General features: G+C 40.9%; 2 long non-coding RNA genes across 2 annotated transcripts; both read left to right on the top strand.

Annotated features, from left to right (window-relative positions):
• The first annotated feature begins 66,300 nt into the window (after nt 1–66,300).
• LOC142181122 (uncharacterized) lies at nt 66,301–92,611 on the top strand. Its single transcript, XR_012709444.1, has 3 exons — nt 66,301–66,511; nt 67,607–67,809; nt 92,308–92,611. It is a non-coding gene; the product is annotated as an uncharacterized LOC142181122 (long non-coding RNA).
• A 6,706-nt stretch (nt 92,612–99,317) lies between these two features.
• Nucleotides 99,318–113,996, top strand: LOC107791179 (uncharacterized). The gene is made up of 2 exons (XR_012709445.1): nt 99,318–113,213; nt 113,328–113,996. It is a non-coding gene; the product is annotated as an uncharacterized LOC107791179 (long non-coding RNA).
• The last annotated feature ends 30,183 nt before the right edge of the window (nt 113,997–144,179 follow it).

The following is a 144,179-nucleotide window of genomic DNA, read 5'->3' as shown; positions in this document are numbered from 1 at the left end:
AGACTAATTTACGGGCTCAATTATTTATATTATGCTTAATTATTACTAAGACAAGGCTCACTATATACTAAAGGGAATATATATATATATATATATATATATATATATATATATATATATATATATATATACAAACATATACATATATATACACATATATATATATATACATATATATATATATATACCTATATATATATATATATATACATAAAAGGTGTGGGGATTATATTATAAAAACAGTATTCGAGGCTAAGAGATTTTCAAAAGTGGTTTATATTTTAAAGCTTGGAAGTGTTAAGTAAGCACTTTCAAGAATAGATGCTAATGTAATCTTTGAAAGATGTTTCTAGGAAAATGATTTTTAAAATATACCTTGATTTTAAAAAATCTGAAGAGGCGAGTCTTTGGTAATTCATTTGAGATTGTTCGTTACTATTTTTTTATGAAAATCTCGTTTTGTTATTGAAAATCGGTGATTCTTTGCTAATTTTTCTTTAAAATTGGTCTGTCGCTCTGATTAAGGACCTGAGCTTCAAAATCATTAAGAAAAAATCAGTGTAAAAGATGAAGAAATTATAATTAATCAGGGGGTGGAGATTAATTATTAGTTATTTCCTTTTAAGTCCTATATTAGGTAAGGTTTGCCTATGTTTTATGCAATACTAGAGCATGAAAGAAAAATACACAATCTAATATATGAGTGTTAAACACAAGAGAATAACATATGCTAAACAACAAAGGTAGTAAGCAAAAGATAATGAAGGGAGTAAACTAAGCTATTGAAATAACGAACAATAATGAAAGAAGTAGGGAGAGAGGACTAGACTCTGATGATTGAGCCTTAATAAGGTAGGCTCAGCGACTTGGGAGGCACGACTATAGCAAGACTAGACTCTTCAAAGGCGCAGCAAAGTTGGTGCTGGCGTGAGTTCCTTAGGAACTTAGCAGGCCCAAGTGTATACATGACCAAAAGAACAAACAAGGTCATGAGAAATATACTCCACATTCTCAACATATTCAAATACACATGACAGGTATATAAAAAAAATAATAGAAACAATAAATAATCAATACAATGGGAAATTATATTAATGTGATTGTTTTACTTAGTAAATAATTCACATTGAAAAATTTTTGTTGCCATTAAACATTAAAACCCCAAGGAACTAAATTCATCGATAAATTAAGGGATAAGGAGAAAGCTCCACTCAAGGTGGATACTCCCTTTTGATCCCACCACACTTCAAGTTCCCAAGGGACTCTAGGCCTAGGGCAATGCTTGTATTAGGAAGGGGAGCCTAACCTAGGGTCATACTCCACTCCCAGATACCCTTAAATACTAACAACATATTTTCCTTACGATTTTAAGTGCCAATGAGGCCCATCCAATGTAAATCAAATGTTATAGCATTACCTACCACAAAATATACTTTCCTTCATAATATAAGAACATGTAATCTATACTAGATTACCAAACAAGCATATGTATAACGTGAATTTTAAAGATCTAATTCTGAAACTCATACAGGTGAACATTAGAAACATCATGAACATGTTACAAATTTCTAAGTCTGTAGTAAGGCAATACATTAAGAAAAAGGTAAAGTTACACAACAACAACTCATCATATATGGAGGCTTCAAAGGTATTTATGACATGATCAACTTTCTTAATAGGTCCACAAATTTACAGAATACACCATGGAATTCATAAGCATCATACTCCTTGTGGTATTAACTTTAAACAAATCATCAAGTTCAGATAGTATCAGAAAAGATCCTTATGAAACTTCTATGGATTAGACTTGGTTTTTAAAATTATCAAGAGAGCAAAGACTAAGTTAGTTCTAGACAAAATGTGTAACAAGGAATTAAGTAAAAACATGCAGTCGTTAATTAGCTACTTAAACATTTTAGGTCACCAATGGCCTTATGCAGACAGAGGGATCCTTGCATGTTTTGAGAGTTAGATCAAGCAAAGTTACAAACAGGGGATAGGTATTGCATCAGGATAGGTTTAACTCAAACTTAGTTCTAAGTTAGTACATGGATACAAATATGATCATGATTCTTTTTTACAAATTATCACTTAATTAAGGCACATTAATTGGATTCATTAAAAGATAAAGATGCATGTTAGCTTCCCAAATATGCATTATGACCCTAAAGATAAGAGATAGGAGATATAATACTAAATAAGCATGCTGCTGAGGGTGTTGATAAATCAAGAAAACAGTTAATTTTGGTTTATCCAATTACCAATCTTTATAACAAAGAAAATAGAATAGAATCTTAATCACTCTATGATAAAAGATGGCATAGCCTTCATAGGTGCATATAATAGGATTACAAAAAGGAAAGTAGAGTTTTAGTGAAAACAAGATCATGCTAACAGGAGCAACAAAAAACTAAACAAAATTAAAGACCATAGTAGCAATAGTCTAACAAACTTAAACAAAAGAGATGGCATATGAACACTTAGAATTTCTGCCCAAGGTTTAAAGGGATAGAGAATATAAACTTAACACCTTCAGATTCATTCAGTCTTATTTTTCAAAATATATGTTCAATCCTCAAAAGCTCACAGGCTACAAAGATGTAACATGCATGGGGTAAAGGTTACTGCATGCCAATGAGAGCTATGGAGGTTCATGTGAACATGAACATATAATAACTTAAACATATAGAATGTTGGAAACTTAGGAAATAAGATCAACACGAATCAAGTATTTAGTTTAGTCAACCATAATTTAAAGACTCATAGCAAGACAATTGGTCACAAGTAGCCATTAAGCTAACAAAACATAAACATTAACATATATACACTGTAAAACAACTATAATATTCAGAACCGGACTAGCATGCTTGTAGAACTCAAAGGAAACAAAACAATAGAGAGTAAAGAGAGATGTGCTGACCTTTTTTAGGGCAGCAGACCAACGTGATCTTTTTCAGTTTCTTAAGATCCTAGAACACTCAAGTTTTGACTAGTGACAATACTGAGCAAAAAGGAAAAGGAAAATAGTGGAATATTTGCATAGAATTCCCCCACCCGTTTCTCATTTGCTTTGCAAGGTTGAGGGGAAAAATAGATCCATTCCATGGCCACAAGCCTCCCATAGAATTCGGGAAGACGTTCTGGGACCTATTCCAGCGATATACCACTTTCCGGGAGAAACTTCTCCATAATCAACTCGGCATAGTGCCATGCCTGATATTCCAATGACAAGCACCGGTGTTGATCATAATTCTCCTCTACTTCCAAAGGATTGTCATGCGCGGATTCGCCAGAGTTAAAGCTCGTTTTTAGCTCATGGTACCTATAAACAAAGTATTGGAGTGAAAACATGGTATTGCTATGAAATATATTGCAAAATGAATTAAACATGCCAAAGAAATGATTGGACAATCAAAACCCAGCCTTTAAAAAATTTAGATTTTCAATTCTGCAGCACACAGCTCTCTGATGTCGCAATTGCGATATATTCTTCGCAATTGCGAAGGCGATAGATATTTCCAGAGTTCGCAATTGTGAAGGTTGCCAGAGATGATTGTTTTCGCAATTGGGATCACCTCTTCGCAAATGCGAATAGGCCATCGCAATTGCGATCTCATCGTCCCCGGCAATACCTTACACAGAACAATCTCAATCTCAAAAAATTTTGAACAAAGGCACACTTTTGAGAATCAATCAATTTTTAATTACAAAATCATGCAATAAATTTCAAACACAACCACGAATTTTATTCGGGCCCATTATCGAACACATTGAAGGCACAAAATTCATTTCACATTCCAACAAGCTATGGGTACTCAGACTTCCCCATTTTTTAGCAGAAAAAGAAGCTCACACTCTCAACCAACCTCACCCAGCAATTACAATACGATTTAAAATATCATTTAAACAATTTTGCACAAAAGAGAAGAGATCAATCTGAACCCTAGTTTTTGAGAGCACAAGGAGAGAAGAACAAGAAGAAAATGATGTTATAGAACATAAATGGCACAAAATTAAGCTTTCATACCTAGATGCTTGCAATTAGGAGTGAAAATGGTGGAACTTGAGAGTTGGGAGAGTGAGGAAGATGAAGGTCCTTTAATTATTGAGAGCCCCAAATTTTCTGACTTTTGTTCAAAATGAAACAAAGTTACCCATTTAAGACCTCTATTTTTTATTCGCGACCCTTCTTCGCAATTGTGAAACTCAAAATTTCAGCAGAGGTCACAATTGCGACCCCACCCTTGCTTTTTGATGGGCTCCAAGTTCGCAAATGCGAAAATATGATTGCAAATGCGATAAGTGAGGCCTGGACATTAGTTTTTTTTAGCTACTGGTTTGGGCTGTCCGAACCATTTTGACCTTCTCAAATTAACCCCAAAGATCCTAAAACATGGTAGATTAGTTAAAAATAATATACTAATATATTATAAAAAAATTCAAAAAAGACTAATAATTTTTAAAATGATGGGTTGCCTCCCAACAAGTGCCTCATTTACCGTCATGGCATGACGTGAATCAACTTTACTACTTTTCTCATCACTTAGACAATATGAATTGGGAACCTAACTTGGAATCAAGTTTGTTACCACGAGCGACCGGGGGTGGTAAGTAGACTATCAAGCCAAACTTTGATTTCTTCATTTTCCATTTCTATACTTTCATGTGAGGAATGTCATTTTGCTTTATTGTGCCTCCAAATTGTCAAATGTATGGCCTTTGCCTTTCCTCTTCGAAATCCCGCATTGATTCGTGTAATTCAATTCCCATATTACAACACAAATCCAATGCTGAGAAATCCTTGGAATGTTACATCAAGCGTTCAAATTTCAATTCTTTCCGGATTTTGACATCCTCTTGGTCCCCCGAACTAGAGTCAACTTCAACCATATTTTCATTTACAACAGTTGACTCTAAATCCATATTTTTCTTGGCACCACTAACAAGTATGGAGTCGGTTGGCGGATGTTCAGTTCTTGATTCCTCAAAATAAAGCTCATTTTCTTCCTTGAAGTCAAGGTCTTCATGTCTCTTTCCACACTCTCAAGTTGAGGGGCATATTGAGCCTCCTCATTTTCAAGAATGGCCTCCAACGTGAGCATCATCCTCTCATATTGAGCATTTCAGAGTTCTTCTTGATTTTGATCAAGTTCCAAAGAAAGAATATCGGACTGAACCTATAAGGAAGGTTCTTGGCTGTCATTCACTTTCAAGGCTTTTTGGACCTCTAAAGCTTCAAGAATATCTCCCATTTGTATGTTCAACCTTTCAAGCGCCAAATCATTTTGGAGACTATTTTCCAAAAACTTCTCCAAGGCATTTCTTTTTGTTTCCTCCTTCATGTAGGCATTCTATCATGAGCTTAAACTCTCCATTTTGACCATGCTCAATTTCTTCCACTTCCATATCACTATAATTATCATCAGAAAAAGGAGAATCATCATAGCGGGGGTTCGGGGAAGGGAAGGACAAATAAGTAAAATTATCCCAATGACAATTTTGACTACCACACTTATCACAAATACGCCACTTAAGGGTTTGAGATTGTGCGCACAATCCGCCTCTAGGAGAATTTAAACAATTTTGCCAAGAGTGTGGTCCTCCACAATAAGGACAAGAATCATCAAAGTATGAACAACTACCATCAAACCAATTTTTATTACTTGATGCCATTTTTCAAAGCTAAGAAAATAAACAAGAAACAAACAAGAAAAATAAACCAATATAAAAAAAATAATTACACAAATATTTACAAGTGTGAACCAAAGCACGTACGCTTACTTTTCAAACAACCTAAATACGCCAAATTATTATCCGGAAACGGCGCCAATTTTGATGACGTCCAAATCCACTACTAAAAAGTAAATAAACACGGTCGCATGCAGAATATTTACCCAACAATGTGTCAGGGTCGAATCCCACATAGAGCAATATGTAGGCGATTAGGTGTATAAGAGAATTATCACTTATTATGCTAAGCCAAACACTTAAAAAGGTTTTGAGAAAATATTTATAACTAATTGCGAAAATGTAAACTAACCTAGAAGGCAAGTAGAATGATCAATTGCTACAAGCATGTATGCAATGGAAATTATGCCTAAGCAACGATCAAATGTATTTTACGATTTTACAAATATGAGCGAGTTTATGTTAATTAGCCTCGAGTAATATTCTATATTAGCTTCTTCCGAAGACTAACAAGACTTCCTAATTGAATTATCCCTAAAACAATTAAGAGATTAAGCACACCCGAATATGGATACAAGTAATTCAATCCTATCCTTAGGTAGAATCTATAAAGTGAGGCTTAAAGCCTCGAGTTCTTGTTAATTTATCTTTCCGAACCCTAAATTATCTTTTTCAAAATTAATTCAAAGTAAATGGGTGAGTTCTAGTGTTATCTAATCACTTTGAAAATATTAAAGAACAATAATAATTAAAGAAACATAACTCACTTCAATATAATTAAAAATCGTTCAATAATAAGCACAACAAGATATCTAATCCACACATTAAATATGAATATTCTCATAAACAAGATTCAAGTGTTGTAAAAAATACAACACACTTAGATATGCAATAAAAAGCAAGAAAATATAGAAATGAACATAAATAGGTAAGAAATTCTAAACCAAACGCTATAAATCTTCAAGAGCCAAGTGTGTGTGCAAGAACACTAGCTCCAAAACTTGTCTTCTCTAGTCAAGAGACTGAAAATTAAGCCAAAGATATTTTACAAATAAACTAGGTCGTGTACTAAAGGGTTTGGGGCCAAAAAATATGAAATTCATTTGCGAAGCTATGTTCGCATTTGCAAACTATGACTTTCCTGTTGACTATCACAATTGCGATGAAGACTTCACATTTGCGAAGGTTGACTGTCTGGTTTGACTTCACATTTGCGACCCTATTTTCGTATTTGTTAACATTGCTTGACTTGGTTGACTTCGCATTTACAATTCCTCCTTCGCAATTATGAGTTCTGCTATCTTCGCATTTGCACATTGAAGTCGTAATTGTGACATCTGAGGCCATTTTCTAGATTTCTTCTTTTTAATATCTTTTTGACTAGTTTTTATTTGGTTTCTTCATGATCACCTCTAAATTACATAGAACCTGTAAAATAGAAGTAAAAGACATTAAACATGCGATTTTTTTATTCAAACATAACACGAATCTAAGCTTAAAGACGAGATAAGTTAGTAAAATACCAACTTATCAAGCCGCCTTTGAATCTTCTACATCTCTCTTAAACCTAGTCGCGTCACCCTAGCCTTAATCTAATTCAACACGGATATCTTCCATGTTTTCCTTTCCTTTTTCAATCCTAAGATGTTACTCCTCCGCTTCTTGACTTGGTTCATTTGGTACCAGTTTGTTTATGGAGGGTTATTATTGGCTTTGATTCTATATATTTACTGTATTTCATGAGTTGATACACTTAAGACAGGGCTGCACGAGTTCAATTTAGTGAGATCCTTTGCTATTTTGAGTCCTCTGTTAAATTTGAGCTTGCTCGATTTTACACTAATCCATTTGGAAATTGGTTTGCATGAGATTGTTGCATTATTTCTTTGGTTCCCTGATTCTTTTCCTTTTTTGACTATGTGAATCAAGTACTATATAAACCCCCTTCCCTAATTATCCTGCACAAACTTTAGTCACGACTCACTATCACTCTTACTCGTTCTATATTGTTCAAGATCTCTGAAACTATTGTGTTGGATTTTGTTCTTGGCTGGCTGAAAGCCCAGGCCACCGTGGTATTTCTGTCACGACCCTAAACCCGGACCCGGTCGTGATGGCACCTCTAGTAAAGACAAGGTCAGCCAACTAGTCCCCATTCAAATTTTACAACAGTTAAACATCTATAAACAGTCTAAGCATGAGTAAATAAGCCAAAGACTAAACAAAAGATTGTATAATGTGCGGAATACAGCCCAAACACAGCCCAATATCGGGGTGTCACAAGTCACGAGCATCTACTAGGGTCTTAATACAACTGAAAAGTCTGAAATGTACAAAATACGGACTAATGAAATAAAGAGGGAGAAAAGCAGTGTTGCGAACGCCGGCAGCTACCTTGCTAAACTCCGATAATTCTGCCTCCGATCATCCAATACTCGCTATCGGGTTCAGAAACACCTGAATCTGCACACAAGGTGCAGTGAGTAAAGTTAGTACTCCAACTCAGTGAGTAATAATCATAACTAAAGTCTGAATGGTAAGAAATCACGAAAAGTGCATCAACATGCTGTATAGAAGCAGTACAACACCGTTAAGAAAGCAATGAAGCTGTAAAATCTCTTTAAAACAACATAGATCAATTTAACTTCTTTAAAAATGAATTTTCAACAGTTACGCAAATGAATGCCAAACAATTAGTGCAAACAAGCACAGAAAATCTGCCCCTCGGGCTGAAATACCCAATTAAATAGGTAAATGACGGGCAAATAAGAAAGATAAGCACATAAGGTTCGCCTCTCGGGCACAATTTGAACAATCTGCCCCTCAAGCAATATCTCAGAATAATACCAGCCCCTCAGGCAACCAAATAGAACAATACCAGCCCCTCGGGCTATATCTCACATCACAAAGGGTACCCGCGCTCACTGGGGGTGTGCAAACTCCTGGAGGGGCCCCTTACGTCCCAAGAGCAATATCAAGCCATCTCGTGGCATCATCTCTAGGCTCTTGACCTCATATCAACAAGCCAGCTCATGGCATACATATCTCAGGCCCTCGGCCTCATAATCAAGATCTGTGTATCACCGCTGCGGCGTGCAGCCCGACCCAAAAGATATCCTCACAACATAGGCCCTCGGCCTTACTCAGTCAAAAATCACATAATCCACTCGAGCAACAGTAAAACATGATGCTCAGCCCAAAATATTATTTGAAATATCATTTCAAGTGTTAAAGGTAACATGGTTGAGTTTTGAAAACAGTGGAAAATAACATGATTGAATTCAAGCATAAAATCAAAGCAGTGAGGAAACATCAACAAAAATCCCCGAATGGTTCAAAAAGTTGGTACGAAGCCTAAATATGTCATTAAGCCCAAATAAGGATGATAGCAAATAGATTTCAGTCAAATACGTGGTAAAATCCTCAATCGGGACGGACCAAGTCACAATCCTCAATAGTGCACGACCCCACGCTCGTCATCAAGCGTGTGTTTCACTTCAATATAGCACTACGATGTGCAATACGGGTTTCAAACCCTCAGAACATCATTTACAATCATTACACACCTCGATCTGGTCCGATCTCTAGCCCGCGATACCTTGCCCGCACGAATCGACCTTTGGATGCTCCAAATCTAGCCACAATCAGCACATAACTATTAAAATATGCCAAAGGAACAAAGCCCACTCGAAAATATCCAATTTACATCAAAATCTCGAAATTTCTCAAACCCGGCCCTCGGGACCACGTCTCGGAATCTGATAAAAGTCACATCAGTAAAATCATCATCCTCTCACGAGTCTATACATACCAAGAAAATAAAAATTGGACCTTAAATGGACCCTCAAATCCCAATTTCTAGGTCTCCAATTACAAGCCCTAATTCTCCAATTTTAGGCTTTATTTCCACATATTTCATGATTAAACAAGTAGGAATCAACATAGGATCGAGTATAGAGTTCAAAAATCTTACCTCCCAGTGTTACCCTTCGATTCCCTCTTCAATCATTCTCAAAAGCTCCAAAAATCGTTCAATAATGGAGAAAATAGACCAAAGCTCGCGAAACTCATTTTTAAACATTCTGCCCCAGGTAAAATTTCCTTCTTCGCGAACGCAGTCAAAGCATCGCGTTCGCAAAGCACAAAATAACCTTGACCAGAATTTCCTCTTCGCGATCACGACCTACCCATCGCGAATGCGATGCTTCCTCAAACTAAACCTTCGTGATCGCGTTACACCACTCGCGAATGCGATGAATAAAATGCCTCAAGCCCAGCTGATCAAATTACTCTACACGAACGCGGCATGGACCACGCGAACGCGATGCACAAGACTCTAGCCCTTCACGAATATGAAACCTTCATCGCAAACACGAAGGCTAAATCCTTAGCCTCACCAGCTAACCCTTCGCGAATGCGAGGACCTACATGCGAACGCGAAGGTCAAATTTCTTGAAATGCTTCAGCAGTTTTCTACAACTTTTAAAAACACGAAATGGCCCGATTGACCACCCGATGCCCTCGGGACCTCAACCAAACATGCCAACACATCCCCTAACATCATTGAAACTTGTTCCAACCTTTGGAACGCTCAAAACAACATTAAAACACCAAATTTGCATCGAATTCAAGCCTAAGAATTCCAAAATCTTCCGAATTACGCTTTTGATCAAAGCCCGACCAAACCATGTCTGAATGACCTAAAATTTTGCACACACATCACAAATGACACAAAGAAGCTACTGCAACTTCCAAAATTCCATACCGACCCTTATATCAAAATCTCACCTAACAATCGGAAAATGCCAAAATCTCAATTTCGTCAATTCAAGCCTAAACCTTCCACGGACGTCCAAAATGCATTCTGATCCTGCTCCTAAGTCCCAAATAACCTATGGAGCTAACCAAATAATAAAAATTCTGATCCGAAATCATATACAAACAAGTCAAATCTTGGTCAAACCTTTCAAATTTCAAGCTTCAACTGAGAACTGTTTTCTTCCAAATTCATTTTGATTACCCTGAAAACCAAAACCAACGATTTACATAAGTCATAATACATCACACGGGGCAAGTCATGCCCAAGAACTGGCGAGCCAAGTGCAAAAGCTCAAAACGACCGCTCGGGTCGTTACATCCTCCCCCACTTAAACATACTTCGTCTGCGAACGTGCCCAGAGTTGTTCTAAAAGCCAAGCAATCGCGGAATAACCTTACCATGCATATACCCGGGGGTGATCCCACATCACCCTATTTCATATAGGTCCGATAACACATTGTAACTGAAATTTCACAACCCAATATTGCTCCTAAACCACAGAACCACATTTCCACTTCTAACATCATCAATACGATCAGAATCTCACATTTATACTGTGAATAAGTCCGAACAAGCTGTAACAAACCATATCTACTATCCCAGGTGCAATCACATGATATAACACATAGCTCAAACACTTGTAGTGATAACTTCTAATCACAGTAGCTGCACACAACACCCGAATACCGATAGAAAAACTCTTATCAACTAAAGTCTCATACCAACACTTTCATATTCTGCCCATGATAAATGAAACACGCAATAAACCACAACCATTTCTCAGATCAACCATTCACGAAGCCACTTCTCCTTGGTAAAGACCGTAGCAAATTTCTGAGCTGAACCCCGATATTATCCTTCCAACATGCTGAAATCGAATCCGTTCATATTCATTAATGATCCCAACGACCTCATCTACTCCAACAGACTACTCTGGTGACATGACACATCAATACAGGTCTACTCCACAACTTGCACAATACGCGCACCCATAAGCAACAGTCCGAACATACTCAAATCATAAAAATGACTCAAATGAAAGAGATGTACCTCAGGCTCACCAGTACCACCACAACACAAGGCTGAGAACCTGTCTTTCATCATAGGAACAGAACACACGAATAACCTGCAAGGTCATACCCCCACATAACTTCACTACGATGTGCGATCCTATCCAAACACTACTCCACAGGAAACACCTCAGGTCACTATGCTCGAAATTGACAACCACGCGCAATTTCATGTCTGGATCCAAAGAAAATTATCATAATCACGGTGAAGCAAATAACATACACCACACAAAACCGAAAGGGCATAACTGATACGCCATTCACCGAGCAACACCCAAATACTCTTCCCGCTCGACTTCCACTATGAAACCCCAATAGAACCGCACCATAATACAATTCAGAGCCAACCAATCTGACACAAGTTAGAACACGCATCCACATTGGCCTGCCAACTAACTCCTTATCAAGGAAATCTTGAAGCTGCTCCTCGAACTCCTTTAACTCTGTCGGTGCCATAAGATACGGTGCCCGGCATCAAATCAATACCGAAAGCAACAACCTTGCCTGGCGACATGCTCGGCCACAAGAAACACATCCGAAAAGTCCCTCACCGCCAAAACTAAATCAATATGAGCCTCCGCACTGACATCCCTCATGAGAGCCCAAATAAGGAAGGCAATCCTTCCCACCTCCGCTGGGTCTTCGTAATATGAAACCACTCTACCAAGAACATAATCCGTCGAACCTCGCCACTCAATCTGTGGCATTCCCGGCATAGCCAACAGTGTCGCCTTAGCGTAATAGTCCAGAATGACACAACACGGAGACAACCAGTCTAAACCCAATATCACATCCAAAATCTAACATACCAAGGAACAAAAGATCCGCTCGGGTCTCCAAACCCCGATAGTCACTAAACAGTGCTGATTCATGCGACCCACAACCACAACATAGTCTGAATATGAGAACTCCTCATCTCCAAATCCATATGGCACATGAATCACCATATCTGATCCCATTTTTGCCATTCGAATACATACAACAGCTCTAATACCCAATCATTCCACGAGAGATACTCTAAAATTCTTCTATGCCGCCAAGCAAACTCGAATATCATGAGTCAATCTAATAAGAAAGTGCCGTAATACTACCGAAGTACCATCAACTTAATCACAATGCCATTTTTGAAACATATACCCTCGTCAAATTACCCTGAATTAGCAATACCATTTCCTTAATCATCCGAAGACTCTTTCTCTAATTACCTGAAGCTCATTTCTCTAATTGTCTAAAATTGCCCGCTACCCAAGAGTTTCATGACCTTCCTTTTAGAGCTGAACTGTAGCCTTACACACGCCAATATCAATCCTCCACAACATACCGCATATACCATACCATCCTAGGATAACACGAGAACTTCATATCCCTTCCGAGCCACCAGCAACTATGTACTCAACCAACCAAGGCTTTCCATTGAACCCATCTGGAAGAAAAATCATTATACATCCCACACTCCTTATGCCAGTAGAAATATATACATCTCCAAACTGCGGTAGAAATCATCAAGAACTCTCCGACCCCCTTTTGCACAAAACCAAACCTGTCATGACTGAATCCTTCTAACTCAACCAAGCTACACAGGCCAATAACACCTAAGAGCATTTCCACGAAACACCTATAAGAACTCATTACCTCGAACACCCCTAAGGAACTAATCATATCCTTACCATACCGGTCCGGCCTACTCACAAACTATCCCATCTATCCAAGCTCCCTTCTGATTTACCTTCGACTTGATACTTCTTTTTGCTATAACATCACAATTCCTCAAACCAGACTTACCACACGAGACCCAAGCATAAAACCATACTGTTCATGGCTCATAAGCCACTGGGTACTCTCTTAAATGTTTCCAAAAGCACCACGTTCAAAATGCTTACCCTGAAGAGACTTCCTACGAAGCCAAAGCCATTACCTTTGCCTTCCTGACACAGATATATAGAATCCCATAATTAATATAGAAATACCACAAGTCTTGACATCTTCCAATGAAAACTCAATTTCTAGCCACATATACAACTTGAAGATACCCAATTGTTACATGTAAAATCTTGAACCCATTAGAACCATTCTTGAGAGTCATCCACTCTACTCAAATTGCAATTGGCCTGATCAAACGAACCGAACAACCCGTGCCTCATTGGCACTCTGACACCGCAGAATGTGACATCATTCCATTACAACCAAGAAACTTTCCTACTCTATGCACCGAACAGTCTTTACCAACAACGACTCAAGACATCTTGTGATTCTCACACACCTTTGAAGCATCCTATAACCTTTGTTAGGAATTTTCCATTACTCGAGCCATCCTCGGTCTCAATCTCTGTAGGCCACAACTGATTCACCTGAATGCCTCAAACTGGAACTGATATAGCATATAACCGTGCAATCAACTAATTAATAGCAGACTCCCCCACTTGGTTGGAAGCCATAGATCAACACACACTCAATAACTCATAACGCTTATACTCTATTGATGCCATAATACTATAGTGAGATTAAACTCAAATCCTCTGTAGGCTTATGAAAACACATATCATCTAGATTTTAACTCTTCTGCAATTTCGCATTCATCCTCGTAACAGTCAAGCCCACTCTCTTAAGCGGCCAAAATTTAAATTTTAACACATATAATTCGCTTGTAAATGAGATCTTCTAACAGACAACATGAGGATCACATAACCTCAAAACATTCCGCAGGGGATAACCCACATGTTTTACCTCCAACTAACATTCCTGTATGCCTTCCACTGTCATAAATATTACGCAGTCACTTAGTCTTCCTAAGTCTGAACTCATACCACAACATGAAATTTACTTCACTCCCAACTAGAACACATGAAAATATTCTTCACACACCCATAACTCAGGGCTATACATCAAATCGACATGAAAATCAAGTACATAATAGTTCTTCTATCCTCCAGTAGACCCTTCTCGTCATTTACAAATCATATGAATACACCTTGCAGTCATAACATACTCATCACGTAGCTATCCAGTTATTACTCCCATTAATAGGGACACAACAGAACATATAGATCCACAAGCACGCACTCACGAAATCAACAGCTCAAGGCTCGAGCTATAGGCAAAAATCCGGCCTCAAGTCTTTCAAACTGGCCCAACATCAACACACAAAGATCACATCTCGCCCCTTGATCGGAAAATCACAAGCCATCGATGCACATATGATACCGAGCGCTCATGCGCGCATACGAACTCCTGGAAGGAATTCAAAGAGTTACATTTCAAGCTGAATCAAGGACGCACGATAAAAATTCAAGAATGTGAAGTTTTTCTTAAAGGTTCTGCAGCCTCTCGATGATAAATACAGACATCTTTGTATCAATCCGCGAGACTCTACTAAACATGCTCATGACTCATAAGACCTATGTAACCTAGGCTATGATACCAACTTGTCACGGCCCTAAACCCGGACACGGTCGTGATGGCGCCTCTCGTGAAGACAAGGCCAGCCAACTGGTCCCCATTTAATTTTTAAAATAGTTAAACATTTATAAACAGTCTAAGCATGAGTAAATAAGTCAAAGACTAAACAAAAGATTATATAATATGCGGAACACAGCCCAAACATAGCCCGATACCGGGGTGTCACAAGTCACGAGCATCTACTAGGGTCTCAATACAACTGAAAAGTCTGAAATGTAAAAATATGGACTAATAAAATAATGAGGGAGAAAAGTAGTGCTGCGGATGACGACAACTACCTTGCTAAACTCCGATGATACTGCCTCCGATCAACCAATACCCGCTATCAGGTTCAGAAATACCTGAATCTGCACACAAGGTGCAGGGAGTAAAGTGAGTAATCCAACTCAGTGAGTAATAATCATAATTAAAGTCTGAATGGTAAGAAATCACGAAATGTGCATCAACATGCTGTATAGAAGTAGTACAAAACTAGTAAGAAAGCAATGAAGCTGTAAAATCTCTTAACAACATCTTACATCAGTTTAACTTCTTTGAAAATGACTTTTCAACAGTTATGCAAATGCATGCCAAACAATTAGTGCAGATAAGCATAGAAAATCTGCCCCTCGGGCACAAATACCCAATTAAACAGGTAAATGACATGCAAATAAGAAAGATAGTGTCAACAATCTGCCCCTCGGGCACAGTGTCAACAATCCGCCCCTCGGGCAATATCTCAGAACAATACCAGCCCCTCGGTCAATCACATAGAACAATATCAGCCCCTCGTGCAATCACATAGAACAATACCAGCCCTTCACTAGGGGTGTGCAGACTCCTGGAGGGGCCCTTTACGGCCCAAGCGCAATATCAAGCCATCTCGTGGCATCATCTCTAGGCTCTCTGCCTCATATCAACAAGCCACCTTGTGGCGTACATATCTCAGGCCCTTGGCCTCATAATCAAAATCTGTGTATCACAGCTGCGGCGTGCAGCCCGACCCAAAAGATATCCTCACAACACAAGCCCTTACTCAGTCAAAAATCACATAAGCCACTCGGACAACAGTAAAACATGATGCTCAACCCAAAATATTATTTGAAATATCATTTCAAGTGTTAAAGCAAAGTTAACATGGCTGAGTTATAAAAAACAGTGGAAAATAACATGACTGAGTTCAAGCATAAAATCAAAATAGTGAGGAAACATCAACAAAAATTCCCGAAGGGTTCAAATAGTTGGCACGGAGCCCAAATATGGCATTCAGCCCAAATAATAATGATAGCAAATAGATTTCAGTGAAATACGCGGTAAAATCATCAATCAGGACGGACCAAGACACAATCCCCAATAGTGCACGACTCCACGTTCATCATAAAGCGTTTTTCTCACTTCAATATAGCACTACGATGTGCAATCCGAGTTTCAAACCCTCAGAACATCATTTACAATCATTACTTACCTCGATCTGGTCTGAACTCTAGCCCGCGATGCCTTGCCCGCATGAATCGACCTCCAGATGCTCCAAATCTAGCCACAATCAGTACATAACTATTAAAATATGCTAAGGGAACAAAGCCCACTCAAAATATCCAATTTATATCAAAAATATCGAAATTGCTCAAACCCGCTCTCGGGCCCACGTCTCGAAATCCGATAAAAGTCACATTAGCAAAATCCTCATCCATTCACGAGTCTATACATACTAGGAACATCAAAACTGGACTTCAAATGACCCCTCAAATCCCAATTTCTAAGTCTCCAATTACAAGTCCTAATTCCCCAATTTTAGGCTTTAATTTCCACATATTTCATGATTAAACAAGTAGGAATCAACATAGGATAGAGTATAGAGTTCAAAAATCTTACCTCCCAGTGTTACCCTTTGATTCCCTCTTCAAACTTTCTCAAAAGCTCCAAAAATCGTACAACAATGGAGAAAATAGACCAAAGCAGCCGAAATGCATTTATAAACATTCTGCCCAGGTAAAATTTCCTTCTTCGCGAATGCGGTCAAAGCCTCGCGTTCGCGAAGCACAAAATAACCTTGACCAGAGTTTCCTCTTCGCGATCGCGAACGCGATGCACAAGACTCTAGACCTTCATGAATGTGAAGCCTTCATTGCGAACGCGAAGGCTAATTCCTCAGCCTCCCCAGCTAACCCTTTGCGAACGCGAGGACCTACTCGCGAATGCGGAGGTCAAATTTCCTGAAATCCTTCAGCAGTTTTTTGCAACTTTTAAGAACATGATATGGCCCGATTGACCACCCGAAACTCACCCAAGGCCCTCGGGACCTCCACCAAACATGCCAGCACATCTCCTACCAACATTGAAACTTATTCCAACCTTCGGAACGCTCAAACCAACATTAAAACACCAAATTTGCATCGAATTCAAGCCTAAGAATTCCAAAATCTTCCGAATTACGCTTTTGATCAAAAACCCGAACAAACCACATCTGAATGACCTGAAATTTTGCACACACATCACAAATGACACAACGAAGCTACCTTCCATAGACTTTCAAAATCTCACCTAACAATCGGAAAATGCCAAAATCTCAATTTCGCCAATTCAAGCCTAAACCTTCCACAGACTTGCAAAATGCATTCGGATCACACTCCTAAGTCCCAAATCACCTAACGGGGATAACCGAATCATAAAAATTTTGATCCGAGATCATATAAAAACAAGTCAAATCTTGGTCAAACCTTTCAAATTTCAAACTTCAACTGAGAAATGTTTTCTTCAAAATTCATTCTGATTAGCCTGAAAACCAAAATCAACGATTTCCATAAGTTATAATACATCAGACGGGACAAGTCGTGTCCGAGAACTAGTGAGCCAAATACAAAAGCTCAAAACGACCGCTCGAGTCGTTACAATTTCTCTATAAAATCCTCCGGTTCAAGAACTGTTGGGATCCCATTAAGGCGTCTGTGAACTCTGCAGAACCAAATACCTAGGGTTATCACTGTTCTCCTTCAATTGTTGCTACTGAACTACTGCTGAAACTCTTTCTCATTCTTTTGCTTGTTTATCTTTGCAACTGGTTAGTGCTCTTAACCACCTCATTTTAATTTTTACTTCTCTACTTGTTCATGTTTACGTGTGTTATGTGTGTCATTACTGTCTGAATTCTTATTAAAATAGAAGAGCATGACTTAGGCTTCCTACAATTTGTGAACCAAAATAAGGTGTTATGTTGTATGATTTGCTACAATTTCACTATTAAATGTTGTTCTAAAGATCTATGTCTGCTAATGTCGAATTTGCTAGGGTTTAATGCCTGCAAGGTGATCTTTGTTACGCATGTCTGTACTCACTATGTATAATTGACCTATAGAATAACTAACCTCTTTGAAATTATTGAATACCTGCTAATTAATTTGTTATACTAGGTTCACCAAAAACTGGTTTGCCTTAAACTTTCATATTATGTGTTTCCTGTAGGGACTTCTGTTTGATATGATTAAATCATGACCATATTTGCCTTGAATTCTTATACTACTATGACCAGTAGCAACTTCTGTTTTGTTATAGGATAAGGTTTGACCATGTATAAGGGGTGTCTTGCCTGAAAATTTTCATGCTAATGTCTTCCCTATCAGAACTGCTATTTGTTATTTCTCATAATTAGCTCTTGACCATATTTTACTTTAGGTTTTCATGTTAATGCCTTTCCTACAAGAGCTTCTATTTCAATTAGTTCCTAACCGTGTGTTACCTTAGATTTTAATGTTATGTCTTTCATGTATGAACTGCTATTTGCTATCTTCTCAAACCTAGGTACTGGTGCAAGGAAAAGTGATCCCCTTTTCCTCTCAGGTGATCAACCATATTATGGGATTCATAGAGCACTCTCACAAGATATTTCAGAGGTTTCTTTATTGCCCAAACTATCCTGATATCCGGCACCAGCTATGTGGTCCTTACTCTACTGCTACATGGAGGTGGGATACCAATGAGTGTCACAAGGATATGAAGAAGGGGACATTCCAGCGTCCAACCAATATTCTTTTGCGGCTGATCATTGCAAAGATTATGCCAACTCAGAGTGACACTGATGTCTCGAGGGTGAAGGTTTGTCTAATTTATGTCTTTTTGACCAAGATGATGTTCGACCTCGAAAATATCATGCTTGAAAACATGGGTTGAGTGCGCCAATTGGGGTCCACCACTTATATTACTGAGTATGATCAATCGGTTGCTGAGGATGCACCATGTCGAGGAGAAGCCTTGTGTACGGCAAATCCGGTGGCAGGATTCCCCGACATAGGGTTATCTCGTGGTCATGACCTTCTAAGCTCGAAAGCAAGGTCAAGACTCATCCTCGGGGTTCGCCTCAAGCTGATCCAGAGAGTGTTGCATTTTGACTAATGCTACAGGCATTGGCAATTAAGGGGGAAGCTCCGGAATCACACGGCTCGACCTGACAAAGGCCGGCCTATCCAGGGCTTGTGCTGAGGCATCACATCAAGCCATCCCATCTCCTTACTTTATGCTTTGTCTCCACACGTTTATGATCGAGTCCCTACCCATATATATTGGGGGCTCGCTCCACCTTGTAAACAACTGTTGTTGCTCCATTTCTTCGCAAGTGCAATAATATCTCTCTCTCTCTCTTCTTTCTTCTAAGCCATTTGTTCTCATTGGCCTGAGGCCACCTCGCGTTCATTATTCTCTTACTTGTTTTATGCCCATCTAGCTGTGTAATGGCCATAAAGAGCCTCACTTAATCATATTTTTGCTTGTGATCCCTTCCCTGACTGTCCCCGATAGCTCGATCCTGGCTCGAGCCTCGGCCCCGAGGCCTCCATCGATCTGCTCCATGCCCGGGCAATAGGCCCCTTCGTTAGCTTACTGCTTCGTCTTAGCTCACATCTTATCTTTGCACTTAGCATTTCAAGCATCAACTACCCTAAAAACTAGCTCGGGAATAGATCACGTATTTTTAGAACCCCATTTACAAATTTAATTATTGTTACCATTTTCACGGTAAACAGTTTGGCGCCCACCGTGGGGCTAAAAATAATAGTGATTATTTTCTTGCTGGTTTTGTCATCTAAAGACACGTTATCTCTCACATATCTTTTTGCCCGATATCTTCACTTTTTGGGTAGAACGCCCGGCCCGGCTGGTGAGATGGACAATCGAGACCTCAAAAGCAACAGGGAAATGGATGCGACCGATCCAAAGTTTGAGGCGTCCCCAGGTTCAATACGAGCGAAATGGAGGGGTCCCCAACATAGCGTCCACATGATTATTGGAGGAACTAGTGACCTCCGAGGATCTGTGTCCAAACGAACAAAAATATCCGCTACAAAAGAGGGATCACCCCAAAAATGCTTATCCAAAGAAACGCTCGTATTCGCTGAGGAAGACCACGAGGCCATAAGGACTGCACAATGACATGCTGGTGATCTCATTTCTCTTAAACAATACAAGGATAAACCGCGTGCTTGTGGACCCAGGTAGTTCGGCTAACATAATCAGGTCAGAAGTAGTAGAACAGTTGGGGCTACTTAAGCAAGTTATCCCCGTCCCCCGAGTCCTCCATGACTTCAACATGGTCGGATAAGAAATGAAAGGAGAGATCATCTGCCCAATCAACACGTCTAGCACGACCCAAAGCATCGAGTTTTAGGTCATCGACGGCAACATGAGGTACAATGCCTTACTTGGCAGACCTTGGATACACAATATAATGGCGGTACCCTCGACCTTGCACCAAGTAATAAGATTCCCCTCAAGAGATGGCATTACGACGATACACGGAGAACAGCGGGCAACAAGGGAGATGTTTGCGGTCCAACATGAGACGTCGACCCCTACGCACTTTTCCTCAATCGAGGAAAGCAGCGTGCAGACTCCAGGAGACGACGAGGAAGATTTCTTCGCCCCCCAAACTTTCGTCTCCCTCGAAGAATTAGATGCAACCAAGTAAACAATTGAGGAGCTAGAGTAGACTATTCTGACCGACAGCCTCCCAGATCGCAAAGTATATGTCACAACCCAAACTGGAGGGCCATGACTAGCACCCGACCATACTTGCCGAGCATCAACATACATTTCATCTAACCTTTTTTTTATTATCTTTTAGGGTTGACGAGATCAATATAAATGGAGGACATGGATCATGGATAACCAATAATAAAATATGATGGCATGAACATACATAGCAGGGGATGACCAGACAATCAAGAAACTACATATAAGGTACGACCTACCACGCTACCATGAAAGTCTATACAACAAAAACCAGCCGACAAGGTATACCAAACTATACATGAGTCGACACCTGTCTATGAGCCTCTAAATGAACATAAGTGCTGCAACATAGCCGGACAGGGCCCCGACATACCCATAATGTCTATAACAAAAATGCATACCAAGACCACGGCAAGTCCGGAGAAGGGATCTCGCCAATCACTGCTGAACTAGACAACCTGCTGTGCTGGGGGAGCTGCACCTTCCTGTCTATCAGGGCCTGCAACATGACATGTAGCGTCCACAAACAAAAGGACGTCAGTACGAATAAAGTACTGAGTATGTAAGGTAGGGAACCATAAATACGAACAGTAATGTAAGGAGGGATAGAGAATATACAACCTGGAACACCTGAGTAACTGTGAGGGCTACTGACATGAAATGCATGATACATATGTATGTACACATAAACTTTTCAAACATACGCCTCTGTGGGCATCGTCATCATCATATCGTACCCAACCATAATAGGCTTGGTAAAACATACCCGACCGTTATAAGCTCGGTAGAATCGTACCTGGCCACATGGAGCTCGGTAAAACCCAACTGATCAGTGGTTGCACAATAGGTGTCGTACCCGTCCGACTATAGCGCGGCTCAGTAGAGTAAAATGGATACATATATATAATGCATGCTCGACTCATGAAATCACATTCTAAACTTTTCAGAGTGACGTAAGGTCGGTATCCTCTGTACATGTTATTAGGACCAACTCTTCATTATGAACCTTATAAGAATCAGGAAGTACCAACAACATTGATAACATAGGAATAAGAGAAGCAATATTAACATCAATTTCTCCATAAGAGGGAAAGCAATGTAAGTACTGCTAGCTTCTAAGAGTAAAGTATCTTTGGAAGTTCGTTCTTTACATTATGTACAATCGGAGTCGTGCAAAAGAAGAAAAGGGATAGCCTCACATACCTTGTATATACTGCACCAATCACAAGCTATGCAATTGTCACAACTCCTTAGTCTACAATAAAAGAAACGATACTATCCTTATCATTTAAGTGTCATAACTATTATGTATCGACCACAACCTATTTTACGTTGAAATGGACAACACCTCCCCTATATATATGACTTCACACCATTTAAAACAATCACCAAACAGCCCAAACAACATCAATAATAAACATATTGAGCCTCCCAAAATAGTCCACGCACAACCTAATTACATCATACATACGACGACCACTGTAGTCGTGTCAAATGACCCGAAAATGTTACGAATAACTATCATCCCACAACCCTAAATATATATGGATTTTATCCACACCCTTCCACCTCCAAAACTCCACAAAACAGTAGTAAAACATGCAGCCCAATAGCAACACAAAACAGTCCACAAAACAGTCGGCTACAAGTGAATAACTCGAACTCACGGCTTCTGATCACCGTCCCGTGAGTTCTTACATGTACAGAACGAATTACCATGAATTCACATCAGAGAAAAATGTATGAAAGATGGCAATAACTTACCTTACTTGTTGGATAACTCAGCCCTTCCCTTGGTTCTTTAAACTCTAGGTTTTACCTTCAAATAGAACTTGAAAGAGAGGGAAAATCAATTAGGGTTTGTGTGGGATTTTTGGGGAGGAGTTGCAGAGGTTAACTTTGGTTTTGAGGGTATGAAATATGGATGAAATAACCGAGATCATAACACCTTAAAAGTCCTATCTTGGCCGACTTAGGTCTTTTAATTTTGTCCTATCATTTTGGCAAGTAGGTGATGCACCTACTTGTCATCTACCAATCTGCACAGGCCTGTGAAAATATGAATATCTCTATACTCCAAGATCGTATTGACAAAAGGTTTGATGCGTTGGAAACTACACTCATAGATATTTAATTTGGTAGGTATATCACCCCATAATTCCTTGTAAATTAGGAGAAAAGCGTAGAAACATTCGACCTAATGTTTAAGTAAAATTATAAACCTAAGTTGCGACAACGTTTGTCGACTTTTGTTTCATAACTCGTTTGACTTAAAGACTTATGATATGGATATTATATGATTCAAATACCTTAATACATGACCTCTTGAGTGTATTAAGAACCTCTAGGTTTACCTGGAAATACGAGTTACAACATCCTTGATTCGTTTAACTTCTAATATTTTTTAATCACCCTTATACACCCTTGTATCACTGAAGACCAATAGGATTAACTTCTTATCATCTCAAAGGTAATTCCTTCTTTTATTTATGTTAACTAATATATGGCATGAACTAACGCGTGTGGATATGGGTTGTAACACCCTTCCCCCCTTAGGAACATTCGTCCTCGAATGTAAGGGTTCAAGGGGAGTTTAAATCATCGTGGATTCCGGCCAAGTTTCTCCCATAGGACAAACTTGCAAGCGGTTAACTCAACGTATGGCCTTACAAGAGTATGCAAAGCATTATGGTCATGTACATTATCTACATATCGCTATTTTGTATTAAGGAAGAGTATTCTCAAATTATTGCTTACATCATAGAGCCATTTCACCTTTCAATGTATCATGTGTTCCACCAGCATCCTTGTTATCTTCATTCTAGAATAGGTACAGGTATTTAGACTTCATCTCCTTTTCTGCTTCCCATGTTATTTCTTCCATATTCTCGTTCCTCCACAATACTTTGATGGAAGCTACATCTTTTGTTCTCAGCTTGCAGACTTGTCGATCTAATATAGCCACTGGCACTTCTTCATATGATAGGTCCTCTGTAACCTGTACATCTTTGATAGGGACGACTCGAGAAGGGTCTCCAATATATTTCCTCAACATAGATACATGGAATACTGGGTGGACAAATTCCAGTTCGGATGGCAATTCTAACTCATAAACAACTTGTCCAATCCATCGAAGAATTTTATACGGCCCAATATACCTTGGACTCAGCTTACCTTTCTTTCCAATACGCATAATACCCTTCATTGGTGAGATCCTCAGGAAAACCCAATCACCAACCTCAAACTCCAGATCACGACATCGGACATCGGAATAAGATTTTTGCCTGCTTTGGGTCATCCTCAATCGCTCTTGTATCACTTTCACCTTCTCAATAGCTTGGTGAATCAAATCTGGCCCATATAATTCTGTTTCACCGACTTCGAACCATCCAACTGGTGATCTACATCTTCTCCCATATAGTGCCTCGTATGGGGCCATTTTAATACTGGAATGGTAGCTATTATTGTAGGCGAATTCTATGAGTGGAAGATGGTCATCCCAATTTCCCTTAAAATCTAGAACACATGCTCGTAGCATATCCTCCAGTGTTTGAATGGTACGTTTAGCTTGTCCTTCAGTCTGCGAATGAAATGCAGTGTTGAGATTCACTTGTGCGCCTAAACCCTTCTAAAAAGACCTCCAAAAGTTAGCTGTAAATTGAGCTTCTCGGTCTGATATAATAGATACCAGCACACCATGAAGCCTAAAAATCTCCTTGATATACAACTTCGCATAATCTTCAGCCATGTAAGTTGTCTTAACTTGCAGAAAATGGGCACATTTTGTAAGTCGATCAATTATCACCCAGATGGAGTCAAACTTATAATAAGAGTGAGGTAATCCAATAATGAAGTCCATATTAATCACCTCCCATTTCCAGGTCGGAATCTCTATATTCTGAAGCAATCTACCAGGTTTTTGATGTTCTATCTTTACTTGTTGACAATTGGGACACTGGGCTACAAATTTTGCAATAGACTTTTTCATGTTATCCCACCAATACTGCTCCTTGACATCATGATACATCTTTGTCGAGCCGGGATGGATGGAATATCGGGATTGATGAATCTCATTCATAATCTTCTCTCACAACCCTTCCACATTAGGCACACATAATCGGCCCTGATATCTCAGTGTCCCATCTCTTCCGATCTCAAAAGCCATACTTTTACACTACTGAATGCTCTCTCTTAATCGTACTAAGATAGGATCTTCATATTGTCGTGCTTTTACCTCGGCTACCAAAGATGATTCTGATGTATTCTGTACAGTAACACCTCCGTCATCAAAGTCTAACAATCTGATGCTCATATTGGCTAGATGATGAAGCTCTTTAGTCAAACCCCATCTACCTGCCTCAATATGTACTAAGCTTCCCATTGATTTTCGGCTGAGAGCGTCTGCCATAACATTGGCTTTACCGGGATGATACAATATCTCGACGTCATAGTCTTTCAGTAATTCAAGCCACCTACGCTGCCTCAAACTCAACTCTTTCTGCTTGAAGATGTATTGTAAACTCTTCTGATCCGTGTAGATGTCAACATGGACGTCGTATAAATAGTGCCGCCATATCTTCAAAACATATATTACTGCAGCCAATTCCAAATCATGGGTTGGATATTCTTTTCATGCTTCTTCAATTGTCATAATGCATAAGCAATCACCTTCCCACGCTGTATCAATACGCACCCCAAACCAATACCTGAGGCATCACAATATACCACATAACCTTCTGTTCCTTCAGGGAGAGTGAGCACTGGTGCGGATGTCAATCGATTCTTCAGCTCCTGAAAACTACGTTCACAAGTGTCTGACCACTAGAACTTGGTAGCTTTCTGTGTTAATTTAGTCAATGGCGATGATATAGAGGAAAACCATTCTACAAACCACCTATAATATCCTGCTAGCCCTAGGAAGCTGCAGACTTTTGATGGTGTTGTAGGTCTCAGCCAATTCTTTACTACATCGATCTTTTGAGTGTCGACACTAATACCCTCATCAGATATCACATGGCCAAGGAACTCTACTGAGTTCAGCCAAAATTCACATTTGGAGAGATTAGCATATAACTTACGATCCTAAAGCGTCTGTAATACTATCCGCAAGTGGCCCGCATGTTCCGCCTCCGAACGAGAATATACTAGAATGTAATCAATGAATACAATCACGAAAACATCAAGATAGGGCCTAAATATAGTATTCATGAGATCCATAAAAGCTGCTGGGGCATTTGTTAGCCCGAACGACATCACCAAGAACTCAAAGTGCCCGTATCTTTTCCGGAAGGCCGTCTTTGGAATATCCTTCTCCTTAACCCTCACCTGATGATACCCTGAACGTAAATCAATCTTGGAGAAATACTTGGCACCCTAGAGTTGGTCAAACAGGTCATCAATTCTTGGAAGTGGATACTTGTTCTTTTTAATAAACTTATTCAATTGTCGATAGTCGATACACATCTGTAACGACCCATCTTTCTTCCGCTCGAATAGGACTGGTACACCCCAAGGTGAAGTGCTAGGCCTAATGAAGCCCTTATCCAGCAAGTCCTTCAACTACACCTTCAACTATCGCAACTCTGTCGGGGCCATTCTATATGGAGGGATAGAGATCGGTTGAGTGTCAGGCAACACATCAATGCTAAACTCAATCTCCCTTTCAGGAGGAAGGCCTGGGAGTTCATTTGGGAAAACATCTAGGAGCTCGTTGACCATGGGGATTGATTGTAAAGTAGGCGGTTTTTCCTCTGTATCCCTAACGCGAACGAAATGATAAATGTAACCTTTTGAGATCATTTTCCTTGCCTTAAGATAGGAAATAAACCTACCTTTTGGTGTAGCAATGTTCCTTTCCATTCAATGATGGGTTCACTAGGAAATTGAAACCTAACCATCTTCGTACGACAGTCAACATTTGCATAGCATGAGGCCAACCAGTCCATTCCTATTATCACATCAAAGTCAACCATTTCTAACTCAAATAAATATGCTGAGGTTTGACGACTACAAATCATCACACTGCAACCTTTATATACCTTTCTAGCAATCACAGAATCTCCTATCGGAGTAGATACCACAAGGGGTTTACTTATCAATTCAGGATCAATGCCAAACTTATTAGCCACAAAGGGTGTAACATATGATAATGTAGATCCCGGATCAATCAGCGCATATACATCATAAGAAAACACAGATAATATACCTTTAACAACATCTGGAGACTACTCGAGATCCCGTCGACCTACTAGAGCATAGGTTTAATTTTTACCACCACTCGAACTCGGCACTGCACCTCTACCTCTACCACGACTTGTCGACTACTGGAAGAACTGAAACGGTACCTGTCTAGCTCGCCTTTGCTGTACATGCCCAAGGAGGATGAAACACTGTATCTGTACTTGGCCGTGTCTGAAATAGCGATGAGTGGTGTATTAGTCCGAGAAGAGCGAGGTACGCAATTTCCTGTATATTATGTAAGTCGAACATTGTGGGATGCCGAAACTCGGTACCCCCATCTAGAAAAATTGGCACTCGCACTAATAAGCGCTTCGTGCAAGCTAAAGCCTTACTTTCAGTGCCACCGTATTTGCGTCCTATCAACCTATCCCCTCCGGAGCATACTACACAAACCTAAGTTGTCGGGTTGACTGGCCAAATGGGCCATTGAGCTTAGAGGGTATGATATCGAGTATCAACCTCGGACGGCTATTAAATCCCAGATCCTAGCGGATTTCGTGGTTGATTTTTCGTTATCCCTCGTCCCCGAGTTAGAGAAGGAACTTTTACTAAAGTTAGGCACAACCTCCAGGGTGTGGACCCTATTCACATACGGTGGCACAAACGACAGAGGATTCGAACTCGGTATAGTCCTAAAGCCGCCTGTCGGCGGCGTGATTCGGCAATCCATAAAAACTGCAAAGCTAACTAACTACGAAGCTGAGTATGAGGCTATGATTACAGGTTTGGAGTTGGCCAAGAGCCTGGGAGCCGAGGTTATGGAGGCAAAATGCAATTCGCTCCTTGTGGTAAGTCAAGTAAACGGGAGCTACGAAGCTCAGGAAAACAGAATGCAGAGGTATCTGGATAAAATCCAAGTCACCTTGCACCGCTTCAAGGAATGGACCTTAGTCCATGTACCCCGAGAGTAGAACGGTGAGGCTAATGCCCTGGCAAACCTAAGATTGTCCACCGAGGAGGAAGACTTACTCCCCGGGGCTGTGGTCCAGTTAATTAAGTCTGTGGTTGAGGAAGGCCACGCGGAAATCAACTCCACCAGCCTGAAATGGGATTGGAGAAACAAATACAGTGCTTATATCTGAAGGACGGGAAGCTGCCCGCTGACCCAAAAGAATCAAGAGCCTTACGAACCAGAGCGGCCCGGTTCTCACATTACATTTCATTGAAGGGGACACAACCTTGGTTTCCTTAATCAAATTATTTACATTCTCAAAGTTACAATTAGTTATCTCTTCAAATCACAATTATATCATACTCTTGTTACAATTAACCGAATAGAATTACGACTTGACTACGGATCATATTGTTGACACCCACGAAGTAGTCGATGGTGGCCTATCACTGGAAGAAGTGTTCAGTATCCCAAATCTTAAGCGGCAAGTTACAGCCCTTAAAAAAATCATACCCTCGTGCATATGCGGATATAGCTCTCAGCATATCAGCTAACACTATTGGCACCAAAGTAGCTTGAAGATTGTCGCGGAAGGTTGCCAGTACTACTGGTAGCGGGTTGATGCTGATACGACCCCTTCATTTTGAGAAGACCAATAATCCCAGCATTGCCATTGTAAAAGTGATAGGCCTAAGACTCTCCTACATCGCCTGGTCACATTGAAACTCCCCTGAATACCATTTGTAGCTTTAACAATGCCCAACCCTATCAAACATCTGGTCGAGGCTCACACATCCGTTGTCGATACTTCTAAGGCTTCTATTGTTGGTAAGACCCAGAAACTCCAAGTATCGATAACAGAGCATAGTAACTGGAAATACTAGCTTTCTTTCATTGAATGGCAACTCTGTGAAACTTGTCACTTATTCCAATGCTGGTACCAGCTCGTAGTCGAAAAACACAAAAACCACCTTAGTCGGATCCCAAAATTCTATCTACATTCGAGTGAGCACCATGTCTGCTCGGATGTTCATCAATGCAGTTAATGCCCCCAGGTGCGTCTGAACCTCGTCTTCCTGTTCCCGACGATTATTCTTCCACCATTGTTTCAACTTATGTGGTGCTCCCGTTACCATACTTATTTCAGTGATGTTTTAGTTGATTTCCATTTTGGGAGATGGGTAACAGAAAGATTTCTGGGTAAGTGTTTGCTTCGGATCCTTAAGTTTCTTGTCATGTTTGTTTGTCTTTCCACAGAAATTATGTTGTTGGGTGCATGACCTGAAACTAGAGAGTTTTGAAAAGAAGGTTTAGAGGGGTGTAAAGACAATACTCACGTGCCATTGTGTGTGATAGTGTACGACCAAGACTCTATTGGAAGGAATGTTATGACAGTGTATATAAAGCGATAACAAACAAGGGTGTAGCAACAATATGCAGGGTGATCATAAAGATCAAATAGTTATAAAGAGCACATAAAGCAAGTAAGAATGAAATTGCAATTTCGCCTATAATAAAAGCAAGGTATAAATCTAGAGGCCGAATTAGTCTAAGTCTGCTAATGTCAAAACCTAAGTGGGGTATCCCCAGCAGAGTCTCCATGTTGTTGCACCCTATTTTGCATTAGTCAAGACAGGATTCAACTTATGATTTCTCTGTTGTTGATAAAAGACAGTCGCATTTAAAGGTATACTAGAGTACCTATTTAATTGCTAAGTCATGCTCATTACAGATCTGCAAACCGGTGAGATTATAAGTAAGATTTTTGTTCTTCTAAGAGAAAGGTGTTAGACACCTATTAAAATCTACCCGAGGTAGCTCCATAGGACTTAGACTAATTTTAAGGAATCAGTTATTTATACTATGCTTAATTACTACTAAGGCATGGCTTTCTATATATTAAAGGGAGAATATGTAAGACTTAGAAGGGATGTGGGATTATAAAAGAGTTATTGAAGGTTAAGAGATTATATTATAAAAACAGTATTCGAGGGCTAAGAGATTTTCAAAAGTGGTTTATATTTTAAAGCTTCGAAGTGTTAAGTAAGCACTTTGAAAAATAGATGTTAATGTAATCTTTGAAAGATGTTTGTAGGAAAATGATTTTTAAAATGTACCTTGATTTTAATAAATCTGAAGAAGCAAGTCTTTGGGAATTCATTTCAGATTGTTCGTTACTGTTTTCTTATGAAAATCCTGTTTCATTCCTTGTTATTGAAAATTAGTGATTCTTTGCTAATTAATCTTTAAAATTGGTCTGTCTCTCTGATTAAGGACCTGATCTTCAAAATCTTTAAGAAAAAATAAGTGTAAAAGATGAACAAATTATAATTAATCAGGGGGTGGAGATTAATTATTAGTTATTTCCTTTTAAGTCCTATATTAGTTAAGGTTTACCTATGTTTTATGTAATACTAGAGCATGAAAGAAAAATACACAATCTAATATATCAGTGTTAAACGAACAATAATGAAAGAAGAAGGGAGAGAGGACTAGACCTTAATGATTGGGCCTTAATAAGGTAGGCCCCGTGACTTGGGAGGCACGGCTATAGCAAGACTGGACTCTTCAAAGGTGCCACAAAGTTGGCGTGGGCCTGAGTTTCTTAGTAACTTAGCAGGCCCAAGTGTATACATGCCCAAAAGAACAAACAAGGTCATTAGAAATATACTCCACATTCTCGATATATTCAAATACCATGACAGGTATATAAACAAATAATTGAAACAATAAAATAATCAATACTATGGGAAATTATATTAATGTGATGGTTTTACTTAGAAAATAATTCACATTGAAAATCTTTTGTTGCCATTAAACATTAAAACACCAAGGAACTAAATGCATCAATAAATTAAGGGCTAAGGAGAAAGCTCCACTCAAGGTCGATACTCCCTTTTGATCCCACCACACTTCAAGTTCCAAAAGGACTCCAGGCCTAGGGCAATGCTTGTGTCAGGAAGGGGAGCCTAACCTAGGGTCATACTCCACTCCTAGATACCCTTAAATACTAACATCATGTTTTCTTTACGAGTTTAAGTGCCAATGAGGCCCTTCCGATGTAAATCAAATGTTATAGCATTACCTACCACAAAATATACTTTCCTTCCTAACATAAGAATATGTAATCTATACTAGATTACCAAAAAAATATATGTATAACGTGAATTTTAAAGATCTAAATCTGAAACTCATACAGGTGAACATTAGAAACATCATGAACATGTTACAAAGGTCTAAGTCTATAGTAAGGCAATACTCCAAAAAAAAGGTAAAGTTACACAACAACAACTCATCATATATAAAGGCTTCAAAGGTATTTATGACATGATCAACTTTCGTAATAGGTCCACAAACTTACAGAATACACCATGGCATTCCTAAGCATCATACTCCTTATGGTATTAACTTCAAATAAATCATCAAGTTCGGATAGTATCAGAAAAGATCCTTATGACACTTTCGGGATTAGACTTGGTTTTAAAATTATCAAGAGAGCAAAGACTAGGACAGTTCTAGACAAAATGTGTAACCAGGAATTAAGTAAAAATATGTCGTTGTTAATTAACTACTTAAACATTTTAGGTCACCAATGGCCTAATGCAGACAGGGGGATCCTTGCATATTTTGAGAGTTAGATCAAGCAAAGTTACAAACAAGGGATATGCATTGCATCAGAATAGGTTTAACTCAAACTTAATTCTAAGTTAGTACATGGATACAAAGATGATCATGATTCTTTTTTACAAGTTATCACTTAATTAAGGCACATTAATTGGATTCATTAAAAGATAAAGATGCATGCGAGCTTCCCAAATATGCATGATGACCCTAAAGATATGAGATTGGAGATATAATACTAAATAAGCATGTTGATAAGGATGTTGACTAATCAAGAAAACAGTTAAATTCAGTTTATCCAATTACCAATCTTTATAACAAAGAGAAAAGAACAGAATCTTAATCACTCTATGAGAAAAGATGGCATAGCCTTCACAGGTGTGTATAATAGGATTACAAAAAGGAAAGTAGAGTTTTAGTTCAAACAAGATGATGCTAACAAAAGCAACAAAAAACTAAACAAAATTTAAGATCATAGCAGCAATAGTCTAATAGACTTAAACAAAAGAGATGGCATATGAACACTTAGAATTTCTGCCCAAGGTTTAAAGGAATAGAGAATATAAACTTAATACCTTCAGATTCATTCAGTCATAGTTTTCAAAATATATGTTCGATCCTCAAAAACTCATAGTCTACAGAGATGTAACAAGCATAGGGTAAAGGTTACTACATGCTAATGAGAGCTATGGGGGTTCATGTGAACATGAACATATAATAACTTAAACATGTAGACTGTTGGAAACTCAGGGAATAAGATCAACAAGAATCAAGTATATAGTTTAGTCAACCATAATTTAAAGGCTCATAGCAAGACAACTAATCACAAGTAGCCATTAAGCTAACAAAACATAAACACTAACATATTAAATACTATAAAACAACTATAATATTCAAAACCATACAAGCATGCTTGTAGAAATCAAAGGAAAGAAAACAATAGAGAGTAAAGAGAGATGTGCTGACCTTTTTCAGGGCACCAGACCAACGAGATCTTTTTCAGTTTCTTAAGATCCCAGAACACTCAAGTTTTGACCAGCGACAATACTCAGCAAAAAGGAAAAGGAAAATAGTGGAAGATTTGCACAGAATTCCCTCACCCGTTTCTCATTCGCTTTGCAAGGCGGAGGGGCAAAATAGATACATTCCATGACCACAAGCCTCCCATAGAATTCGGGAAGACGTTCTGGGACCTATTCCAGTGATATACCACTTTCTGGGAGCAACTTTTCCCTAATCAACTCGGCAAAGTACCGTTCCTGGCATTCCAATGACAAGTACCGGTGTTAGTCATAATTCTCCTCTACTTCTAAAGGATTGTCATGCGCGGATTCATCGGTGTTAGAGCTCATTTTCAGCTTATGGTACCTGTAAATAAAGTATTGGAGTGAAAACATAGTATGGCTATGAAATATATTGCAAAATGAGTTAGACATGCCAAAGAAATGATTGGACAATCAAAACCCAGCCTTAAAAAATTTAAATTTTCAGTTCTGCAGCACACTGCTCTGTGATGTCGCAATTACGATATATTCTTCACAATTGCGAAGGCGACAGATATTTACAGAGTTCGCAATTGTGAAGGTTGCCAGAGATGATTGTTTTCGCAATTGGGATCACCTCTTCGCAATTACGATCTCATCGTCCCCAGTAATACCTAACACAGAACAGTCTCAATCTCCAAAAATTTCGAACGAAGGCACCCTTTTGAGAATCAATCAATTTTTAAATACAAAATCATGCAATAAATTTCACACACAACCACGAATTTCATTCGGTCCCATTATCGAACACATTTAAGGCACAAAATTCATTTCACATTCCAACATGCTATGGGTACTCAGACTTTCGCATTTTTTTAGCAGAAAAAGAAGCTCACACTCTCAACCAACCTCACCCAGCAATTACAATACGATTTAAACTATCATTTCAACAATTTTGCACAGAAGAGAAGAACCAATTTGAACCTTAACTGTTAGGAGATAAAGGAGAGAAAAAGAAGAAGATGTTATAAAGCATAAAGGGAACAAAATTAAGCTTTCATACCTGGATGCTTGCAATTAAGAGTGAAAATGGTAGAACTTGAGAGTTGGGAGAGTGAGGCAGATGAAGGTCATTTATTTTTTTGAGAGCCCCAAATTTTCTGACTTTCGTTCAAAAGCTCCTCCAAGGCGTTTTACTTTTTCTTTCCTCCTTCATGTAGGCATTCTATCATGATCTTGAACTCTCTATTTTGACCATGCTCAATTTCGTCCACTTCCATATCACTATAATTATCATCACAAAAATTAGAATCATCATAGCGGGGGTTCGGGGAAGGCAAGGACAAATAAGTACAATTATCCCAATGATAATTTTGACTACCACACTTATCACAAATACTCCACTTATGGGTTTGAGATTATGCGCACAGTCCGCCTACGAGAGAATTTAAACAATTTTGCCAAGAGTGTGGTCCTCCACAATAAGGACAAGCGTCATCAAAGTATGAACAACAACCATCAAACCAATTTTTATTACTTGATACCATTTTCAAAGCTAAAAAAATAAACAAGAAACAAACAAGAAAAATAAATCAATATAAGAAAAATAATTACACAAATATTCACAAGTGTGGACCAAAGCACCTATGCTTACTTTTCAAACAACCTAAATACGCCAAATTTATCTCTGACAATGGCGTCAATTTTGATGACGTCCAAATCCTCTACTAAAAAGTAAATAAACACGGTCGCATGCAATATAATTTACCCAACAATGAGTCAGGGTCGAATCCCACATAGAACAATATGCAGGTGATTAGGTGTGTAAGAGAATTATCACTTATTATGCTAAGCCAAATACTTAGAAAGGTTTTGAGAAAATATTTATAACTAATTGCAAAAATGTAAACTAACCTAAGTCAATTAGAATGATCAATTGCTATAAGCATGTATGCAATGGGAATTATGCTCAAGTAACGATCCAATGTATTTCACGATTTTACAAATATGAGCGAGTTTATGTTAATTAGCCTCGAGTAATATTCTATATTAGCTTCTTCCGAAGACTAACAAGACTTCCTAATTGAATTATCCCTAAAACAATTAAGAGATTAAGCACACCCGAATATGGATACAAGTAATTCAATCCTATCCCTAAGTATAATCTATAAAGTGAGGCTTAAAGCCTTGAGTTCTTGTTAAGTAATCTTTCTGAACCCTAAATTATCTTTTTCAAAATTAATTCAAAGTAAATGGGTGAGTCCTAGGGTTATCTAATCCCTTTGAAAACATTAAAGAACAATAATAATTAAAGAAACATAACTCGCTTCAATATAATTAAAAATCGTTTAATAATAAGCACAACAAGATATTTAATCCATACATTAAATGAATACTCAAAAACAAGATTCAAGTGTAGGAAAAAATACTATGCACTTAGATTTATAATAGAAAGCAAGAAAATATAAAAATGAACATAAATAGGTAAGAAATTCTAAACCAAACACTATAAATCTTCGAGAGCCAAGTGTGTGTGCAAGAACACTAGCTCCAAAACTTGTCTTCTGTAGTCAAGAGACTGAAAATTAAGCCAAAGATAATTGACAAATAAAACTAGGTCGTTTATTAAAGGATTTGGGGCCAAAAAATATGAAATTACAGAAGTACCCGGAACTGAAGAGTGATCTTCGCATTTGCGAAGCTATGACTTTCCTGTTGACTATCGCACTTGCGATGAATACTTCGTAATTGTGAAGGTTGACTGTCTGGTTTGACTTTGCATTTGTGACCCTATTTTTGCATTTGCGAACATTGCTTGACTTGGTTGACTTTGCATTTGCAATTCCTCCATCGCAATTGTGACTTCTGTTATCTTCGCATTTGCACATTGATATCGTAATTGTGACATCTAATGCCATTTTCTAGATTTCTTCTTTTCAATGTCTTTTTGACTCGTTTTCACTTGGTTTCTTCATCATCACCTCTAAATCACATAGAACCTGTAAAATAGAAGTAAAAGACATTAAACACGCGATTTTATTATTCAAACATAGCACAAATCTAAGATTAAAGATGATATAAGTTGGTAAAATACCAACTTATCAAGCCGCCTTTGAATCTTCTACATCTCTATTAAACCTAGTTGCCTCACCCGAGCCTTAATCTAATTCAACATGGATATCTTCCATGTTTTCCTTTCCTTTTTCAACCCTAAGATGTGTAACGACCCGACCGGTCGTTTTGAGATCTAGCGTGTCGTTCAGCAGTTGAAAGTCATGAACAGCTTCATTTCAGGTATATTGACTTGTACGTATGGTCAGAGTTAAATTTCGGGAAATTCGGAGTCAAATTGGAAAGAAACTTTTCATTGCGGCAACCTTAAGTTGAAGAAAATGGTTAAGATTGAAATTTTGAGTAAACGACCTCAGAATTGGGATATGAAAGTTCCAACATGTTCGTATGATGATTTCAAACTTGGGCGTATGTCCGGATTTAGTTTTGGATAACCCGTGAGCATTTCGGCGTATATTGTGGAAGTTAGTATTTTAGAAGAATTTCATAAATTTGGGTTGGAAGGCATTTCAGAGTTATAGATGTCCATTTGGGATTCTGAGTCTGGGAATAGCTCTGTATGGTGATTCTGGAGTTGAGAGCGCGATCGGAAGTGAAATTGGATGTCCGGAGGTCATTTTGAAGTCATTTGGCTAAATATAGAAATTTGAAGGTTTTTGAGAAAATTCGATCGGAAGTGGAAATTTTGATATCGAGGTCGGAATGCGATTCCGAAAGATGGTGCAAGTCCATAATGTCGAATGTGACTTGTGTGCAAAATTTGAAGTCATTCGGACTAGTTTTGGTAAGGTTTGAGACACTTAGTCTCTTTTAAGGAAGCTTAAGTTGGAAAAGTCAACCGGATATTGACTTATGTGTTAGAGGGATCGAAATGCAAATTTCATGGTTCGGATAGCTTCGTTAGGTGATTTGGGACTTAGGAGGGTCGGAATAGAATTCCGATTGTTGTTGTAGCTTCGTTATGTCATTTTGGACTTGTCTACAAAATTTGAGGTCATTCGGACGTGGTTTGGTTGGGTTTTTGATCAAAAATGGAATTTGGAAGTTCTTGAGATTCATAGGCTTGAATCCGATGATGATTTGATGTTTTGATGTTATTTTGGGTGTTCCGAAGGTTGGGACAAGTTTGAATGATATTGTGGGACATGTTGATATAATTGGTTAAGGTCCCAAGGGCCTCGGGTGTGTTTCGGATGCCCAACGGGTCATTTTGGAAGATTTTTGCCGTTTTGAGCATAAATGTAATGATCTAAAGGTTCATTTTTAGTTCTAGAGATCCAAATTTGATTTCGAGACTTTCAGAATTTAAATCATGAATTATAGGACTGATCTTTAAATTTTGGTTTAATTTCATCAAGTCACAATTGGGTTTTTGACGTGAAATGTGAGTTAATTGTTTAACGAGCGAAATGGGTATTGAACTGGGCAAACGAGCTCCAAATTGAGTTTTAATTGAAGGGTTGTGTTCGTATTATTATTTGTGACTCATAGGAATAAGAATCGTCTAATTCCGAGTTCGTATGAAGGAGTTAGAGCCATTTTAGTGAAAAAATGGCTGTGCGGCAAATTTCTTAAAAGCTGCTATATTTTCTGCAGCAGTGAACAGTACCCGCGCGTGAACAGTAATAGCGCGAGTGAACAATGCACAGTGACCTCACATGCATGAAAAGTGCCCCCGCTTGAACAGTACCGAAAATTTCTGGACAGATTTAATGTCCAGCAGTCCGAGTTTGGTCATTTGTTTTGACTTCCAAGCTCGGATTTTGGGCGATTTTTAGCAAGAAATTTTGGGAAATCTTGAGGTAAGTCACTTGTGATTATTTTTACTCCATAATATTGAATTATCATCGAATAATCCGACTAGATTACATGTTTTTGAGGAGTAAATTGAAGATTTAGTCCTAGGGATTAGAAAATAAGATTTGAAGATTTGAGGGGTCATTTGAACTCCGATTTTGGTAAATTTTATATGTACGGACTCGTGGCGAGACGAGGAATCCTGTGATGTGACTTTCGTAATTTTTCGAGAAGTGGGCCCGGGGCTCGGGTTTTGCGAATTTCGTGAATTTCGATATTTTTCGAGTCTTTTCGATTGGGTTATATTCCCTTAGCCTATTGTAATGTATTCGTTGTGGTTTTGACCAAATTCGACGCGCGAAGAGGTAAATTCGAGAGGCAAGGGCATAGCGGAGTAGACATTGGACCGTCTTGAGGTGAGTAATGATTTTAAATGATGGACTGAGGGTTTGAAACCCCGGATTGCACAACATACTGCTATGTTGAGATTAGACATGCATTGTATGACGAGCGCGGGGTCATTTACTATTGGGGATTGTGACTTGGTCCATCCCAGTTGATATTTTTACCACGTAATTGATAAAAATTTATTGTTTTTCACTATGATTGGGCTTATTGCCATATTTGGGCTTCGTACCAATTATCTGAAATCTTTTATGAATTTACATCACTATTTTCCTCACGAATTGAAATATTATTTGAACTCAGTCCAATTGAATTATATTATTTTGTGAACTCAGCTACATTTATACTCAACTCGAGATTTAATGATATTTATAATGCTGTTGAGCTGAGCACTATTGTTTAACTGATGCCCAAGAGGCTTATGATTATTTTCTGGACTGATTGAGGCTGAGGGCCATACGTGAGGATATGTTGAGTGATGTGAGGAGGCTTTCAGGCCTCGAGTGTTATATGAGGAGGCTTTCAGGCCTCGTGTGGGATGTGTGAAGGCTTTCAGGCCTATTGATATTTGCGCTTGGGCTGTAGGAGCCCCTCCGGAGTCTGTACACACCCCCAGTGAGTGCAGGGTACCCAGGTGAGTTGGGAGTGGGCCTGAGAGGCCGTTGCTTGTGTGTGGTGAGTTGGGAGTGAGCCCGAGGGGCTGATGTTGTGTGCTGGTGAGTTGGGAGTGAGCCCGAGGGCTGATACTATACTGAGATTTACATATTGAGCCCGAGGGGCAAGCTTTTGATTTATCCTTACTGTGGAAATTATTTGTCTTTACTGTTTTAAAAGAAGAATTATTTGATACTCACTATTTTACTGTATAACTGATTTTATTGCTTGGGATAGCGCTATATTGTGTCGTTATGAGATTTCATGTTTTCAGTCGTTATTTATTTTTATTACTCACTGGGTCGGATCACACACATTACTCCCTGTACCATGTGTGCAGATACAGGCAGAGCTGAGTTCGCTCCTGAGCGCTGATTCTTTCTAGACCAGGCGGTGACTAGGAGTAACGAGGTGGCTGTTGACGTCCGCAACCCCATTTTCTCCCTTATCTTTGTTATTTATGATAATTCCAGACTTTGTAAAATATTAGTAAACTCTGTAGTAGCTCATGACTTGTGACACCCCGATTTCGGGCTGAGTTGGGAGGGTTTTCCTTGTTCTATCACGTTTATTTTGCATTTAAGATTATATTACCCATGATTTAGACTTATTCCTACTAAGTAATTATAAAGAGATGTACTGTTTTGTTGATTGTCTAGCCTTGTCCTCACGAGAGGCGCCATCACGACCGGGTTGGGATTTTGGGTCTTGACAAGTTGGTATCAGAGCATAGGTTACATAAGTCTCACGAGTCATGAGCAGGTTTAGTAGAGTCTCGCGGATCGGTATGGAGATGTCTATATTTATCCACGAGAGGCTGCAGAACCTTTAGGAAAACTTCACATTCTTGAATTCTTATCGTGCGTTCTTGATTCAGCTTGAAAAGTAACTCTTGAAATTCCTTCCACGCGTTCGCATGCGCGCATGAGCGCTCAGTATCAGATGTGCCTTGATGGCTTGTGATTCCCTGATTGAGGGGCGAGACGTGATCTCTATGAGTTGATGTTGGGCCAGTCTGAAGGACTTGAGGCCGGATCTTTTCCTACGGCTTAAGCACCAAGGTGCTGATTGTGTGAGCAAGTGTTTTGAACTTATATGTCCGGTATTGCCCCTATTAGCGGGAATGACGGTTGGGTAGCAATGTGATGGGTATGTTAGTACTGTGGGATGTTTCTATATGACTTGGAAGTGTCGAGGAAGATCTGCTGGATGATAGGTGAACTATTAAGTGTGTGATTTCCATTGTGATTCGAGGTGTAGCTCTGAGTTATGGGCATGAAGAATCTTTTCAAGTCTCCTGTTTGGAGTGAAGTGAATTTCATGTTACAGTATAAGTTTAGACCCAGGAAGACTAAGTGATTGTGTAATATGTATGACGGTGGGAGGTATACAAAAATGTTAATTGGAGGCAAAGTAGGTGGGTTATCTCATGCGGAATAATCTACGTAGGTGTGTTCCTTATAATGTTGAGTAGAGAGTTTCTTTTCTACTAACAGGGTGTATGTGTTGAGATTTGAATTTGATTCTAATTGAGAAATTTGAGTTGATTGTCACGAGAATGAAGGTTATCTTAGTAGTGGAATTGAGGTATTTTACGGTCTGTGTTACCTAAGCTTGTGAAGAATTTTTGTTGAACTAGCTGTAGTAATATGGCAATATTTCTGAGTTTGATGACCTGCGTGGCCTGGTTGAATTAGAGGAATTTAGTTCTGATAGCTTGATTAGGAGAAAATGGATTTCCAAGTGTTCTTGATGGTTTCTACCATGGTTTAAAATAGATACTTTCTACAGGTATGGGGAACGTGTTGTGTATTGTGAGTTCCTGTATATTTCTTCATTATTGATGGGGTACGAAGGTTTTGGAGCGAGGTTCTATTTAATGTGGGGTTTCCTACTGGTACTTGGTTGGTTTGAGTGGTTATGGTGATCGAGAATGGTGTTGCGAGTATACGAGTTGTGTATTATGTTATGCGATTATATCTAGGATTATTGTTATGGCTTGACACAGTTTGTTCGGACTTATACAGTGTGTGTATGTGAGATTCGGGTCTTGAAAAGAATTCTGGATGTTAGAAATTGGGCTCCAAGGATTTGGGGTAAGGTTAAAGTAATGTTTATTATTCACTACAATGGGTTTAATGTGTTTCGGAATAATTGGTTCCAACTTTTTTTTATGAATTATATGCCCTACCGGTATGAGGGTTCGTTATGTGCTATGAAAAAAAAATGTTTACGAAATTTATTGAGAAGAAGAAAGAAAGGAAATTGAAAACTGCAGTTGGCACAATATGAAATATTTAAACCGGGCTGCAAGCCGCGGTGGAGGTCATGTAAGGACAAGGTCCTTGTGGTAAATAATTATGAGTTTAAAGTTTTCCTTTGTAAAGTTTAATTCGTACGATAATATTAAAGGGAGTCATGCCAGTTAGGTTGATTTGATAATTCTTGTATATTTTATGTTCATATTCAGCCATTTTCGTACTGTAAACATTGAGTTTTAGCTTATGAGATGAGTTCCCAGGTGGCATTAAATGTGACTCATTAATCCGAGTAAGTAATAATGAGGTCTTCATGCCTCACATTCTGTTGTCAGTATTGTAAAAATTTGAAATGAGGTGGTGGTTAATATGAGATTTATTGATAATGATGGAGTTATTTATGAACAACTGTTAAGACTAGAAATGTGGTTATGATCATACAAATGATGCGTTTCATGTCAAAATATCATTGTGATAATGTCGGGCTTGTAATGCGGAGATTAGTGTTATTGATATATTTGTGGTACTTTTTGGGTTGTGGACATGCTGTTAGGAGTTGTTTTGGTGTTACTCTGACAGGTGGATAGGCCCAATTACAAGGGAGACTCTGCCGAAATATTTGAAAAATTTGGGAGTTAGTCAAATTTTGGGGACTTAAGAAAGTTGAAATGTTGGAAGAATATCTACGATCTATATGAAGTCGTTCGGTTCATTTGGTTGTGGATTGTGGGGTGTTGTCCCGGCTATGGTGGTAGTTCTTTCATGTTATGAGAAGAAATGACTTATTACGGTCTAGGAAAGGCTATCAGCCTAGTTCAGTGCGAGCAGAATCGACTTGAAGTGGGAGAATGGATTTAAATAGGATTATGGGCTTCATGTGAGTCAGATGTGTTCATTTTAGTATAGCGCTTCTCAAGGAGGGGTGTTGGAATATCATATGCTGTTCCGTGTTCGTCAACTCATGTAATATTGTGATTGTGCCATGTGTGCTGTGAAACGGCTTGATAAATTCCTATTCTCTGGGGAAAAGTCCATATTAGTTGTTTGAGTTGAGCAGTCCATTCCTGAATCATTTCCTTATGTATCTTGTTCGTATTATGGCCTATTGGCGCATTTTTGCATCATGTGAGACCGTTGGTCATTGTCTGTGGTGATTGGTTGTCTAAGCAGCTCGCACTAGGTGAGGCGAGACTATTGGTATCGGGGACCATTGCAGTGGGATTATGTGAGGTATATTACAGGGCAGTTACCAGTATTTGGGTAGTAATGAGGTGATGATTTTAGTCAAAAAGGAGAGAATTAATGTTTGGTTAACTCTGCAATTGGTTAGAAATTTCTGCACATCTCCTCCATTGTGGTTGTATCGTCAGCATTATAATAGAATGTATAGGTATATCATCATATGCATTGGGAGCATCAGAGTCGTAGAATTTTGGTTATTAAAGTTCATGGAGTGTCATTGTGGTTAGATGGTGAATTATGCGATGCATGGTGCTAATTCAACATAGGTACGCAGTCGTATTCTGGTACCTCGTGTGGTAGTTGATACAGTGTTTATATACAGGGAACAGGTCTGACAGAGAATTTCAGGTGTTGGAATTGGGTTCTGAGCTTATTGTATGGATAAAAGAGGATATCTGCAGATTTGATCTAACTAATGTGTCCATATGAGTTGTGTTAGCACGGGCAGGTGCACGAGGTGTTAAACAGTGAATTCAGATAATTTAAGAGCAGTTCTTGGAACGTTCGAGGACGAACATCTATTTAAGTGGGGGAGAATGTAACGACCTGACCGGTCGTTTTGAGATCTAGTGTGTCGTTCAGCAGTTGAAAGTCATGAACAGCTTCATTTCAGGTATATTGACTTGTACGTATGGTCAGAGTTAAATTTTGGGAAATTCTGAGTCAAATTGGAAAGAAACTTTTCATTGCGGCAACCTTAAGTTGAAGAAAATGGATAAGATTGGAATTTTGAGTAAACAATCTCGGAATTGGGATATGAAAGTTCCAGCATGTTCGTATGATGATTTCAAACTTGGGCGTATGTCCGGATTTGGTTTTGGATAACCCGTGAGCATTTCGCGTATATTGTGGAAGTTAGTATTTTAGAAGAATTTCATAAATTTGGGTTGGAAGGCATTTCAGAGTTATAGATGTCCGTTTGGGATTCTGAGTCTGGGAATAGCTCCGTATGGTGATTCTGGAGTTTAGAGCGCGATGGGAAGTGAATTTGGATGTCCGGAGGTCATTTTGAAGTCATTTGGCTAAATATAGAAATTTGAAGGTTTTTGAGAAAATTCGACCGGAAGTGGAAATTTTGATATCGGGGTCGGAATGCGATTCCGAAAGTTGGTGCAAGTCCGTAATGTCGAATGTGACTTGTGTGCAAAATTTGAAGTCATTCGGACTAGTTTTGGAAAGGTTTGAGACACTTAGTCTCTTTTTAGGAAGCTTAAGTGGGAAAAGTCAACCGGATATTGACTTATGTGTTAGAGGGATCTAAATGCAAATTTTATGGTTCGGATAGCTTCGTTAGGTGATTTGGGACTTAGGAGTGTGTCCGGAATATTTTTGTGATAGCCGGTGTAGAATTAAGCTTGAATTGGCAAAGTTAGTATTTTGGCGAATTCCAGTTGATAGGTGAGATTTTGATCAGAGGGTCGGAATGGAATTCCGAGAGTTGTTGTAGCTTCGTTATGTCATTTTGGACTTGTCTACAAAATTTGAGGTCATTCGGACGTGATTTGGCTAGGTTTTTGATCAAAAATGGAATTTGGAAGTTCTTGAGATTCATAGGCTTGAATCCGATGACGATTTGATGTTTTGAAGTTATTTTGGGTGTTACGAAGGTTGGGACAAGTTTAAATGATATTGTGGGACATGTTGATATAATTGGTTAAGGTCCCGAGGGCCTCGGGTGTGTTTCGGATGCCCAACGGGTCATTTTTGGAAGATTTTTGCCGTTTTGAGCATAAATGTAATGATCTAAAGGTTCATTTTTAGTTCTAGAGATCCAAATTTGATTTCGAGACTTCCAGAATTTAAATCATGAATTATAGGACTGATCTGGAAATTTTGGTTTAATTTCATCAAGTTGCGATTGGGTTTTTGACGTGAAATGTGAGTTAATTGTTTAACAATCGAAATGGGTATTGAACTGAGCAAACGAGCTCCGAATTGAGTTTTGATTGAAGGGTTGTGTTCGTATTATTATTTGTGACTCATAGGAACAAGAATCGTCTAATTCGGAGTTCGTATGATGGAGTTAGAGCCATTTTAGTGAAAAATGGTTGTGCTGCAAATTTCTTAAAAGCTGCTGTATTTTCTGCATCGGTGAACAGTACCCACGCGTGAACAGTACCGAAAATTTCTGGACAGATTTAATGTCCAGCAGTCCGAGTTTGGTCATTTGTTTTGACTTCCAAGCTCGGATTTTGGGCGATTTTTAGCAAGAAATTTTGGGAAATCTTGAGGTAAGTCACTTGTGATTATTTCTACTCCATAATATTGAATTATCATCGAATAATCCGACTAGATTACATGTTTTTGAGGAGTAAATTGAAGATTTAGTCCTAGGGATTAGAAAATAAGATATGAAGATTTGAGGGGTCATTTGAACTCCGATTTTGGTAAATTTTATATGTAAGGACTCGTGGCGAGACGAGGAATCCTGTGATGTGACTTTCGTAATTTTTCGAGAAGTGGTCCCGGGGCTCGGGTTTTGCGAATTTCGTGAATTTTGATATTTTTCGAGTCTTTTCGAATGGGTTATATTCCCTTAGCCTATTGTAATGTATTCATTGTGGTTTTGACCAGATTCGACGTGCAAAGAGGTAATTCGATAGGCAAGGGCATAGCGGAGTAGACATTGGACCGTCTTGAGGTGAGTAATGATTTTAAATGATGCACTGAGGGTTTGAAACCCCGGATTGCACAACATACTGCTATGTTGAGATGAGACACGTGTTGTATGACGAGCGGGGGGGCATTTACTATTGGGGATTGTGACTTGGTCCATCCCAGTTGATATTTTTACCGCGTAATTGATAAAGATTTATTGTTTTTCACTATGATTGGGCTTATTGCCATATTTGGGCTTCGTGCCAATTATCGGAAATCTTTTGTGAATTTACATCACTTTTTTCCTCACGAATTGAAATATTATTTGAACTCAGTCCAATTGAATTATATTATTTTGTGAACTCAGCTACATTTATACTCAACTCGAGATTTAATGATATTTATAACGCTGTTGAGCTGAGCACTATTGTTTTACTAATGCCCAAGAGGCTTATGATTATTTTCTGGACTGATTGAAGCCGAGGGCCATACGTGAGGATATGTTGAGTGATGTGAGGAGGCTTTCAGGCCTCGAGTGTTATATGAGGAGGCTTTCAGGCCTCGTGTGTGATGTGTGAAGGCTTTCAGGCCTATTGATATTGCGCTTGGGCTGTAGGAGCCCCTCCGGAGTCTGTACACACCCCCAGTGAGCGCAGTGTACCCAGGTGAGTTGGGAGTGGGCCCGAGAGGCCGTTGCTTGTGTGTGGTGAGTTGGGAGTGAGCCCGAGGGGCTAATGTTGTGTGCTGGTGAGTTGGGAGTGAGCCCGAGGGGCTGATACTATAATGAGATTTACATATTGAGCCCGAGGGGCAAGCTTTTGATTTATCCTTACTGTGGAAATTATTTGTCTTTACTGTTTTAAAAGAAGAATTATTTGATACTCACTATTTTACTGTATAACTGATTTTACTGCTTGGGATAGCTCTATATTGTGTCGTTATGAGATTTCATGTTTTCAGTCGTTATTTATTTTTATTACTCACTGGGTCGGATCACTCACATTACTCCCTGTACCATGTGTGCAGATACAGGCAGAGCTGAGTTCGCTCTTGAGCGCTGATTCTTTCTAGACCAGGCGGTGACTAGGAGTAACGAGGTGGGTGTTGACGTCCGCAACCCCATTTTCTCCCTTATCTTTGTTATTTATGATAATTCCAGACTTTGTAAAATATTAGTAAACTCTGTAGTAGCTCATGACTTGTGACACCTCGATTTCGGGCTGAGTTGGGAGGGTTTTCCTTGTTCTATCACGTTTATTTTGCATTTAAGATTATATTGCCCATGATTTAGACTTATTCCTACTAAGTAATTATAAAGAGATGTACTGTTTTGTTGATTGTCTAGCCTTGTCCTCACGAGAGGCGCCATCACGACCGGGTTGGGATTTTGGGTCTTGACAAGTTGGTATCAGAGCATAGGTTACATAAGTCTCACGAGTCATGAGCAGGTTTAGTAGAGTCTCGCGGATCGGTATGGAGATGTCTATATTTATCCACGAGAGGCTGCAGAACCTTTAGGAAAACTTCACATTCTTGAATTCTTATCGTGCGTTCTTGATTCAGCTTGAAAAGTAACTCTTGAAATTCCTTCCACGCGTTCGCATGCGCGCATGAGCGCTCAGTATCAGATGTGCCTTGATGGCTTGTGATTCCCTGATTGAGGGGCGAGACGTGATCTCTATGAGTTGATGTTGGGCCAGTCTGAAGGACTTGAGGCCGGATATTTTCCTACGGCTTAAGCACCAAGGTGCTGATTGTGTGAGCAAGTGTTTTGAACTTATATGTCCGGTATTGCCCCTATTAGCGGGAATGACGGTTGGGTAGCAATATGATGGGTATGTTAGTACTGTGGGATGTTTCTATATGACTTGGAAGTGTCGAGGAAGATCTGCTGGATGATAGGTGAACTATTAAGTGTGTGATTTCCATTGTGATTCGAGGTGTAGCTCTGAGTTATGGGCATGAAGAATCTTTTCAAGTCTCCTGTTTGGAGTGAAGTGAATTTCATGTTACAGTATAAGTTTAGACCCAGGAAGACTAAGTGATTGTGTAATATGTATGACGGTGGGAGGTATACAAAAATGTTAATTGGAGGCAAAGTAGGTGGGTTATCTCATGCGGAATAATCTACGTAGGTGTGTTCCTTATAATGTTGAGTAGAGAGTTTCTTTTCTACTAACAGGGTGTATGTGTTGAGATTTGAATTTGATTCTAATTGAGAAATTTGAGTTGATTGTCACGAGAATGAAGGTTATCTTAGTAGTGGAATTGAGGTATTTTACGGTCTGTGTTACCTAAGCTTGTGAAGAATTTTTGTTGAACTAGCTGTAGTAATATGGCAATATTTCTGAGTTTGATGACCTGCGTGGCCTGGTTGAATTAGAGGAATTTAGTTCTGATAGCTTGATTAGGAGAAAATGGATTTCCAATTTGTGAACCAAAATATGGTGTTATGTTCTATGATTTGCTACAATTTCACTATTAAATGTTGTTCTAAAGATCTATGTCTGCTAATGTCAAATTTTCTAGTGTCTAATGCCTCCAAGATGATCTTTGTTACGCATGTCTGTACTCACTATGTATAATTGACCTATAGAATAACTAACCTCTTTGAAATTATTGAATACCTGCTAATTAATTTGTTATACTAGGTTCACCAAAAACTGGTTTGCCTTAAACTTTCATAGTACGTCTTTCCTGTAGGGACTTCTGTTTGATATGATTAAATCATGACCATGTTTGCCTTGAATTCTTATACTACTCTGACCAGTAACAACTTTTGTTTGGCTATAGGATAAGTTTTGACCATGTATAAAGGGTGTCTTGCCTGAAAATTTTCATGCTAATGTCTTCCCTATCAAAACTGATATTTGTTATTTTCTCATAATTAGCTCTTGACCATCTTTTACTTTAGGTTTTCATGTTAATGCTTTTCCTATAAGAGCTTCTATTTCAATTAGTTCCTGACCATGTGTTACCTTAGATTTTAATGTTATGTCTTTCATGTTTGAACTGCTATTTGCTCTCTTCTCAAAACTAGGTACTGGTGCAAGGAAAAATGATCCCCTTTTCCTCTCAGGTGATCAACCATATTATGGGATTCACATAGCACTCTCACAAGCTATTTTAGAGGTTTCTTCATTGCCCAAACTATCCTGATATCCGGCGCCAGCTATGTGGTCCTAAATCTATTGCTACATGGAGGTGGGATACCAATGAGTGTCACAAGGATATGAAGAAGGGGACATTCCAACGTCCAGCCAATATTCTTTTGTGGCTGATCATTGCCAAGATTATGACAACTCAGAGTGACACTGATATCTCAAGGGTGAAGGTTTGTCTAATTTATATCTTTTTGACCAATATGATGTTTGACCTCGAAAAGATCATGCTTGAAAACATGGTTCGAGTGCGCCAATTGGGGGTCGTCGCCAATATTACTAAGTATGATCAATCGACTGCTGAGGATGCACCATGTCGAGGAAAGTTTCTTGACTTTGATATGCCTTGAGAGCGGTGAGTGCCTTAATTGTTATGCTTAGGATCATTTCTTGATTCGTGTATAAGTATCTTAATTTGTGTGATCTCGACTTTGCTTAACTGATTTGACCATAGAGCCGGGATAGATCCAGTCCTAAGTGAGTTATGTATCAATGTCTGTGTAAGGTTGTTATTGATATTCGGTCCATGCCAGTTTCACTCTAAAACTTGCCCTATATGTTTTCAAAGCAAAATAGCAATCTTATTCAATTTAGAAAGTGATATAGGTATTTCTTTATTGAGCCAGGTATATGCCTTTAACCCACCAAAATTAATGTGTATCTTAGTTAGCCCATTTGAGCATATAATCTTTTTTCTTTGACAACCACACTACAAGTCTGGCCCATTTTGTTTTAATTGTCTATCTGATTGAACATGTTATATCTCTTCAGCACTTGAAAAGAAAATAGAGAAAGGTACACTATTTAAAAATTGTGAGAGCCACTTGTAGGGAGTTGGAAAAAAAATTAAGAGAAGTGAATTTTGATATGCCGGAGAATTTCGGCACATTTAATACAAATAGCTTAGATTTTAGGTTGTTTTAAATGTAATTACCTTTTATACTTATGTAGTTTTAATATTTTTGCAGTGTATGAGGTTTAAGGACCTAAGAGCATGGAAACGAAATCAAAAAGCCACAAAAGGACAAGAAAAGAGCAAAATATGATCACAGATATAAAAATGCGGACCGCAAATCCAACATGCGGACCACATGATGCTCAAAGGAATCGTGAACCCCAACAGTCTGTTGGTCAAAGTCCAGTGCAAGAAATGCGGTCCATTATGCGACCACATAATAGGTTTGCGAGCAGCATAATAGACCGCAAACTCGTTGTGAAAGCTGCTGAAGGTGGAAAATGTGATGCCAAATGCTATCGCACATCTACAATGCGGACCGCAGAACTTGAATGCGGCGAAGCCTGGAAACAAGGGTTTGAAAATGTAATGGCCATGAAGAGAATGCGAACCGCATGTCTGTTATGCGACAGATATGCAGTTGCATAATTGACCTGAAAGGGTTTTTTTGTCCGATTTTGGTCTCGAGTTTTGACCCACAATAAATAGATTTATTGGGGTTTTGTGGGGCATCTTGTCTTATTTTTTATCTACATTCCAAGTCTTTAATATGCCTATCTTTTGGAAGCTTTTGGGTGAAGAATCTTGCACTTTGTAAGGTTTATGGCATTTAATATTCTCATCTTTTAGTATTTTAGCATGTGTAGGTAACTTTAAATAGTAAGGTTGTGGACCCTAGATGGGTGTTATGTTAATGGGTGTTTAGCATTGAATATATGTATAATGGTTGGTTGATATATTGTAACGACCCGACCGGTCGTTTTGAGCTTTTGCACATTGCTCGCTAGTTCTCGGGCATGACTTGCCCCATGTGATGTATCATGACTTATGTAAATCATTGATTTTGGTTTTCAGGGTAATCGAAATGAATTTGGAAGAACAGCTCTTAGTTTGAAGCTTGAAATTTGAAAGGTTTGACCAAGATTTGACTTGTTTGTATGTGATCTCAGATCAGAATTTTTATGATTTGTTTAGCTCTGTTAGGTGATTTGGGACTAAGGATCATGATCGGAATGCATTTCGGAAGTCCGTGGAAGGTTTAGGCTTGAATTGGCGAAATTAAGATTTTGGCATTTTCCGGTTGATAGGTGTGATTTTGATATAGGGGTCGGAATAGAATTTCGAGAGTTGCAGTAGTATCGTTGTCTTATTTGGGACATATGTGCAAAATTTCAGGTTATTCGGATGTGGTTTGGTTGGGTTTTTGATTAAAAGCGGAATTCGGAAGATTTTAGAAACTTAGGCTTGAATCTGATGTCTTTTGATTGATTTGATGCTGTTTTAGGTGTTTGGAAGATTGGTACAAGCTTTAATAAGGTTTTGGGATATGTTGGTGCCTTTGGTTGAGGTCCCGGGGGCCTCGAAGTGATTTCGGATGGTTGACGGGGAGTTTGAAACTTTGTTGCAGCTGCTGAATTTGTTGCTTATGATATTTCCACACCTGCGGATTGGGGACCACAAGTGCGATAAGGGAGATTACAAAAGCGGAAATGCCTGGGAAGGCAGGGACCACAGATGTGGTTGATGGACCGCACCTGTGAAGGCGCAGGTGCGGAATGTTGATCGCAGGAGCAGTTTTGGCCGTTAAGTGAGGAACCGCAGAAGCAGTTAGTTGGCCACATATGCGGTACCGTAGAAGCGGTGAATAGGGTCGCAGATGCAAAAATGTCTGGGCAGAAGGTATAAATTGTGCCCTTCGCGATTTTGAGCTATTTTCACCATTTTTATCTCGGCTTGGGAGCTTTTTGAGAGGATTTGAACAGGGATTCAAGAGATAACACCTATAGGTATGATTTTTGAACTCAATACTCGATTTTGTGCGGTCAACAGCGGTGAAAATCCGGGAGGTGCTCCATAAATACGAGGCTTAGGGTTTTATTTTAAATTTTGACCTAGAGAGCTCAGATTTTGGCGATTTTTCAAAGGTTGTTTCAAGAAATTCATCAGGGTAAGTGATTCTAACTCGAATTTGGCTAGAGTACATAAATCTATCATTGAATTCATCATTTGATTCATGATTTGCGATGAAATTTGGGAAGAAAATTTGTGAAACCTTTCAAAAATGTAAAATGATGATTTGAAGGACCAAATGATATCGGAATTGGATAATTTTGATATGGTTAGACTCGTGAGAGTATGAGGATTCTAGTTTTGTAAATTTTTGTCGAATTTCGATATGTGGGCCCGAGAGTCGAGTTTGAGAAATTTCGGGATTGTTGATGCAAATTGGATATTTTCGAGTGGGCTTTGTTCCCTTAGAATATTTTAATAGTTATGTACTGATTGTGGCTAGATTTGGAGCATTCGGAGGTTGATTCGTGAGGGCAAAGGCAACGTGGGCTAGAGTTTGGACCGGATCGAGGTAAGTAATGATTGTAAATGTTGTCCTGAGGGTTTGAAACCCCGGATTTCACATCGTTGTGCTACTTTGAGGTGACACACACGTTAGCTGACGAGCGTGGAGTCGTGCACCGTTGGGGATTGAGACTTGGTCGGTCTCGTACGACTGTTAAGTTGCGTATTTGATTTGAAATCTTATGATATTCCATGTTTTAGAGACTGATATCATATTTTGGGATGTATGCCATGTTTGGGGCCTTGTGCAGACCTGTTGAGACCCTTAGGGATTTTTTTACTATTTTTCCTCACTCTATTTGTTTGAAAGCATATCCTCAGACATGTTTTACCTGTTTATTGTTTGAATCTGGTTTTATCACCTTACTTCTTAAAATGTGAAAACTTTTTGGCTTGAGTTCCCTGTTTTTACTGATGGTCTAAATGATTGTGAGGTTGATGACTGAGGTATACCGAGAGTCTGATTGTGAGGTTAATGACTGAGAGAGGATAAGGGTCTGGTTGTGAGGATTATATATCTATGGATCAGGCTACACACCGCAACAATATATATATATATGGATTAGGCTGCACGCCGCAGTGATACTTATATGGATCGGGCTGCATGCTGAAGCGATATATATATTGTATCGGGCTGCGCACCGCAATGACATAGTGCTTTGGCTGTAGGAGCCCCTCCGGAGTTTGCACACCCCTAGTAAGCGTAGTCGACTATATATATGGATCGGGCTGCAGGCCGCAGTGATATATGAATCGGGCTGCACACCGCAGCGGGTACTACATGGTACCTATTGAGTGTAAGTGCTGAGTGAGAGCGCTAATTGGTAGGAGTTGAGTCACGAGTGACTGAGAGGCTTGTCCGAGGGGCTATAGATATACATGTACATGAGTGATGCTTTCCTGAAGGGCCTGTTTATGAATTTGCTATTTTTCACTCCTCCTTAAAGTGAGTTTTTATCGAATATGTTGATTTAATTACTGCTTTCAGTCATCTTTAGATCGAGCCTCTATTGAAAATGTTGAGCAAACGCTTTAAACAACTTTCATTCAAACTGAAGTTTTTAAGTTATGAAATAGGTATAAATTTTTGTTTTGCCCGAGAGGCCGATTATGATTTTCATCTCTTTTGTTATAAATGGTATTGAACCCCTATTGAAACTGTTGGAAAGTATTTTCAAATGATTTTTACCAAAAGTATAATTGACCTATAGAATAACTAACCTCTTTGAAATTATTGAATACCTGCTAATTAATTTGTTATACTAGGTTCACCAAAAACTGGTTTGCCTTAAACTTTCATATTACGTCTTTCCTATAGGGACTTCTGTTTGATATGATTAAATCATGACCATGTTTGCCTTGAATTCTTATACTACTCTGACCAGTAACAACTTTTGTTTGGCTATAGGATAAGTTTTGACCATGTATAAAGGGTGTCTTGCCTGAAAATTTTCATGCTAATGTCTTCCCTATCAAAACTGATATTTGTTATTTTCTCATAATTAGCTCTTGACCATCTTTTACTTTAGGTTTTCATGTTAATGCTTTTCCTATAAGAGCTTCTATTTCAATTAGTTCCTGACCATGTGTTACCTTAGATTTTAATGTTATGTCTTTCATGTTTGAACTGCTATTTGCTCTCTTCTCAAAACTAGGTACTGGTGCAAGGAAAAATGATCCCCTTTTCCTCTCAGGTGATCAACCATATTATGGGATTCACAGAGCACTCTCACAAGCTATTTCAGAGGTTTCTTCATTGCCCAAACTATCCCGATATCCGGCGCCAGCTATGTGGTCCTAAATCTATTGCTACATGGAGGTGGGATACCAATGAGTGTCACAAGGATATGAAGAAGGGGACATTCCAACATCCAGCCAATATTCTTTTGTGGCTGATCATTGCCAAGATTATGACAACTCAGAGTGACACTGATATCTCAAGGGTGAAGGTTTGTCTAATTTATATCTTTTTGACCAATATGATGTTTGACCTCGAAAAGATCATGCTTGAAAACATGGTTCGAGTGCGCCAATTGGGGGTCGTCGCCAATATTACTAAGTATGATCAATCGACTGCTGAGGATGCACCATGTTGAGGAAAGTTTCTTGACTTTGATATGCCTTGAGAGCGGTGAGTGCCTTAATTGTTATGCTTAGGATCATTTCTTGATTCGTGTATAAGTATCTTAATTTGTGTGATCTCGACTTTGCTTAACTGATTTGACCATAGAGCCGGGATAGATCCAGTCCTAAGTGAGTTATGTATCAATGTCTGTGTAAGGTTGTTATTGATATTCAGTCCATGCCAGTTTCACTCTAAAACTTGCCCTATATGTTTTCAAAGCAAAATAGCAATCTTATTCAATCTAGAAAGTGATATAGGTATTTCTTTATTGAGTCAGGTATATGCCTTTAACCCACCAAAATTAATGTGTATCTTAGTTAGCCCATTTGAGCATATAATCTTTTTTCTTTGACAACCACACTACAAGTCTGGCCCATTTTGTTTTAATTGTCTATCTGATTGAACATGTTATATCTCTTCAGCACTTGAAAAGAAAATAGAGAAAGGTACACTATTTAAAAATTGTGAGAGCCACTTGTAGGGAGTTGGAAAAAAAATTAAGAGAAGTGAATTTTGATATGCCGGAGAATTTCGGCACATTTAATACAAATAGCTTAGATTTTAGGTTGTTTTAAATGTAATTACCTTTTATACTTATGTAGTTTTAATATTTTTGCAGTGTATGAGGTTTAAGGACCTAAGAGCATGGAAACGAAATCAAAAAGCCACAAAAGGACAAGAAAAGAGCAAAATACGATCACGGATATGAAAATGCGGACCGCAAATCCAACATGCGGACCACATGACGCTCAAAGGAATCGTGAACCCCAACAGTCTGTTGGTCAAAGTCCAGTGCAAGAAATGCGGTCCATTATGCGACCACATAATAGGTTTGCGAGCAGCATAATAAACCGCAAACTCGTTGTAAAAGCTGCTGAAGGTGGAAAATGTGATGCCAAATGCGATCACACATCTACAATGCGGACCGCAGAACTTGAATGCGGCGAAACCTGGAAACAAGGGTTTGAAAATGCAATGGCCATTAAGAGAATGCGGACCGCATGTCTGTTATGCGATAGATATGCAGTCGCATAATTGACCTGGAAGGGTTTTTTTGTCCGATTTTGGTCTCGAGTTTTGACCCACAATAAATAGATTTATTGGGGTTATGTGGGGCATCTTGTCTTATTTTTTAGCTACATTCCAAGTCTTTAATATGCCTCTCTTTTGGAAGCTTTTGGGTGAAGAATCTTGCACTTTGTAAGGTTTATGGCATTTAATATTCTCATCTTTTTGTATTTTAGCATGTGTAGGTAACTTTAAATAGTAAGGTTGTGGACCCTAGATGGGTGTTATGTTAATGGGTGTTTAGCATTGAATATATGTATAATGGTTGGTTGATATATTGTAACGACTCGACCGGTCGTTTTGAGCTTTTGCACATTGCTCGCTAGTTCTCGGGCATGACTTGCCCCATGTGATGTATCATGACTTATGTAAATTATTGATTTTGGTTTTCAGGGTAATCGAAATGAATTTGGAAGAACAGCTCTTAGTTTGAAGCTTGAAATTTGAAAGGTTTGACCAAGATTTGACTTGTTTGTATGTGATCTCAGATGAGAATTTTTATGATTTGTTTAGCTCTGTTAGGTGATTTGGGACTAAGGATCATGATCGGAATGCATTTCGGAAGTCCGTGGAAGGTTTAGGCTTGAATTGGCGAAATTAAGATTTTGGCATTTTCCGGTTGATAGGTGTGATTTTGATATAGGGGTCGGAATAGAATTTCGAGAGTTGCAGTAGTATCGTTGTCTTATTTGGGACATATGTGCAAAATTTCAGGTTATTCGGATGTGGTTTGGTTGGGTTTTTGATTAAAAGCGGAATTCGGAAGATTTTAGAAACTTAGGCTTGAATCTGATGTCTTTTGATTGATTTGATGCTGTTTTAGGTGTTTGGAAGATTGGTACAAGCTTTAATAAGGTTTTGGGATATGTTGGTGCCTTTGGTTGAGGTCCCGGGGGCCTCAGAGTGATTTCGGATGGTTGACGGGGAGTTTGAAACTTTGTTGCAGCTGCTGAATTTGTTGCTTATGATATTTCCACACCTGCGGATTGGGGACCACAAGTGCGATAAGGGAGATTACAAAAGCGGAAATGCCTGGGAAGGCAGGGACCACAGATGTGGTTGATGGACCGCACCTGTGAAGGCGCAGGTGCGGAATGTTTATCGCAGGAGCAGTTTTGGCCGTTAAGTGAGGAACCGCAGAAGCAATTAGTTGGCCACATATGCGGTACCGTAGAAGCTGTGAATAGGGTCGCAGATGCAAAAATGCCTGGGCAGAAGGTATAAATTGTGCCCTTCGCGATTTTGAGCTATTTTCACCATTTTTATCTCGGCTTGGGAGCTTTTTGAGAGGATTTGAATAGGGATTCAAGAGATAACACCTATAGGTATGATTTTTGAACTCAATACTCGATTTTGTGCGGTCAACAGCGGTGAAAATCCGGGAGGTGCTCCATAAATACGAGGCTTAGGGTTTTATTTTAAATTTTGACCTAGAGAGCTCAGATTTTGGCGATTTTTCAAAGGTTGTTTCAAGAAATTCATCAGGGTAAGTGATTCTAACTCGAATTTGGCTAGAGTACATAAATCTATCATTGAATTCATCATTTGATTCATGATTTGCGATGAAATTTGGGAAGAAAATTTGTGAAACCTTTCAAAAATGTAAAATGATGATTTGAAGGACCAAATGATATCGGAATTGGATAATTTTGATATGGTTAGACTCGTGAGAGTATGAGGATTCTAGTTTTGTAAATTTTTGTCGAATTTCAAGATGTGGGCCCGAGAGTCAAGTTTGAGAAATTTCGGGATTGTTGATACAAATTGGATATTTTCGAGTGGGCTTTGTTCCCTTAGAATATTTTAATAGTTATGTACTGATTGTGGCTAGATTTGGAGCATTCGGAGGTTGATTCGTGAGGGCAAAGGCAACGTGGGCTAGAGTTTGGACCGGATCGAGGTAAGTAATGATTGTAAGTGTTGTCCTGAGGGTTTGAAACCCCGGATTTCACATCGTTGTGCTACTTTGAGGTGACACACACGTTAGCTGACGAGCGTGGAGTCGTGCACAGTTGGGGATTGATACTTGGTCGGTCTCGTACGACTGTTAAGTTGCGTATTTGATTTGAAATCTTATGATATTCTATGTTTTAGAGACTGATATCATATTTTGGGATGTATGCCATGTTTGGGGCCTTGTGCTGACCTGTTGAGACCCTTAGGGACATTGTTACTATTTTTCCTCACTCTATTTGTTTGAAAGCATATCCTCAGACATGTTTTACCTGTTTATTGTTTGAATCTGGTTTTATCACCTTACTTCTTAAAATGTGAAAACTTTTTGGCTTGAGTTCACTGTTTTTACTGATGGTCTAAATGATTGTGAGGTTGATGACTGAGGTAGACCGAGAGTCTGATTGTGAGGTTAATGATTGAGAGAGGATGAGGGTCTGGTTGTGAGGATTATATATCTATGGATCAGGCTACACACCGCAACAATATATATATATGGATTAGGCTGCACGCCGCAGTGATACTTATATGGATCGGGCTGCATGCTGAAGCGATATATATATTGGATCGGGCTACGCGCTACAACGATATGAGTGCTTTGGCTGTAGGAGCCCCTCCGGAGTTTGCACACCCCTAGTAAGCGTAGTCGACTATATATATGGATCGGGCTGCAGGCCGCAGTGATATATGAATCGGGCTGCACACCGCAGCGGGTACTACATGGTACCTATTGAGTGTAAGTGCTGAGTGAGAGCGCTAATTGGTAGGAGTTGAGTCACGAGTGACTGAGAGGCTTGTCCGAGGGGCTATAGATATACATGTACATGAGTGATGCTTTCCTGAAGGGCCTGTTTATGAATTTGCTATTTTTCACTCCTCCTTAAAGTGAGTTTTTATCGAATATGTTGATTTAATTACTGCTTTCAGTCATCTTTAGATCGAGCCTCTATTGAAAAGGTTGAGCAAACGCTTAAAACAACTTTCATTCAAACTGAAGTTTTTAAGTTATGAAATAGGTATAAATTTTTGTTTTGCCCGAGAGGCCGATTATGATTTTCATCTCTTTTGTTATAAATGGTATTGAACCCCTATTGAAACTGTTGGAAAGTATTTTCAAATGATTTTTACCAAAAGTCTGGATTTTAAATGAGACGATTGACTCGTATTCTGATTTGAAATCCCGTTGTTCCTATTGAATTTATCATAAATGTGGATTCATTGTTTCATACCGCTCAGTTTTTATTTACTCTTATTACTTACTGGGTTGGAGTAATCAAATTACTCCATGCACCTCGTGTGTAGATTCAGGTATTTCGGAACCCGGTAGCGGGTGTTGATTCCTGAGATGCGGAGTTATCGGAGTTAGCAAGGTGGCTTCACGACGTTCGCAACACTACTTCCTTCCTCTCATTTTCATTACAGTACTTAGTACACTTTTGATTGTTTTTGTTGTATTCAGACCTTGGTAAATGCTCATGACTAGTGATACCCCGATGTCGGGCTTGTGTAATTATTCCGCATTTTTCTTTTAAATGTTTATTATGAGATTATTAGTTTATAAATGGTATAAAAACAACTTTTATTGGAAAATGGTTGATTTGGGAATTGTATCTGCTGGCCTTGTCTTCAGGAGAGGCGCCATCACGACCGGGTCCGGTTTGGGGTCGTGACAAGTTGGTATCAGAGCCTAGGTTAGATAAGTCTCACGAGTCATGAGCAAGTTTAGTAGAGTCTCACGGATCGGTACAGAGACGTCTGTACTTATCCTCGGGAGGCTGTAGAACCTTTAGAAAAAACATCACATTCTTGAATTTTTATCGTGCGTCTTTGATTCAGCTAGAAAAGTAACTCTTTGAATTTCTTCCACGCATTCGTATGTGTGCATGAGCGCTCAGTATTCGATGTGCATTGCTGGCTTGTTATTCTCCAATCAAGGGGCGAGAAGTGATCTATATGTGTTGATGTCGGTCTAGTCGGGAAGACTTGAAGCCGAATTTTTGCCTATAGCTCGAGCCCTGAGCTGTTGATTTCGTGAGCGCGTGCTTTTAGATCTATATGTTCTGTTATGTCCCTATTAAGGGGAGTGATGATTGGATAGCTACATGATGAGTATGTTACGACTGCGAGGTGTATTCATATGATTTGGAAACAATGAGAAGAGTCTGCTGGAGGATAGAAAAACTATTAGATACTTGATTTTTATCTCGATTTGAGGTATAGCCCCGAGTTATGGGTGTGTGAAGAATCTTTTCATGTTTCCTAGTTATGAGTGAAGTAAATTTCATGTTGTAGTATGAGTTCAGACTCAGCAAGACTAAGTGACTGCGTAATGTTTATGACGGTGGAAGGTATACAAAAATGTTAGTTAGAGGCAAAGCAGGTGGGTTATCTCCTACGGAGTGTTCTGAGATTGTGTGATCCTTATGTTGTCTATTAGGAGGTCTCATTTACAAGTGTAATATATGTGTTGCAATTTAAATTTGGGTCGCTTAAGAGAGTGGGGTTCAACTGTTACGAGAGTGAATGCGAGATTTGCATAAGATTTAAAGTACCAGGTGGTTTGTGTTTCATGAGTGTATGAAGGGTTGAATTTAATCTCACTATGGTATTATGGCAGCAATAAAGTATATGCGTTATAAGTTATTGAGTGTGTTTTAATCTATGGCTTCGAGCCAAGTGGGGGAGTCTACTATTGATTAGTTGATTGCATGGTTATGTGCTATGTTGGTTCCAGTTTGAGGCATAGTGGTGAATCAGTTATGGCCTACGGAGATTGAGATCGAGGATGGCACGAGTAAAGGAAAATTTTGACAAAGGTTATGTCATGCTTCATAGGTGTATGAGAATCACGGAATGTCTTGAGTTGTTGTTGGTAATGGATGCCCGATGCATAGAGCAGGAAGTTAGTTGGTTGTTCTAGGATGAGGTTACACTCTACGGTGTCGGAGTGCTATTGAGGCACGGGTAGTTCTGTTTGTTTGACCAAGTTAATTGCAATTTAAGTAGAGTGAATGACTCTCGAGATTGGTAATAATGTGTTAAGAATTTTACATGTAACAATTGGGTATTTTCAAGTCGTATATGTGGCTAGAAACTAAGTTTTCATCAAAAGATGTCAAGAATTGTTGTATTTTCTATATTAATTATGGGATTCTATGTATCAGTATCATGAAGGTAAAGGTAACGGATTTAGATTCGCAGGAAGTCTCTTCAGAGTAAAGTATTTTGAATGTATTGCTTTTGGGAATATTCAAGAGAGTATTCAGCGACTTATGAGTCTTAGACGGTGTGGTTTTGTGCTTGGGTCTCGTGTGGTAAGTATGGGTTGAGAAATTGTGATGTTATAGCAAGAAGGAGTATCAAGTTGAAGGTAAATCAGAAGGGAACTCGAATAGATAGGATAGCTTGGTAGTGGGCCGAGTCGGTATGGCAAGGATATGATTAGTTCTTGGATGCGTACGAGGTAATGAGTTTCTACAGGTGTTTTGCGGCAATTCTTTTGGGTTTAAGTGACATGCGTAGCTCGGTTGAGTAAGAAGGACTCAGTCCTGACGATTTAGAGTTGTGCAAATGGAATTCGGAGAGTTCTAGATAGTTTCCACCACAGTTAGAGGGGTATATTTTTTCTATTGGCATAAGGAGCATGGGATGTGTAGTGATTTTCTTCTAGATAGGTTCAATAGAAAGTTCTTGGCTAATTGAGTACATAGCTTCTTGTGGCCCGGAAGGGATATGAAGTTCTCGTAGTTATCTAGGATGGTACGGTTTATGCGGTATGTTGTGTAGGATTGAGATTTGAAAGGATGGTACGGTTTAGCTTCTTGTGTAAGGACACGATTCAGATTTGAAAGGAAGGTTACCAAGTCTTAGATAGCATAGGCAGCTTCAGGTGACTAGATAAACGATATCACTGATTGGTGTGGTTTGATGAGGGTATAACATTTCAGAAAGGGCAATGTGTTTGAGTTAAGGATGCTTTATTGGTATTACGACACTATCTTGTTTGATCGGCGGATGATATTCAAGTTTTGTTGGTGGTTCAGAAGAATTATAGGTGTACCTCTCATGAGATGATTGAGTACTAGAGGTGTGTTATATATGCGAGCGGCGGAATTGGGATCAGATATGGTAATTCGTGTGCTTTATGGACTTGGAGACTAAAAGTTCTCGTATACAGGTTAGCTCGTGGTTGTGGACGGCAAAGATGTGGGTAAGTTAGTCAGATGATAGTGTGTACTATGATTCAATCATTGTGAACCTTCGGAGGGTCATTTATCTGTTGTGGGTGACTAGAGTTGATGTGTGGTTCATTGGTAGACCTATATGGATGTGTGTTCTGTATCGCGATGGCTTTGTCGACTTCAAGTTACTATTGGTGCGGGATGTGTTGATTCGGTTGTTATCGAGCTATTAGTAATCAGGGGGATCTATGAGTTATCTTTCCGTGTTGCAAGAGGTTAGGGTTTATTGGTTATAGGCACCTGTGGTGCGGTGTTATTGGGGCCTCTGAGTGGAATTCGAGCGGGTAGAGTACCGGGTACTGCTAGGCGGGTAGCGTATCGGTTGTGTCCCTTCGGATATGTGTAATGTTATATCAATTGCTTCGCGGTGGTTATGATGATTGCTTCGGTTTTAGACATCATATTGCGCACGGTTGTCGATTTTGAGCATAGTGACTTAAGGTGTTTTCAGGTGGACCAGTGTCTGGATGAGGTCGCGCATTGGAGCGAAGCTATATGGAGGTATGATCCTGCGGGTTAGATTCGTGTGTTCTATTTCTATGATGTAAGACGGGTTCTCAACATTGTGTTGTGGTGGTACTAGTGAGCTTGCGGTGCGACTCTTTTATTTAAGTAATTTTCAGATTTGAGTAAGTTCGGATTGAGGCTTATTGGTGCACAGATTGCACAAGTCGTGGCTTTAGTCTGTATTGATATGTCAATGTCACCAGAGTAGTTGTGTTGGATTAGATGAGATTGTCGGGATCTTTAATGAGTGCAAGCGGAATTCCAGCATGTTGGAAGGATAACTTCGAGGTTCGGCGCAGAAATTTGCTATGGTCTTTGCCAAAGGAGAAGTGACTTCATGAATGGTTGATCTGAGAAAATGGTTATGGCTTACTGCATGTTTCATTTATCATTGGCAGTATATGAAATTGTTGGAATGAGGCTTTAGTTGATAAGAGGTTTCCTATCGATATTCGATTGTTGTGTGCAGTTGCTGTGAATAGAAGTTATCCCTTCAAGCGTTTGAGATATGTGGTATATCATGTAATTACATCAAGATTGCAAGTATGAGTTATTATAGCTTGTTAGGGCTTAGTCAGAGTATAGATGTGAGATTTTGACCTTGTGGATGATTTCAGAAGTGGAAATGTGGTTCTAAGGTGCATGGGCTAGGTTGGACTGTGAAATTTCAGTTACATTATGTCATCGGACTTATACGGTATAGGGTGACGTGGAATCACCCCCGGTTATATGTTCATGATAAGGTTATTCAGCGATTGGTTGGCTTTTGGAACAACTCTGGGCACTTTCGAGGACGAACGTATGTTTAAGTGAGGGAGGATGTAACGATCTGACCGGTCATTTTGAGCTTTTGCACTTTGCTCGCCAGTTCTCGGACATGACTTGCCCCGTGGGATGTATTGAGACTTATGTAAATAGTTGGTTTTGGTTTCAGGGAAATCGAAATGAATTTGGAAGAACAATTCTTAGTTTGAAATTTCAAAGGTTTGACCAAGATTTGACTCGTTTGTATGTGATCTCGGATCAGAATTTTTATGATTTGGTTAGCTCCTTCACGTGATTTGGGACTTAGGAGCGTGATCGAAATGCATTTTGGAAGTCTGTGGAAGGTTTAGGCTTGAATTGGCAAAATTGAGATTTCGGCATTTTCCGATTGATAGGTGAGATTTTGATATAGGGGTCAGAATGGAAATTTGAGAGTTGCTATAGTCCCGTTGTGTCATTTGAGACGTGTGTACAAAATTTTAGGTCATTTGGACGTGGTTTGGTTGGGTTTTTGATCAAAAGCGGAATTTGAAAGATTTTGGAAACTTAGGCTTGAATCCGATGTGTTTTGATTGATTTGATGTTGTTTGAGGTGTTTGGAAGATTGGTACAAGTTTGAATAAGGTTTTGGGATATGTTGGTACCTTTTGGTTGAGGTCCCGGAGGCCTCGGGGTGATTTCGGATGGTTGACGGGGAGTTTGAAACTTTGTGCAGCTGCTATATTTGTTACTTATGATATTTCTGCACCTGCGGATTGGGATTGCAAGTGCGATGCCGCAGGTGCGATAAGGGAGGTCACATAAGAGGAAATTCCTGGGAAGGCAGGGACCGCATATGCGGTTGATGGACCGTACCTGCGAAGGCGTATGTGTGGAATGTTGATCGCATGAGCGGTTTTGGCCGTTAAGTGAGGAACCGCAGAAGCAGTTAGTTGGCCACATATGCGGTACACCAGAAGCGGTGAATAGGGCCGCAGATGCTAAAATGCCTATGTAGAAGGTATAAATTGTGCCCTTCGTTATTTTGAGCTCTTTTCACCATTTCTACTTCAGCTTGGGATCTTTTTAAGAGGGATTCAAGAGATAACACTTGGAGGTAAGATTTTTGAACTCAATACTCGATTTTGTGCGGTCAGCAGTGGTGGAAAATCGGGAGGTGCTCTATAAATACGAGGCTTAGGGTTTTATTTTATATTTTGACCTAGAGAGCTCGGATTTTGGCGATTTTTCGAAGGTTTTTTTCAAGAAATTCATCGGGGTAAGTGATTCTAACTCGAATTTGGCTAAAGTACATGAATCTATCATTGAATTCATCATTTGATTCATGATTTGGGATGAAATTTGGGAAGAAAATTTGTGAAACCATTCAAAAATGTAAAATGATGATTTGAATGACCAAATTGTATTGGAATTGGATAATTTTTGTATGGTTAGACTCGTGAGAGTATGAGAATTCTAGTTTTGTAAATTTTTGTCGAATTCCGAGATGTGGGCCCGGGTGTAGGGTTTGAGAAATTTCGAGATTGTTGATGTAAATTGGATATTTTCGAGTGGGCTTTGTTCCCTTAGAATATTTTAATAGTTATGTACTGATTGTGGCTAGAATTGGAGCATTCAGAGGTTGATTCGTGAGGGCAAAGGCATCGCAGGCTAGAGTTTGGTTCGGATCGAGGTATGTAATGATTGTAAATGTTGTCCTGAGGGTTTGAAACACTGGATTTCACATCGTTGTGCTACTTTGAGGTGACACACACACTAGCTGACGAGGGTGGAGTCGTGCACCGTTGGGGATTGACACTTGGTCCATCCCGTACGACTGTTAAGTCGCGTATTTGATTTGAAATCTTATGATATTCAATGTTTTATAGACTGATATTATATTTTGGGTTATATGCCATATTAAAGGCCTTGTGCCGACCTGTTGAGACCCTTAGGGGTATTTTTATTATTTTTCTTCACTCTATTTGTTTGAAAGCATATTCTCAATCATGTTTTACCTGTTTATTGTTTGAATCTGGTTTTATCACCTTACTTCTTAAAATGGGAAAACTGTTTGGGCTGAGTTCCCTGTTTTTACTGATGGTCAAAGTGATCGTGAGGTTGATTACTGAGATAGACTGAGGGTCTAATTGTGAGGTTGATGACTGAGATAGACCGAGGGTCTAATTATAATGTTAATGACTAAGAGAGGCCAAGGGCCTGGTTCTGAGGATTATATATCTTTGGATCAGACTGCACATCGTAGCAATATATATATATATATATATATATATATATATATATATATATATATATATATATAATACACACACACACATATATATATATATATATATACATATATATATATATATATATGTATATGGATAGCGCTTGGGCTGTAGAAGCCCTCCGAAGTCTGCACACCCCCAGTTAGCGCAGTCGACTATATATATGGATCGGGCTGCACGCCACAACGATACATGGATCGGGCTGCATGCCGTAGCGATTACTACTTAGTACCTATTGAGTGTGAGTGCTGAGTGAGAGTGCTGATTGGTAGGAGTTGAGTCACGAGTGACTGAGAGGCTTGCCCGAGGGGCTATAGATATACATGTACATGAGTGATGCTTGCCTGAGGGGCCTGTTTATGAACTTACTGTTTTTCAGTCCTCCTTAAAGTGAGTTTTTATCGAATATGTTGATTTAAATACTACTTTCACTCATCTTTAGATCGAGCCTCTATTGAAAAGGTTGAGCAAACGCTTTAAACATCTTTCATTCAAACTGAAGTTTTTAAGTTTTGAAATGGGTATGAATTTCTGTTTTACCCAAGGGGCTTTATACGAACTATGTTTTGCCCGAGGGGTCGATTATGGTTTTCATCTCTTTTATTATAAATGGTATTGAACCCCTACTAAAACTGTTGGAAAGCATTTTCAAATGATTTTTACTAAAAGGCTGGATTTTAAATGAGACGATTGACTCGTATTCTGATTTGAAAGCCCGTTGTGCCTATTGAGTTTATCATAAATGTGGATTTATTGTTTCATACCGCTGAGTCTTTATTTACTCTTATTACTTACTGGGTTGGAGTACTCACATTACTCCCTACACCTCATGTGCAGATTCAGATATTTCGGAACCTGGTAGCGGGTGTTGATTCCTGAGATGCGGAGTTATCGGAGTTAGCAAGGTGGCTTCACGACATTCGCAACACTACTTCCTTCCTCTCATTTTCATTACAGTACTTAGTACACTTTTGATTGTTTTTGTTGTATTCAGACCTTGGTAAATGCTCATGACTAGTGACACCCCGATGTCGGACTTGTGTAATTATTCCGCATTTTTCTTTTAAATGTTTATTATGAGATTATTGGTTTATAAATGGTATAAAACAACTTTTATTGGAAAATGGTTGATTTGGGAATTGTGTCGGCTGGCCTTGTCTTCACGAGAGGTGTCATCACGACCAGGTCCGGTTTGGGGTCGTGACATATATATTTATTTCTCATTCTTCATTTATTGTTGGTGGTTGCAAACATTAACAAGTGCCATTAAATTCTTTCTTTACTTGGAAACGTGAGTTTGAATTTGGTAGAAGTAAATATCAAAGACTCAATGCTTTAAACCTTGTTTAATAGAATCGCTTAGGAATAAGTGAGTTTTATTTGGCATATATTGATTGTTCTTAATTGCAACTCTTTTATATTTGAAAAAATCATAAAGAGGAAATACTACCCGACTATTGGAAAATATTGGGTAGTCATTTAGAAATCATTTGTATATACAAAGAGCCTTCCATTAAAAACATATTATACTAATACCGATAGCATTACATTTCATTGAAGGAGACACAACCTTGGTTTCCTTAATCAAATTATTTACATTCTCAAAGTTACAATTAGTTATTTCTTCAAATCACAATTATATCAAACTCTTGTTACAATTAACCGGATAGAATTACGACTTAAGTCAAGTAGCACACTACTCAAGTAACCATTTCACGCCTATTCCCTACAGGATTCGACCCCAACCTTGTTGGGTTATTATATTTGACACTGACCGCCTTACACTATTTAATTAAAGTATAATTTGAGCGTATCAAATTTGCGTGGAAGAAAGAATAAAAAAAAAAAATCAGAACTAAGAAAGAAGTAAAAAAAATATGTGTATGTTACTTTACTTTACTACTATACATAAAGGAAAGCAAAGTAGCTTCCCGTCGTCGTGTGTGCTTAACAAGAGTTAAAGTACAATTATATTGGTTTTTCATGTGCTTCTGTTTGAAGAGTGAACTGAGATTAACGGCCCAACACGTGTGACTTTATGGCCCAACGCCTGTGACTTTATTTGCATCGGTGGAACTAGGGTAAAAAGTTATATTGTGATCTACCACTTTTGTTCTTGAAAAAATTTAAGGAACACTTTATGGTGAGGATTTATTAGACATTTCCCAACTAAACCGTGGCTTTCTATTCTTATCCTCCTGGAATTGAACGATGAAACTCGCACCTGCCTTGTTTCCAGAAATTTTCTTTCAATCCTCTTTCAATTTTCTTTCCGATTCTATGTTCTTCGCTTGACTTTCAGTCTCAATTGTTGTGACTTTGTGACTTTTTGGCCTTTTGGTGAGCACAATTACTCTCTGGTTCTTGCATTTAATTTTTCCCTCTTTAATCCACTGTTCTGCTTGCATCTCTATCTAATTGTACTGTTTTCTATCTTTCTATCTCTATGTAGATTTTACTACACTATTTTCCATTAATGTGATACCAAAAGCAACAAAAACCTTTTTTCTTTCTCTCCTCAAGGTTCCACCATCAGAACTTCATCAGAAATAAAAATTTATCTTTCCTCTTTGGCTTCCTAGACTCTTGCTAGCATTATGGATTCTATAAGTTTTCTCCGTTTTTGCTCTATTTTGTTGGTTGATTTGGGAATATTTTTGGGGGAATATTTTGGTCAATAGCAAATTACCTCTCAATTTGTTTTTTTTTTGTCCGTAAAATTTATCTTTTCTTTTTTTGTCTTTTTCTTTTGGTTGATTTTGTGAATAATTTTAAATTTTTGTCCTTACAAGGTTTTTCCTTGCATGCTTTTTATAGTTGATTTACTCTCAGTTGGGTTTATTCTGAAATGCTTTTCCATCTTTAACTATGTTTAATATTTTTGTTTATTACCTTTCTTTTTGAGTGAACACTATACGCTCATTTTTGTATTTTTCTATATATATATATATATATATATATATATATATATATACACACATAATTTATAGGTAGAGTATATCGGCTGGTAGAGCTGTATATATGTACATGCATGTGCTGTGTACATACTAGATTAAAAAGAAATTAACCTATATTTGTAAGTATAAACCAATTAATCGCAGAGCTCTCAACTATTTGATAGTCCATACTTATTCAAAAGTACATTTCAAAATCTTTTTCATAAAATGGCTTCTTACCTTTGCTTGTGTTTCTTAAGTGAAAAACTGGATTTGGATTAACACACCATACAATATCTCTTTGAAAATTTCAATTGTGAGGCATCGTCTGTAATATGAAAAATTTCTATAGATTTGGGTCAATTTGTAATGAGTATTAAATTTGCTCTAGCAACATTGATTTAGGAAGACAAGGTTATTGATGTCTCCGTTCTACTATTGTTATTTCCTTATTTTTATACTTTAGAATATTTAGTCTCTAACATAGTATCAACTACAGATAATTTGAGATTGAAAGTACATTGAAGCAGATGCATTCTCAAAACAAAAACATTTCTTCGTACCCGACAGAACGAAATGCAGAAATGAATTTCAGACAGCGTGAGAGGTATAAACAAATGGCATCCACCGAACAGGCTCTACTGCTAAAATACCGTCTACGAGGAAATTTTTTTGATGCATGCTCAATGTCATCTAAAACAGGTTAGAATACTAAGCATGTGCGTTTTTCGGCTTTGTGTAGAATTTTCTACATGTTCGTATGTATGTGTTGATAAATACGCTTATTTCGTCAAGCTTATTTGTTTACTTTGACATTAACCATAGTTTTTGTTACAATTATTAGCTAATATGGATTACACCACTACGCTGGCAGCCCACTCTGATAGGGAAAAAGATTCTGCCCATCCATCCTCAATATTTGAAGTAGGCAAGTACAATCCTCTATGGAAAAAGTTTTCACAATTTCTCAATTGAGAAAATATTTACTTATATTTTCTAAAATTATCTTCTACTAGGGTCAACGTCTGGTACGACTAATGAACAAAATCAGAATTCTTATACTATTCTGAATAAAGGTTGGTATATATTACAGTATTATTTCTTACCAATCTGGTTTTCACGGTCCTACACCCAGACCCGGTCATGATGGCACCTCTCATGAAGACAAGGCTAACCAACTATACCCAATTCGACGTTAAACAGTTAAACAACAAGAAAGCATTTTAAAACATGATTTAATAATACTAAGTAGCAGGTAAAATAATAAAATGCGGAAGTACACCCCAACACAGCCCTAACCGGGGTGTCACAAGTCACGATCATCTAACAACACTGAATACTCCAAAGTAACTATAGAGATTAGTACTGAACTAAGTACATAAAGGAAAAGAGATAGGGAGGAGCTCCGGGCTGCGAACCCAACAGCTACCTAAAGACTCCTCGGATCCGCCTGAAGTTGGATTGATCAGCACTCGGGAGCGGGACCAGCTACGCCAGAATCTGCACACAGGGTGCAAGGAGTAAAGTCAGTGTCACACCTCCTTTTTCACTACACCCCTGGGAAGGGGTATATATGGGAGTTTTTCCACCTTAAGTGACAATCGAAACGGGATTTATTGTTAAAAGATTCAGAGTCGCCACTTGGGAGGTTTATGGTATCCCAAGTCACAGGTACAAATCCCGAGTCGAGGAAAAGGTTGACTCTGTATTACAGTCTGGGAACCAAAAATCCGGGTAAGGAATTTTGTTAACCCGGGAGAAGGTGTTAGTCATTCACGAGTTCCGTGGTTCTAGCACGGTCGCTCAGCTATTATAATTGACCTATTATCTGATTTTAATACATGTTTAGACCTATGTGAATTTTAACTTTTGAAAACCGCTTTTACTTATTTAAAGAATTAATTCAAGGTCATTTAAAACATATCGCAAGCCACACCACATGAAATACACTCGTGGTTCACGACCCGCTCTATTTAACCTTGTTGGAAATTAAAGTCGGGTCACATGAAATGCACACCCAAATTTATGACATGTTTATTTTTATTATTAATCGAAATTATGGCAGGGTCACATGAAATGCACACCCGAGCCCCTTTAATCTAATTTGCCGTAGTTCAGTTGATGAATAACAACCCAATATCTATATTGTGACAATATTATATTCAGCTATAACCAATTCGAGTAAACACAAACAGATAACCGAGCAAGCAGATTCAGAATTACGGAGAACAATACACAAACAACGGAATCATATCACCAAACGAACAATTAACATGAAACTTTAATAAAACGAGTAGGTGATGAAAGAATAATATGGCTCGCCTCAAGTCTAAACCAAAGTACTGATCAAATGGAATTGTCTCATTAACAAATATGCTAATAAATGACAATTAACCATGGTGGCATATATTCAACAGCAATCAAGGCGTCGTTTGTCAGCAGTTTTTTTTCGAATTCCAAAAAAATTCCAAAAAATCTTTCTAGGCATGCGAATATACTAATGGGAATTGATATGGAACCATCAGTACATTTTATTTCTTTTTCTTTCCTAGCCAAGCTTAATTAAAAAGCTAATGATCCAACAATGATCCCAAAACTAATCAGTAGAGAGCATGAAAGCAACGTGAATTCCAACTCGTGTAAACATACTAACAATCTCAAGCACACACACAACAAAGACTTCATTCCATCAAAAATTGATATACAGGATTGAAGGGAAGATAAGAGTGAGAAATGGACCTCCAAAATTAATATGACTGACTGTTTTGAAGCTTGACAATGCACAGGACCGCGACCGGACCTCGACAAGCGAAAGATTGACCGAACCTCGCCGGAGAAACTCGAATCTCGCCGACGACTCGAACTCCACTCGACCCGAAGAAAAACAAAGCTCAAAGAGCTGATCGGACGTGAAGTTTGATGCATTTTCGGGGTTGCACCAGGGCTGATTTGAGCCAGATTTTCATACTATTTGAAGTTATTTTCAGCTGGTTCTTGCGGCAAGAAGGATAGTGATTTAAAGGTGAACTCGTGATTGTGCTTGTTCGAGGATGGAGAAATTGGTCATTGGAGGAGTTCTGGCCGGCGGGTCTCTTTTTTCGGCGATTCTCGAGAGGTTCAGAAGGTGGGTCGAGGAGAAGAAGTTATGCTACAATCCATGGAAAAGCGGCTGATTGCTTCGAGTTTAGACCAGCTGCTTAGGGTGTGCTCGTTGTTTTTGCTTCAGCCGAAAAATCATGGAAAAATCTACTTCTTCTATCAAGATGAGTTCTTAGGGGATGGAAGGTCGTTTGAAGATGAAGCAGAATCGGTGAGGGAGGGGTCTCTTTTGTGCGCAACTTTTTAGCTTTTTTCCTTCAGCCTACCTCCTTTTTGATTTTTTAAGCATTAATTTATAAGTAGAGTCTAGGTTTAGGTGTATTTTTGTGTATTTTTCCCATTAGTCCCTAGGTCTTTTGTAGTCCTGAAAGGCTTTCCCAAGGCCGGGATCAAATGACAGAAGTAGGTGGGCCCCTGGGCTTATAGGAAAAGCTCAACCATTTGTTCTTCACTAATCGGGGAATTGACTCGAGCAACTTGCTCCCTCCATCTGAGCCCAAACTCCTTAAAGCTTTCCTCCGGCTTCTTTTCCATTTTAAATAGGGAGGAGCGGTCTGGATAACACCTGATATGTATTAAAAGTATCGAACAAAATCTTGAGCCATGTCACCCAATGTAAGCCACTTACTAACATCTTGACGATTATGCCATTCCAAAGCTGCCCCAGTTAGGCTCTCACTGAAGTACGCCATCAACAAATCATCTTTCTTGCCAACACTTCTCATTTCACTGCAATAATCCCTCAAATGGGCTACCGGATCCCCACACCCATCATACAAGTTAAACTTTGGCACTTTAAACCCCGCAGGCAGACGAACGTCAGGGGACATAGACAATTCTTTGTAAGACATGCTACCCTGGTCTCCCATTCCTTGCTTGTTCGTTAAGGACTGTTCTATGCCTTTCAGCCTCCTGTGTATCCCATATCGCCCTTTTCTTCCTGTGAACTCTTCATTTACAACATGAGGCTTATCCCGCAGACCCTGCTTGTATGAGTTGGGAACCTTGCGGGCAACCTCTGAGGGGTAATATTGGGCATCATGAGCTTTAAGTAGGTGTTCGTTGTTGGGGATGGTGGATAAGACAGGAGGGCAATTTTTGGGAAAGGTAATTGGAAAACCATGATAAGCAGGTGGATCTGGAGAGTATGAGGGATCATCTGGCACTATGACCGGTGTTTGGGTAAGGGTAGCATTTAAGAAGCTAGGTGGTGGCGGGGGTTGGTGCCTTTCCAGTCATCCAAGCCTGATACATGTCAGCCATGTGTTGTTTTAACATCTTTACCTGTTCAACCAACCTATTGTCCTGTTCAGCCAATTGCTTTCGAGCGCCGGTATCAATCAACTCAGTTCTGTTGTCGTCTGCCATTGCCTTTTGACTTTATGTTGCAGAGAAGAGTTACCACTTTAAAACTACAAACCAACCACCCTTCTGCTATGAATATAACAAAATGAAGCCATCACGTTATAGTTAGGGCATCTAACATAAGATAATCTCACTTTATGTGCAATGCACCTAGCCACAGTATCGGTTCTAAAATGACTTCAAGGGTACAAAGGTCAGTTGGCATCATCCCAAATTGTTCATTTCAACCTCTTTTCTTTGCTTTTCTAGCACTTGCTGGCTTGCCCATTTTCCTTCATTTCTCTTTTTTTTAATCATCACCCTTTTTTCTCTCATATCTCACATCCCACAATTCTACCTCTTTTTTTTCTTTTTTTTTTTATTTCCTTTTTTTTCTTTAAATAATAAAAAAAATGATTCGATTGAACCCTATGTAGGTTGCCTACGTATCATGACCCCGCATGAATCAGATCTTTGCGTAGTTCTGGAAAATCACGAATAAAGAAAACAAACTAACATTCTCTTTTTTTTACCTTAATGACTAATCCGATAAGAAAAGAGAAATAAAAGAAGCAAAACTCCCTTTTTTTTTGAATTTTCTAGACTTAATGTTCTATAACCTATTCTAAACTCAAGCTTAACGGATTTTTTCTTTTTCTTTTCTTTTTGGAAACAAATACTCTATTGAGGAAAAATCGTAGAAAAGAAAGATATATTTTTTTGACTCCTTTTTTTTCTGAATTTTCATTTGATATCCCTGAAGAAAAATTTCGTAACGAGAAATGAAAAAGATAAAAACTGTTTTTGGATTTCAATTTTTAATTACCTAAAGGAGAAATTTTAAAAATAAACAGAAGATAAGGTATGTTATTTCTTCTATGTACGATGTCCTAAAGTTCTTGTAAAATAAAAAGAATTTTTTTTCATTTTTCATTAATTCCCCAAAGAAGAACCTCAAAAGAAAATCTTTTTTCGATTTTCTGGAATTAATACCTTAAAGAAAACCTTTTAAAGAGGTACTAAAAGAAAATTCTCTTCTTTTTTGGATTTTTAGTCTTAATATACTAAGGAAAATATAAAAACAATTATTTTAAGTTCTAGGTATTAATTGCTTAAAGGAAAAACCACCTCAATTGATTTTTTTTCAATTTCTAGGAGTAGTATTTCTAGAGAAAATTCTAACGGAAATATAAAAACGCAAAATATATTTTTTTTGGATTTTGCTTCATAATACATTTTCAAATACAAAAAGGGAAATAATAACAAAATACTGACAAACTGAACTAGACTATGACAGACTTAAGAAAATCAACTAAATGACTGAATACTACTATACATGACTAGAAAGTAAAGCATGAACAATAGACTCAAAAAATATAAAATGGATCCTCGAGCAGCTCCTGAATGCAGTGATCCTAGGGTATCAGTCATGCTCAAACTCTGGTAAGTAAATCCTCACCTGTATAAGAAAACTTAAACCAACACGATGTGAGACAATAACATTCCCTACTAGACACATGCAAAACATGATTTAGGCTATTTTTGCAAAATGACTTATTTGGCCAAAAGGTGATTAGAAGTGCAAAATTTGGCTAAGATCCCGCAAAGCCAAGAACCTAAGATTTACTAGGAAGACCGGACCCTATGTGGGTTGCCTACGTATCCCGCCCCAAAAGACGAGAATCAGGTATGCGTAGTTCGGGCAGATTGGATACGGGCGAGAATAATAAAAAAAAGTGACATATAGAGAACACATTTTTTTCTTCTTTTTTTTTCGAAAAATGATGAAACATATAAAATCTTTTTGGATCATTTTGGATTTTTTTTGTTTTTTTTTATTTTTAAAAAATGATAAAAAGTGCAAAATCTTTTTGAAGTTTCCATGCTTTTTTTTCTTAATAAAATGTAACAAAAATATAATTGGGCCCTACTCGCTTCATCCTCACACTTCAGCCTCTCTTTTTTTCTTTTTTTTTTCTTTTCTTCATTCGCCCTCAATTATCATTGGTCCGCCAAATGACCATATTACCCTTGAAGAAATGCAACATGTAGCATATAGGATGCATCAAGATGGTCTTTTATTTTTTGGGGTATACCTGTCCTAGACGGACCCAACCCCTGTGTTGAGTCCCCAAAGTCAAATGCACATGATGCAAACAAACGTGCCTACTAGGGATCCGACATGAGGCTGAGTTATTCTAGGTTCAAAACCTGGGTTTATTGTTCTAGACCCGGCTTACCCGAGCGGACAGCTCGAGCCGAGAGGGGGCAGCGTACCGGGAATACAGAAGCTTCGCCGGCTTTGCAACTTGTCCGAACCTCGTTCTAAATTTGGGATATGACTCTAACAGAAAAGAAGTCACACGAAGTGCACACTTCTTCATGATTTAGAAGACTCAGAGAGAAGAGGGATTTCGCAACAGTTTATATACAGTTCACGGAATATCAAAGCGGTAAAAGCAATCAATTAGCATATTAGGCCCAAATCATGTAACAAAATCAAATAATGGATAAATCCAACTATAACAATTATTGTAAGCTTGAATTCTTGAACCCTCAACCAGAGATTCTGGGTTCGATCCCCAGCAGAGTCGCCAGAGCTGTCACACCTCCTTTTTCACTACACCCCTGGGAAGAGGTATCCCAGGGAGTTTTTCCACTTTAAGTGACAATCAAAACGGGATTTATTGTTAAAAGATTCAGAGTCGCCACTTGGGAGGTTTATGGTGTCCCAAGTCACCAGTGCAAATCCCGAGTCGAGGAAAAGGTTGACTCTGTATTACAGTCTGCGAACCAGAAATTCGGGTAAGGAATTCTGTTTATCCGGGAGAAGGTGTTATGCATTCCCGAGTTCCGTGGTTCTAGCACGGTCGCTCAGCTATTATAATTGACCTATTATCTGATTTGAATACATGTTTACACCTATGTGCATTTTAACTTTTGAAAACCGCTTTTACTTATTTAAATAATTAATTCAAGGTCATTTAAAACATATTGCAAGCCACGCCACATGAAATGTACCCGTGGTTCATGACCCGCTCTATTTAACCTTGTTGGAAATTGAAGTCGGGTCATATGAAATGCACACCCGGATTTATGACATGTTTATTTTAATTATTAATCGAAATTATGGCAGGGTCACATGAAATGCACACCCGAGCCCCTTTAATCTAATTTGCCGTAGTTCAGTTGATGAATAACAACCCAATATCTATATTGTGACAACATTATATTCAGCTATAACCAATTCGAGTAAACACGAACAGATAACCGAGCAAACAAATTCAGAATTACGGAGAACAATACATAAACAGCGGAATCATATCACCAAACGAACAATTAACATGAAGCTTAAATAAAATGAGTAGGTGATGAAAGAATAATATGGCTCGCCTCAAGTCTAAACAAAAGTACTGATCAAATGGAATTGTCTCGTTAACAAATATGCTAATAAATGACAATAAACCATGGTGGCATATATTCAACGGCAATCAAGGCGTCGTTTGTCATCAGTGTTTTTTCAAATTCCAAAGAAATTCCAAAAAATCTTTCTAGGCATGCGAATATACTAATGGGAATTGATATGGAACCATCAGTACATTTTCTTTCCTTTTCTTTCCTAGCCAAGCTTAATTAAAAGGCTAATGATCCCAAAACTAATCAGTAGAGAGCATGAAAGCAACGTGAATTCCAACTCGTGCGAACATACTAACAATCTCAAGCACACACACAACAAAGAATTCATTCCATCAAAAATTGATATACAGGATTGAAGGGAAGATAAAAGTGAGAAATGAACCTCCAAAATTAATATGACTCTAACTGTTTTGAAGCTTGACAATGCACAGGACCGCGATCGGACCTCGACAACGGAAAGATTGACCGAACCTCGTCGGAGAAACTCAAATCTCACCGACGACTCGAACTTTACTCGACTCGAAGAAAAACAAAGCTCAAAGAGCTGATCGGACCTGAAGTTTGATGCGTTTTCGGGGTTGCGGCAGGGCTGATTTGAGCCGGATTTTCATACTATTTTTGAAGTTATTTTTAGCTGGTTCTTGCGGCAAGAAGGACAGTGATTTCAAGGTGAACTCGTGGATGTGCTTGTTCGAGGACGGAGAGATTGGTCGTTGGAGGAGTTCTGGCCGGCGAGTCTCTTTTTTCGGCGATTCTCAAGAGGTTCAGAAGGTGGGTCGAGGAGAAGAAGTTATGTTGCAATCCATGGAAAAGCGACTGATTGCTTCGAGTTTAGTCCAGCTGCTTAGGGTGTGCTCGTTGTTTTTCCTTCAGCCGGAAAATCATGGAAGGTCGTTTGAAGATGAAGCAGAATCGATAAGGGAGGGGTCTCTTTTGTGTGCAACGTTTTAGCTTTTTTCCTTCAGCCTTCCTCCTTTTTGATTTTTTAAGCATTAATTTATAGGTAGAGTCTAGGTTTAGGTGTATTTTTGTGTATCCCATTAATCCCTAGGCCTTTTGTGTTAAGTCCTTAGGGTCTTCTTTATTTGTTTTTTTTGTTCCAAAGAAGGGTCTAGAAGGGTCCCTAGGCTTAATGGACTAATCCAAATTGGGCCAAGAACTGGGCTCTAAAACTCTTAAAATTGTGATCCAATACCTTAATTGACTCCTTTAAAATAAGATAAAAATGCTACACAATCCAAAGCTAATCCTAATTAATTACACTAAACATGAAACTATTTTTGTGTTTTCGAAATTATATAAAGATAAAAATAAGGTACCATTTTTATATTTTTTTTAAAAATTTATGAAAAATACATAAACAAAATTTTTTTTTTTGTGATTTTCATTTTTCTTATAACAAAATAAAGTAAAAGAGTCAAAATGAGTTGAAATAGCTATATTAGGCCTTAACTAAATATTTACACGCTAAAATACATAAAATCTTGGGGAGGGTCAAAAATCACATATCTACAGTCAGTACTCCAACTCAGTGAGTAACAAATGTAAATAAAGACTGAGACCAAGAAAATACGTAAGGCACAAGGCATTCTATAATGAAGCAGTAAAACCATTTGAAAACAGTAAACCAGTGAAAAGATGAGTAAAATCATTATTCAATAAATAAGCAGGTAATTCGGCAATTGAGGAAAATAAACACATAGAAGTTCGCCCCCCGGGCACTGTATCAACAAAACCGCACCTTGGGCAACATCTCATAACAATACCAGCCCATCAGGCTCAATCTCAGATCACAATGGGTACCCGCGCCTACTGAGGGTGTGCAGACTCCTGGAGGGGCCCCTTACGGCTCGAGCGCAATATCAAGCCACCTCGTGGCATCATCACTAGGCCCTCGGCCTCATATCAATCAAGCTACCTCGTGGAATACATATCTCAGGCCCTCATCCTCATAATCAGTATTAAATGTTTCCTCACAACATAGGCCCTCAGCCTCACTCAGTCAAAAATCCTCACATGCCACTCAGGCAATAGTAAAACAGTGTTTCTCATCCCAAACATCATTTAAAAATATCATTTAAGTATTAAAACTGAGTAAACATGGCTGAGTACGAAAACGGTGGAAAATAACATGACTGAGTTCAAGTATAAAGTCAAAACAGTGAGGGAATATCAATAAAAATCCCCGAAGGGTTCAAATAGTTGGCACGAAGCCCAAATATGACATTCAACCCAAATAATGATGATAGCAAATAGATTTCAGTCAAATACGCGGTAAAAACATCAATCGTGACGGACCAAGTCACAATCCCCAATAGTGCACTACCCTAGGCTCGTCATCAAGCATGCGCCTCACCTCAATATAGCATTAGGATTGCAAATCTGGGGTTTTAAACCCTCAGAGCATCATTTACAATCATTACTCACCTCGAACCGGTCAAATCTCTAGCTCGCGATGCCATTGCCCCTCGAATCAACCTCCATTCGCATCGAATATATCCAAAATCAGAACGAGGACGTTAAAATATGCGAAGGGAACGAACCCCAAGCAAAAATAATCAATTTACAACATAAATCCCGAAATTACCAAAACCCGACCCCTAGGCCCACGTCTCGGAATTTGATAATTTTTACATCAATAGATTCCTTATCTTCCCACGAATTCATACATATCAAAAGTTTTGAAATCCGACCTCAAATCGTCCTTCAAATCCTCAATCAAAGGTCTAAATTGCCAAGCCCTAGTTCTTCAATTTTTGGCTACATTTCCATGATTATTTAGGTGGAATTCACATTAGAATCGAGTTCTAAGTCCAAGAATCTTACCTCCAAGTGATTCCCCTTGAATCCCTCTTCAATGCCCCTAAAAAAGCTCCAAAAGCGACCAACAATGGAAGAAATAAACCCCACATTCTCAGACAAGACGTCCTTTTAAACCTTCTGCCCAAGCCTTAATTCCTTCTTCGCAAACGCGGTCATAGCCTCGCGTCCGCGAAGCACAAAATGACTTTAACCAAAAATCCTCTTACGCGAACGTGACATGCACCTCGCGAACGCGATGGTTCCTCAGACTTACCCTTCGCGAACGCACTCCTTCTCTCTCGAACGCGATGAACAACTCGACCTCAGACCCAGCTGACCAAATTACTTAACGCGAACGCGTTGCCCTTCTCGTGAACGCGATGCATGAACATCTAGCCCTTTGCAAATGCGGAGCCTTCCCGACTCTTCCCGACTCTTCGCGAACGCAAAGGCTAAAATCCCACCTTCCTCCACTGACTCTTCCCGAACGCGAGGGTCCACTCGCGAACGCGAAGAGTAAGATACCTGCAACAGCTGAAACAAAATTCTTCAATTTTTCTTAACTTAGAATGATCCGTTCAACCCTCTGAAACTCACCCGAGGTCCCCGGGACCTCAACCAAAGGCACCAACATATCCTAAGACCTCATTCAAACTTGTTCCAATATTCAAAACACCTCAAACAACATCGAATCAACCAAAACATATCGGATTCAAGCCTAGCTTTCAAAAACCTTCCGAATTCCGCTTTTGATCAAAAACCCAACCAAACCATGTCTGAATTTTGCACGCACATCCCAAATGACACAACGAAACTACTGCAACTCTTGGAATTCCATTCCGACCCCTATATCAAAATCTCGCCTACCAACCGGAAATTGCCAAAACATCAACTTTGCCAATTCAAGCCTAAATCTACTCTGAACCTCCAAAACCCTTTTCGATCACACTCCTAAGTCCTAAATCACTTCCCGAAGCTAACCTAACCATTGGAACTCACATTCGAGCCTTCTAACACATAAGTAACATCCGGTTGACTTTTCCAACTTAAACTTCCTTAAAAGAGACTAAGTGTCTCAAACCTTACCAAAACCATTCCAGATTCAATCCGGCCAACTCAATACCACAAATCACTGATAACGAAGCATAAAGAAGCAGAAATGGGGAAAATAGAGCGGTAACTTTTGAGATGACTGGCCAGGTCGTCACATTCTCCCCAACTTAAACAAATGTTTGTCCGCGAACGAACAAAGAAACATACCTGAAGCCTCAAACGAGTGAGCATATCTCCTCCGTATCTCCCGCTTGGTCTCCCAGGTAGCCTCCTCCACGGGCCGACCTCTTCACTACACTTTAACTAAAGCTATATCCTTTGACCTCAACTTCCAAACCTGACGACCCAAAATAGTTACTGGCTCCACATCATAGTTCAAATCATCATCCAACTGAACTGTGCTGAAATCCAGAACATGAGACGGGTCCCCAATATACTTTCGGAGTATAGAAACATGAAATACCGGATGCACACTCGACAAGCTGGGTGGCAAATCAAGCTCATAAGCCACCTCCCCAATCCTTCGAGCTCCTCAAAAGGTCCAATGTACCGCCGACTCAATTTCCCTTTATTCCCAAATCTTTTAACACCCTTCATGGGTGAAACCTTCAATAGAACCTTCTCACCAACCATGTAGGACACATCTCGAACCTTCCTGTCAGCATAACTCTTTTGCCTCGACTGCGTTGTACGAAGCCTGTCCTGAATCACCTTCAGCTTCTCCAAAGCATCCTGCACCAAATCTGTCCCTAATAGCCTAGCCTTACCGGGCTCAAACCAACTAACTGGAGATCTACACTACCTCCCATATAAAGCCTCATATGGAGCCATCTGAATACTCGACTGGTAGCTGTTGTTATAAGCAAACTCTGCAAGTGGTAGAAACTGATCCCATGACCCTCCGAAATCAATGACACAAGAACACAACATGTCCTCCAATATCTGAATAGTGCGCTCGGACTGCCCATCCATCTGAGGATAAAAAGTTGGGCTCAACTCTCGCTACACGGACCTCCAAAACTGCGATGTAAACTGAGTGCCCCTATCTGAAATGATGGAAACTGGGACACCATACAACTGAACAATCTCTCGGATATAGATCTCTGCCAACCGCTCTGAAGAATAAGTAGTACACATAGGAATGAAGTGTACGGACTTGGTCAGCCGATCCACAATCACCCAAAAAGCTCAAACTTCCTCAAGGTCTGTGGAAGTCCAACAACAAAGTCCATAGTGATCCTCTCCCACTTCCACTTGGGAATATCCATCTGCTGAAGCAAGCCACCCGGTCTCTAATGCTCATATTTCACCTGCTGACAATTGAGACACCGAGCTATAAATCCCACGATATCTTTCTTCATTCTTCTCCACCAATAGTGCTGCCTCAAATCCTGATACATCTTCGTGGCACCCGGATGAATGGAATACCGCGAGCTATAGGCCTCCTCCAGCATCAACTACCGAAGCCCATCCACATTGGGCACACAAATCCGGCCCTGCAACCTCAACACCCCATCATCACCAATGGTCACATCTCTAACATCATCATGATGAACTCTGTCCTTAAGGACAAGCAAACGCGGATCATCGTACTAGCACTCTCTGATGCGATCATATAAGGAAGACCGAGAAATCACACAAGCCAATACCCGACTGGGCTCCAAAATATCCAACCTTACGAATCGATTGGCCAAGGCCTGAACATCAACTGCAAGAGATCTCTCCCCAATTGGAATATATGCCAAACTCCCCATACTCACTGCCTTTCGGCTCAAAGTATCGGCCACGACATTGGCCTTTCCCGGATGGTACAATATTGTGATATCATAATCCTTAAGCAACGCCAACCATCTTCGCTGCCTGAAATTGAGATCCTTCTATTTGATCAAGTGCTAGAGGCTACGATGATCAGTAAACATCTCACAAGACACACCATACAAGTAATGCCTCCAATCTTCAATGCGTGAACTATGACAGCCAACTCCAAATTATGAAATTGATAGTTCTTCTCATGGGGCTTCAACTGACGAGAAACATAAGCAATAACTCTACCCTCCTGCATCAATACACAACCAATCCTAACTCTCGAAGCATCACAATACACGGTATATTAACCTGAAGCCGATGGCAAAACCAACACTGGAGCTGTAGTTAAAGATGTCTTGAGCTCTTGAAAGCTCTCCTCACACTCGTCCAACCATACAAATGAAGCACCCTTCTGAGTCAACTTGGTTAAGGGCGATGTGATAGATGAGAATCCCTAAACAAATCGGCGATAATAGCCTGCCAAACCAAGAAAGTTGCGAATCTCTATGGCTGAGGACGGTCTGGGCCAACTCTGAACCACCTCTGTCTTCTTCGAATCAACCTGAGTACCCTTGCTGGACACCACATGCCCCAAGAAAGCCACTGAACTAAGCCAAAACTGTCACTTGGATAACTTTGCATAAAGCTTCTCCTCCCTCAATCTCTATAAGACAACTCTCAAATGCTCCATGTGCTCTTCCTAATTATGCGAGTACACCAGAATATCATCAATGAAGACTATGACAAACGAGTCGAGATAAGGCCGGAACACGTTGTTCATCAAATGCATGAACGCTGCTGGGGCATTGGTCAGTCCAAAAGACATCACCAAGAACTCATAATGACCATATCGGGTCCTGAAAGTCGTCTTAAGAATATCCGAGTCCCTGATCTTCAACTAGTGATAACCTGAACGGAGATCAATCTTGGAGAACACTCTCGCTCCCTGAAGCTGGTCGAATAAATCATCAATACGAGGCAAAGGATACTTGTTCTTAATTGTTACCTTGTTCAATTGCCTATAATCAATGCACATTCTCATTGTGCCATCCTTCTTCTTCACAAACAGGATCGGCGCACCCCAAGGTGACACACTAGTCCGAATGAACCCCTTATCAAGGAGTTCTTGAAGCTGATCCTTTAACACTTTCAACTCCGCTAGTGCAATACGATATAACAGAATAGAAATGGGCTGAGTGCCCGGCACCAGGCCAATACCAAAATCAATATCCCTATCTGATGGCATGCCTAACAAGTCTACAGGAAACACATCGGAAAAATCCCTCACAAATGGAACTGAATCAATACTGGGAGTCTCAGCACCGACATCCCTCACAAACGCTAGACACGAAAGACAACCCTTCCAACCATATGTTGGGCCTTCAAGAAAGAGATCACTCTACTAGAAACATAATCAGTCACACCTTGCCACTCGATCTGTGGCTCACCCGGTATAGCCAATGTGACTATCTTAGCATGACAGTCCACAATAGCACGACATAGAGATAGCCAATCCAGGCCCAAAATGACATCGAAATCCACCATAATCAATAATAAAAGATCCATACGGGTTTCCAAACCCCTAGTAGTCACCACACACGATCGGTACACATGGTCTACAACAACAGTATTGCCCATCGGAGTAGATACATGAAAATGTGAAGCAAGAAACTCACAGGGTGTACCCAAATAACAAGCAAAGTATGATGACATATAAGAAAAGGTGGAACTGGGATAAAATAATACAGAGGCATCTCTGTGGCAGACTTAAACAATACCTGTAATGACAGCATCTGAAGCAATAACATTGGGTCTGCCTGGAAGTGCATAAAACGGGCCTGACCGCCACCTGATTGACCTCCCCCTCTGGGGTGACCCCTAGCTGACTGACCTCCATCCCTAGCTGGCTGGGCGGGTGGTGGTAAAGTAACTGGCGCTGAAGCCGATGACTGACCCCTCTGCTGAGATGAACTCGCAAGACGACGATGGCACTACCTCCACATATGGCCCATATCACCACACTCATAACAACTCCCAGGTGCTGGAGAAGGGGACTGAAGGGAACCCCTCGCACCGGAGTGACTAGCAGATGCACTCGACATAGAAGAGCCCTGATCTGATGGAGCACGGGACGAACTCTGAGCTGGAAGGGCACTAAGTGATTACTGGCCCTGAAGAGAACTGTGAGACCCATGACCCGATGACGCCCCACGATAACCTGGGTGAGCTGGCTGAGCAAGCCTAAATGGACGGCCTTTGCCGTGCTAAAACTGACCCCTCGAAGGAGCACCACTATCACTACCAGATCCTCGAGGCCTCTTGGCCTCCCTCTCCTCTTGCTCCTGGCGACGAACAGACTCAATCTCACGGACGATATCCATAACCTCCTCGAAAGTAGCACCAGTCACCCTCTCCTTGGTCATGAGAATACGAAACTGATAAGTGAGACCATCAACAAACCTTCTAATCCTCTCTCTATCTGTCGGGACCAACCAAATGGCATGATGAGCTAACTCGAAGAACCTCAACTCATACTGCGACACGATCATCTCCCCCTGACGCAACCACTCAAACTGCCTGCGCAACTCCTTTCCGTGAGACTGCGACACATACTTCTCCAGAAAGAGAATAGAGAACTGCTGCCAGGTAAGGGGTGCTGCACCAATAGGCCTATGCCTCTCAAAATCCTCCCACCAAGTGAAGGCTGCTCCAGAGAACTGATAAGTAGTGAAAGCGACCCCGCTGGTCTCCAGAATACCCGTTGTATGAAGCATCCTCAGACACTTGTCCAAAAAGCCCTGGGCATTCTCGCCCTCTGCACCACTGATGGTCGGAGGCTGAAGTCTACCAAACCTCTCTAACCTATGCTGCTCATCCTCCGGCATGGCAGGAACTACATAGTCCTGAACAACTACAACCGGCTAGGCTGGATGTGCCCCCAGTGTCTGAAGTCCCTACACAACCTATTCAGGTGTGCGAGCGGCGGGAGTCTGATTGCCTCCCCCGGCCTGAGAAGTAGCTGCGGATGTAGTGGATGAAACCGCATGAGTTAGGCCTGTGCAAATTGATAAGATCTGAGCCAAGGCCTCCTAAAGACCCGGAATCACAATGGGCATAGCTGGTGCCTGAGCTGGTGTTGCTGGGGCGTCCATAACTAGGACCTGATCCTGAACTGGGGCAGCTGGTGGATCTGTAGGTGCTGCCCTAGCTGCTCTGCCCCTACTTCGACCACGACCGCATCCTCGGCCTCTGGTGGACACAGCTGGTGGCACTGGTGGTCATCTATCCTGATCGGTAGCGCGTGTCCTCACCATCTGTGAGAGAATAGAATAACAGAAGTTTAGTACTCGAATCATCAAATTCGCACGACAAGAATTTCAAGAATATGAAGTTTTTCCTAAAGGTTCTCTAGCCTCTCAAGGATAAATACAGACGTCTCCATACCGATCCGCGAGACTCTACTAAACCTACTCATGACTCATGAGACCTATGTAACCTAGGCTTTGATACCAACTTGGCACGACCCTAAACCCGGACTCGATCGTGATGGCGCCTCTCGTGAAGACAAGGCCAGCCAATTATTCCCAATTCGACGTTAAACAGTTAAACAACAAGAAAGAAGTTTAAAACATGATTCAATAATACTAAGTAGTAGGTAAAATCAATAAAATGTGAAAGTACACCCCAACACAGCCCTAACCGGGGTGTCACAAGTCACGAGCATCTAATAATACTGAATACTTCAAAGTAACTATAGAGTTTAGTACTGAACTAAGGACATAAAGGAAAAGAGATAGGGAGGAGCTCCAGGTTGCGAACACCAACAGCTACCTAAAGACTCCTCGGATCCGCCTGAAGCTGGAATGATCAGCACTCGGGAGCGGGACCAGCTATGTCTGAATCTGCACACAGGGTGCAGGGAGTAAAGTTAGTACTCTAACTCAGTGAGTAACAAATGTAAATAAAGATTGGGAGCAAGAAAACATGTAAGGCACAAGCCATTCTATAATAAAGCAGTAAAACCATTTGAAAACAATAAACCAGTGAAAAGATGAGTAAAATCCTTATTCAATAAATAAGCAGGTAATTGACGGCAATTGAGGAAAAATAAACACATAAAAGTTTGCCCCTCGGTCACTGTATCAACAAAACCGCCCCTCGGGCAACATCTCAGAACTATACAAGCCCCTCGGGCTTGATCTCACATCACAATGGGTACCCGCGCTCACTGGGGGTGTGCAAACTCCTAGAGGGGCCCCTTACGACCCGAGAACAATATCAAGCCACCTCGTGGCATCATCACTAGGCCCTCGACCTCATATCAATCAAGCCACCTTGTGACGTACATATCTCAGGCCCTCGACCTCATAATCAGTATCAAATGTTTACTCACAACATAGGCCCTCGGCCTTACTCAGTCAAAAATCCTCACAAGCCACTCGGGCAATAGTAAAATAGTGTTTCTCAGCCCAAACATCATTAAAAATACCATTTAAGTATTAAAACTGAGTAAACATAGCTGAGTACGAATGCAGTAGAAAATAACATGACTGAGTTCAAGTATTAAGTCAAAACAGTGAGGGAATATCAATAAAAATCCCCAAAGGGTTCAAATAGTTAGCACGAAGCCCAAATATGACATTCAGCTCAAAAAATGATGATAACAAGTAGATTTTAGTCAAACACACGGTAAAATCATCAATCGGGACGGACCAAGTCACAATCCCCAATAGTGCATGACCCCACGCTCGTCATCAAGCGTGTGCCTTACCTCAATATAACACTACGATGTGCAAATCCGGGGTTTCAAACTGTCAGAGCATCATTTACAATTATTATTCACCCCGAACCAGTCAGATCTCTAGCTCGCGACGCCTTTGCCCCTCAAATCAGCCTTCACTCGCATCAAATCTATCCAAAATCAGAACGAGGACGTCAAAATATGCTAAGGGAACAAAGCCCAAGCGAAAATAATCAATTTACAACATAAATCCCGAAATTACCAAAACCCGACCCCCGGGCCCACATCTCAGAATTCGATAATTTTTACATCAATAGATTCCTTATCTCCCCATGAGTTCATACATATCAAAAGTTCTGAAATCCAACCTCAAATGGTCCTTCAAATCCTCAATCAAAGGTCAAAATTTCCAAGCCCTGGTTCTTCAATTTTTGGCTAAATTTCCATGATTATTTAGGTGGAATTCACATTAGAATCGAGTTCTAAGTCCAAGAATCTTACCTCTAAGTGATTCTCCTTGAATCCATCTTAAATCCCCTTTAAAAAGCTCCAAAAACGACCAACAATGGAAGAAATAAACCCCACATTCACGGACAAGACGACCTTTTAAACATTCTGCCCAGGCCTTAATTCATTCTTCGCGAACGCGGTCAATGCCTCGCATTTGCGAAGCATAAAATGACTTTTACCAAAAATCCTTTTACGCGAATGCGACATGCCCCTCGCGAACGTGATGGTTCCTCAGACTTACCCTTCACGACCGCACTCCCTCTCTCGCGAACGTGATGAACAACTCGACCTCAGACCCAGCTGACCAAATTACTCTACGCGAACATGCTACCCTTCTCGCAAACGCGATGCACGAACATCCAGCCCTTCATGAACGCGGAGCCTTCCTCGCGAACGCGGAGCCTAAAATCCTACCTTCCTCCAATGACTCTTCGCGAACGCGAGGGTCCACTCTCGAACGCGAAGAGTAAGATATCTGCAACAGCTGAAACCAAATTCTGCAATTTTTCTTAACTTAGAATGATCTGTTCAACCCTCTGAAACTCACTCGAGGCCCCCGGGACCTCAACCAAATTCACCAACATATCTCAAGACCTCATTCAAACTTGTTACAATCTTCAAAACACCTCAAATAACATCGAATCAACCAAAACACATCGGATTTAAGCCTAACTTTCAAAAACCTTCTGAATTCCATTTTTTATCAAAAATCCAACCAAACCACGTCCGAATAACCTAAAATTTTGCACACACATCCTAAATATGACACAACAGAACTACTGAAACTCTCGGAATTCCATTCCGACCCGTATATCAAAATCTCGCCTACCTACCGAAAATTGCCAAAACATCAACTTTGCCAATTCAAGCCTAAATCTACTCCGAATCTCCAAAACCTATTCCGATCACACTCCTAAGTCCCAAATCACTTCCCGAAGCTAACCGAACCATCGGAACTCACATCCGAGCCTTCTAACACATAAGTCAACATCCAGTTGACTTTTCCAACTTAAACTTCCTTAAAAGAGACTAAGTATCTCAAGCCTTACTAAAATCATTTCGGATTCTATCCGACCAACCTGATACCACAAAACATTGATATCGAAGCATAAAGAAGCAGAAATGGGGAAAACAGAGCGGTAACTCATGAGACGACTGGTCGGGTCGTCACATTGGCTTTGTTTTTGCTTTTATTCATTGTGACCTTTTGGTAGCTGCAGGTCCAAAGGTAAATAAAACAGGCAACATAGCCATTAGCCAAATACGGTCAGAATACATCCCACTAAAATTAATTTCACATTGTAAGTTCTGTTGAGCTAAGAAATTTCAGTTTGAACCTTCTGGATTTTGTTGTAGCAATGGTTCAGTTAGCTTAACTACACACAAAATGCCCGCAGAATTGCGAAATTCATATGTAGGAAATACTGAGGAGTCTAAACGCTTTCGCACATACATTAGAATATACAATAATATCTTTGCATTTACATCACTTGGTGTGAGCTACGACAAAGATTTAGCGAGAAGAAATCATGGTATTTACACTTTTAGAGTTCAAGAACAAATGTATCATTCCATAGATGATCTATTCCCTACGAACCAAAAGGCAAAAAATCTGCAACTATACTTTTATGACAATGATAATGAACTAGCAAACAAAATGGCTTGTTCCAATAGGATTGATGAAAGTATAGTCAGAAATTTGATGGAGTTGCTGGGAAATAATCCATATTCTATTTTTTTAAGATCGTTGACTAATGTTCCAAACCTGCCAAACTTCTATATTGCGCTTAAATGTGATACAGGCTTGGATCAAGGAATATATATAACCTCCATACTGCATCAGAAGTTGCTACAATATGGGTTGAAGAAAATAGTAGTAATGTTATTCGAACACCTCATACCCGAATTTACACTAATAGTAACAGGTCACAATTAGTAAATTATTATTATGGTTGTTATGATCCTATACAGTATCCATTACTATTTCCATATGGTCAAGGGGGATGGCATTGTGGAATTAAAAAAATTATGCCTGCAACTAGAATTCATGGACACGTTATTTCTTGTGAAAATGAAGACTTACCAAATATTAGGAACATGTGTTCAATTGATGGATATCTTGAAATGGAAGAGCATGTCCTACAATGAAAAAACGAAAAAGAGACGATGTTTCTATTCGAAGCTATTATTGTTAAAAACTTCAAATAAGAAATGATGATAAAGATGATGTTTTACACACAGGAAGATTATTTCAACAATATTCTATAGATGAATATATAAAACTTGAAACACAAAGATTATACTTTATCTTATTTAATCCAGATTTGTTCAGAGTCAATATGTTACAGGGAATTGTCGATGCTTTGTAGTTTGGTGAGAGGGAAGCTGCTAACATTGGAAGACAAAATTTCCTCCACGGGGTCGGGTTCTTTTAGGGATAGACTTGTGAAGATCCTAATTAGTATATATAATTTATCAACAAATATATCTGTTTGTAAATTGATTCATCGACTTATAACTTACTTGGATGCATCATTGAATATTAAAAATAAAATGTTTGACCTATATCTATTAATAGTAAAAATAAAATGTCTCGACCTATATCGATTAATCTATGTCATGCATTATTAATGATGAATGAATGGAAAATAGAAGAGTGAATACTAAACATCTTTGGCACGTATGTATATATATATATATATATGTGTGTGTGTGGGGGGGGGGGGAGGGGGATCACAAATTAAAGAAACGAAAGAAGTTATTAGTATTAAGTAAACGAGTTAAATTAATAGGTCAAACATGGTAGAGTTACAATTGATAAAATTGTCAGATAGATAGGTTGACACTCACTCTACTATCTGTTTAGCCATGTCTTTAGTGTACCACTGTCTCAATGTAACTTCATCAGTACTTGCATTTTGTTCATTTTGCCTCAAATTAGTCCTTCTTCAGTTTCGTTCAGTGAGCACTTTTTGGCTGCTGGTTATGTTGTTTTTTCCCATTATTGACGATAATTTTTTTGAAATTCTTATGGACTTTTATAGTTTTTAGTTAAAATGGTTTGACAAGTAATAGTATAGCACTATTGTGACTTTTACTATGTAACAATTTTGTATAAAGGTGCTTTTGTACCTTTAGGAAAGTTTGTATTTACATGTTATTCTTCTTATCTTTTGTTAGATGTTTCTTGAAATTTATGTGTGAGGACTGACGATTATGATTCTAAATTTTCCTTCGGAGTAAACTTATTTCGTCTATAAACCAAAAATTGTTATATTTCTAATATTGGTATCATCAAGCCATCTGCAAGTAGAGAGGTCAGTAGTTATACCATACTGACAGAATGAATATGACTATCATCTTGCTAAATGTAATTGAGGGGAACTAAGAATAAAAATATTCTCCATATTCTGGACACTTCGTTCCGAACTTCAGAAAATTTGGTTTCTTTTAGTTATTCTCATGTAAGCATTTGAGTTTTTTTTTTTATATTTAAAAGTGCACTATGACTTTATGCAAAATGGTGGCAAAGAAATCAGTTGAAAAAATGTCAAATAATGAAGTAAGTGTCAATTTTTTGTTCTCTGATGTTTTTTCCGCATATGATAATCCTCGCCAGCCATCGAATATAACTGCATGTTCCTGAAGCTCTTTTGTATTCTCATGGTTCAAATTATAACCATATTGGAATTTTTTTTGGATAAATACATGTTTATTTTTTAAATGACAACTCCATACTTTTATCCTTCACTTCTATTTAAGTCAATCTTTAATTCAGGCGAACAACCTTTGCATTAAAACCAGATGGCGTATCTGGCTACTTCTTTGTCACCAATCTTCTCCTGTTTTATTTTCTTGAATAAATTTCTGGGCGGTGATGAATAATGAATTCCATTGATTTATAAGCATTATTTGAGAAGTGTCTCCATTTATTTTTGGCTAAAGTATGATTTTGAAGAATTTCTTTCCAGAAAAAAAACAAAAAAAAGCGTATTCTGAAGAAGAAAAAATTGTATTTTGCTCCTTGTTTTATTATTCCTGTGAGTTTTGATTATTTGTAATGTCTGAGATTCCAGGAAAGCGAAAGTATAAGGGGAAGAAGTTGCAGCTACAGTCCTCTCTGTTTTGGTTGTTTATAACTTGAATTTCTCACTTGTTAGAGTTGTTTCTCCTCATATTAGGACCAACCAAGAGCTGGCATTTTTTTCTTTTTGAAACTCAAGGTTAAAAACTTTATGCAAGATTGATTCTTTAGAAAATTATATTTTTTTGGGTGTTTAAATTTCTTGTAATCTGTACTTGACAGAGCTGTTAACTGTGACGACCCGACCGGTCGTCTTAAGAATTAACGCCCCGATCTCCTATTAACTGCTTTTCCCATGTTTATTTCTGCTATTTTGATTTGCCGGGATGTTTGGTTTTGAATTCGGAGAGTTTTGGGATACTTAGTCCCTAAATGAGAGCTTAAGTGTTGGAAAGTTGACCATAGTCGGATCAGTGTGAAGACGGCCTCAAAATGGAATTTTGATGGATCTGTTAGCTACGTTGGGTGATTTCGGGCTTAGGGCGTGTTCGGATTGTATTTTGGAGGCCCGTAGCTAATTTCGGGCTTGGGTGATTTCCGGTTCGATAGTGAGATTTTGATCCGAGGGTCGGAATGGAATTCCGGAAGTTGGAGTAGCTCCGTAGTGTTGAATGTAACGTGTGTGCAAAATTTGAGATCATTCGGACAAGGTTTAATATACTTTTTGATAGAAAGCGTATTTTAGAGTTTTGGAATTTTTAAGCTTGAATCCATGGTTGATTTGTTGTTTCGATGTTGTTTTAAGTGTTTTTAGAATTGGTATAAGTTTGGATAGTGGTATTAGACATGTTGGTGCCTTTGGTTGAGGTCCCAGGGGCCTTGAGATGATTTCGGATGGTTGACGGAAGGATTTTGGAGTTTGGAGTTACAGCTTCAGCTGCTGGTTTTCTGTCATAACCACACTTGCGAGTGTGGGACCGTAGGTGCTGCACCGCAGAAGTGGCTATGTGGCCGCAAAAGTGAGATTGGCCCAGAGCTCCAGGATCCGCAGGTGCGGCTGGGTTTTCGCAAATGCGGTGCCGAAGATACGGACCCAGCCCGTTAAGTGACTTTTCGCAACTACGATGCATTCTTCCGCAGGTGCACTCCCTTGACAGCAGATGCGGTAATCGCTGGGAAGAAACATATAAATGCTTGCCTTCGCGAAATTTAGTCATTTTTCACCTCTTTTCAAACGGGAAGAAGCTTGGGGAGCATTTTCAAGAGGGATTTTCAGAGGAGTTCGTTGGGGTAAGGTCTTTGGTCCCTAAACTCGTTATTGGCATGATTTTATCATTATAAGCATGAAAAATTAAGGAAAATCAATGGTAATTTGGGAGTTAGGGCTTGACTAATTAGAGGCCTTTGAGTGATGATTTGAGGGACAAATTCAGTTCCGATTTTGGTAATTTTGGTATGATTGAACTCGTGAGAGTGTAAGGATTCTTGAAATATAAATTTTACCTTATTTCGAGATGTGGGTCCGATGGGAATTTAATTTCTTTGTAGAATCTGTTACTTGAAGTGTTATTTACATTATGAAATTGAATTGAATAGATTTAGGGCAATTGGAGTCGAGTACTCGTGGCAAGAGTGTGGTTTCAGATTGATTTGAGCTGGTTCAAGGTAAGTGGGTTGCCTAACCTTGTGTGTGGGACCTTCCTCTTAGGATTTGGTATATTTGATAATTGAAATGCCCTATACGTGAGGTGACGAGTGTGTACTTGAGCTAATTGTTGAAAAATCCGGTTTTCTTTACATAATGTCAATTGTGTTCCTTTTTCCTCTTTTATTTTACTTGCAATTTAAACCTGTTGTTAGCTTAGAAAAAGCATGTCTAATTGACTTAACTATTTATTTGCTTAAACTGCCCTAATTAAATTAGGTGAAGCATGTTAAATTAGAATTACATGTTTTACTTGGTATGAACTTGAGCTTAATTGAGTATTCTCGTGTTGTTGCTGTGTGTTTTACTTTGGGACTACGGGACGGCATCCCGAGAGATCCCCTGTACGTATTTATGATTTGAACTGAGGTGCGGGATACCAAGAGATATCTGGCACATATATTGAGGATAACAAGAGATCCTCGGGATACCAAGAGATCCCTAGCATATATTGAGGATACCAAGAGATCCCTTGTATATATTGAGGATACTAAGAGATCCCCGGTTATCATCCTTGTTATGAGTGCTATTTCCTTGTGATTGTCTTTATCTCTATTTCAGTTATTGTATTCCTTAAAATCCCGTATTAAATTCTTACTGTAGATTCTCAATTGTACTACTTATCTTATTCTGTCATCTCTATATTTATTTAATCTCAGTAGTACTTTTTCCCCTTCTGCGCATGTTTTTCATGTGCAGATCCAGGTACTTCGACTCAGTCCTATCACCTTTGAGGCGAGGCAACTGCTCCAGAGACTTCGAGGTATATCTGCTGTGTCCGCAAACCGAGTCCCTTTTCATTCTGTCTTGTAGTGATAGCCCTTCTAATTTTTTTCTTTTGATGTAGACATTCTGGAGTTAGAGCACTTTTATTATATTCGTAGCTTGTGATTCAGGGGTTTCCGGGTTTTGGGAGAAATAGTACTAGTTTATGAGAGTTGGTACTGCGTATGCCGAGTGGCACTTTCAAATGCTGATTTATTACATTATTTATGTTTTAAATTGTTTCTTCTCTTCCACAAATTTGGTTTATCTTCTGCATTTTAGGATTACCTAGTCGTAGAGACTAGGTGCCATCACGATAGTTCACGGAGGGCGAACCGGGGTCGTGACAAGTTGGTATTAGAGCTCTAGGTTCATAGGAGTCATGAATCACAAGTCGGTTTATTAGAGTCTCGCTGATCAGTACGGAGACGTCTGTACTTATGTACGAGAGGCTATGTAACTGTTAGGAAAATTTCCACTTCATTTGATTTCCTTATCGTGCGATATTTTGATATCACAATTCTAAACTTCTGTCTTCTATTCTCTCACAAATGGTGAGGACACGCACTACCTAAGATGATCAGGCACCCATGCCCCCTACTGCAACCGTCAGAGGTCGGGGCCGAGTTATAGGCCGTGGACGCGCACGTGGTGCAGCCAGAGCACCTGCGCGAGCTGCCATAGAGGAACCACACGTAGATCCAGCCGGAGCCGAAACACCTGATACGCCTACTGCTACTACTACTCCAGCATTTTAGGAGACTGGCATAGTTCATAAGCATGTACACCACTTTGGCTCAGGCAACGTTGCTTCCCCTTTCTTCAGCTACGTCTCATGCTGGGGGAGGAGCACAGACTCCCGCCGCCTGCACTCCTGAGCAGCGAGTGCATGTTGAGCAGGTCCCTGATATTATTCCTGTATAGCCTGTAGTCTGAGATCAGCTGGAGGACAGGGCAGTGACTTTCGAGGATGAGCAGTTGAGGCTTGAGTGGTTCAAGAAGTACAAGCCTCCTATATTCAGTGGTCTAGCATCGGATGATGCTCTAGGATTTCTAAATGAGTGTTACTGAATTCTCCATACCATGGGAATATCAGGATCGAGCGGGGTTTCCTTCACTACTTTCCAGTTTCGAGGAGCCGCCTATGAGTGCTGGTGCACCTATGAGTTAGACACTCCGGATGAGGCTGCTTCACTGACTTGGACTCAGTTTTCAGATCTGTTCCTGAGAGAGTATGTTCCTCAGAGCCTCTAGGACGCATGACACAGAGTTTGAGCATTTGTGCCAGGGTGCTATGACTATCTTAGAGTATGTTGTCTGTTACACTAGTTCGGCAAGGCATGCACCAGCCTTGGTTTCTACTGTTTGCGAGAGGGTTCGCCAGTTTATTGAGGGCCTTATTCCCAGCATCAGGTATAGCATGGCTCGTGAGTTGGAGATGGATATTTCTTATCAGTAGGTGGTGCACATTGCTATGAGGATTGAGTGTATGCATGCTAGGGAGAGAGATGAGAGGGAGGCCAAGAGGTCTCGAGAGTTGGGCCATTATTCTGGTGCCCGTGCCCCAGCTGCAGGTCTTCATGGTATGGGGTATATGAGTCGCCCTGTTCATTCAGCTCTTCCAGTAGCCAGTGGTATTCCAGCTCCTCCTAGGCCTTAGAAGCCTCATTATGCACCTCTGGTATCTACCGCGCCTCCTGCGCGGGGTGCTTTCAGAGGTCAGTCTAGAAGACCTAGCCCAAGCCAGTCACAGCCACCACGTCCTCCCATAGCTTGTTTTGAGTGTGGTGACACACGCCATGTGGTGAAGGATTGCCCTAGACTTGGGAGGAGTGCGCCTCCACAGACTTCTCAGCCACAGCGTGCCCCGCAGAGTTCCCAGGCTATGGTTACAGCTCAAGTTGCTACCACACCTACTCATCCAGCCAGAGGTGGAGGTCGGGGAGGTAGAGGTCACCCTAGAGGGAGAGGCCAGGCCCGATACTATACCCTTCCTGCCCGTACCGAGGCTATTGCCTCCGATTCTATCATCACATGTATTATACTAGTTTTTCACAGAGATGCATCGGTTCTATTCGAAACAGGCTCCACTTACTCTTATGTGTCTTCTTATTTTGCTCCGCATTTGGGTGTACGTCGAGATTCTTTGAGTTCCCCTATTTATATTTCTACTCCTGTGGGAGATTCTCTTGTTGCGGACCGCATTTATCGGTCATGTTTGGTTGCTCTTAGAGGTTTTGAGACCAGAGCCGATTTATTGTTGCTCAGCATGGTAAATTTTGATATTATTTTGGGCATGGACTGGTTATTGCCCCATTATGCTATTCTTGATTGTCACGCCAAAATTGTGATGCTGGCTATGCCAAGTGTACTGCATGTGGAGTGGAGGGGTACTTTATATCATACTCCCAGTAGAGTTATCTTTCCTTAAGGATCAGCGAATGGTTGAGAAGGGGTGTGACGTGTATCTAGCTTATGTGAGAGATGTCAGTATTGATACCCCTTCCGTTGATTCAGTCCTACTAGTACGGGATTTTCCTGATGTGTTTTCAGCTGATCTTACGGGCATGCCGCCCAATAGAGATATTGGTTTCGGCATTGATCTATTGTCGGGCACTCAGCCCATTTTTATTCCTCCGTATCGTATGGCTCCTCCTGAATTGAAGGAGTTGAAGGAGCAGTTACAGGAATTGCTCGATAAGGGTTTTATTCGGCCCAGTGTATCACCTTGGGGTGCTCATATCTTGTTTGTGAAGAAAAAAGATGGTTCTATGCGTATGTGTTTTGATTATCGCTAGTTGAACAAGGTTACAATGAAGAACCATTATCCTTCGCCTCGTATTGATGATCTGTTTGACCAGCTTCAGGGTGCACGAGTGTTTTCTATGATTGACTTGCACTCAGGTTACCATCAGTTGAAGATTCAAGAGCTAGATATCCCAAAGACTACTTTCAGGACTCGGTATGGTCATTACGAATTCCTTGTCATGTCATTTGGGCTGACCAATGCCCTAGCAGCCTTTATGCATTTGATGCATAGTGTGTTCCGGCCGTATCTTGACTCGTTCGTCATTGTCTTTATTGATGATATTTTGGTGTATTCCCGGAGCCGGGAAGTTCATAAGCATCACTTGAGGACTGTTCTTTACACTCTAAGAGAGAAGAAGTTATATGCTAAGTTTTCGAAATATGAGTTTTGGTTGGATTTCGTGACATTCCTAGGCCACGTGGTATCGAGTGAGGGTATTCAGGTGGATCCGAAGAAAATAGAGGCCGTGCAGAGTTGGCCCAGACCATCCTCAACTACAGAGATCCGCAGTTTCCTTGGCTTGGTGGGTTACTTCCGTCATTTTGTGGAAGGGTTTTTATCGATTGTAGCCCCTATGACCACGTTGACCCATAAGGGTGCTCCGTTCCAGTGGACGGAGGAGTGTGAGGCGAGCTTTCAGAAGCTTAAGATAGCTTTGACTAAAGCCCCAATTTTGATATTTCCTACAGGTTTGGGGTCTTATACGGTCTATTGTGATGCCTCGATGATTGGCCTCAGAGCAGTGTTGATGCAGGACAGTAGGGTTATTGCCTATGCGTCCAGACAGTTGAAGGTACATGAGAAGAAATATCCGGTCCGCGACCTCGAGTTAGCTTCCATTGTTCACGCCATAAAGATCTGATGCCACTATTTGTACGTGGTTCCTTGTGAGATTTGTACTGATCATCGGAGCTTGCAACACCTGTTCAAGCAAAATGATCTAAATTTGCGCCAGAGTAGATGGTTAGAGTTGCTGAAGGACTATGATATCACTATCTTGTATCACCCAGGCAAGGACAATATGGTAGTCTATGCCTTGAGTCGCCGTGCAGAGAGTTTGGGGAGTTTGGCTTATTTACCAGTATCGGAGAGACCTATGGCGATGGATATTCAAGCCTTAGCCAACTAGTTTGTGAGATTGGATCTTTCGGAGCCCAGTCGGGTTCTAGCTTGCATGGTTTCTCGGTCTTCCTTATTTGATCGTATTAGAGAGCGTCAGTATGATGACCCTCATTTACTTGTCCTCAAGGACAAGGTTCAATATAGTGATGCCAGAGATATGACTATTGGTGATGATGGGGTATTAAGGATGCAAGGTTAGATTTGTGTACCCAATGTTGATGGGCTTCGGGAGAGGATCCTGGAGGAGGTCCATAGTTCGCGGTATTCCATTCATCCGGGTGCCGCGAAGATGTATCAGGATTTGAGGCAGCACTATTGGTGGAGGCGGATGAAGAAATATATAGTTGGATTTGTAGCTCGGTGCCTCAACTGTTAGCAGGTGAAGTATGAGCACCAGAGACTAGGTGGGTAGCTTCAGAAGATAGAGATTCCGGAGTGGAAGTGGGAACGGATCACCATGGACTTTGTAGTTGGGCTCCCACGGACTTTGAGAAAGTTCGATGCTATTTGGGTGATTATGGATCGGCTGACCAAGTCCGCGTACTTCATTCCTATGTGTACTACTTATTCTTCAGAGCGGTTGACGGAGATTTATATTCGGGAGGTTGTTCGTCTGCATGGTATTCCAGTTTCCATAATTTCAGATAGAGGTACTCAGTTCACATCACGATTCTAGACAGCCGTTAAACATGAGTTGGGTACTCGGGTGAGTTGAGTACAACATTTCACCCTCAGACAGACGGACAGTCCGAGTGCACTATTCAGATTCTTAAAGATATGCTCCGTGCGTGTGTCATTGAGTTTGGTGGGTCTTGGGATCAGTTTTTGCTATTGGCGGAGTTTGCCTACAACAACAGCTATTAGTCCAGCATTCAGATGGCACCGTTTGAGGTTTTATATGGGAGGCGTTGTAGATCCCCAGTGGGTTGGTTTGAGCCGAGTGAGGCTAGAGTGTTGGGCAAAGACTTGGTTCAGGATACTTTGGAGAAGGTTAAGGTGATTCAGGATAGACTCCGTACAGCCTAGTCCAGAAAAAAGAGTTACGTGGACCGGAAGGTTCGTGATGTTTCCTATATGGTTTGAGAGCGGGTTCTACTTTGGGTTTCGCCTTTGAAGGGCATTATGAGATTTGGGAAGAAAAGGGAAGTTGAGTCCGAGGTTTATTGGCCCTTTTGACATATTGAGGCGTGTTGGGGAGGTTGCTTATGAGCTTGCCTTACCTCCAAGCTTGGTAGGAGTTCATCCGGTATTTCATGTTTCGATGGTCTGGAGGAATCACGGTGATTCGTCGCACGTGATGGATTTCAGTTCAGCCCAGTTGGACAAGGATCTATCCTATGTTGAGGAGCTAGTGGCAATATTGGACAGGCAGGTTAGAAAGCCGAGGTCAAAGAACATTGCATCAGTAAAGGTTCAGTGGCGGGGTTAGCCGGTCGAGGAAGCGACCTAGGAGACCGAGCAGGATATGCGCAACCATTACCCTCATCTTTTCACTATTTCAGGTGTGTCTCTATGCTCGTTCGAGGACGAACGAATGTTTAAGTGTATGAGGATGTGATGACCTGGCCGGTTATCTTAAGAATTAACCCCCCAATCCCCTATTAACTGCTTTCCCCATGTTTATTTATGATATTTTGATTTGCCGGGATGTTTGTCTTTGAGTTCGGAGAGTTTTGGGACACTTAGTCCCTAAATGAGAGCATAATTGTTAGAAAGTTGACCGTAGTAGGATCAGTGTGAAGACATCCTCGGAATGGAATTACGATGGCTCCGTTAGCTCCGTTGGGTGATTTCGGGCTTAGGAACGTGTTTGGATTGTATTTTGGAGGTCCGTAGCTAATTTAGGCTTGAAATGCCGAAAGTCGAATTTTGAAGTTTTTGGTTCGATTGTGAGATTTTGATTCGAGCGTCAGAATGGAATTCTAGAAGTTGGAGTAGCTCCATAGTGTTGGATGTGACGTGTGTGCAATATTTCAGGTCATTCGGACGAGGTTTGATAGATTTTTTTAAGAAAGCGTATTTTACAGTTTTGGAATTTTTAGGCTTGATTCCATGGTTGATTCGCCGTTTCGATGTTGGTTTAGGTGTTTTAAGGATTGGTATAAGTTTGGACAGTGGTATTAGACTTGTTGGCGCCTTTGGTTGAAGTCCCGGGGGCCTCGGGATGATTTCGGATGGTTGACGGAAGGATTATGGAATTTGGAGTTGCAGCTTCAGTTGCTGGTTTTCTGTCATAACCACACCTGCGAGTGTGGGACCGCAGGTGCGGCGCCGCAGAAGCGGCTATGTGGCCGCAGAAGCAAGATTGGCCCAGAGCTCCAGGATCCGCAGGTGCGGCTGGGTTTTCGCAAAAGTGGTGTCGCAGATGCGGCCAAGCGACCGCAGATGCGGACCCATCCCGTTAAGTGATTTTTCGCACCTGTGATGTATTCTTCCGCAGGTGCGGGACCTTGACCACAGATGCGGTAATCGCATGGCAGAAATATATAAATGCTTGCCTTCGCGAAATTTAGTCATTTTCATCTCTTTTCAAACAGGAAGAAGCTTGGGGAGCATTTTTCAAAAGGGATTTTCAAAGGAGTTTGTTGGGGTAAGGTCTTTGGTCCCTAAACTCGTTATTGGAGTGATTTTTATCATCATAAGCATGATAAATTAAGGAAAATCAGTGGTAATTTGGGGGTTAGGGCTTGACTAATTAGAGGCCTTTGAGTGATGATTTGAGGGATCAATTGAGGTCCGATTTTGGTACTTATGGTATGATTGAACTCGTGAGAGTGTAAGGATTCTATAAATGTAAATTTTACCTGATTCCGAGATGTGGGCCCGAGGGGCGTTTTTGTCATTTTACCTAATTTCGCATATTAGCTTAGAATTTCTTTGTAGAATCAGTTACTTGAAGTGTTATTTACATTATGAAATTGAATTGAATAGATTTGGGCTATTTGGGGTCAAGTACTCGTGGCAAGAAAGTGGTATCAGATTGATTTGAGTTTGTTCGAGGTAAGTGGCATGCCTAACCTTGTGTGGGGGACCTTCCCCTTAGGATTTGGTATAATTGATAATTGAAATGCCCTGTAAGTGAGGTGACGAGTGCGTACTTAAGCTAATTGTTGAAAAATCCATTTTTTTTACGTAATGTCAATTGTGTTCCTTTTTTCCTGTTTCATTTTACTTGCAATTTAAACCTGTTGCTAGCTTAGAAAATGCATGTCTAATTGACATAACTGTTTATATGCTTAAACTACCTTAATTGAATTATATGAAGCATGCTAAATTAGAATTACCTGTTTTACTTGGTACGAGCTTGAGCTTAATTGAGTATTCTTGTGTTGCTGCTGTGTGTTTTACTTTGGGACTACGGGACGGCATCCTGGGAGATCTCCTGTACGTATTTATTATTTGAACTGAGGTGCGGGATACCAAGAGATCCCTGGCACGTATATTGAGGATACCAAGAGATCCTCGGGATACTAAGAAATCCCGGGTATATATTGAGGATGCCAAGAGATCCTCGGGATACCAAGAGATCCCTTGTATACATTGAGGAACCTAGATCTGCACACGAAATATATGTGTAGGAAAGGTCATGAGTACACCACAGCGGTACCCAGTAAGTGTCAAGCCTAACCTCGGTCGTGCAGTGACAAGGAAGGTCAGGGCCTTACCGGTCATATACATATATATATAAAGAAATGAAATAGTATGAAGTAACACTTGATAATAAGAAATATCAACAAATACAATGCAGAGGAAACCACAGAAACAACATAAATCCACACAGAGGTAACAACCGTGGATCTACTAGGATACCGTCAGGTATTTCCCAAATATAAATATCCAGTGGATCTCCCGGGTGTCGTCCCATAGTTCAACTTGTAGTGCGTAGGGGATCTACCAGAATACCAATCTCTAGTCTCAAATGTAAATACCCAGTACTAGGGGAATCTATCGGGTGCAGTCCCGTAGTCCAATTCGTAGTGCGCAGTGGATCTCCAAGAATATCAATCTGTAGTCCCAAATATAAATACTCAGTATTGGGGGAATCTACCGGGTATAGTCCTGTAGTTCCAATATAAATGTGCAAGGGAATCTACCAGAATATCAATCTGTAGTCTCAAATAAACAAGCAAGGGGGATCTATCGGGATATCGCTCGTAGTCCCAAAGTAAACACACAACAGCAACACGAAGAATATTCAATTCAATCCAATTTCATACCAAGGTAAAAAAAGGTATTTCTAACCTAGCATGCTACACAGAATTCAAATAAAGCAGTTTGAACAAGTAAAGCAATTAAGTCACTTAAACATGCTTCCCTAAGCTTGCAGTATGCTTAAATTGCAAGTAGTATAAACAGGGAAGAAAAACACAGTTATAGTTACTTAATGAAAATAGAATTTTCAACAATTAGCACATGTATGCACTCGTCACCTCACGTACAAGGCATTTCATATATCAACAATACCAAATCCTAAGGGGATTTCCCCCACACAAGGTTAGGCAAGCAACTTACCTCGAACCAGCTCAATCAACTCGATATCACGTTCTTTCCATGAGTACACGACTCCAAATGGCCCAAATCTATTAAAAGTAATTACATAATATAAATATAACTTTAAATAACTAATTCAACTAATTAATTCGAAACTAACACACGAAATTTAGAAAATCGCCCAAAAAGTCCCCCGGGCCCACATCTCGGAATTGGATAACATTTGCAAAATAGTATCCTCACACTCTCACGAGTTCATACATACCAAATACATAAAAATCGGACCACAAACAGCCCTTCAAATCCCTAATTCCAAGACTCCAATTTCAAACCCTAAACCCTAATTCTAACCCTTATCTTTCCATAAATTTCTTGCCAAATCAGTAGAACAATACCATATAAACGAGTTTGGGGTTCCAAAAATCTTACCTCTTTGAAGCTCCCTTGAATCATCTCTCAAAAACCTCAAAAAAAGCTAAATCTTCGGATAAAAATGGTGAAAGAATAGGCTAAAATCGTGACAAAAATCTTATATAGGTTCTGGCCCAGGGTTTTCGCAGCCGCGGTCCCAGATGCACATCTGTGAAATTCCACTTAAAGCACAAGGCTGCACATGCACTTCTTTTACCGCACCTGCGATCTCGCAGGTGCGCTCAACCTCTCGCACATGCGGATCCTAGTCTCCAAGTTCCTGGCCGCATCTGCGGCTCCTAGTCTACAAGTTCCTGGCCGCATCTGCAGCTCCTCTATCACTTCTGTGATCGCGCACCTATGGTCCCCAAACCGCAGGTGCGGTTATGATAGACTTCAGCAGTTGAAGCTGCTTCGAAATATCCCAAATCCTTCCGTCAGCCTTTTGAAATCATCTCGAGGCCCCCGTGACCTCAATCCAAAATACAAAAAAGTCATATACCAGTATTTAAACTTGTACCAACCATCGAAACACTCAAAACAACGCAGGAATACCAAATCAGCCTCGGATTCAAGCCTAAGGATTCCAAAACATCCAATTTCCGCTTTCGATCAAAAAGTCTATCAAACCTTGTCCGAATGACCAGAAATTTGCACACACATCTCAAATAACACAACAAACCTACTCCAACATTCGTAATTCCATTCCTACCCTGATATCAAAATCTCACTATCGAACCGGAAATTTCAAAAAATTGACTTTCGGCATTTCAAGCCTAATTAAGCTACGGACCTGCAAAACACAATCCGAACACACTTTTAAGCCCGAAATCACCCAACGGAGCTAACGGAACCAACAAAATTCCATTCTGAGGTCGTCTTCATACTGCTCCGACTATGGTCCAAATTCTAAAGTTTAAGCTCTCATTTAGGGACTAAGTGTCCCAAAACACTCCGAAGCTCCAACGAATCCTCCCGGCAATTCACAATAGCAGAAATAAACACAGGGAAAGAAGTTAATAGGGGATCAGGGCATTAATTCTTAAAAATGACCGGCCGGGCCGTTACATCCTCCCCCTCTTAAAACATTCGTTCATCTACAAACGAGCATAGAGACATACCTGAAGTAGTGAAAAGATGAGGGTAGCGGCTACGCATATCCTACTCGGTCTCCCAAGTCGCCTCCTCGACCGACTGACCCCACCACTGAACCTTGACGGATACAATGTCCTTTGACCTCAGCTTCCGAACTTGCCTATCTAATATCGCCATCGGCTTCTCAACATAAGATAGATCTTTGTCCAACTGGACTGAACTAAAATCCAACATGTGCGATGGATCACTGTGATACCTCCGGAGCATCGAAACATGAAATGCCGGATGAACTCTTGCCAAGTTAGGAGGTAAGACAAGCTCATAAGCAACCTCCCCAACACGCCTCAATATTTCAAAAGAACCAATAAACCTCGGACTCAATTTCCTCTTCTTCCAAAATCTCATAATGCCTTTCATAGGCGAGACCCGAAGCAAGACCCGCTCTCCGACCATGTAGGAAACATCACGAACCTTCCGGTCTGGATAACTCTTCTGTATAGACTGGGGTGTGTGAAGTCTATCCTGAATCACCTTAACCTTCTCCAAGGCGTCCTGAACCAAGTATGTGCCTAATAATCTAGTCTCATCCGGCTCAAACCAAACCACTGGGGATCCACACCGCCTACCATACAAAGCATCATACGGTGCCATCTGAATGTTGGACTGATAACTGTTGTTGTAGGCAAACTCCGCCAATGACAAGAACTGATCCCAAGAACCTCCAAACTCCATCACACACGCACGGAGCATATCCTTAAGAATCTGAATAGTGTGCTCAGGTTGTCCGTCTGTCAAGGGGTGAAATGCTGTACTGAACTCCACCCGAGTACCCAACTCATGCTATACGGCCCTCCAGAACCGTGATGTGAACTGAGTACCTCTATCTGAAATGATGGAAACTTGAATATTATGTAGACGAACAATCTCCTGGATATAAATCTCTGCCAACCGCTCTGAAGAATAGGTAGTACACACAGGAAGGAAATGTGCGGACTTGGTCAGCCGATCCATAATCATCCAAATGGCATCGAACTTCCTCAAAGTGAATGGGAGTCCAAATACGAAGTCCGTGGTGATCCGCTCCCACTTCCACTCCGAAATCTCTATCTACTAAAGCAACCCTCCTGGCCTCTGGTGCTCATACTTCACCTGTTGTAAATTGAGGCACCGAGCTACAAACCCAACTATATCTTTCTTCATCCGCTTCCATCAATAATGTTGTGTCAACTTCTTGGACATCTTCCCCGCACTCGGATGGATGGAATACCGCGAACTATGGGCCTCCTGTAGAATCAACTCTCGAAGCCCATCAACATTGGGTACACAAACACAACCCTGCATTCTCAATACCCCGTCATCACTAATAGTCACATCTCTGGCATCGCCATGCAGAACCTTGTCCTTGAGGAAAAGCAAATGGGGTTCATCAAACTGACGCTCCCGGATACGATCAAACAAGGAAGACCGAGAAACAACACAAGCAAGGACCCGAATGGGCACCGAAAGATCTAATCTTACAAACTGGCTTGCTAAGGCATGAACATCCATCGCCATGGGCCTCTCCACTGCTGGTAAACTCCCCAAACTCTCCGCCCGGCAACTCAAAGCATTGGCCACCACATTGGCCTTGCCCGAGTGGTACAAAATAGTGATATCATAGTCTTTCAACAGCTGTAACCACCTCCTCTAGCGCAAATTAAGATCCTTCTGCTTGAACAGGTGCTGCAAACTTCGGTGATCAGTATAGATCTCACAAGGAACACCGTACAAATAATGATGCCTGATCTTCAGGGCGTGAACAATAGCAGCTATCTCGAGATCATGGACATGATAATTCTTCTAATGTGCCTTTAATTGTCTGGATGCGTAGGAAATCACCCTACCATCCTTCATCAATACCGCTCCAAAGTCAGTCCTCGAGGTATCACAATAGATAGTATAAGACCCCAAACCTGTAGGCAATATCAAAATTTGGGCTATAGTCAAAGCTCTCCTCACACTCTTTCGTCCACTGGAACAGAGCACCCTTCTAGGTTAGTCTGGTCATTGGTGCTGCAATGGATGAAAATCCCTCAACAAATCGACCGCAATAACCTGCCAAGCCAAGTAAACTATGGATCTCAGTAGCTGAGGACGGTCTGGGCCAAATCTGCACTACTTCCACTTTCTTCGGATCCACCTTTATCCCCTCACTCGACACCACGTGACCCAAGAATGCCACGAAATCCAACCAAAACTTACATTTCGAGAACTTTGCATATTACTTCTTTTCTCTCAAAGTCTGAAGCACTATCCTCAAGTATTGCTCATGATCTTTCCGACTCTGGGAGTATACCAGAATATCATCAATAAAGACAATGATGAACGAGTCAAGATATGGTCGAAACACACTGTGCATCAAATGCATGAAGGTTGCAAGGGTATTGGTCAGCCCAAATGACATAACAAAGAACTCATAATGACCAAACCGAGTCCTGAAAGTAGTCTTCGAGATATCTGGTTCCCGAATCTTCAACTAATGGTAACCTGAATGCAAGACAATCTTAGAAAACACTCGTGCACCCTGTAGCCGGTCAAAAAAATCATCGATAGGAGGCAAAGGATAACGGTTCTTCACTATAACTTTGTTCAACTGGTGATAATTAGTGCACATACACATAGAACCGTCCTTTTTCTTCACAACCCCTGTACACCCCAAGATGATACACTGGGCCGAATAAAACCCTTATCAAGCAATTCATGCAACTGATCCTTCAACTCCTTCAACTTAGGAGGGGCTATACGATACGAAGAAATAGAAATGGGTTGAGTGCCCAGCAACAGATCAATGTCAAAACAATATCTCTATCGGGCGACATGCCCGGAAGATTGGCTAGAAACATATTAGAGCAATCCCGTACTACTGGGACTGAATCAACTGTAGGAGTATCAATACTGACATTTCTTACATAAGCTAGATACGCATCATATCCCTTCTCAACCATTTGCCGAGCCTTAAGGAAAGAAATAACTCTACTGTGTGTGTGATCTAAAGTACCCCTTCACTCAACTCACAGTACACCTGGTAGAGCCGGCGTCACGGTTTTTGGGTAACAATCAACAATAGCATAATGGAGCGACAACTAGTTCATGCCCAAGATAACATCAAAATCTACCATGCTGAGCAATAATAAATCGACTCTGGTCTCAAAACCACTAAAAGCAACCAAACATGACCGATAAATGCAGTCCACAACAAGAGAATCTCCCACAAAAGTAGAACCATAAACAGGGGAACTCAAAGAATCCCGAGATACACCCAAATGTGGGGAAAAATAAGAAGACACATAAGAATAGGTAGAGCCTGGATCGAATAAAACCGACGCATCTCTATGACAAACCAGGACAATACCTGTGATGACAGAATCGGAGGCGATAGCCTTGATACGGGCAGGAAGGGCATAATATTTAGCCTGGCCTCCCCTTCTAGGGCGACCTCTACCTCCCCGACCTCCACCTCTAGTTGGATGAGCAAGTGGGGTAGCAACTGGTGTTGTGATCATAGCTTGAGAACTCTTCGGAGTGAGTTGTTACTGAGAAGTATGGAGGCGCACTCCTCCCAAGTCTAGGGCAATCCCTCACCAAATGGCGTGTGTCACCACACTCAAAACAAGCTCTAGGAGGATGACTGGCTCGGGCCAAGTCTGCTGGACAGACCTCTGAAAGCACCTCGCGCAGGAGGCACGCTAGATACCGGAGGTGCATAATAAGGCTTCTGAGGCCTAGGAGGAGCTGGAATACCACTAGATACTGGAAGAGCTGAATGAATGGGGCAACTCATATAACCCCTACCATGATGAACTACAGCTGAAGCACGGGCACCAGAATAATGGCCCGACTCTCGAGGCCTCTTGGCCTCCCTCTCCTCTCTATCCCGAGTATACATGCCCTCCACTCTCCTAGCAATGCTCACCACCTGCTAATAAGAAATATCCATCTCCAACTCACGAGCCATTCTAGACCTGATGCTAGGAATGGGCCCCTAAATAAACCGGTGAACTCTCTCGCGAACAGTAGAAACCTAGGCTGGTGCATGCCTAGTTAAGTCAGTGAAGCGAACAGCATACTCTGAGATAGTCATAGTGCGCTGACGCAAATGCTCAAACTCTGCACGCCATGCATCCCTGAGGCTCTGAGGAACAAACTCTCTCAAGAACATATCTGAAAACTGTGTCCAAGTCAGGGAAACTGCCTCATCTAGACTGTCCAACTCATAAGTGCGCCACCACTGATAGGCTGCTCCTCGATGCTGGAAGGTAGTGAAAGAAACCACACTCGATCCTGATATACCTATGGTGAGGAAGATACGGTAGCACTCCTCTAGAAATCACAGGTCATCATCTGATGCTAAACCACTAAATACAGGAGGCTTATACTTCTTGAACCTCTCAAGTCTCCGCTGCTCATTCTCTAAAGTCGCTGCCCTGTCCTCGGGCTGAACTGGGGCTACAGACTGTATAGGAATAATCTCTAGGACCTGATCAACATGAACTCGCTGCTCAGGAGTGCGGGCGATGGGAGTCTGTGCTCCTCCCCCAGCCTAAGATATGGCTGCAACAAGGGGAAGCAACCCTGCCTGAGCCAAAGTGGTGTACATGCTCATGAACTGAGCAAGAGTCTCCTGAAAAGCAGGAGTAGTAGTATCAGTATGCATATCAGGTGCCTGGGCTCCGGCGGGAGCTGCTGGTGGCTCCTCGGTGATAGATCACGCAGGTGCTCTGGCTGCACTGCGTATGCGTCCTTGGCCTCTACCCCGACCCCGACCTATAACGGCTCCAGTAGGGGGCGTGGGTGCCTGATCATCTTTGGTAGCACGTGTCCTCACCATCTGTGAGAGAATAGAAGGCAGAAGTTTAGAGTTGTGATATCAAATATCTCACACGACAAGGAAATCAAATGAAGTAGAATTTTCCTAATAGTTACATAGGCTCTCGTAGATAAGTACAGACGTCTCCATACTGATCCGCGAGACTCTAATAAACCGGCTTGTGATTCATGACTCCTATGAACCTAGAGCTCTGATACCAAATTGTCACGACCCCGATTCACCCTCCATGAACTATAGTGATTGCACCTAGTCTCTACGACTAGGTAAGCCTAACAATTTATGGAAAAAAGGGAAAACAACATATGAAACAAGTAAAAACTGCAAAATAAACATAATGAAAGTTTAAAATACTGCTCGGCATAGACAATAATAACACTCTCGACCAACAGCAACACTCCCAAAACCCGAAATCTCATGAAATCACAAGCTGTTGAATAACTACAATGCGTTCTAACTCTAAAATGGCTAAACAAAAGAAAATTACAGAAGGGCTATAACTAAAAGAGGGAATAAATAGGGACTCCTCGGTCTGCGGACGCGGCAGATATACCTCAAAGTCTCTGATGGATCGCCTCGCCTCAATGATGGTAGGGTTGAGTCGAAGAACCTGGATCTGCACACGAAAAACATGTGCAGGAAAGGGCATGAGTACACCATAACGGTACCCAATAAGTGCCAAGCCTAACCTCGGTCGAGTAGTGACGAGGAAGGTCAAGGCCCTACCGGTCATATACATATATATATATATGTATATATATATATATATATATATATATATATATATATATATATATATATATATATAAAGAAATGAAACAGTATGAAGTAACATAGGATAATAAGAAATATCAACAAATACAACATAGAGGAAATCATAGAAAGAACATAACTCCACACAGAGTTAACAACCGTGGATCAACCAGGATCCCGTCCTGTAGTCCCCAAATATAAATATCCAGTGGATCTCCCAGGTGTCGTCTCGTAGTCCAACTTGTAGTGCGCAGGGGATCTACTAGAATACCAATTCGTAGTACCAAATATAAATACCAGTACTGGGGAATCTACCGGGTGTAGTCCCATAGTCCAACTCGTAGTGCGCAGGGGATCTACCAGAATACCAATTTGTAGTCCCAAATGTAAATACCCAGTATTGGGGGAATCTACCGGGTGCAGTCCCGTAGTTCCAATATAAATGTGTAGGGAGATCTACCGGAATATCAATCCGTAGTCCCAAATAAATCGGCAAGGAGGAACTATCGGGATATCGCCCGTAGTCCCAAAGTAAACACACAACAGCAACACGAAGAATATTCAATTCAATCCAATTTCATACCGAGGTAAAACAAGTATTTCTAACCTAGCATGCTACACACAATTCAAATAAAGTAGTTTGAACAACTAAAGCAATTAAGTCACTTAGATATGCTTCCCTAAGCTTACAATAGGCTTAAATTGCAAGTAGTATAAACAAGGAATAAAAACACGGTACAATTACTTAATAAAAATAGAATTTTCAGCAATTAGCACATGTACGCACTCGTTACCTCACGTACAAGGCATTTCATATATCAGCAATACAAAATCCTAAGGGGAGTTCCCCCACACAAGGTTAGGCAAGCCACTTATCTCGAACCAGCTCAATCAACATGATATCACGTTCCTGCCACGAGTACCCAACTCCAAATGACCCAAATATATACAAAGTAATTGCATAATGTAAATATAACTTCAAGTAACTAATTCAACTAATTAATTCGAAGCTAACACGTGAAATTAAGAAAATCGCCTAAAAAGTCTCCCGGGCACACGTCACAAAATCGGAAAAAATTTGCAAAACTAGAATCATCACACTCTCACAAGTTCATAAATACCAAATACACGAAAATCGGACCACAAACAGCCCCTCAAATCCCCAATTCCAAGTCTCCAATTTCAAACCCTAAACCCCCAATTTTCCATAAAAAAAAAACAAACCCTTATTTTTCCATGAATTTCTTGCCAAATCAGTAGAACAATACCATATAAATGAGTTTGGGTTTCCAAAAATCTTTCCTCCTTGAAGCTCCCTTGAATCCTCTCTGAAAAACCTTGACAAAAAGCTAAGTCCTCGAATAAAAATTGTGTAATAATAGGCTAAAATCGCGACAGAAACCTTATATAGGTTCTGGCCCAGGGTTTCCGCACCTGCGGTCCCAGGTGCGCATCTGCGAAATTCCACTTAAAGCACTAGGCCGCACTTGCGCTTCTTTTACCGCACTTGTGGTCTCGCAGGTGCGCTCAACTTCTTGCACCTGCGGATCCTAGTCTCCAAGCGCCTGGCTACATATGTGGCTCCTCTATTGCTTCTGCGATCACGCACCTGCGGTCCCCAAACTACAGGTGCGGTTATGACAGTCTTCAGCAGTTGAAGTTGCTTCAATATCTCCCAAACCTTTTAGTCAACCTTCCAAAATCATCCCGAGGCTTCCGAGATGTAAACCCAAAATACAAACAAGTCATATACCATTATTCAAGATTGTACCAACCCTCGGAACAGTCAAAACAATGCCGGTATACCAAATCACCCTCGGATTCAAGCCTAAGGATTCCAAAACTTCCAATTTCTGCTTTCGATTAAAAAGTCTATCAAACCTTGTCTGAATGACCTGAAATTTCACACACACGTCCCAAATAACACGAAAGACCTACTCCAACTTCCTGAATTCCATTCTGACCCTGATATCAAAATCTCACTATCGAACCAGAAACTTTAAAAATTCGATTTTCGGCATTTCAAGCCTAATTAAGCTACGGACCTCCAAAACACAATCCGAACACGCCCCTAAGCCTGAAATTGTCCAACGGAGCTAACGAAAACAACAAAAATCCATTATGAGGTCGTCTTCACACTGCTCTGACTATGATCCAAATTCTAAAGCTTAAGCTCTCACTTATGGATTAAGTGTCCCAAAACACTCCGAAACTCCAACTAATCCTCCCGACAATTCACAATAGCAGAAATAAACATTGGGAAAACAGTTAATAGGGGATCAGGGCGTTAATTCTTAAAAACGACCGGCCGGGTGGTTACAGCGCCTATCGTGATACTAGGCCAGCCAACTATTATCCATTTACTCCATATTTCATTTTTTGACTTAAATAAAATAATATTTTTGACAGAACTAGATAAAATATATATAGTGAAAATCAAAACAAGCAGAAAATACAAGCCCGACCTCAGGTGTCACTAGTCATGAGCAACATACTACAACGGTTTGAAATAAAACAAGACTAATACAGTCTGAGAGTAGCCAACAAATACACTAAAAAGGAAGATAAGAAAGGAGAAGGCGGGACTGCGATCGCAGGCAGCTACCTCGCAATCTCCAAGGAAAAGGCTCCAACCGATAAGATCAACAACCTCTACCGTGGACCGAGACACCTAGATCTGCACACAAAGTGCAGTGGATAACGTGAGTACACCAACTCAGTAAGTAAAAGGTATGGACTAACGGGTAGTGACGAACCAAACCTCAACAGATATACAAATAACTATTTGAAAAAGTAGACATGCTTACATTTCAAGTAAAAGCTCAGCAATAAGTAAATACAACATGACCAGTATCGAGTATAAAGCTCAAGAAATCTCTAAGTACCAATGCATAAATAGCATGATCAATGTTCCGTATACCTCTACTCACAACTGCTCAACCACTCGGTACTGTATATGGCCATCCGGCCCAGGGAAGATCCATCCCGGAATATATATATATCATTGATCATAGTCATCCAGAACAAAGGAAGGCCATTCCATCCCTAAGGAGAAGATCCATCTCCAGGTATCGGTACTTCGGACAAGATCCATGTCCAGGGAAGATCCATCCCCCAATATCATCAATTGTGCTCACTGGGGGTGTAAAGATTCCGGAGGGGCTTCTCTTAGCCCAAGTGCTATAATAAGCCAATGAAGGCATGTTTAACATCTCGCTGCGGCGTGCAGCCCGATCCCATACTATCACTCAATATCAGGATCTCGGTCTCACTCAGTCATCACTCTCCAGTATCACACACATGGGCTCAAAATGTCATGATACTATCCCAGACAATGATATGATGTATCAAATAACAATAATCGAGACTGAGTCATTATAAAATATGCATGAACATGACTGAGTATAGATTATCAATGAAGCTAATAGTATGACAGCAAGAAACGACCTCTTGGGTCTCAATAGTATTGGCATAAAGCCTTAACAGGATAATTTTCATGATTTAAAGATCATTAACTTAATCACATAAGTACAACACAGATATCAGCAAGAAAAAGTCACTAAGTGGTGCCATGGAATGATCCATGCCACGATTCTCACGGTACACGCCCACACAACCGTCACTTGGCATTTGTGTCACCTCAATAGTAATCATAGAACACATAGTTCAGGGTTTCGAACCCTCAGAACCAAGTTTAGAAGCGTTACTTACCTCAAGCCAAGCCAAACTCTAGCCCGCAACGACTTGTCTCTCGATTCGGCCTCCAAATGCCCCGAAACTAACCAAAATCAGAACCATAACATCAATATATGCTAAGGGTACAAAGCCCACGTGAAAATAATCAAATTACATGACAAATCCCGAAATTGGTCAAACCCGACCCCCGGACCCACGTCTCGAATTCCCATAAAATTTGCAAGACTAAATCCTTACACTCTCAAGAGTTCATACATACCAAATATAGCAAAATCAGACCACAAACGACCCTTCAAATCCCTAAATCAAAGTCTCCAATTTCAAACCCTAAACCCCCAATTTTTAACCACTAATTTCCACAAATTCCATGCCTAATCAGTAAAATATCACCTTAGAAACAAGTTTTAACTCAAAAAATCTTACCTCCACAAAATTCCCTTGAATCCCCTCTTCAAATTGCTCCCATAAGCTCCAACCCGAATGAGAAATTGATGAAATAAGCCAAAATTCACGAAGGCATCTATTTATTTGCTCTACCCAGCAATACTGCAGCTGTGAACTCACACCTGCGGTCCCAGGTGTGCACCTGAGGAAGTCACTTATTTGTCCAAAACCGCATCTGCATTCAAATACCCACACATGCACCATCGCATGTGCGTTCAACTCTCCCCATCTGCGGCTCCTGCACTTCAAAACCTTGGCCGCATCTGCAGTCCTTCCTAGGCTTCTGCGAGCCCGCACCTACGGTCCCCAATCCGCAGGTGCGGTTATGACAGGATCCGCAGCTGAAGTTGCTCAAACTAAATTCCAATCTCTCCGACAACTTTCCGAAATCATCCCGAGGCCCCCGAGACCTCAACTAAAAATATGAACAAGTCACATACCACTATTCAAACTTGTACCAATCCTCGAAACACTCAAAACAACGCTGAAACACCAAATCACTCTCGGATTCAAGCCTAAGAATTCCAAAACTTCTGAATTCTACAAATGATCAAAAAGTCTATCAAACCTCGTCCAAATGACCTAAAGGTTTGCACACACGTCATAAACGACACAATGGACCTACTCAAATTTTCAGAATTCCATATCGACCCCGATATCAGAATTTCCACTACCAACCGGAAAATGCCAAATTTCCAATTTTGTCAATTCAAGCCTAAATCTATCACGGATCTCCAAAATATATTCAGATCATGCTCCTAAATCCCAAATCACCTAACGAAGCTATCCGAACCATAAGAACTCACAACTGAGATGTTTTACACATAAGTCAATATCTAGTTAACTTTTCCAACTTAAGCTTACTCAAAAGAGACTAAGTGTTTCATTCCTTTCCAAACCCACTCCGAACCTGAACCAACCAATCTGATACCTCATAATACAGTTGAACAAGACATAAAGAAGTAGAATTGGGGGAAATGGAGCAGTAACTCATGAAACGACCGGCCGGGGTCGTTACAACCATGGTGCTTAGTCTCCCTTAAATATTCTTGGCATGATAAATTAGGAAAGTTGTTTGATGAAAAGGTCGTCTTTATGTGAAGTATAGTTTGATTGCTCAAATACGAGCAATGGTTTAAGTGTGGGATATTTATGGTAGGCTAAAAACTTGTGTTTTAGCCATATATATCATTCTAATTACTACATTTTATTTGTGTTTGTGCTTAAATAATGGTGATTTGCATTTATTATGTATTTTATGACTTGCAGGAAATAATTCCGAGTTAAAAAGTCAAATTGGATCTAAATTGAACAAGTTGGAGCTTTGAAGTCTGAGTAAAAGCCCAAGATTTAAACCAGGATCATGTTCGGAGATCGATGAACAATTCTGGATAACTAAAATTGAGAAAAATTATCACACTGAGAAAAAAGCACTATCATACCGCATGGGAAGCCGTGTGAGGTGACGTGGCAGTGCAAGTGAATATCTCTACTGAAAATAACTTTTCTCTAAATTTCTCCATTTGCGTGACACGTGAGGCGTCAGGCCTATGCAAATTGATAGAGTGTTTTCCCACTTCTGCTAGGAAAGGGTAGTTCTATCCGGACCCACTTCTATATGGTATAAATACACCAAAAATATGATTTTGGGAAAACTTTGGACCTATGAAAGATCTGAGAAGCAACTAAGGCAAGAAACAAGATTTCATCAAGATTTCAACCAACAATTAGTGTAATACGGGTTTTTGTATTGAATCATTAACATTGATGTTTTTATGTCTTTAAACCTTTTTTAGATGACTTTTTCCGTTGCTATGAAGTAGTTTTTCCTTAGGGTGTTGACAAACATGGTGTATTGATAATTTGATAAGGGATTCGATTCTTGATAATTTCTTGACTTAAATGAGGGAGTGTTGAATTATATTGTAAAGTTGTTCATTATTTTGCTTAATCGAAAGAAGAGTTTTATATTGAATTTATTTACATCTTATGCTCTAGTTTAAATACGTAATTCAATTAGGTAATTGAAAGAGCCTCTTGAATTGTTAATCGAACTAGAAAATGAGAAATATTTGTGAGAAGCTACCCTTTAGACTAATATCTTCTTAATATTCATTGCAATTGATCAATGTGCTTCAATTGGATTATTTCTAGAAATTAACGTTTAATCGAAAAAGGAACCTTAACTTCAAGTGTAATCTAATTATTTGATGAATTCGTGAGAATTAGCAGTATTATAGAGTGAACTAATTCAAGAATTTGATTATGAGTAAATTAACTTTCACCTGCCTAGTCATTAACCCTATTTCTCTCACTAATATTTCTTTGTTGCTCAACTTTTTTTTTCTATGATCAATTGATAGTTACTTTTAATTTTAGTAGTTAATTGTAGAGATAATTATTCTAATCAAGTGTTAATTCTCCTAGATAGCAATTAACTAACGATGAACACTGTTTAAATTCAGTACTTGTGAAGGCGATAATTAAACCATACTATATTTGACTAGCGAGCATTAATTTTGTGTTGTGTTTTGCGCTCGCCAACAACCAACTCTGAATCATGAACCAGACAATCCTTCCCAAAGGACTTCAACTCCATTTTGCACTAACACCGCACCAAGACCAGTGCATGAAACATTACAACACACTATATTTGGCCCTAAACCTATGGGAAACACTAACACCGGATCTCCATAGATGGAAAATCCCTCAACAAAGCTGCGATATTTGTACCCCCTTGTAACAAAGTGTCCTACTCAACATCCGCAAAATCAACACCACTGGCCGACGCACAACTGATATCGAGTTCATAACATCAGATATGAATGAATAGGAAGGAATTGAAGATATATATGGGCTTCAAGAAGAATAAAGTCGCACGATAAGGAATCTAGAAAGGGAAGTTTACTTATTAGAATATATGAGTCCACCAAACTATATAGAGACCAGGTTCTCTATGAGTTTCCACTCAGAATGCTAATAAAACAGTAAGTAAATAATACAGGGATTTTTTAGGTGGAAAAATCACTGCTCAAGGGGATAAAAAACCACAACCCACACTGGTAGGATTTCAACTTTGTTTACCGTGAAAATGGTAATGACAATTAAATTTGTAAATGAGATTCTAAAAATACGTGATCTATTTTTATGCTAGTTGATAGAGAAGTTGATGCTAAGAGTACGAATTTTAACGATGAAATACGATCAAGAATAGGGCAGTAATCAAACCGAGGGGCTTGCTGCACAGGCTTCGGACAGGCCGATGAAGGACCTCGGGGACGATATCCGACTCGAGCTCGATCTATCAGGGGTAATCGGGAAGGGATAACAGTTAAAATATGATCAAAGGAGGCTCTTTATGGCCAATACCAAGCAATAAATGAATAACAAGTATGAAAGCAATAAATGCAAAGTGTAGCCTTGAGTGAGTAAGAGCGAACAAGTTAGAAAGAAGAAAGAGAGAGAGATATTATTGATCTTATATAGAATAGTTGGAGCTCTGCTTACAGAATGTTAACGACTCCCCTTTTCTAAGGGGGATGGAGTCCAAACTTAGTACAAGATACGTTGAGTGGTAAAGGGAACGGGATGGGACAGATAACTAGCTTCATGACGTATACATAGGCTAATGTTAGGCTGCCCAGGTAGACTTAATCAACTCTGAATGCACTCTTCGGGAGCTTCCCGTGTTCGTCGGGGTTTCAGCCGATGTTACCCTTGGCTGGATGTCGACAGATCTTGAGGGAAATAACCGGCTCGAGGTCTCGAGCCTCTGGGGCGGCCTCCTAAAGAAATTTGCCAACGAGAAATTGGTTCGCCGATTTTACGATACACAGATAGTCTCTGTGTTTCTTAGAGGGAAACGATAAGAAATGATTTTGACATCCTACTTTATGGGCTCCCATAATGACATCACCCTGATGGTACAACCCCTTTTACAAGTGCCGAAGAATTTCACCCCTTCGCTTCTTCACGATCGTCCGACGTGCCGTGACTCCTCGTTCTTCGGGGTCATAATGTTACCGTCAATTCAGCTTTCATGAACACGTTGATTGCACCTGATGTTACGCCTTTTGAGGGAGATAATAGAATCGTCGGTTACTTTGCAAGGCCTCCTATAAATGGGGCTTCTTGTGATTAGTTTTTTATTGAATCCTTATTCGATATCCATCCTTTCTTCCTTTCTTGTTTTTTTTCTAATTTGCCGTCTCACCATGTTTGAGGCCCATGGTCTCAAGGTCTCATGCCAATGTCATGCGTGCTATGGCCCAACTCCCAAACATTTTTCGGGCGGACAAAATTGTGACTATGTGATGCCATTGTTGTTGTTGTTGTTGATGTTGTCTCCGTCAGCTCGGGGCGATGAAATGGAGGACCAATTTTCTCTGAACCGGGGAAATACTTTGAGTATGCACTGCTGCTCAAGAGGGGGCTCGGATATACACCGTTGCTCACCCTCCTTCCTCGGCTCGGTGTATTACACCCCCTTTGGATTCTTAGGGGTATGGTGACATTCTTTGTTGACTGTTGCCTCCCGGGCTGAGGCAACGTCTCAAGAAGTGGCTTTATAATAGTAGTACTGGCGGAGTTCGCACTAGCCAGATTTTTCACCCAGCCACTTCTTGTCTTCTTTCGGCTTCTCCTTCATCATTTTTCTCTTCTCCATCACATTCCTCTCCTATATCCTTCCTTTTGAAGATGCCATTCCGGGAGGATCGAGCTGAGGTCCCCGAAGGGATTGGACTTGGAAGATATTGTCTTTGAGGTCACACGCCTAAGGAGATAATGCCAGAGATGTCGTACTTTAGGAATAGGCTAGATTCTTGGACTCTTGTTGTATGCATACCATTGAACATCTTTATTTTTGCGTAAGGATCCACTTGCAGGCTTTTGTAATCATATGTAAGGACCCCTCGAGGGCCGTTGTAAGCGAACATTTTATGAATACAAAGATATTTCCTTGACTCTTGGCTTTGATAATTGCTTTATTTCTTTATGTTTGCGGCAACTCTGAATGCACGATCCTGTTTTGTCATTGCTAACACTGAACCCAGATGCGAGTATTCCTTCCAAACTTCGGTTGATGGAAATAGCTTTACACGGGACCCTTTGTAGTTCCTCGAGCTGAACCCGAATAAGGCTAATAACCTTAGGCCGCCGGGACCCAGACTTCGCTTGAAAATGAGGATAATGTTTTTGGGCCTCATAATAACCTTTGAGAAGAAATTTGCTTGGGGACCCTTGGATGGGGGATTCTTGTGATTTCCTGAAAGCAGTCCCTGAGCGGAGGTTCGCTCGCACGCGGATCATCCCGGATAGCACCCGGAGCCTGATTCGTACGGGTGACGTTTAAAAAATGCTTATCTCTTCATAGATTGGTCCCCTTTGGCGGAGCTCTCCGAAGCCGCGTTCCACCCTTGTGTTGGTGAAGGCTTTGTTGGCTCTCTGGAGCGCTACCTTACTATGACGGAGATCTTCGACATCGGGTATTGCCTTGAGGCTAGAGATGGTGCTATTGGTTAGCGTATTCGATCGGCTTCGAATCGTCGCCGCTCTTCCAATATATAATATGAGGCTATTTCCACCTTCCCAGGGGCTACCCTGCCTAACACAGTTGCCATTTTCCGCGCCATGTTTTCGGTATCAACACACTTGTACATCTTTCTACCTTTTAGTCTTTCAGCTTTACGACTGCTATGGCGGTAATGATGGGATTAATCTGAGGGGGGGAAGCTCCCTCTCCTGTTTTCGGGGTCATCGTGGTCTGCTGACTCCATGGTGCTGGTTGATCATGGCCTTAATTGCTGCTGCCGGGGATGGTAGAGACCGAGCATGGACAAGTCGCTTTGCTCGGGTGTTGATTGCTAGTATTATACCTTAGGAACCCGTATTGTTTTTTTTGGAAAATGGAGAAATACTCTTCGGTAGCGCACCCCGTGCTTCGCCAGTTCTGCCTATGGTGAGAGAAAACTTAGTAGTTGTGTCTTCCTTCTTCTTTCGTGTTTATACGGGTGTTTGTATGTATCGGCTAGTCCCCTAGGGGTGAGGTTGTGCTCCTCCGGAGAGGGGGAGGAGTTGTTGGCTTCCGAGCCAGAGGATGATGGCGATAAATGGGATATGCACTCGTAGGGCGATGGAACTTTTAGCGGGGCTAAACGGGTCCGTGTCTCAGGCGAGAGAACATCGCCTGGGCCTGTTATTCCTGAAGTTTTTGGTTTCGGAGCGGTGGTTCCTCCGAGTGATCATGCTTCAACTGAGGTTGGTTCTACCAAGGCTGAGGGGGCTGGACGAACAGGGATGTGCTCGGCCTTTGAGGAAGTCCACCGGCTTTACTTCGTGGTGAGCTTTGGCACAGTCCTTCCGCATCTCGTGTCTTTCCTTCCTTACCAAGCTTTCCTTCTACAGGACTTTGATAGGCTCGGGTCTGAGCTGCTTCGTCGCAGGCTGGGCTTCGGAGAGCTTTGTATGTGGGTAAGTCCCTTAAGCTCCCTAGTGAGGAGAAGGAGGTTAAGTTGATGCATTGGCAATATGAGGCGTACCGGAGCTCAAATTGTGATAGCTACTTGATGGGGCAGGTGACCTCTTGTAGTAAGTGTTTTGCTTTTCTGACCCTTAAGGTTAGGCTTTTGGCTTATCTTAGTTGCAGAAAATGATGGAGGCTCTGGAGTACCATAGGGGTGAAGACGACCGAGTCGGGGATGCTTGTGGTGAATTGAGGGCTCAGGTGCAGGCTCAAGCTTCGGTTCAAGTGGATATGATCGCAAAGCTAAAGTTTGATCCCTCGAAGGTCGGGGTCGAAATAATCGATGCTCGGACTAAAGCAGCATTGAGTTGGACCAAGGCTAATGAAGAGATGGTGATTCATTTGACGGATGTCGTTGATGCCCGAGCTGAGTTGGAGCGGGCCCTCGATCGTGAGAAGAGGATCGAGGGATACGTTCGTTGTAGATCTTGAAGAGAGGTGCTTGAAGAGATCAACGCCAAGGGTTTTGTTCTCCTGGAAGAGTTGGTTCGAGCAAAGGCGGACGAGCATGATGCTCAGTTTACTTGTTGCTGATGTCTCGGAGAGTGAAACTAGGGCCGGTAGGTCGTATCCTTCTAGAGTGGAGCGTAGATTTTGCCATTTTGCATTTGCTATTCATGGAGCATATTTGTAGATGGAGACCGTACCTTTTGTGCTTGTAAAAAGAAAAGAAAATTTGAAGGTTTTCCTCCTTTGTATGTCCCTCCGCATTGCTTTAGCCAGGCGGGCTAGTTTCAGAGTTCGTCAGGTAGGCCCGGAGGCTCTTCTACACTCGGTAGATGCGGCCTTTAGTGCAAGCTGGCGTTATAGCTCTTATGCTTTGCCAAGCTGTTTTGTGTTGAGTATCCGATTCAGGTTTTTGACTCGAGCCTACTTGACCTTTAATCTCCTGCGACTGCATGGGCGGGCGACAATGGCTCTTACGCCTTGCCCTTGGGCATTTGCTTATTAACTTCTTCAGGTTCAGTCTCCGAGTTGGGTAGCGACTCGTGCTTTATTTGACCCTCAAGTTTTTTCGCACCTGCGTGGGCAGATGATAATGGCTCTTACGCCTTGGTTCGAAGCAATCTTTTAAGTGTGTGGCCCTGAGGCTCGTTTGGCTGGCGACAATGGCACTTACGTTGTGCCCTCATGCATGTGTAGTTGACTATTTTGGATCTTGTCTCCGAATCGGGTTATGACTCGAGCTCATTTTAATTCTCAATTTTTCAATTTTCAAGCTGGCGACAGTGGATCTTATGTTGTTGGTCGTTGTGACCTTTTAGTGTGCGGCCTAGAGGCTCGTTTGGCTGGCAATAATGGCTCTTACGCTTTTACCCGTGGGCATATTGTAGGCTTTGTTTTCCTCTCGTTAAGGTCTTTTTGAAATAACTTTGCCTGACCCATCATCGGTTCGGGAAAAACCTTGATTTCAAGTCATTAGCGGCGATGTTCGAGCACCTCAGAAGGTTTAGCTGGTAGGTTGAGTAGCTCAAAGCCTTGTGATTTAGAGCTGACATAGTCGAAGCTCATTTCCCTGTTGAGGGAAGCCTATTTTAACCGGTTCTTTTCGAAGTAGATTCGAAGTAATGGCCTGTGATTTTGTTAGCGACGGTCGGGCGTCCACGAGTCGCATTAATTTGGCTGGTGCAGCCATTTTGACCATAGTCATATGTGTTTGGCCAGAGCCATTTTTTATCTTGAGTGATAGTTTTGGCGTCTATACCGAGGGTATGCCCTTTCGGGAGTCTTACAAATGCGACATATAGCCTAAACTTCAGGATTGAGTTTTATGCCTATAGTAAGGTCTTACAAAATTTTCATGCTTGTTGAGGTTTTAGAGTTCGTCATGCATGTTGAGGTCTTAAAGTTTGTCATGCCTAATGAGGTCTTACTGTTTGTCATACCTGTTGAGGTCTTACTGTTTGTCATGCCTGTTGAGGTCTTACAGTTTTTGTTGCTATGTAAAATAGATCTGGCTAGATCGAGTCTGCCCGCTCAGGGTCTTACGGCCTCGAGTTTTCCAATGTATGGCGATTGACGACAGTCTCCGAGTCATCGAGTTTGCTTAGGCCCGGAGACCGTTACTCGTGAGTTCAGAATTGCCTCGTTGGTGTGCCAAATTGTTGACACTAAGTCTCCGAGTATTTCGAGTTTTCTATGAGCATGTTGAACTTTCTTTTGGATTACGAGGTGCTTTTGGTGAAAGATACCCTTTGATTGATTGACGTAAATACATGTTGTTGTGTTAAATAGATCTTTGCTAGACGGAGTTTGCTCGCTCGGGTTCTTACGGCCTCGGGTTTTTAAGCGCATGGTGACTGGTGACAGTCTTCGAGTACTCAAGGTACCTTTGATGTTGGTGACGCTCGGCGATTTCCGTGTTGACTTACTTTAAGGTTTTTTGATTTTGGTGTTTCGACCCGGAGGCCGTCTGAGCATTGAATTACTGGCGTCAGTCCCCGAGTGTTCGGGACATTTCCGGCGAAAGAATTTCTACATTACTTTGTGAAGGTGTATTTGACAAAAGATATTCTATGATTGCTTGGTACAATAGTACACATATTTGCCAACGTGAGCCTGACAATATGGACATGGTTCGTTCGACCGTTTGGCCCGGTACATTGCTTTCCTATAGGAACCCTATTTGGCCTTTCAAGGCCTTTTCGAGTGGGTAACTTTATGGGCGAATGCCCCTCAACATTCAAAGTTGTCTGCAAGAGAAGTTTTGAGCATTTGCGGAGTTTTCCTTGGGCATCTCGCAGACGTTGCCTCGTTAAAATCCTTGCCGATAAAACCCTTCTTTTGGGACAAAAACTCGGTCGAAGGAAAAGAGTGCAACGGGTGCGCTTTTGGAGCCTTAAGGTCTTCAAGCAGTGTTATCATTATGACAGCTTCGATCGAGTGCCTGCATAAGGGTTAGTTCTAAATTCAAAACAAAAAGGTAGATGGTCGTACCTTGAAGTGGGATATGCTGGCGATGCCTCGGGTTGATTTGTTTCAATTGCCTGAGGCGAATACGCGGTATAGGTTTTTACTTCGTTTGGTCAAGTTCGATCGAGGGTGAGGCCCGATCTGCCCTTTGGTTTACTCGGGGGCGGAGGTACGAATGTTGGTACCAAATCGTGTATTGCGAACATTTCCCTCGCCACGTGCTGTTCCCCATAGACGGTTTTAGTTTCGTCCTTTGTTGGGAATTTTATCATCTAGTGAAGGGGGGATGGAACTGCTCTCATGCAGTGTATCCACGGCGGCTCGAATAAGGCGTTATACCTCATGTCTCCTTCGATGACATGGAATTTGGTATCTTGGGTCGTGCCGGCCACGGTAACCGGGAGGGTAATTTCTCCTTTCGTTGTTTCGCTTGCCATGTTGAATCCGTTGACGACCCGAGTGGCGGGCACGATTTGGATGAGCAATCTGAGATGCTCTATTACGCTCGACCTGACAATATTGGCTGAGCTACCTGGATCCACAAGTACACGTTTTATTTGAAAAGAATTTACAAGGAAAGAGATTACCAGTGCGTCATTATGGGGTTGAGACAAGGTCTCGGTGTCCTCTTCGCTGAATGTGAGGGAGTCTTCTGGGATATATCCCCGAGTCCGCTTTTCTCTAGTGATGGATATTTTTGTTCTTCTCATTAGGGGCTCCTGCGAGGCATCGGCTCCCCCCATGATCATGTGGATGACATGTTGTGGCTCACTTGTCTCGTTCATCTTGGTTGCCTCCCTTTCTCGAAAGTGGTTTTGGCTCGATCGCTAAGGAATTCCCGGAGATGTCCTTTGTTAAGCAGCTGAGCTACCTCTTCTTATAGCTGATGACAATCCTCGGTCCTATGGTCGTGCATGTTGAGAAACTCTCATACTAAGTTGTAATTCTTTTGCTAAGGATCTGACTGTATAAGTTTGGGCCACTTGTCATCTCTGATTTTATTGATAGCGAACACGATGTCTGACACATCGACGTTGAAGTTGTATTCTAACTAGCGGAGAGCACCTGTTGGCACTACGTTTTGATTGAACCTGGTCCTGTTGATGAGCCCTCGAGGGTCCTGGCCTCGATCCATTCTCCAATCATTGCGAGGTAGGTTACGCCTCGGAGCGTTCCTCCTTTCCTCGAGGTATGGCTGATACCTTTCTTTGTTTGGTTTTGGTTCCTTTGCCAGGAGCCTGCTTGGGTATACTGAGCCCGAAGGGGCTCCCAACTGGTCATCCTTGGCATTGATCTTCGACTAGTACCGGTTGTGGACGTCTGACCAGGTGATGGCTGGATACTCGATCAGGTTCTGTTTTAGCTGTTTTGAAGCCACTGAGCTTCGTTCGTTTAGTCCTTGGGTGAATGCCTCTACTACCCAGTCGTCACCAGTGGTAGCTCCATCCGTTCCATCTGAAAGCGAGACAAGAATTCCCACAGCATCTCAATCCTCTTTGCTTGATTTTGAAAACGTTGGACTTCCTCGTCGCTACCTTGATGGCTACGGCATGTGCCTTTACGAAGGAGTCTGCTAGCATGGCAAATGAATCTATGGAATTAGGAGCCAAGTTGTGATACCACATTATGGCCCCCTTCTAGAGTGTTTCCGCGAATTTTTTCAGCAATACGGACTCGATCTCATCATTCTTTATATCATTGCCTTTTACCGCGCATATGTAGGCAGTAACGTGTTCATTAGTGTCGGTAGTACCGTTGTACTTAGGGAGTTCCAGCATTCTGAACTTCTTCGGAATGGGCTTCGGGGCCGCTTCCTCGGGGAACGACCTTTTTATAAACTTCTTCGAATCCACGCCTTTGAGGACCGGGGGCGCACCCGGATCTAGTTGACCCTAGAGTTGTAGGTCTCGACCTTCTTATCGTTGGCTTCTATCATTTTCTCACCCCGATTCGATCCTTTTGGTGAGGTCCTCAAGCATCTTTACTTTGGCAGGGTCGGCTACCGATCCGTTATTACTTGATCTCTCGGGTACTTGTTCGGCGGTGGGAGCTGTTTCCAGTGCTGCTATGTTGGGAGTCTTCGAATGGCTTTGTAACTGAGCGATGACCAATTGTTGTGCATGCAACATTTCCAAAATAACATGAAGACTAACTTCATGTTCTTCCCAGGCTGGGGTTCTTTAGGCTTCCTGTCGGTCGTTATGTCGTATGCTCCTATCGGTGTGTGAGGTTTCGTTGACCTCTTATGCGTCCTGTGAATCCGTGTCTGCTAGAATCAGTCTGGGCGCATTATCAAGATTTTGTGGTGGCGCGCCGATAGCCGGAATAGCCACACCGTTTTCCCTGTGGTTTTCGAGGTTATTGTTCTCGACTCTGTTTTCCGAGCCAGACATTTAGACCTGAAATCAAAGATCGTGAACAAGAAAAGACGTGAATGATAACTTGTGTTTGTGTAATGAAACTAGCAAGAAAATAATCACTATTATTTTTAGCCCCACGGTGGGCGCCAAACTATTTACTGTGAAAATGGTAATAACAATTAAATTTGTAAATGGGATTCTAAAAATATGTGATCTATTTTTATGCTAGTTGTTAGAGGAGTTGATGCTAAGAGTATGAAGTTTTAATGATGTGATACAAGCTAAAACAGGGCAGTAATCAAATCGATGGGCTTGCTACCCGGGCTTCGGACGGGCCGATGAAGGACCTCGGGGTCGATATCCGGCTCGAGCGCGATCTATCGGAGGTAATCGAGAAGGGTTAACAGTTAAAATATGATCAAATAAGGCTCTTTATGGCCAAGACCAAGCAATAAACGAAGAACAAGTATGAACGAAATAAATGAAAAAACAGCCTCGAGTGAATAAGAGTGAACAAGCTAGAGAGAAGAAAGAGAGAGAGATATTATTGATCTTGTGTAGAATAGTTGGAGCTCTGCCTTACAGAATGTTAACGACTCCCCTTTTATAAGGGGGAGGGAGTCCAAACTTAGTGCAAGATACGTTGAGTGGTAATGGGAATGGGATGGGACAGATAACTAGCTTTATGACGTATACGTAGACTAATGTTAGGCTGCCTAGGTAGACTTATTGACTCCAGATGCACTCTTCGGGGGCTTCCCGTGTTCGACGGGGTTTCGGCCGATGTTACCCTCGACTGGATGTTGACAGAACTTGAGGGAAATAACCGACTCGAGGTCCCGAGCCTCTAAGGCGGCCTCCTGAAGCAATTTGCCAATGAGAAATTGGTTCTCCAATTTCACCGTACATAAACTTCACTATGAGAAACTTTAGACTAAAACATATGCAATCTAGGAATTAAACTCTTAATCCCTCACTAACTTGTAATACACCTATTACAAGCCACTTTGCAATACATCTTTTAAAGTCGTAGCAGTTCTCATTAGCTAGAGTCCGTTGATTTGAGTTGTGTACCAAGTGTGCCAGGTTCCTTATGCGGTTCTTTGATAGTAAGTTTGTTAGATCATCAAAACATAAAGCAAAGGCATTGTAACTAAAACCCTATAACTCTCGCAAATAGATACTGACATCTCTGTATTGACCCACAAGACTCTATTAGGTTTGCTCGTGTCCTTAAAACCTAGAGCTTTGATATCAACTTCTCACAATACAAAATTCCACCAAAGGTCGCGATGATGTCTAACCCGCTCTCTAGGAAAGACAATACTCAATCAACATCAAAGTATCCAATTATTATGACATTATTTGGTTCATGATATAAATAACAAAGAGGAAATAAATGTCAATTATTTATCATAAGTACAATTCAACAAGAAGGTCTAAATACAACCACAACCATCTAACAACGCCCAAAAACCCGGTGTCACTATATCACGAGCATCTAAAAAGAATTACTGGAGTCAGCTGAACAAATACATCCGTTCGAAAAAGAAATACATATACATAAAATAGATATGTAGGTAAGGTGGACTCCATATGCTGTGGATCAGATCAAGTATAGCAGCTCACCATGAAGTCTCAAATAATATCCTACTCAACCCAAAGGGTACCGCTAATTTTGGTCTTGGAACCTACACATAATATCCCAAAGTATAATATGAGTACAAAACTACGGTACTGAGTAAGTGTCAAGTCTAGCCTCGAAGCAGTAGTAGCAAAAGGTTGCTAGCAGTATAATAATTATATAAAGCATGAATCGGGTATGAGGTATGATATGGTATCATCAAATAAGATATTAAAATCTAGATACTCGATTCATACAAAAATTTACGCATGCTTCACAGATATTAGGAAATCAAATCAGGTGTCAAATACCTCAAACCTAGCATCAAGACATGACATGTCAATAACATTTATATAAATCATCTGCATGAGGCTATGATATTCACATATGCATGCTCAGGATCCATTTCTCAATACCTCACAGCAGAAATCCATGTGACTGACACATTGATGTTCAGTCAAAAATACATATATTTACTCATTGTTGCCTCACATTCTAGTACTTTTCTCATCTTTTGAGTGTTTATGACCCAAGCCCCCATGAATACCGAAACATTTCATCATTTCGCTTTTTTAGGGCCATCCGACGCATCGTGATTTCTAATTCTTCGGGGTCATAATGTCGTCATTGATTCAGCTCCCATGAACGCATTGAATGTGCCTGTCGTTACGCTTTTCAAGGGCGATAATGGCATCGTCAGTTACTTTGCCCTTCTCTTCTATAAATGGGGCCTTTTGTGATCAGTTTTTCATCTAAGCATCATCTAATATCTATACATTCCTCCTTTTTGGCTATATTTACTCTTTGTTGTTTACCATGTTTGAGGCCCATGGCCTCAAGATTTTATGGCGACATCAGGCATGCTACGACCTATCTCCCGGACCTTCTCAGGTCGAACGTGGTTATGCTGCCTTTATGTTATTGTTGTTGTTGCTATTGTCGTCTCCGCTGGCTTGGGGAGATGAAGTAGAGGACCAATTTCCTCCGACCCAAAGTAGTATTTGGATTATACACCACTGCTCAAAAGGGGGCTCGGATTATACACCGCTGCTCACCCTCCTTCCTCGGCTTGGTGCATTACACCCCCTCTGGATTCCTTGGGGTATGGCGGCACTATCTACTAACTGTCGCCTCCCATGTCGGGGCAACGTTTCAAGAAGTGGCTTTATAATAGTAATACTGGCGGAGTTCATACTAGCCAGATTTTTCACCCAGCCACTTGTTGTCTCCTTTCGGCTTCTCCTTCGTCACTTTGCTCTTCTCCATCGCTTTCCCCTTCTACATATTCCCTTTTAAAGATTTCATTCTGGGAGGGTCGAGATGAGACTCCCGAGGGGATTGGGCTTGGAATATATTGTTTTTGAGGTCGCGCGCTTGAGGAGATGATACCGAAGATGTTGTCATTGAGGACTAGACTAGATTCTTAGGCTTTTGTTGTATCTACACCCTTCTGCTTCTTTGTTCCTGTGTAGGATCCCCTTACGGGATTTTGTAATCATATGTAAGGACACCTCGAGGGCCGTTGTAAGCGAATGCTTATGAATATAACGATATTTTCTTGACTTCTGCCTTTGATACTTGTTGTATTCCTTTATGTTTGCGGAGATTTTGAATGCACGGTCCTGTTTGCTATTGCTAATACCGAACTTGGGTGAGAGTATTCCTTCCGGCCTTCGATTGATGAAAACGACGTCACACGGGGTCTTTTGTGGTTCCTTGGATTGAACCTGAATAAGGCCAATAGACTTGGGTCGTCGGGACCTTGACTTCGCGCAAAATGAGAATAATATTTTGGGCCTCGGAGTCATGACTTACTAGTTAAGTTCCGTAGTAACCTTTGAGAAGAAATTTTCTCAGGGACCCATAGGCAGGGGCTGCTTTTGATCTCTTGAGAGCAGTCCCCGAGTGAAGACTTGCTCGCACTCAAACCACCCGGAAGCGCGTTTTAGTGTGAATAGCCTTATAGTGATGTAGATAGATTTTGAAAGAGGGTTTGTCCGATCTTGGATGGCACCCGGAGCCAGGCCCATACATGTGACGTTCAAAAATGCTCATTTCTTTTGAGCCTGATTCCCTTTGATGGAGATACTTGAGGTCGGGTGCCCCCTGGTGTTGGCGAAGGCTTCATCGGCTCCCTATAGCATAGCCTTATCTTGACGGAGGTCCTCGAGGTCGGGTACCGCCTCAGGACTAGAGAGGGTGTTATCGACTAGCATTCCCGATCGACTTTGAGGTAGGAGAATCTTCGCCGTCTTTTCCACATATAATATGGGGTTGTTTCCGCCTTCTCAAGGGTTACCCCGTTTTAAGCAGTAGTCATTTGCTTTCTGTGCCAGCTTTTCAGCATTCCGACATTAACATGCCTGCACATCTTCTCGCTTATTAATTCTCCAACTTTGTGACCGCCACGGTGGCTATGTCGAGGTTTATCCGACAGGGAAGGGAGAGCTCCACCCCTGGTCTTCTGGATTATCGGGGTCTGCAAACTGTGGTGTCGATCAATTATGCCCTTCGTTGTTGTTGAGGACAACGGAGACCGAGTATGGATGAGTCGTTTTGCCCGGGTGCGGACCGTTGACATTATACCCTAGGAGCCCATATCATTTATTGAAGAATGGGGATATACTCTTAAGTGGTGCGTCTCGTGCTTTATCAGTTCTGCCTATGGTGAGATCTGGTTTCATAGTTGTGTTTTCTTCCCTTCTTCTGTAGTGGTTTCACGGTCGTCGGGCAACGTTCTTGACCTGTCGGACTTGGTCCGAGGATTTGGCAGCCCACTCGACCTTCAAGGAGCGCGAGTGGCGAGCTTTGTCCCGGGACAGATGGGAAACAAAATATCATGACGAGTGTTGCGTTATTCCTTCCTTGCTATCACCTTTCACTTCTTACTGAGTTTTCTTTTGTAGGCATCCAACAAGCTCGAGTCCGGAATGTTTCGTTGCGAGGTGGGTTGCGCCGCTGGGCATTCCTTATATCCTTGATATATGGCTAATATCTATCTTTGTTTGGTTTTGGTTTCTTTGCCAGGAGCCTGCTTGAGTATACTGATCTAGAGGGGGCTCCCGACTGGTCATCCTCGGCACAGATTTTCGATTGGTACCGGTTGTGGACATCTGAACAGGTCACAACTGGGTACTCGATCGAATTCTATTTCAGTTATTTTGAAGCCACCGAGCTCTGTTCCTTCAGACCTTGAGTGAAAGACTGTACTACCCAATCGTCGGAGACTGGTGGTAGCTCCATCCATTCCATTTGAAAGCGGGACACGAATTCCCGCAACATTTCGTTCTCTCTTTGCTTAATTTTGAAAACGTCGGACTTCCTCATTGCCACTTTGATGGCACCGGTGTGTGCCTTCACAGAGGAGTCTGCTAGCATAGCAAATGAATCTATGGAGTTAGGAGCCAAGTTGTGATACCACATCATGGCCCCCTTCGAGAGTGTTTCCCCGAACTTTTTCAGCAATACGGACTCGATCTCATCGTTCTTTATGTCGTTCCCCTTTACTGCGCAAGTGTAGGCGGTAACGTTTTCATTGGGGTCTGATGTCCCGTTGTACTTTGGGATCTCCGGCATTCTAAATTTCTTAGGAATGGGTTTCTGGGCTGCTTCTTCAGGGAATGACCTTTGTATGAACTTCTTCGAATCTACATATTTCAAGACCGGGGACACGCCCGAGATCTGGTTGACCCTGGAGTTGTAGGTTTCGACCTTCTTATCGTTGGATTCTATCATTTTCTTGCCCGATTCGATCCTTTTGGTGAGGTCCTCGAGCATTTTCATGATGGCAGGGTCGGCTATCTATCTGTTATTGCTCGATCTCTCCGGTACCTATTCGGTTAGGGGAATAGTTTCCGGTGCTACTATGTTGGGAGTCTTCAGGTGGCTTTGCAGCTGAGCGATAGCCAGCTGTTGTGCCTGCAACATTTTGAAAATAACATGAAGACTAACTTCATGTTCTTCCCGAGTTGGGGTCTTTTGTGCTTCCTGCTGGTCGCCATGTCATACGCTCCATCGGTGTGCGAGGTTTCATCGACCTGCTGTGCATCTTGCAAACCCTCATCCGCTGGAATCGGTCCAGGTGCATTATCGGGGTTCTGTGGTGGCGCGCCAATAATTAGAATGGCCACACTATTTTCTTCGCGATTTTCAAGGTTGTCATTCTCAACTCTGTTCACTGAGCCAGACATTTCGACCTGAAATTGAAGATCTTGGACATGAAAAAGTGTGAAAGATAACTTGCGTTGTGTATTAAAACTAGCAAGAAAATAATCACTATTATTTTTAGCCCCACGGTGGGAGCCAAACTATTTACCGTGAAAATGGTAATAACAATTAAATTTGTTGATGGGACTCTAAAAATATGTGATCTACTTTTATGCTAGTTGTTAGAGCAGTTGATACTAGATATATGAAGATAAATGATAAAATGTGAACTAGAATAGCGCTATGATCAAACCGAGGGGTTAGCTATCTGGGCCTCGGGCTAACCAATAAGGGCCTCGAGGTCGACGCTTGGGCTCGGGCTCGAGCTATCGGGAGTAACCGGGAAGGGACTAATAGTTAGAATATAATTAAAGGAGGCTCTTTATGGGCGATATCAAGCAATAAATGAAAAACAAATATGAAAGCAATAAATGAAAGTGATGATCTCGAGCCGGTAAGTTAGAGAGAAAAGAGAGAGAGAGTTCTTATTGATCTTGTGTAGAAAGGTCGGAGTAACCCGCTTACAAAGTGCCAATGATCCCCCTTATATATGAGGGAGAATCCAAACATAGTACAAGATACATTAAATGATAAAGGAAGCGGGATGGGACAGCTAACAAGCTTCATGATGTAGACGTAGACCAGCATTAGACCGTCCCTGGATGCATTCTTCGGAAGCCTCCCATGCTCGTCGGGGTCTCGGCCAACATTATCCCCAGGCCGGGTGTCGATAGATCTTGAGGGAGGTACCTGGCCCAAGGACTCGATCCTCCGAGGCGATCTCCTGAAGTACCTTATCAATGAGAAATTGGTCCCCCCGATTTCACCGTACACACACACACACATATATATATATATATACACACACACACACAAACGTATCGTACCAAAATCCTTAACTTTCCACAATATCTAACTCTCCAACTCATGCATATGTGTATGAAATAATATAATTAGAAAGCATTGGACATAAACCAGCAAGCAGCACATTAGAATAAATGCACAAAAAGCATTTAGAATGCATGGGATGACATAAAGGATTCACTTAAGAAATCAAGCTTCCACCTTTACGTCTAACTCATCAACTAATACTATCGAAAACTGACACTCTTCGGTATCTCACAACCCTGAATGTATTTCACCAAAGTGAAACATGTAAGGGCGGCTCAAAGGGGATGGATCCATATCCACATGCTGCATGGCAGAAACCTCATGTCATACTAATAATTGCATGGAATAACCTCGTGCCATATTAAATATCAATCCGCTCATAATTTACAAATATGTCATAGTCATATTAATTCGTATCAAGATCATCAATTCCAGTGATGTAAGCGCCTGATGAAGAAATAATAAATATTTGCACAAAGACATAGTAAATAGAGGTGCGGATGTGTGTTAAGGATGGAAATTATGAGCGCGGCTAAATCAAGTATATCAATATTGTATGCGGCGAAATCAAAAGGTCTGAATTCTTGCTATCGAGTCACTTAAGAAGAATACCTCAAGATCCCGAGGACGCAAAGCTGTGACCTAGTTCCCTCCTTCGGAGCTCGTCGAGGTCCGACTTAAAATGGACATAGATCGGGACCAGAGTAAAATGGGGAATTCCCAAGGCGCACGGCTAAGTCTGACAAAGTCGGCCTACCCAGAGCCTGTGTCAAGGCGTCACGTCTAGCCATCCCATCTCCATGCCTTTATAATTAATGTATTTGTACTATAACGGGATTCCCCTCCTATATAAAGGGTATCCTCACCACTTTGTAAGGGGATGCTATTGCTCCAACTATTCTACACAGGATCAATAATAACTCTCTCTCTCTCTTTTCTCTCTAACTTACTCGCTCGAGACTACCTCTTTTATTTGTTGTTTTCATACTTGTTCTTCATTTATTGTTTAATATTGGTCATAAAGAGCCTCCTTTTAGTTATATCCTAACTGTTAACCCCTTCCTAGTTACCCTCGATAGCTTGAGCTCGAGCACCGACATCGATCTCGAGGCCTTTCATCGGCTAGCCCGAAGCCCAGATAGCTAGCTCCTCGCTTTGATTATAACCCTGTTTTAGTTTGTATTTCTTCATTAAGCTTCACATATCTAGCATCAAACTGCCTTAACAACTAGCATAAAAATAGATCACGTATTTTTAAGGTCCCATTAACAAATTTAATTGTTATTACCATTTTTACGGTAAACAGTTTGGCGCCCACTAAGGGGCTAAAAATAATAGTGATTATTTTCTTGCTGGTTTCATTACATAACGCAAGTTATCTTTCAAACTTTTGATTGTCCAAGATCTTCAATTTCAGGTCGAAATGCCTAGCTCAGTGAATAGAGTCGAGAACGACAACCTCGAAAACCACAGAGAAAAAAATGTGGTTGTTCTAGTTGTTGGCGCACAACCGCAGAACCCCGATAACGCAGCTGGACCGATTCCAATGGACGCGGATTCGCAAGACGCGCAATAGGTTGATGAAACCTCACATACCGACAGGAGCATACGACATGGCGACCAATAGGAAGCCCAAAAGACCCTAGCTCGAGAAGAACAGGAAGTTAGTTTTCACGTTATTTTCGAAATGTTGCAGGCGCAACAGTTGGCTATCGCTCAGTTGCAAAGCCACTCGAAGACTCCCAACACGGTAGCACCAAAAACAGTTGCGCCAGCCGAACAGGTACCTGAGAGATCGAGTAATAACAGATGATAGCCGGCCCTGCCATCGTAAAAATGATTGAGGATCTCACCAAAAGGATCGAATCGGGCGAGAAAATGATAGCAGCCAATGACAAGAAGGTCAAGACCTACAACTCCAGGGTCGATCAGATCTCGGTCGCACCCCCGATCCTCAAGGGTGATTCGAAGAAGTTCATACAAAGGTTGTTCCCCGAAGAAGCGACCCCGAAACCCATTCCAAAAAAGTTCAGAATGCCGAAAATTCCTAAGTACAATGGGACCACATACCCTAATGAACACGTTACTGCTTACACCTGCGCGGTAAAGGGCAACGATATAAAGAATGATGAGATTGAGTCTGTATTGCTGAAAAAATTCGGGGAAACACTCTCGAAGGGGGCCATGATGTGGTATCACAACTTGGCTCCTAACTCTATAGATTCATTCATCATGCTAGCAGACTCCTTCGTAATGGCACATGCTGGTGCCATCAAAGTAGCGGCGAGGAAGTCCGACGTTTTCAAAATCAAGCAAAGGGAGGACGAGATGCTGCAGGAATTTGTGTCTCGCTTTCAGATGGAACGGATAGAGCTACCGCCAGTCTCCGACGACTAGGCAGTGCAGGCCTTCACTCAAGGTCTGAATGAACGAAGCTCGGTGGCTTCAAAATAGCTGAAATAGAATCTGATCGAGTACCCAGCTGTGACCTGGTCAGACGTCCACAACCGGTACCAGTCGAATATCAGGGCCAAGGATGACCAGACGGGAGCCCCCTTAGGCTCAGTATACCCAAGCAGGCTCCTAGCAAAGGAACCAAAACCAAACAAAGAAAGGTGTTAGCTGTACATTGAAGATAGGAGGAATGCCCCGAGGCGCAACCTACCTTACAATGATCTGAGAGTAGATCGAGGACAGGATCCTCGAAGGCTCATCAACAAAGCCAGATTCGATCGGAACATAGCGCTGACGGGTGTGCCTCACATTTTAGAATACAGACGTCGATTTGTCGGACACCGTGTTTGCCATAAGTAAAATCAGAGACGCCAAGTGGCCCAACCTATACAGTCGGATCCTTCGCAAAGGAATTACAACTTAGTATGCGAATTTCACAACATGCACGGTCACAGGACCGAGGATTGTCACCAGCTACGAGAAGAGGTAGCTCGACTGCTTTACAAATGGAATCTCCAGGAATTCCTTAGCGAACAAGCCAAAAATCAGTTCCGGGAAAGGGAGGCGACCAAGAAGAACGAGGCAAACGAGCCACAAACATGCCATCCACATGATCATCGGGGGAGATGATGCCCCGCAGGAACCCGTAATAAGAAGAACAAAAATATCCATCACCAGAGAAAAGTGGACCCGGAGATATATTCCTGAGGACGCCCTCACATTCAACGAAGAAGACACTGATACCCTGTCTCAACCTCACAATGACGCACTGGTAATCTCCTTCCTTGTAAATTCTTTTCAAATAAAACGTGTACTCGTGGATCCAGGTAGCTCGGCCAATATTGTCAGGTCGAGGGTGATACAGCAGCTAAGATTTCTCAACCAAATCATGCCCGCCACTCGAGTCCTTAACGGATTCAACATGGCAAGTGAAACAACAAAAGGAGAAATCGTCCTTTCGGTAACCGTGGCTGGCACGACCCAAGATGTCAAATTCCATGTCATCGAAGGAGACATGAGGTATAACGCCTTATTCGGATGGTCGTGGATACACTACATAAGAGCGGTACCATTCACCCTTCACCAAATGATGAAATTCCTAACAAATGACGGAATTAAAATCGTCTACGGGGAATAGCATGCAGCAAGAGAAATGTTCGCAATACACGACGTGGCACCAACGCTCGTACCTCCACCCTGGAATAAGTCAAAGGGTGATGGAGCCTCGCCCTCCATGAAACTTGACAAAATGAAATAAAGGACCATACCGCGTCCTCACCTCGAGCGATTGTAACATATCAATCCTCAAGGCGTCGCCGGCATAGCTCACTTCACGATACGACCATCTCCCTTTTTTATTTCGTATTTCGGACTAACCCTGATCGAAGACCTTAAGGTTTTAAAAGCACCCATTGCACTCTTTTCCTTCGACCGAGTTTTTATCCTGAAAGAAGGGTTTTACCGGCAAGGTTTTTAACGAGGCAACATCTACATGCTACTTAAGGGAAACTCAACAAATGCTCAAAACTTATTTTGTAGTCAACCTTGAACGCTGGGGGGCATTCCCCCAGGAAGCCTTCCGCTCGGAAAAGTCACGAAACGCCAAATGGGGTCCCTGTAGGAAAATAATGTACCGAGCCAAATGGTCAAATGAATTGTGTCCATATAGTCGGGCTCTCATCGGCAAATACGTGTACTCTTGTACCGAATAATCAAAGAATATCTTTTGTCAATACACCTTCTCAAGATAAGGCAACAATTCCTCCGGCAGAAATGTCCCGAACACTCGGGGAGTGGCATCGACAATCCAACACTTAGACGACCTCCGGGTCGAGACTCCAAAATCATAAAGCCTTCAGGTAAGGCAACGCGGAAATCGCTAAGCATCTCCAACATTGAAGGTACCTCGATTACTCGGGGACTGACGTCAAAAGCTCAAAATAGAAATGCACGGCCCCAGGGTCGGAACTCCATGCTCGTAATCCCTCAATAAGTCAATTCCGAGATCACGAGTAACGACCTTTGATCCTAAGCAAACTTGATGACTCAGAGACTGTCGCCAATTGCCACTCACTTTAAAACCCGAGGACGTAAGACCCAAGCGGGCAAACTCAGTCTAGCAAGATCTATTTAGCATAGCAACAAAAACTGTAAGACCTCAACGGCATGAAAAACCTGTAAGACCTCAACGGCATGAAAAATCTGTAAGACCTCAACGGCATGACAAAACTGAAAGACCTCAAAGGCATGACAAAACTCTAAGACCTCAACGGCATGACAAAAACTGTAAGACCTCAACAGGCATGACAAAACTGTAAGACCTCAACAGGCATGGAAAAATTGTAAGACCTCAATAGGCATGAAAAAACTGTAAGACCTCAACAGGCGTGAAAATTTTGTAAGACCTTACTACAGGCATAAAACTCGATCCCGAAGTTTTGGCTATATGTCGCATTTGTATGACTCCCGAAAGGGCATACCCTCGATGTAGATGCCTAAACTACCATACTCGGGATCAAAAATGGCTCCGGTCAAACACAAATGACTACGGTCAATACGGCTGCACCGGCCAAATTAACACGACTCGGGGATGCCCGACCGTCGCTATAAAATCACAAACCATTACTTCGAATCTACTTCAAAAAGAACCAGTTAAATAGGCTACCCTCGATAAGCAAATGAGCTTCGACCATGTCAGCTCGAAATCACAAGGCTTCGAGCTACTCAGCCTTCGAACTAAACCTTCCAAGGTGCTCGAATATCGCCGCAAATGACTTGAAATCGAGGTTCTTCCTGAACCGACGACGGGTCAGGAAAAATTATTTCAAAAGTCCTTAACGAGAGGAAAACAAAGCCTACATATGCCTAAGGGCAAAGCATAAGATCCAATGTTGCCAGCCTAATAAGCCTCAGGGCCACACACACTAAACAGTCGCAATGACCAAAAGCGTAAGAGCCACTATCGCCAGCATAAAATTTTGAAAGCTTGAGGGTCAAAGTGAGCTCAAGTAGTAACCCGATTCAGAGACCGGATCCAAAATAGGTAACTATACATGCCTAAGGGGATAGCGTAAGATCCACCGTCGCCAACTTCACGAGCCTCAAGGCCACATACATATAAGGTCGCTTCGATCCAAGGCATAAGAGCCATCGTCGCCAGCTTCATGAGCCTCAGGGCTACATATATAAAAGGTCACTTCGACCCAAGGTGCAAGAGCCGTTATCGCCAGCTCACGAAAAAGAAAAACTTGAGGGTCAAGTGAGCTCGAGTCACAACCCGACTCGGAGTCTGAACCCAAAATAGTTGAAATACAAATGCCCAAGGCCAAGGTGTAAGATCCATTGTCGCCCGCCCATGCAGACACAAAACTTGAGGGTCGAATGGGCTCAAGTCAAAGCCCGACTCGAAGACTAAACCCAAAACAGTTGAGCAAAGCATAGGAGCTTTAATGCCAACCTACACTAAAGGTCGCATCGATCGAACGCGTAAAGAGCTCCCGGGTATGTCTGATGAGCCCTAGAGCCATATTATGTATCTAAGGATTCTCGCCAACTCTGAAACCAATCCACCTGATCAGAAGCGAAGCAGAAAGGGGTACATAAGAAATAAAGCTTCAGTTTCTCTCCTATTTTACATACATAAAAAGGTGTATCCTCCGTATACAGACGCGCTCTGGAAATATCACAAACAAGATGGCAGAGTCTACGCCCTGCCCCTGAGGGCCATGGCCTACTAGCCTCATCTTTACTCTCCTCAACGTCGGGTAGGAATGACCGAGCATTACGCTCGTCCGCCCTTGCTCATGCCAGCTCTTTCGGGAAAAGAAAACCCCTGGCGTCGATCTCCTCGAGAATCCTTCTTCGGAATTTGCAACGAGCATAATCTTTTGTGGACCCTCTTCAATTCGGCTTGGGCATCGGTAGCATCCTTCAAATGAATTGTCATCTCCTTATTAGCCTTAGTCTGGCTCAGTATTGCGTTAGCCCGAGCATCAATGATCTCTGCCCCGACCTTCAAAAGTTCGGACCCGAACTTCATGATCATATCTGCTAAAACTGAAGCATTGTCACGAGCCAAACAGGGTTGGGCCTCGAAGGCAGAAACTTTAGCCAAGGCACCTTTCTCTTCTGAAGCTTGAGCTTGTGCCTGAGCTCTTAGCTCGCCACAGTCATCCCTGACTCGGTCGGCTTCACCTCTAAGGCGCTCTAGAGCCTCCGTCCTTTTCTGGAAATGGGATAGGCAAAAAGTTAACCCAAAAGGTTAAAAAGAAAAACGCATACCCACTCGGGATGAGAAATTGCCTGCCCCATCAGGTAGCTCTCGTAATTCGAGCTCCAGTACGCCTCATATCACCAGCGTGTCAACTCAACTTCCTTCTCGTCGCAAAAGAGCCCAAGGGACCTACCCTCATCCAGAGCTTTCCTGAGCCCAGCTCCACAACAAGAAAACTCAGCAAGAAGTATAAGGTGATAGCAAGGAAGGAATAGCGCAATACTCACTATGGTATTTTGCTTCCCATCTGTCCGGGGACAAAGCTCGCCACTCGTGCTCTTCGCAGGATGAGCAGGCCGCCTAATCCTCGGACCAAGCTTGGCAGGTTAAGAACATCGCCTGATGCCCGTAGAACGACTATAGAAGAAGGGAGGAAGACACAGCTACTAAACCAGCTCTCGCCATAGCAGAACTAGTAAAGCACGGGGCACACCACCTAAGCGTATAGACAGCTTTGACTACGGTATCGATGTTGGTTTTGCCCACAGTTTCAGGGCCATATATAACTTATTGTGATGCATCTCGTATTGGACTTGGTGCGGTGTTGATTCAGGATGGCAAGGTCATTGATTATGCTTCGCGACAGTTGAAGACTCATGAGAAGAATTATCCAGTTCATTATTTGGAGTTAGCAGCCATTGTTCACGCATTAAAGATTTGGAGGCATTATCTGTGTGGCATATCATGCGAGGTATTCACGGATCACAAAAGTCTATAGTATTTGTTCAAGCAGAAGGAGCTAACTTTGAGGCAGAGAAGGTGTTTGGAGCTATTGAAAGACTATGATATCACCATCTTATATCATCCGGGAAAGGCCAATGTGGTGGTCGATGCTTTGAGTAGAAAGTTAGCCAATATGCGTAGTCTTGCGTATATTTCGGTCGGTGAGAGACTGCTTATTTGGGATGTTCAGGCTTTGGCCAACCAGTTCGTGAGGTTGGATATTTCTGAGCCCAGCCGTGTGTTGGCTTGCACAGTCGTTCGTTCTTCATTATTGGAGCGTACAGTATGATGATCCTCATTTGCTTGTCCTTAGAGACACAGTGCGGTACGGTGGTGCCAAGCAGGTTACAGTTGGAGATAATAGATTTTTGAGGATGCTGAGTCGTATTTGTGTACCTAATGTGGATGGAATTCGAGAGTTGATTCTAGAGGAGGCCCATAGTTCTCGGTATTCCATTCATCCGGGTGCCGCTAAGATGTATCAGGATTTGCAGCAGCATTATTGGTGGATGATGATAAAGAAGGATATTGTTGCATATGTGGCTCGGTATTTGAATTGTCAGCAGGAAAAGTACGAGCATCAGAGACCTGGTGGTTTGTTCCAGAAGATTGAGATTCCTGAGTGGAAGTGGGAGCGTATCATTATGGACTTCTTTGTTGGACTCCCACGGACTCAAAGGAAGTTTAATGAAATGTGGGTTATTGTTGATAGGCTGACCAAGTCAACACATTTCATTCCTATGGCACTATTTTTCTGAGAGGTTAGCTGAGATCTATATTCGGGAGATTGTTCGTCTTCATGGTGTGCCTGTGTCTATCATTTCAGACTGAGGTACACAGTTTACCTCACATTTTTGGAGGGCAGTTCAGCGTGAGTTGGGCACACGGGTTGAGTTGAGCACAGCATTTCATCCTCAGACGGACGGGCAGCCTGAGCGTACTATTCAGATTTTGGAGGATATGCTCCAAGCTTGTACTATCGACTTTGGAGGCTCGTGGGATCAGTTCTTGCCTTTAGTGGAGTTTTCCTACAACAACAGCTACCGGTCGAGCATCTAAATGGCTCCTTATGAGTCATTATATGGTAGGCGGTGTCGGTCGCCAATTGGATGGTTCGAGCGGGGAGAGGCTCGGTTGTGGGGTACGGATCTAGTACAGGATGCCTTGGACAAGGTCAGGATCATTCAGGATAGGCTTCGTACAGCTCAGTCCAAGCAAAAGAGTTATGCCAACCGTAAGGTTTGTGATGTGGCATTCATGGTCGGTGTGCGAGAGTTGCTTCAGGTGTCTCCTATGAAGGGCATGATGAGATTTGGGAAGAGGGGCAAGCTTAGCCCTAGATTCATTGGCCCGTTTGAGATTTTTTTGATCGAGTGGGAGAGGTGGCTTACAGACTTGCGTTGTCGTTGAGTTTATCAACCGTGTATCTAGTATTTCATGTGTCCATGCTTCAGAAGTATCATGGCGATCCATCCCACGTGTTAGACTTTAGCAGTGTCTATTTGGACAAGGACTTGTCCTATGATGAGGAGCTAGTAGCTATACTAGACTGGTAGGTTCGTCAGTTTAGATCGAAGAGTTTCCCTTCTGTTCATGTTCAGTGGAGAGGTCAGCCTGTTGAGGCAGCGACTTGGGAGTCTGAGTACGATATGCGGAGCCGATATCCCCATCTTTTCTCTGACTTAGGTACTTCTTTTCTATGTCCGGTCGAGGATGAACGATTGTTTTAGAGGTGGAGAATGTGTCATCACTTGTCTTGAAAGTAAATTCTGCATTTCGAGGCCTTAAAACACTCTTTTTGTCTCGCATCAATTTGTGTGCGTAGTGATCGCAGCCTACTCTGCACCACTAATAAGTAGCGAGAGAGGGTCTCAATGCTTTTACCCGATTTTGGGTCAGGGTCGATTTCCAAAGAGAGCTAGAAAGAGAGTTGAGTATCTATTTAGGTTGGGATTGCGTATTGGTTCCAAATTGCACTTCTATTCATTTTTGGGGTTTCTTTTATAATTCTACTATTATCAAACTACAAATTATAATTGCAAATAGATTAAGCTAAGAGTAAAATGCTACAAGTTGTTCAAATATTCTAAAAGGCACTAGGGTAGTGACTTTCACCTAGGTGGTCAATTGACGGGTAATTGCGTCTAAGACACGATTGACATGATTGGGGAATATGTTATAACTATTGCTCGATATTACCCATTCTCACACCTCTCGGTAGAAAGAATTATTTTGCCCAATTGACTTTCTCAAGACCAATTGGGTATGCATATTTGCTCAAGCAACTAAGGTTCAAGTCGGGTATTACTCTCTCGAGGTTTAACCCTTTAATTGGGACTATCAATTCTCTTGAGTCCATCCCAATTCCTTGTTGGATCAATTTTGAAGACTTAGGCTCTCTTTCTCAAGAAGAGCCTAAGTCAACTTAGCACAAACTAGTGTTTCCAACCACTAATTTAGTAATTAAACCATGAAATTGACCCAAATTGCAAACACCCATAGTCAATCTAGCCCTAAATTGCAACACCCATCAATTACCCACACTAGGGTTGAGCCACAACCCTAGCTAATGGGTCTAGCTACTCATACTTGAAGAGAAAAACAGAGAAATAGATGAATATGAACACATATTAATTAATGCTAAGCTAAATACAAATATTCAATGATAAAAAGTAAGTAAAAATGCCCAAAATGGCTACAAGATATGTTCCCACGAGCACAGCAGTTGTTCTAAAATGTCTGATACCCTAAAAATGGAAAAGGAATCTATTTATACTAAGCTGGAAAAACTGGACAAAAATGCCCCTGCGTGGTTAGTGCGGACCGCACAACATGGCATGCAGCTGCACTAGGCTCTTGAACTTGAAAACTTGGCTCTCTGAACTCAAGCTCCGCGGACCGCATAGAATGGACCGCGGCCACGGAGGCTTCTAGTGCGGTCCGCACAAACTGGACCGCGGATCGCACAAGCTTGAAAGCTCCAATCTTCACCCTCTCTGAACCTTGACTCTGCGGACCGCACAGAATGGTAGTGCGGCCGCATTGCCTTCAATGCAGACCGCACAAAACCTTCTGTGGCCGTACTGCCTTAATGCTTGAAGCACCAGCTCTCTGAATCTCCCTAGTGCGGACCGCACAAAGTGTAGTGCGGCCGCACTAGGCCTGTTTTTCCTAAGTTTGTCTTATCTTTGGTACTTGTGCAAGTTTCACTCATTTTGAGCTGATCTTTAACATCTTGTCATTTTATTGATCAAACCTGCAATCAAGTACAACTTATGAGCCTTTTGGGACTATTTTGTATGAATTTATAATCAAAGTGTAAGCAAGAAGGAGTATAAAATGCGTCAAAATTCCTAGTTATCAACTCCCCCAAACTTAAGCTTTTGCTTGTCCTCAAGCAAACAAAATAAGACCCTCCCCTTAAGGGAAAATCCAAGAAATTTTCAGCTGTCCTAAAGCAACCTCACTAGCATCAATTGAGACTAACAATTGCCCTCAATACAAATGAGTCATTAACAACATTTAACCTTTGAAAAATCATGGATCAAGTGCGACACAAGAGCTTCAAGAGTTGACTCAACACATCAAAGAACTCTCTCAATTACTTTGGTCATTGTGGAACCCAAACTTACACATCCTCAAGTCTCCATAAGCAAACCTTACCTTTAGAATATTGGCACGCAAAATGAGGCTATGGAATTTCACTCATCTCTCTCAAGAAAAAGTCACAAGTCCGGCTCTAAGTACCATATGCTTGCCCCTTATGTGAGTATCCACTAATGTAAGCTTCATTCAACTCAAGATCATATAGGGCTTTTGTGGAGATATTGTGAAGGCTTTTGGTTCAGGGTAGGACATTTTTTTGGTCTAAGTAGGTGTCACACCTCCTTTTTCACCTACACCCACAAGGGCGTAAAGGAGTTTTTCCCAATTAAAGGACAATCAGAACGGGATTCATTATTATTATTAAGAGTCGCCACTTGGGAGATTAATGGTGTCCCAAGTCACCGGTTGCATCCCAAACCGAGGAAAGATATGACTCTGTAAATAGTCCGCGAACCAGAAATCCGGATAAGAAATTCTGTTAACCCGGGAGAAGGTTTTAGGCATTCCCAAATTCCGTGGTTCTAGCACAGTCGCTTAATTGTTGTATCTGATTTTAATACATGCTAGCTTATGTGTCTTTTATTTACAAACCGCTTTTATCATTATTTTAAAAGAATTACAACGTTGCGAAAATACGTCTCGAACCACGTTGCCATCAATGCACCCGTGGTTGTTAACACATTTTTGACTCCGTTGAGATTTGGATTTGAGTCGCATCAATGCACACCAGGGTTTAAGAAGGTAATTTTATTAAAATCGTGCCTAAAGAGTCTAACGCATATTATTATTTTGGGAAAAAGACGTGAATTTCGCTAAACGACCCTCCCGTATTCTACGTATTCTTATTATAGCCATTTATTGAGGGCCCCGCAGTTTATGTGTTTTGTCCAGCGAGGCTCGTCTCATTTTATTTTAAAAGGCAGACCCTAAAGCTATTAGAATTTATATTCTTTATTGGTCTCCACTAATCAAGAAAAGGTCCTAGCCAATTATTAGTATTAATAAAACAGCATTTTGAAAGGTTTACACCGACCGAAATTTCCCGCAGACACGGGCATTGGGCCTAGAGTTAGCCCAAATCAATCAAGCCCAATTTCTCGCGAATGGGCTCCACTCTTCGGACAAAAGAAGTGACTATGCATTTACCTAGATCAATTAGATATTGATTCTCAAATAGTTCAAGGGAGTAATTATGTCGTTCTGATTCTAAAAATGAACAAACGTACTGATAAATTTGCTCACGCTAGCAATTACAAGACAAATGTTATGTATCATAATTTGTGTTGCCTTTAAACCAATTTATGAACCAACTGACGAGAAAAACAACTAAGACTAAAATGAAATACAAACTCTGACTACTGACTCATAATTGTCAAAGCCACTGCATTACGAAATTATTTAGGACACATGTTTAGCAATTAGAATAGAACTCAACATGACAACATACCAGTTCAAGCTTCACCGCAAACTCGAACTGTTTATGCTTTTGCATTTTTAACAGAAAATCGCTAAGCTAAACAAGCTATATCTAAGTAACTACAAATCAACAGTCCAGCGATCTCAATAACACAGTTCTGCCAGTCCAACTATACATTCAAATTGATTGTATCGTACAGCAACCAAATCACATAAAACTGTAAAAATATAATGAGATTCACAAACTGCATGTCTATAGCTGAAGCTTCAGTTTTCATTTCATTTTTCAGCAAGTGATCTACATAGTACTGAGTTTCATGGTGAGTACCTATTTTATGAAATGGAACAGAGGAATAGTTAGTCAGCAGCAACTCAAATGCAGCAAACCAACAGATGATCAACCAAACACAAATGCACAGCCCAGAAAAAATGAAATCACAGCCCAGAGTGAACTCGAAATCAGATTAAATTGAGTTATGGACTACAAATCAACTGAATGCACCCATATGAATCGAAACTGAGCTTGAATTAACTCAAATTGAACTAATAGACCTCAGAAGAACTTCAGCACATTAGGATCAAGCCATGAGACCAAGAGCAACTATTGAAATTTTCGAGATTGAGCCAAAAGCTCAATGTAACAATACTCTTGCTGATGATTTTTTTACTGCATTTCTTTTAACACTAAGAACTTAGGAGAAAATTTGAATCTGAAGTTTTAGTTTCAGATCTGGACTGGGGACATTTTTGGAATACTGGGGCTAAAAAAAATCCTCCTCCTTAAGGCATTTTGGCATGCCTTTTATAGGCAGAGCTGAGGGCAGCCCTCAGATTTTTCAATGTCAGTCTGTTACCTATTTATTTAATTGGTCCCTTATTTTCTAACTTGTTACCCAAGTAAACACTACTATTCTTTACAAATTACTTAGCAGCCCCCTATCTAGAAGTTCCTAGGGGATTCTATATTATTGAAATCCCTAAACTAACCCTATACTATACTGATTTTTACAACTTAACTAAGTTTGACCTGAACATTAAACTCTGCCTGATATTCTTAACTGAACCAAAGTTATAAACTAATGAAAGCAATTAATAAAAACTAATCAAGCATTTGCAATTGACAACTAGCAAT

The sequence above is a fragment of the Nicotiana tabacum genome, chromosome 1 (assembly GCF_000715075.1).
Source record: "Nicotiana tabacum cultivar K326 chromosome 1, ASM71507v2, whole genome shotgun sequence".
Lineage (NCBI taxonomy): Eukaryota > Viridiplantae > Streptophyta > Magnoliopsida > Solanales > Solanaceae > Nicotiana > Nicotiana tabacum.
Note: the sequence above shows the minus strand (reverse complement) of the source record. Positions and strands in the feature narration are given on the sequence as shown.